At 26.9% G+C, this 144,179-nt stretch overlaps 5 protein-coding genes across 6 annotated transcripts; all 5 read left to right on the top strand.

Moving 5' to 3' along the window:
• Nucleotides 1-12,727: 12,727 nt before the first annotated feature.
• LOC101234494 (uncharacterized) lies at nucleotides 12,728-36,998 on the top strand. 2 transcript variants are annotated; one of them, XM_065810271.1, is made up of 5 exons: nucleotides 12,728-13,190; nucleotides 25,699-25,941; nucleotides 29,462-29,560; nucleotides 30,851-31,234; nucleotides 36,680-36,998. In XM_065810271.1, the coding sequence occupies exons 1-5, from the start codon at nucleotides 12,857-12,859 to the stop codon at nucleotides 36,811-36,813; spliced, it is 1,194 nt and encodes a 397-aa protein (XP_065666343.1). In that variant the 5' UTR covers nucleotides 12,728-12,856; the 3' UTR covers nucleotides 36,814-36,998. The 2 variants fall into 2 exon arrangements, with proteins under 2 accessions (XP_065666343.1, XP_065666344.1); XM_065810272.1 differs by lacking the exon at nucleotides 29,462-29,560.
• A 1,109-nt stretch (nucleotides 36,999-38,107) lies between these two features.
• Nucleotides 38,108-92,036, top strand: LOC101234934 (protein zyg-11 homolog). The gene is made up of 17 exons (XM_065810274.1): nucleotides 38,108-39,241; nucleotides 39,667-39,807; nucleotides 41,519-41,577; nucleotides 43,325-43,396; nucleotides 43,517-43,571; nucleotides 43,668-43,721; nucleotides 50,970-51,089; nucleotides 51,190-51,237; nucleotides 58,400-58,441; nucleotides 59,062-59,110; nucleotides 66,924-66,994; nucleotides 67,162-67,206; nucleotides 82,887-82,957; nucleotides 83,241-83,373; nucleotides 83,624-83,676; nucleotides 91,606-91,703; nucleotides 91,817-92,036. Exons 1-17 carry the CDS (start codon nucleotides 38,138-38,140, stop codon nucleotides 91,966-91,968), a joined length of 2,367 nt encoding a protein of 788 aa, XP_065666346.1. The 5' UTR covers nucleotides 38,108-38,137; the 3' UTR covers nucleotides 91,969-92,036.
• Nucleotides 74,387-77,855, top strand: LOC136087468 (zinc finger protein 862-like). The gene is made up of 3 exons (XM_065810273.1): nucleotides 74,387-74,689; nucleotides 74,874-75,150; nucleotides 75,382-77,855. The coding sequence occupies exons 1-3, from the start codon at nucleotides 74,444-74,446 to the stop codon at nucleotides 77,112-77,114; spliced, it is 2,256 nt and encodes a 751-aa protein (XP_065666345.1). The 5' UTR covers nucleotides 74,387-74,443; the 3' UTR covers nucleotides 77,115-77,855.
• A 427-nt stretch (nucleotides 92,037-92,463) lies between the features above and the next one.
• On the top strand, nucleotides 92,464-104,216 carry LOC101239400 (carboxypeptidase B). The gene is made up of 10 exons (XM_065810275.1): nucleotides 92,464-92,623; nucleotides 93,014-93,098; nucleotides 93,210-93,419; nucleotides 93,535-93,636; nucleotides 97,448-97,552; nucleotides 97,680-97,787; nucleotides 98,683-98,773; nucleotides 101,179-101,381; nucleotides 102,140-102,224; nucleotides 104,001-104,216. Exons 1-10 carry the CDS (start codon nucleotides 92,541-92,543, stop codon nucleotides 104,204-104,206), a joined length of 1,278 nt encoding a protein of 425 aa, XP_065666347.1. The 5' UTR covers nucleotides 92,464-92,540; the 3' UTR covers nucleotides 104,207-104,216.
• Nucleotides 104,217-124,892: 20,676 nt separating this feature from the next.
• On the top strand, nucleotides 124,893-127,118 carry LOC100211529 (uncharacterized). Its single transcript, XM_065810276.1, has 2 exons — nucleotides 124,893-125,234; nucleotides 125,388-127,118. Exons 1-2 carry the CDS (start codon nucleotides 125,117-125,119, stop codon nucleotides 126,890-126,892), a joined length of 1,623 nt encoding a protein of 540 aa, XP_065666348.1. The 5' UTR covers nucleotides 124,893-125,116; the 3' UTR covers nucleotides 126,893-127,118.
• Nucleotides 127,119-144,179: the final 17,061 nt, after the last annotated feature.

Consider the following 144,179-nt stretch of genomic DNA (forward strand, 5'->3'; position numbering starts at 1 on the left):
TAACAAAATAATTTACAGAAACGAATCACTAATAAATAGGGCATCCAATACCGGTATACCGAAAACCGGTATCTCGGTTTACCGGGATTTTTTCTATTACCAATACCGAGTTCTCAATACCGGTATATACCGGTATTTCAATTATTTTTATCATCGCACAAAACTGTTCCATTAGACTTCGTGCGTGTTTTGACACAGGCATTTTTAGAGAGTTATAAGCATTAAAATATCGCAGAAAAAAACTTTGATTAAAAAAATGGATAACAAAAAAAAATTGTCACTTTGTTTTTTGTAACTTTGTTGAGTTGTGCTTCATTTTATTTGTTTTATATATATTTGCAAATATAAGAACAACAAATAAAGACAAAGAATAAATTTAAAAAGAATAAATATTTAACACACACGTATTCATAGGCAAGATAAAAAAACCTAAAAACATCTCTATATAATATAAAGACATAACTACATCTCTATTACAGATTTAGTTATGTTTTGTTATTCATATAATATAGAGATGTTAAATTTGTTTTCATGTTTTAAATCTCGTATGATATTTGATATTTCGTAATCACTGGTTTGCACGTGCTTAAAATAACGACTTCTCAAAATAGAAAACGATTTTGGAAGTAAGGGGTCGTCCATAAAGTACGTACGCTTTTTTTTATTGGCTGTAGAGGCTTTATGTCGGAGAGACGCTAATCTACTATCAGCTGATGCCACCCTGGCATTTATGCTGCAAAATTTAGGCGTAGGACCATTAAGTAACAATATGAAGACCATCTTAATTAAAAGAATAAAAGAAAGACGCACAAATTTATCTTATCTTATACAATATCTTCATAAAGGAGATCAAGCCCAAATTAATTTTGGTTCAGATATCATATTTGATCGGCTAACTAAAACTGTTTTGGTAAATTTAATTGTGCATCTTATCCAGCGGCTCTCATACGTACAAACTGAAACTACAGCATTCCCTACAGAAACCGATGATGAAGAAACCTTAATGTGCGAAGACAAACCTTTGAGCTTGACATTAAAGGAGCAGCAAGACATCGGCATAAATAATGAGATGAAAATGAAAACAGTACCAAAAACAAATGGTACGAAAATAACTTTATATATTTGAGGAAGACGGCACACGTGGTACCAACTTGACGTTGGTCTACGATTATATTTTAACTATTCCCCCTACGTTCAGCGTAGAAGCTGAACGGGCTTTTTCTTCATCGGGAATGTTATGTACGAAAATCATTTTTAAATGACGAAACTTTAAATAATTTATGTTTTTTGCGGGCCTATTTTAATAATAAATAACTTTTTTATGTTTTTGTTTCAAATTATTTATATATATTATTTTAACTTAAAAAATAAAGTTTTGGAACCGTTTAATTGTTGCTTTGGGTTTTACTTAACCTTATACCAAAAAACCGGTATTCCATTTTTGTTCCGGTATTGGATGCCCTACTAATAAATTTAAATAACGAATACTCTCTGAAAATAAAGTTAAATCTGCAATAATCAAATGAAACATCTATAAGGAATTTTTTAAACTTCTAATTAAAAATTTAAATATAAAAACTAGCGTTTTACGACTTTTAAATAATTCGACTGCCGACTAAATCGACTTATGTATTTTCTAAAGTCAACTAAAATCAACTAATATCTTTTCGAAATCGACAAAGTCGACTTAAAGTCGATTTACTCGATATATAAGAGTTTTTTCAAAATAAATTGCAATACAAATAACAAAGTAATTTATATTCGCTTTCTACTTTTTAACATCACGTCGTTTAAAAAGTAATGGACATCACTTAAAAATAAAATGAGCAATGACGGACCCAGGATTTTGTTAAATAAAAATAACATTTATGTTTTTTTCAGATGTCTAGTTGTTACAAAGCCAGAAAATATAAAGACTATACAAGTAATGAACTCCAAATGTCTTGAAGAGGTAAAATGTAAAAAGCTAACACAGACGCAAACTGCTGCTAATAAGGCATAAGTCGAAGAACAATTTGTTCAAGTAGTGTTTTCATTTTAATTTTTAAATAACAAAACAAATTAAAAGGAAAGCACAACTTGAAACCTGGTAAACCATACTTCTTTTCCGAATTCGAAAAATCCGCTTTTGTGAAGTGTACCATTCAATTGAGCGATTTTGGATTTCCAATTGGTAAAGAAGATTTACGTCATATTATAAATAATTATCTAACTAGTTCAGGAAAAAAAGTGAAAGAGTTTTAAGTCTTTCCTGGGCCTGATTTAGTTAACTCATTTTTACAAAAACATCCAAAGCTTACAAATAAACTTGTGCCAAATATAAAAAAATCTTGAGCAATGATTAATGAAGGAATTTTGAAAGATTAAATTCAGCAAATATCCAAAACTGTACAAAATGTACCTCCAGGCAACATATATAATTACGATAAAGCAAATTTGACTGATAATCCAGGCTCAAAAACATGCTTGGTAAAGAGAGGTAATAAATATCCAGCAAACATAAGAAACACTTTTAAGATAAGTATTTCTATTATTATATAAGGTAATGCTGCAGGTGAAGTTATACCACCTTTTTTAGTTCATAAGGCTATAAATCTGTGGTCAAATTGATGTGTAGGAGGTCCTTAAGGAGTTAGATACTTCAACGCTATAAGTGATTGGTTTGAAAAAACAGCTTTTGAAGAGTGTTTTTTTTTCTATAGTTTTACCTTCTTTAAAAAAAAATTAGGAGTTCAAGTTTTGTTAGGCGATAACTTATTCTCTCATATCTCTCAAAAAGTAATTAATGCCTGTAAAAAAAATAAAATACTATTTGTTTGATGTAAACAATAAACAAAATAAAAACAAAATTTTTAAAATACTAGATGTTTTAAAAATTTTGATGTAAAAAGTTTTTTAAAAGACCTTAAATAAACTGATTGGCTTTCAATAAACCATTTAAACTACTGTGTTAATAACTCTACTTCAAAGTTTTTGGATGCACTTAAAAGATTACTTGATAATCACGCCCCTTTTAAAATGTCAACCAAAAAAGCTAATAAATCTTTATCAAAGCCGTGGATTACTAATGGAATCATTATGTCAATACAAATTAAAAATAAGTTGCACAAGAAGTTTATAAAATGTAAAAATGAGAATTTAAAGCTACAATACTTTCAAAAATTCAAATATTACAGAAATCAAATTAGTAACCTACTGCGATACTCAAAAAAATCATATTGTTTAACCTACTTTAATGAAAACTTAAATAACCTTAAAAATACCTGGAAAGGAATAAGGAGTATTATTTATATTAAATCAAAGATCAACAATAATATAGATAGTTTAAATATCAACAATAAAACTATAACTAACAAGAAAATAATTGCAAACACTTTTAATGATTACTTCTCTTCAATTGCAGATAAACTTTCTAAAGAAATTATACCTCCTAGATTTCACTTCAGCCACTATTTGAAAAATCGAAATCCTGATACTTTTTTTATATCTCCAGTTACTCTTCAAGAAGTAAATGACTATATTTCCCTCTTGAATCCAAAAAAAAGCACCGTTCCCAATAGCATTTCTTCAAAAATAATGACCTTAGCATCTCAAGAATTGAGCTTTCCCTTGATAATTATAATAAATCAATCTTTTCAACCAGGAATTATTCTATATATTCCCTGACTTGTTTAAAGTTGCAGAAGTTGTTCCAATTTTTAAAAGCGGCTGTAAACAAGATCCATGTAACTATCGGCCTATATCCTTACTCTCAAATATAGGTAAACTAATTGAAAAATTTATGCATAACAGGCTGCTCAGTTTTTTAAATTTATCAGATAGCTTATATAGTCTGCAATTTGAATTCCGAAAGAAACACTCTACTAACCAAGCACTCATAGATATAACTGAAACCATACCTGAGGTTTTGGATCAAAAGCAATTTGCTGGTGGAGTATTTGTTGACCTGCAAAAAGCTTTTGATACTGTCAACCATGAAATTTTATTATCAAAACTGTATCATTATGGTGTAAGGGGAATTGCACTGAACTGGTTTAAGTCATATCTAAACTATCGTCCACAAAGTGTTACTATTGGTAATATCTCATCCACTACTAAGTTTACATATATAGGTGTTCCTCAGGGTTCAACTCTGGGTCCGCTTCTTTTCCTTATCTACATAAATGATTTAAACACTTGTATTAAATACTCAAAGGTGTATCATTTTGGTGATGACACTAACCTTCTGATTGTAGATAACTCTGTAAAAAAGCTAAATAAGTACCTAAACTATGACCTGGCATCACTGGTTCAATGGCTGCGATTAAACAAAATATCTTTGAATGTCAAAAAAACTGAATTAGTTCTATTTAAACCTCAAGGCAAAAAAATTACTAAAAAACTTAATTTTAGAATTAGTGGTCAAAAACTAAATATTGTAGATAAAATAAAATATCTGGGCATATTATTAGATGAAAATCTTTTGTTCATTCAACAAATTAAGTCCATATCAAACAAATTAAGTCGAGCAAATAAAATGTTACCAAAATAAGGCATTTTGTGAATTACGAAACCCTTGTGAATATTTGGCATGCTATTTTTAACTCCCACCTACGCTATGGTTGTCAGATATGGGGACAAAGTCCATCCATTTATAAAAAAAACCTTATAAATCTCCAGAATAAATCTTTAAGAATAATTCACTTTCAACCTAACAGTTTTAGTTCTGACATACTGTATAATCTTTCTAAAATTTTAAAGCTTGACGAACTTATCTACTTATCAAACTGTGTTCTTGTATGGGACATTGTCCACCATAATACGCCTAGCTGCTTCACTAGCTATTTTAAATTCACAAATGATGTTCATAGTTATAAAATTAGGCCTGTATCTTATTGTAGTCTTTCTATGCCTTTAAAACAAACACACAAGTATGGCATAAAGTCAATCAAGTATCAATCAATTCTATGTTGAAACTCTCTTCCTGTTGAAACTAAAAAAATATTCTCCAAAATATCAAATAGAAATGCCTTTATAACCCATGTAAAAAAATTTATCTTCAGTAATAATTATCAATGAACTATCAGTTATGCAATCACCCCCTAGTTATTCTCTATAACTAAATTTTTAATATAAAGTAACATAGAAATAAATAAAAATAACTCATAAATAAAAATAAAAATAAGAATAAAAATATAAAACCAAAAATAGAAATAAAAATATAAAACCCATAAAATAGAAATAAAAGTATAAAACTCATAAAATAAAAATAAAATAGAAATAAAAACATAAAACTAAAAGTAAAACATAAAAATATATAAATGTTCATTTAGTCACAATCAAGTACCCTCATTTTCATCATCCTGTAAAGTTATATGGCTCTAAAATTTGTGGCACTACTAAACCATATAACATGTAATAAATAAACAATAAACTATTTTCTATGCAATCGTCCCGCTTAATTCTCTATAACAATTTTTTTTTTTTTTTTTTTTTTCTTTTACTTTAATTCATATTCAATTTTTCTATGCTTAAAAAATGCTGGATCACAACAAAACTCCTATGACTTCTACTTCTTTGACTCTTCTTCCTTTTTTTCCTTCTTTTTACTGTTATATTTTTTGTTATTGATATTGTTATGATTTTTATATTTTTTATTTATTTCTTTTTTTTGCATTATCCTTATGATAATCACTATAATATATATAGATAAATATATAGTAAAATATATACCTATATATAGTAAAATATATAAATAGTACTTATTATATTACTGTATATAATATTATTATTACTATTTATTATTATTATTACTATTTATTTTTATTACTTATTATTATTATCATTATTATTATGCTATATTTATAACATCATAGGTCTTAACGCGTCATCAGTTTATAACTATTTGTAAATGTCCCGCACGATTGTATATATATACAGTTATTATTAAAGTGAAAATATATTGATTTGATTTGATTTGATTTTGATTTTACCGAGTTAGATGAAACATTAAAGTTAATATTTCCCGCAGGCAATTAATTATAGTATGCTTGACAATCGAGTAATTTACAAAACGTTACATTTATTTAGTTTCATGGTGCCCCGCTAAAACTGTTCTATGGTACCTCATACATTCTGATAGAATAAGATAACTGGTTTTTGTTTTTCAAAAAATTATTGTATTAAATATCTTTTCCACACTGAAGAGCTCATGAAATATCGTTTACAAAATAGAAGCACTTTCCGAAGAATACAGTGAATAAAAAGCAAGTGAATGTAAAACTCCAAAAATTTAAAAATTACTTTGCAACGGAAAAATCACAAACTTGAACCTCTTCCGATATTATTGACATATTCTGATTTGAACTATACGTTAAACAATACATCTAACTAATGTAACTGGTTACAACTCAAAAGGACTTTCACAATACTTTTATATCGCTGTATAATTGCTTTGTTTCATGGTACTCCATGGGTCATGGTGCCCCACTTTCCCCAAATCTTTTTCTTTTGCGTTTTTAAAAAATATAAAAACGAACTTTTTTTTCTGAGGTGGACCAGGGTGCGGATTCACAACACTTTCGTAAGTCCAAAATTTGCGTTAAGTTAGCGTAAGTTTTGCTTAAGTTCAAAGTTACGCTAAGTGGTATTCACAAACCTTGCGTAAACAAAAACTTACGAAATTCCTAAGTTTTTACGTAAGTTACTTACGCAAAAAGTCTAAAAAACGGCATTCACAACATTTTCCTTAAAAGTGCTGAGCAAACTTTACGCAAGAAAAGTTGCGTCTGCTATTTTCTGACTTAAGTTTGGCGTAACTTTAAATCATCTAATAATATTTAAAAATGGCGTTTTTATTATTATAAAAGATTTCAGATTTTGTTTGTTATTGCCAATAAAATATAATTTTATCTTAATTTTATACTGCTATACGTTAAGTTATTGATTTAAATAATACAACAATAGTTTTTTTTTTTAACAACAACAACAATAGCAGTATATTTACCAAAAATTTAGATGTACTACATAAACTTGTTTTATAAAACAAGTTTATGTAGTACATCTAAATTTTTGTCTTATGTCAAATAATGAGATTTGCAAAAAATTGCGATCATTGCAGGCTGGAAACAAAAAAGCCCCACAATTTTCGTATATTTTCAAAAAAGCCCCACAATAAGTATATACTTTAACTTGCATAAGTAGCAGAAAGAGAGAGAGAGAGACTCACTCTCTCACTCTCTCTCTGTGTGAGAGAGAAAATATTTGTCTTAATGTAGATACAATATTCACAAAAATATGTAATCGATTTATTAATTTTTCAAATATAAATACAGGTTTTTATTTTTAAATGAGAACAAGACCATTTTAAAACACAATAATGCAAAAATTATCTCTGAGTAATCAGGCTATTGAAGTAAAAAAGTATTATAAACTAAATATTAAACTTACTTTGAATAATGATGCTATGTTTTTCGATCATTTTAATTATTCAAAGGTATTAAAAGTATAACAATATTAAGATTATTTTGAATAATAATGCTCTGTTTTTAATTATTTCAATTATCAGGAGATATTAATATCTATAGATAATTTAAGTTATTTAAAAAATTAGGCTTTAAAATTATTTTTTAAAGCCTAATTTCTTAGTAAATAATATTGTTATTTGCAAATAATAAACTTTTTTTTTTTTGTATATCCATATGAAATCTCATTGGTGTAGTTTGTTATTGCAAAGAGCAGAAATTCCATAAAAAGTTCCTTGATCCACCAGTTAGTCCAAATGGAGTGATAGTGCTTTTCACAATTCAGTAAAATTATTATCTGTTGCTGTTGAAAATAGTATTACAACTCTTGAGATTATATTATACTGTATTTGGTGTCTTGAAAACCTACTACAATACTTGTTGTTATGATTTAATCAATACTTGCTCTGTCAAAGAGTCAAACTTTTTTATACTGCATGTACCTGATTCACAGAATTAACTTTATGCTATCCATCAAATATAAAAATCGTGTTTTTATTCGTGCAAGTATGGTACCATAAATTCTCAATCTGAATTATCACTGGAAAAAACTTACAAAAAACAAGTGGGTTTTAATTCAAACTCAACTTTTATTAATTAATACAATTGAAACATTTTCCATAACATATTATGAAAAATACAATGTATTTTTCATAGTATGTTTTGGAAAAGTTGTTGAACTTTTGCTTATGTTTTCAAAATGTTCCTTGTATTTCTGACAATAGAAATTTTGTTTATAAATAGTTTCAAATATACTAGAATGCAATCAAATGTATTTCTTGAATTTATTGAAGCAATTTCTTTATTTGATGAAACTGTCATTCCCTATTGCAAATGAAAATGTTTTTGATTCAAGTCAATTTTATGATAAAACAAGACCACTGAAAAGAAAATTTAACAATTATCATGATGTTTTCTTATACCTTAGGGTATGAGAAGTAAGAATGAAAACAAGAAGTTAAAAAAAAAAACACTTTCTTTCTTTAGCACTTTCATTATTATATGAACGTGAAATTTTATGCTTAACTAAAGTACTTTGTTTTAACTTCCTGAAGCAATGCAAGATAAGTTGCATGATCTGATCAGGGGTGAACTCAGACTTTTTTTGGTACTATAGGACCGGTATGGGCGCCAAAAAAATGCCTCAAAATATCAATTTCATGTTGTTTTTCTTTTTCTTTTTATATTAAAAATAAAAAAAAAGTTCTTTCAAATGCTAGTTTTCTGCATATTTTAGCTAGTTTATTTAGCCAGTAATGCTTACAAATAAAGTTCGCTGCAAGTTTAGAATTAGGGTTGAATAAAACTAACGGGCATTCACTGATGGCATCATACAGGAAGCCGAATAATTATCTTATATAAGCCCAGGATAATATAATTTATATTACCCATCTGGATTTGAATAAATATGCCCGAATTATTTCTTAATGAGTGCTTATAATATTTATATTTAAAATAATAGATGTGTTGCATTTTGTTAGTAATCGATATCACATTTAGAAAACCAACCGACTCCTATTTGTTCCATTTTTAATCCAATTATTAATTATTTTAATTATTTTGCTAATAGATACTCAAAATAGATTGAAAGAATGTTTATGCTATATATGCTATTACTTTTAAAGGTAATTGCATGTATATGCTATATGGGGCAATTCAAATACAACGAAACACTTTTTTGCTGTTTTTGGACTCCCTTCTTTGTATATGTAACATTTTAAACAGTCTCTCCCCACCCTATTTGAAACGTGAGATTATTTTTCAACCAATATATCTTTGAGTTTGTCCTTTTATGCTAAAGGTTTACTATTCCGCTGTGATTAGAATTTAAATTTTAAAATTTTTGTCATGTCACACAATGGCTAACCATCCCCTCTCCCATGTGATATTTGGTGACACTTTCAAACACCTCCACCCCATATAAGAATGTCACATATTATTTGAATAGCACCTATATGGTTTTGCTACATTTTTAAATATAGCAACAACAAAAAAATTGTTAGTAAAATTAAGCCCTGTCATTACAAAAGAAACATTCACTGTTTGGCCACATTGCCCTGTGTGTCCCAATAAAAATAAAATTAGTAATACTAACTACTTCCTTTATACAAATAGTTATAAAAGTTTTTGCGTAAGTTTTTGCCTAATTCATGCGCAACCTTAACTTTACGCAAATGCTGCGAAAAAGTTGTGAATACCAAATAGTTACGCAAAAAATATTTTGTGTAAGTTTTTCGTAACTTTTGCTCAGTTACGCAAGAGTTACGCAAAAGTTGTGAATCCAGCACCAGAAGCGGTAGCGGTTTCTGGTTCCCAAAGATGGGGAAGGTAGCTCTTTCACAAAAATTTTCAACTTAGTCTGATTCAAATTGTGCACAAGTTGTTTAGCACTTAAAAAATGACTTCGTTTTTGATGAACTTATTTTGAGAAAGCTTGACTTAGACTTGAGTGTACAAATTTGACACTAACTTCTGACTTGTAAAACCACAGCTCTGGTCCCTAGAATGTCCTAAACTATTTTGTATTATTTTTCTATTTGTTATAACTACTCAGTGGGCACAAGAATATTTATTACTTTTTTTTTGAACTAAAAAAGTTAAACTACTGCTCTCAATTATGAGTAACAAAGAAGCACGCATAGTTAAAAGGAATTGATCTTAACCAAATACAAGCTAAGTTTGAGTTGAAAAAATAATATGAATTGATGAAGGTTGAAAATTTCTTGAGGTGATTTAATTTTGGAATCTGCTACTTTGTGGCAACAAGCGTAACTTATTTAGGCTTGTGTGTTGTTTCAAATCCTTGTAAGACAATTAAAATCAAAATAAGAAAAAATGGAGATATCGAGTTATCAAATTTCAATGAAGGATCTGTAAAAGCATCATTTATTATAGCACTGATACCAGATGTACCAGAGAAATCATAACGTTAAAATAGTGCTTAACAAGCTCTGTTTGGGTAAAACAAGTTTTACTTGAGTCGAAAATGTCGAACTCTGTATGGATACGTGTGGGATGTCTTCAAGTTCCATAGCAACTCATTCTTGTTATATTTGTACAGGAATAGAACAGATGTTTTTTAAAATGATTGGTTTGAACTAAGAACACTTGGGTTACTAAGAACACTTGGGTCATTGAGAACACTGGGTCTAAAAGAAAATTTTAATTGTATTGATAAAGTTTTTTTATTGGAAGTGATAACGAGCTAGTTGTTAACCATTTCTCTCCTCCAGAGACCTCCAGAGCTTTATTTAATAGAGGAGACAACCGATCATATTTTCAAAATAAATTATCTGATACACAATTATTAAAATTTTTAAAAAATGATTTAACTAAATCAAAATCAATAAAAAATTTGTCATATAGTGGTAATGGGTGCCGAAAAATATTTACAAATTGGAAGAAGTACTAAATTGGAAGAAGTATAAATTGTTTCCAGTCCAGTAATAATCGATGTAAATCTAAAGACAACTCTTAAAAAAGAAACTGGTTATTTAAGAGTTGTTAATTATCCTTGGTAGAAGATTAAAAAATGACAATTACAGCGAAGTTACACATCATATTTCAACACGAAGGTTTTTTCTGCAAAGATTAGGACTTAAGATTAGGACTTAAGATTAGGACTTAAGATTGGGACTTAAGATTGGGACTTAAGATTGGGACTTAAGATTAGGACTTAAGATTGGGACTTAAGATTGGGACTTAAGATTGGGACTTAAGATTAGGACTTAAGATTGGGATACATGTGAACAAGTAGAGAAAACATCTTCACTATTCGTTTTAAAAAGAAGCACGGGAACGTTTTGAAGTGTCAACAACCATCGAAAGTACAAAGTATTTGAACAATACATTAATTAGTTTCAATGGAAAACATTTACTTAATGTTTAACAGTCATTTTTTCTAAAAATAATGCTGTTACTTTTTAATTTGGCTTCGGTTTCTTTTTTATTGCAGAAAAAAAAAGTGTTGAGCATAGGAGCCTCTCGGGTTGTCTTTGAGGCTTCTTCTATAGAGTGATTTCTGCTAATTTGATCTGCTATACGTTTCTTCTTCTATAGAGTGCTAACTAATGGTTAGAAATGTAATTAAGAATAAATGCTATAGTTTAAAGTGAAGTTTTGGAAAAAAATATTAAAAAGAGAAGTATACCTATTGCACCTTTCATTATTATTGAGTAATAATCATCAGAGAACTAATTGATATAAAATATAAAAAAAAAAAAAAATTTAAATATAAGAAAAAGAAATGAATGATAGTTATTATCAACATAATGATATGAAAGGGTTTAAATAGGCGCACTAAAATCCACAAGTGCACCGTCAAAGTTTAATCCAGGCTTGAAAAATGATAAAACATAAATTTCTTCCTATGGAGAAAAAAATTACTCTTATGTAAATATTAATAGAATACTTAATAAACAATTAAAAAGTTAAAAACTATAATAAAATAAATAATTCGACTAAAAGAATTGTTTACTCTTAGTCCAAACTCTCAAAATCGTTTAAACTTTTTTTTTCTTTTTTAAGATTTTTATGATAATAAATTTATTAATGTTTAACTATATTTATTAACTATATTTAAATTATTAATAAAATAAGTTTAAATTAAAAATTACCTCTGGAGCGTTAAAACATAATTTGCATGTCTTTCCCTGATGCAAAAATTTGAATATCTTTGCATCAGGAAAACCAAAAATTTGAATCATTCATCATTTCGTCATTTGATTCAAATCTTTACATCAGGGATGGAAAGATTTGAATATCTTTACATCAGGTAAAGACATACAAATTATGATATAACGCTCCAGAGGTAATTTTTAATTTAAACTTATATAATTATAGTTTATTAATAAATTCTCAGATTCTTAATTTCACAACGCTATTTTTTAAGGTAACAGAATCGTTTTTATTTTATAAAATTACCCTGAGTAAACTATATATTTGCAATTTAATAATATTCCATTGCAAATAAAGAATGAATTTTAACAAATCAAGTACTTCAAAATTTGCAACTAAGATGACAATTTCAAAATATTTCTAAGTATATCAAAAATATATGTAAACAATAAATAAACTAATTAGTTGTAGTACAAGTTTAAATAAAACCGAAAGAAATTAAAAATTAAAGTTAATAAAGCTTAAAAAATTATTATCGCTCAAAAAACTAAAAAAACTGAAACGTTTGAGTTTATAATCGGACTTTGTAGTATATTTTGGGAATTTTGTTTTTGGAAACGGACAAAAAAAAAGTTATAAACACGACTAACGCTGATATCTAGATAAAGAATCTGAGCAAAAATATAGAAAGCATATAATTAACGATATACTTATAAAAAATAAGTTATGGCGAATAAATGGTTATGAATTTATTTTCAACAATGGTGAATAATATTAAAACATTCTTAAGTAGTCCTCAAAGTGACGTTTCACCAGTTAGCACAGATTTTTCTGATATAAAAGTCCCAAAGTTATATGGAAGTTATTCAAAACGTCAACAAGCGAAAGTTGTTGCTTTTATAAGAAAAGGAAATAGTCTGCGTTCTGCAGAAAGATTATTTGGTATTCCAAAATCCACCTTGCATTGTTGGTTGAAGAAGTTAGATTCGTCTCCTAAAGAGGCTACAAATATTTTAACCAAATCGCCTGAAGCATTTCATTTAAAAAATTTGTTAAAAAAAGAAAATACTTGTAAGTAAATATCATGTTTATAATAATGGTAATTTACATGCTTACTCAGACAACATTATTTAATTATAACAGAAATAAAATTATTTAAAAAAGCTTCACAATGAGTTCATTTTTTTTCTTTAGTAAAAAGTTAGGGCATCTATTATTTTAAATAGAGGTATGAACTCTGTAGTTTACTTTCTTTAACTTGTTTGGTTTAGTTGAAAATTCATTCAATACTAAAAATATTTCAGTATTCAATTAAGTACTTAATACTTTACTGTAACTAGTATTAAAACATTCATTTTTAATGTTGTTTAGTAATCAAAATTACTGTCATATCTGAGTGTTACTTTAAAAATGATTTTGTATAACTAGGGTCAATGTTAAATTATTCTTAAAGACTGGCTGGATATTAGATTTTTATTTATTCTGATAATACTAAATTTAAATCATTGTTTAGTCTTATGAAGCAACAATCAATGGACAACAAACCTTTCAAATAACTGAAGATTCCATTGTAACTCCTTTAGTATTTACCTCTCAAATAACTTTATTTACTAGTGAAATAAGCATATCGTTTAGTCCTGATTTCAAGCAAGATGATTGCTTTGAGTACGTTGCTGATTTAGTTATATTTTCTTTCTTTCTATAACTGTTTGTACACTATAAAAATTGCCAATATTTCTATAAAACTGGTTAACTTATTAAATCTCCCATTTTACATTTTTGTATTATCTTTTTGCATAAATCAAATATAATTTGAATAAGCCTTCAAAGCAAAATTAGTACAAGAATCTGTATCATCAATCAAATAACGTATCAAATTTAGTAGATGTCATAGATTAGTAGGTGTCATAGATTCTTGTTTTATTTTGTTTATCATTTTCTTGTTTGTAGCTCTATCATACTAATGACTTATTTTTTATCAATGTATAAATTATTATTGCCATATTTAAATTCCGGTAGAAAACATCATCATCATCATCATCATCATCATCATCATCATCATCATCATCATCATCATCATCATCATCATCATCATCATCATCATCATCATCATCATCATCATCATCATCATTATTATCATCATCATCTTCATAGTTCTATCTTAAATATGAGTTTCTTCATTACTAATTTTTAATAATCAATAAACTCATAAAGTTCCATAATCATTTTTGAAATTTCTAAAAATAAAGATTATTTGAGTTGTTATTTTACTGAATTCTTTTAGTTTTTATAAACCAGTTGAATTTTAGAATAAATATGAAGTATAACTCTAAACCTGGAGCAGATGTTTGTAAATATTGGTAAATGTGGTAAAAGCTTTACAAGAATGTGCTATTGGGTGATTCAATACCAAACAGGCCAGATTTTTGATCATTTATGGGTTATCATCTCAGATTTGTTTAAAAATCTTCCTTCTATTTTTTATTTATGGAAAAATTGATTTTTGAAAAGTTTTTTTTTAATATCTCTAAATATTGAATATCTCATTGAGATCTAAAGATTATCTAATATCATACCATTGTAAAGTTATTTCAAAAGTTAAAGTCTGTTGTGTGAAATTTGTTGTCTTTTTCAAAAAAGTTTTATTTTTCAAGCCATTTAAACAAAAATCTATAATGAATAAAATTGAAAAAAAAAAATTAACATGAGTGCATTCCTGGAAATCTTTTAAAATATTAAAGTATTATTTGTCAAGCTTAACAATTTTTATTGGGTAAGTAATTTTATATAATGATGGGAAGCTAGCATTACGGCATATCTTAGTTAATACATGTTTTATAACAGTTTATATAACTAATAATATAGAAGGAATTCAAGCTACAAAGTTGACTTGCATACTGAAATCTTGCAAAACAAGTTTGTTGTTTTGATATGTGTGCATGTGTGATTAGTGGTACATTTGCAAGAAGATGCAGCATTTTTAGTTTTAAAAAATTAGCTTCGACTATTTAAAACATTTTAAGTTAAAACAAGTTAATTTTTCTTGTTTTCTTTTCTGTTAAAAAAATTATCAATTACACTTTTGAAGTCAATTATTTAAACTTTTTTCTGTTTAATGAATAGTATGGTAATCCTCATTTTTTTAACCACAATTACCAATTCTATATACTTAGCAATTCAAAGGAAAACTCCCAGTAGTGTTACTATAAGAGGAACTGAGTTCTATTAGGACTGTAATTAAGAATAATCTGCAAAAGTTTAGGTGGTCCATTAATCCAATTTTTTTTGTGATGCAGCAACAGAAGTTAAAATTTAAAGTTTTTTTCTTTCTTATTAACTCTTCCTTATTAATTCATTATGGTCATGATCTAGTTGACATTCATATTTATCATTCAAAAGGTTTGATGGAGCATGAATAGGTTTTTTTTTTTCAAAAGCACAAACTTGTTCAAATTTTGTTATGATATCTTGGATTACTCTGTCAAAGGACAAAAACATATACTTTCTCTTTTGACAATGCAGATATTATCCCAACTGTCTATTTCTTTTTTTCTATATCAACAATCCACAACTATTCACAGATTCTGACAGATTTTTATGTTTTTTATTTCAATTCACCTCCCCAAGTCCATGAAGACCACTACCGTCCAGGACACTACTTTAGTTGTGGTTTCTTAAGCTGATTTAAAGATAACAACAAGATTAATAATTAAACTTTAGCAAACTTTAAAAACATTTACAATATTTCAAAGCTTTTTAATTAAAAGCATAAAGATCTCAACTATTTTAATTGGTATAGCCTAATTTCATTATTATTTATTAAATATACACTCACCATTTATTTCATTTTGTTTAGTTCTACTTTGTGTGCTGTAATATGAAAGGAACATGCTCAAAAGTGATAAAAAATTTTTTATTTATATAACCCAATTTTGGGGTCCAATATCTTTTAAATGATATTGGACCCCAAAAAGTTAAACTAGAAATACAACAGAAACATATAGCTATAACTTCAAAGATATACTGTTATTTTAAAAAAATACATAAAAGTATTTCAAATGACAATAATAAATTAAATTCAAAATTTACTTAAAACATACAAAAACACACCCACTTACATCTTTGATCTCTACTTAAATGATTGTTACTATCTCCACTTAATGGAAATATTTGGTGACTTGAGCCTGGGAACTAAAATACTTCAAAATTTTTACACCCTTACCCTATAGGCAGGGGCAATAAGGTTATAAATTTTTTTTTTTGATTTACTTGTAACACATTTAATTTTATCAGTAGGTTTTAAATTTGGTTTTACATTCTTTTAGTGATAAAAAGTTATGATCATGTCAGATTTTCACCCTCCACAAAATGACGGGGTTGTATATTTTACTTGATCATAACTTTTGAACATTGCAAGATTAGTAAATGAAATTAAAAACCTGTAAATAAATTTAAAAATATTATCAAGTAGTACAAATAAATTTTATTGCCTTATTTCCTTTCGATTGGGTGTAGGGAGCAAACATATCAGGGTATTTTGGTTCCCAGGCTCTATATCTCCCAGTGAAATATTTTGCAAAATGTTCTCATTCTATATAACTGTAAACTTACTCAAGTTTGGAGTTAGCGCATAGCCTGAAAGTGTCATATCTGAAACATTAGAAAATCATATCGACACCTATGAAGACTGGTAGAAGTCACAAACAAATAAAAAGGAGACAATTAACAATAATTTTTAAGCTTAAATTTTTACAGAGGCTTAGAGGATTTGTCATACTTCCACTCTTAAACATCGTCTAATTCAGTTATCACAGTACATTTTACATGATACTAAATGTCACAAGCATTGTAGCATTCGCGCTGATCACCTTGTTTTAGAAAAAAATCTTTGATAGAGGAGCCTTCTAAATATAATGTCACATCAAATCTACAAAAGGTATATCAATATTGTTTGCTTTGATAAAATCTTGTAATAGATCTTTTACCTCACCTCTAGTAAAACCCCAATCAGCCATTAAAATAAGGCATTCAGACAGCTCTTTTTCTTGTTGTCAAAACTGTTTTTTATCTTGGATGAGCATCAATAGTTAGCTCACCTTTCACTCATTTTGAAAGAGCTCTCCTGTCTAAAATATTTGGATGCCTGGTTTATTAACATTTCTTTACTCAAAACAGAATTGCAGGCATCTATCATTTTCTGGCTATTTGAGATTTCCTTCCACTCTGTTTTAATTTTTTGTATGTTTGAATCATTCTAGAAAAAAACATCAATAAGATTCTTCAAAATTACATAAAAAAAATTATATGTGTTATTATAATGTTTTTAAATTCAGTTCATCATTTTCTCTTTAGATAGCATGAAATTTATAGCTGATTAAAATTTATTAGAGAGTTTTGCCATTTTTTACTAGTCAGGGAGTGCAATAGGAGCAACTTATTTTTAGGTAAAAGTTTTATACTCTAATTAAACAAATAAATAAAAAAATTAGATAAATTAGATCTTAAATTAGTCTTACTTTTGCTAGTTAGAGAATGTTTTTAGCGTAAGTTCATTTTAAAGGTATACATTTAAAATGTGTTTTTAAAATGTATTTTTAACTAAAATAAATAAGATCCTATTGCCACTCTGATCTTATTACCCCACATATATATATATATATATATATATATATATATATATATATATATATATATATATATATATATATATATATATATATATATATATATATATATATATATATATATATATATGTATATATGTGTATATATATATATATGTGTGTGTGTGTGGTAGAGTGTTTGCCTCATAAGCAAGAAGTCCTGAGTTCGATCCCCACCACATCCCTGGTAGTACCGCGCCTATTATAAATATTTAAAAAAAAAAAGGTTTACTTGAATTTATTACTTAAAAAACATTTTTTATTTTTCATATTTATCAAACTGAGACAAATAAACTAGAAGACAAAGAAAGCACTCTGAAAAAGAGTTATTTATTTAGAATTATTACCACAAGATCTATAAACTGATGAAAGCTACTAGTAACAGGTAGTTGTTACACTATTGTACCTTTCTAGTTGTTCTTTAGTTTGCAATTGTCTAATTCTTAGTATGTAAGGGCAATCCCATGTGAAAATATCTAAGGCATGCAACTCAGTCTCAGATTTTGCTGATTTCTCAAAAATACTCAAAGATTTTAATAAGTTATGAACATCCCCAAAATTTCATCATCTAATTCGGAGCAGTTTCAAAGGTATAACAATTTTATCTTTGTCATAATCCAACAAAAATCCCTCATTTAAAAAAATTGTTTTGATCTTTGTTTCTGTTCTTTGTGCAATAAAAAGCTAAAAATGTATACATATTTTGTGGCAAGGAATCCAATTAAACAATTTAAAATATCATAAAATAAACATGACACCTGTAATTTTGACCTTTATCACAATTTTACTGGGGCGAGTTTAATTACAAAAATGCCAATGTAGCACAATTTTTTTTTAGATGTCATTCTGAATAGTCTAGTTAGAGTTGTTACAAAGAATTAGAGAGTGATCTTTTCTTAGACAGATAAAAACATGGTCAAATCTACTTAAATTTGTTTCTTATAAAACAGGAATTATATGAAATCAAAGGAAAAAAAAGGTGGTACTTTTAGGTTTAGTTCGCGGAAGTTGATGCTTATTAATTTTTGGATAATTTTCTCATTTTTTTCAAAATAATCATTTCCCCTCCTTTAGTTACAACTTCCTCCACAACTTTAAATACAATTTGAATACAAATTGAAAAAGATAGCACAAAATAAGAAGCATTACTTCCTGAACTACTTCATATCTGCTTCATATTCCTAAGTCAAAATGTAATAATCATTCTGACTATGAATTCCTTTTTAGACTCATTTTTATAAGCTATTAAATGCTAAATTAAATAAAATAATAAATGCTCCATCATATAAAACATGTTGTTGCCCTTTTAAAGTAGAAAGTGATTAAATAATAAAATGTAGAAAAAGATGGTTAACAACTTTATTAAATATTAATATTTTTTACCAATAATTATCTCAACCAATTGTTGCCCAGTGGTCAATAAAAAAACAACTCTTTATTATTTATTAAAATTAATTTAGTAAGTTACAAGTTGTTTAGTATAGTAATAAAAATTTAATAAAATATTAAGAAACATAAATATAAAAGTCAGATTATGATTCTAATTTTCCTCATTAAATTTATCTGCTAATGATGGATATTTAAAAGGACCACAATCCAATTAATTGTGATAACTTTTGAAAAAAAAATTGAGCCTATACATTAGGGTGGAGTAAAAATAACATTTTCTAGAAATACAACTTCTCCCTGATTTTTATATTAGCTATAAGGAAACTAAAAAAACAAGACCAAAATGAGCAAAATTGAATTACCCCCTGCAGCAATTTTTGACTACATATTATAATACAATACTACATATTATTGGTAGCGCAAATTTTGCATTAAAAATTATTTTTTGAAGTAGTAGTTACTAAACATATTAGGTTTAAACATATTAGGAGAAAACATATTAGGCATTAGGATGGAGTGAAAATAATTTTTTTTATAAAATTCCATTTTTCTCCCAAATTTCTATATTAGTTATAAGAAAACTAAAAAATTGAGACTAAGATGAGTTAAATCAAACAAGAATTACCCCCTGCAGCAATTTTTGCCCAAACTAGGAAAATTTTAAGAATTTTCCATATTTTAAATTTTTTATTCCAAATATTGGTTTGTAGTATTCTTTTTGAAATTATTATTATTTCTAGTTTATTAACATGTTATTTTAAAGGAGTTGAACAGGTGAATTTATTACATAATATTAACGTACCTAAAGAAAAAATATTACTAAATAGTTTTGTAATGTGCCTTGGTGTTAAATAATGGCATACTTTTTCTTGATTGCAGGCAGACACATATCATACCATCTCTTTTTATTTTGCCACAACAGAGGCAGAAACAGCTGTCACTATTTTTACACAACATTCTACAGCTTGTGTGTGGCACGGTAACTTATCCAAAAGATTACTTAGTTGATTGCGATTCATTTCGCATTCAACTAAGTTTTTGCAACTGACGAGGCCACCAGAAGCTAAAATCTAGTTTTTGCTTCTTTTAGTTCCTCATCAGTGAGCTGCATTGTTAGTGGTGGCTCTGTCTGCTGTGTATTACTCCAATCAATCAACTCCCAGGTATTCTTTGCCATAAAATTGAGAGTCCAAACATTGAATCGCCACACACTAGTTTGATTATCATTCATACTTCTTTCATCTCTAGCTCTCTGTATAGGCCTAACACCTAATTCTCGGATTTGTGGCTGCTCATCTGATATCATTGCCAGAAGAATATTTTCTTGATGACCAAAGAATGCATTTGTTTGAATAACTTTGTCTACTACCTTACCTAATACATTTGGCAGATACGGTGATTTGACTATAGTGCTGCATAGATGCCTGCTGCCATGAAAAATAGAAGATTCCTTCTTGATGATAAACCACATAGGGGCATAAATGCACATAATGTATGTTGCTAAAGTTACTAAATTTGTTGAAGTTTTGGTGGTAGAAATATATAATCCGAGGATCCTGTTGGCCGTAGTGAGCCATCTAGAATGAGCCAGTTTTCCAGGGCTACGCTTTTCCAGATTGACAGTGCCACAAGTGCCACTTATTACAGCTTTAGTCTTTTTTGCCATCAAAGTACAACACCTTTACTTTGACTTCACTAACTTTCAAGTTATCCATAGCTTTCATTGCTCCGGTCAATAACATATTTTTTGTCATTGTTTGAAATAATGCCAATATCTTCAAGTACAGCTGATGCCGAAGCTGCAGCAGATCTGTCTGAGAATCCATGGCGGTCGCAGACTAATGAAAGAGAAAGGAGAGACAATCGCATTTGTTTTGAAGATGATAATGATGATAATGGAGTGTTTTCATCTATAGCAGGCCATTTTAAAGTACTGGATGTGGCCGAAACAATAGAATCTAGTGGCACTGCATCATTAAGGTTTGAGCTCTATTTGCTTTGGATATTCTGCAGTTTTGCTGTATCTTCTTTGTCAATTGATCCAATACCCATTTTATGTTTAATCCTTGGATCTTCAAAAAGTGTGCTCCATTAGCCAAATTCATTAGACGCGGTCCGCACATTTATGTTTACGATGTAGGGAAAAAAATAAAAATGGTAGCTTTTCAGTTTGATAAAGTATCAACAAGTGTTCCACATCTTAATATTTATACTTTTTCTGGCTAAATTTTTAAAACGCTTTAATTGTATTGTGCTTCTGCTTTATGCTTTATAAAAATTTTAAATCAAAAGATTCGAATGGTCTGCTCAAATACTATCGTTTACCAAGATCAGAAAGTGTACAAAAAATCTATATGAAGTTGTTTAAAACAAGTTTATAAAAAGAGAGATTTAATACAAACAATTTGCCAGAAATACAAAGAATTTGCCAGACATTATTATTTCAGTTAAATAATAAGAAAAAAGATGCAAAAAAAACTGACTAGCTAAAATAAAACTTGAATCAATCATAAAAAAAAAGTGATTTGAAAAAACAAAAATAAAATTCAGCAGAGAGAAAATTATTGTTATAAAAATTATAAAAGGAACCCTTTATATATACAAATTCAAAAATAAATTTTTCAAAATGTTAAAATTGCTTTTATCTCGAAAAAATTACAATGACAAAAAAGTTTTTTATAAATTTTCTTAATGATTTTAACATAACAAAACCAGATCAAATTTGACTTTTAACATAACAAAATTAGATTGCAAAACTTGATTTCAAGATTTTCAGTTTTTCATTTTCTTTTAATCATATATTGAATTTACTGTTTCTTCAACAATTACTAATAAGGTATTAATTTGCTTAATTTAAAAATGTTTGATGTATTGCATCTGTACACTCAATCTGTAGCTGGCAATGAACATAAAATTGAAGAAAATTTTCTACTTGTTTTTCATGGCCTAACACAATTAACACAATCTTGAGTTTTCTAGTCTAACAAACTACTTGATAGATCTAATTTATCAGGGCTACAACCATATTTATTGTTGATTAGGCTAATAAAGTATAGGTATTTTTCAACTTTTGCTTTAGAATGTTTTCAAATAATTTACCTTTTTGAATATTTTCTAAATGGCGTAGGCCTGGTGTAAAAAACATTTTAAAAAACATTCCAATATAACATAACTTTAAAAGTTTTCCAAAAAAACCAAGTAAATTAGATAGTCAAGCAGCTGTAACTTTATGTTTTCTGTAATCATGCTACTTTTTTGTATTTTGTTCTATGCTTATGTAATGAATACCATATCATTTTGGAGCCATGCGGTTACTAAGGTCAATATTTACAATACCAGTATTAAAAAGTTATCTATTAATGAGAAATATGTATGCCTTTTAAACCATCATATGTTCTTTGTATATCAGTATTTTCAGTTTTATTTCGAATGATATTAGCGACAATTTTGGTATTATTTTTAAAAGTGTTAGAAGAAGTTTCTTCAAGTATTATTATAATTTGAATCTTCCGTGAGTTTATTAATATAGAAGTCAATATTTTCAATTTTAGTGTTATCTATGTGAAGTATAATTGGATCAAATAATGAGGTATTAAAACAAATATAATCTGATAAAACAAAGGCAGTTCTTTGTGAGCATTTATAACATAAAAGTTGACAGACAAATGATTCACTTTCAATTTTATTTGCACAAAATAAACACGTTACAACTAAACAGCCATTTCTTAAAAGTGTTATTTCAATTTTTAAACAATGATACATCTGTTTACAAATAATTTAGTTCTGGGTATGCTGATATAGCAATTGTCATCTTTTTTATTTAGGACTCAGTTAATTTTAAAAAATGATTACACTTTGTAACTGTTCTGTGCAAGAAAGAGCCTAAATCTTTTCTGTTATAGTTTTCATTGTATTTAGTATTTTATCATTATTGTGTTTTAAAAAACACAAAAGTTAAAGTAAACCCAGTACACAACCTACTAAAACTAACAGGACAACTTTAATGTTCTATTTTATGAATAAATCAATCAAAAAGTAAAACAACTGATCTCTAATAGTCAATATATAATTTTATACTCATAGATTTAATGCATGTAACATTTAACCAGGTAACTATTTTTTTTTGAATCTTTGTAGCATTTTTTTTTTTTTCAGGAAGACCCAGTTCTCTTCCTTTTTATGGTCACAATATCTGTAAATGATATCTTCACTAATTTTCTTATCGTAAAATATCTTATTTGATGACCATTCAGCTGTAATTTTTGGTACTTTAAGAGATACCTCATTAAAAATACATGTTTGCTATTTAATAACAATATTCAATAGCCTATTTGGCTCCCTTTTTTTCTTTTAGCTTTAAAAAACGTAAATACATTTGCATTTTCTTTTTCAATTCCTCGAAAGTATCTTTTTAATCATTTAGGTTTTTAATCATGATGAATTAAGAACTAATAGTAGCAGTGACAGTATTGTTTAGTTGATTTTTTTTAATAACCAACTTTACTTTTTTCCCTACATCGAATTAATTTCGAGACCAGGCCTCTGAAATGAATTTGGCTAATAGCTGTTACCATATTAACTTTGACACAGCAACATTTTTTTAGATCTTTCCATTGGCAAGCAGATATATCAAAGAGTTTAACTAGTTTGTCCTTATAGAACTGAAAGTTTTGCAGCTTTTTGCTCTGCTCAAATAGGTTATAAACTCTCTTTGTCAATGATGTAAATGATGACACAGTAGGTATGTTGCATTTTCCCCAAATTTATAAGACCTGCATTGGTGTTGAAGCTGTTTCATTCTTTTTGTTGGCTTTTCCAGGAAGTTTCTGTAAAGTTATATTATATATTTAACTTGAATATTATTTGAAAAATTTATATGTAGTATAGGTTGCATGTATTTATATGTAAAATTATATGTAGTATGGGTTGCTTACATTTTTGCTTACATAATACATCATATGCCGCATCACATCTAGTCCTGTTGGCAGTTGCACCTCAGAGAGTGGCTTTGAAAATCCAAAAAAAAGGATGATCTGTTTTAGATCTGAACATTCTATTTACTAAAATATATTTAGCAAAGTTTTAGTATATAATAGTAATATCGTAGTATAAGTAAACATAGCAAAGTATCAAACTCTATAGAGAAACATAACATTTCAACACAAACCATATTTCATTAATTAATATTCTTAATAAATATATCATACATTATAACAAGTTTATTGTTCAATAATAAATAATATTATTATTTACAAACAAAATATTCTTACTAACATTTAAAAGTATGGTTTGTTTTGAAACTTCGAGTAGAGCATGCATTTTATTAAATTTTATGCTTAATATTCAATTTTTTCAATTGAAATATCTTTCTTTTCTATGTTTTTTAAAAATTTTTAATAACTTTTAATACAAAAGTGATTAATTCGGTCATAATACTAATGGATAATTCAAACATACCTAATATGTTTTCACTTTATAACTTCTACTTAAAAAAAATAATTTTAAAAGTAGTATTAGTTAAAAATTGCTGCAGGGGGTAATTCTTGTCCAATTTTGCACATTTCGGTCTCAGTTTCTTACAGCTAATATAAAAATCAAGGAGAAAAGTTGTATTTCTGAAAAATGTTATTTTCACTCCACCCTACTATACATATGCATAACTCTTGAAAAAAAATTGAGCTTATACATCTGCAGTTTTATAATTGAATCATTTTTATAATTGAATCAACCCCAGTAAAATTTTAATAAATTTTTGAAATTTAGGATTGGATTTTATAAAACAAGCAAAAAAACAGCAAAAGCAAGTCAACAATAACTAATGGAACAATTTGATATGGTCAAAACTGTTTCAGTTTCAATACTGTTAAGTTACTCTCAGTTGCTTGACACAAGGTGGGGTGGGAATAGTAGGATGGGCTTTAGCAGGAGCAAATGAGTGCAGGAGCTATAAATAGCCTGTCTAAATTGGACTTGGCAGGCTATGGGGGCTGCCCACCTAGATAGTATTGTGTTGGCTTTTTTGAGAATTTTAAATTATGTTTTGTTGATGATAATTTTAAATTATGTTTTGTTGATGATAATTTTAAATTATGTTTTGTTGATGATAATTTTTGACATTTCCACTGAACTTTTATTTTGTTCCTTCTTCATTCCAGGGATGGTATTCATTTTTTTTTATTTCGGGGATGGTATTCATTTTTTTTCATTTCGGGGATGGTATTCATTTTTTGTGATAAATAGGCAGAAAAACAGTCTTTTAAAAAAAAAAATTCATTTTTCCCAAAGTTTTTTAAATCAATTTTTAATATTATTATTTATATATTTATTATTTACTTATTTAGTTATTAATTAAATAAAAACATGATAATAATGTAATGTTATAAAATAATAGTTTTAAAATCATAATATATAAATAATGTTATACAATATAAAGACATTTTATAAAAACGTTGTATAAATATATATATAAGATTTTTTCTTGGAGAATCTTTTAAAAAAATTTTAAATAGCAAATTCTGTGTTTTAAGATTCAAAGTCGAACGATATTCATTTCTCTGATCAAAAAAATCACATTAACAAGGAAGAAAAGCTGCTTCCTGAAAACGATGCTTGTTCAGAAGAAAAGTTTATCATTGAATTCCTTCGATCTAAAGAAGGTGTTGACTTGATTGCAAAAGCATACAACATTTCTGTTAATGATTTTATCTTCTTTGTTTCTAATTTAAAAAAAAGAGTAAATGTAAAAGAGGAAGAAAAACAATCATTTTGTGGTATTTTTTTAATTACTGCAACTGTTATTATTATTGTTATTATTATTATTATTAGATCTTGATTCTTTTTCTATAATAAATTACAAGTTGTTAAAAGTTATGGTGACAATAGAAAATAGAAGAAAGGTTTAAGCTTAAAATTGTAGCTTTTATATCAAAGATATATAGCCTTCATATCAAAGATATGTAACCTTCACATCAAAGATATATAGCCTTCATATCAAAGATATGTAGCCTTCATATCAAAGATATATAGCCTTTATATCAAAGATATGTAGCCTTCATATCAAAGATATTTAGCCTTTAAATCAAAGATATATAGCCTTCATATCAAAGATATGTAACCTTCACATCAAAGATATATAGCTTTCATATCAAAGATATGTAGCCTTCATATCAAAGATATGTAGCCTTTTTATCAAAGAATAACTTTTCATGCTTTCATTGCTACAATTGGTTCATTCTCTTTATAAGAGTTAGTTTTAACTTTTAACAATTTAGCTTTTAACAAGTTTTTGTGAAATTATTTAATAAGGTATGACACTTAAAATATCACACCTTTATTTATTTTATTTTTTTATTTACTAATGTTGCTATTCAATAATATAAGAAATTTTGATATTTGTGTATCATAAATGGCTGGAAATTTTTATACTTGTGTATATTAAATGGCATTATTAGCATATTTTTAAATTTTCAACATTTTCAAGACTTCATTTACGTTGTTGCTTTTGTAAAAAACTGTACATAAAGCTCCATTATGTAACAATTGTTAAGTTTTTTATGAAAAAAATTTAAAGAAAAAGTAAAAAAACATAAATAAAAAAACAAATGAAACAAAGTTTTTAAATGTAGAAAAGAAAGGAAAAAAGAAACAGAGTTTGCAAATAAGGGAAAGAAAAAAAAAAATCAAAAAAGAAAAACACATAAAAATATTGAAAGTCAACAACAACAAAATCAACAAAGAAAAGAAGAAATTTAAGAAAAAAAGTCAAAAGTAATTTAACAATTACAACAAAAAAAAAAGAACTCAAATTAATATAAGTTAATTTCAAATAAAAAACAAGCAGTAGAAATAGTTTTTATAAAGTGTTATGTTTTTTGTTATATTCACTGAATTAGATCTATTGCAATAGATTTAATTCATAACAATTTTGTAATCAGACAATAGTTTTTTGTTTTTTTATTGCAATAGATTTAATTCATAACAATTTTGTAATCAGACAATAGTTTTTTGTTTTTTTATTGCAATAGATTTAATTCATAACAATTTTGTAATCAGACAATAGTTTTTTGTTTTTTCAACAATAGTTTTTTGTTTTTTGTTTTTATTATTCCTATTTTTTATTAGTTTTTTTGTTGTTATTATTGTTAGTGAATTTATATTTGTCCTGTTTCCTTAATTTAGTTTTGACTATTGTCTTTAATTACTTTATTTAAATAACCCTCCTCTATCATCTCTACTGTTATTGTATTGTCATTATTATTGTTATTGTTGTTATTGTTATTATTATCATTATTACATTAATTAGCTTGATGTCACTTTGTTAATATATTCTTTGTTTAAATTTTATTCCCTTCTTTTTTCTATACTTAAATTATTTTGCTGTAATGTTGTATACTTTTCTTCTTTTTAATATTATTGCTACTATTTTCAAAATATATATGGTTGATATAAGCAGAAGTTGTTTGGTAAGATGCTATGTTTAGTGGCTTAAAAAAAATGCAGTTTCCAGAGTTGTAAAGAAAATAGTTAGAAATATAGGGATGTTGTTGGAAAAGGCTGTATTAAAAGGCTAGGTGTGAAATACTTACAAATGATGTTGTGGTAAAAAAAAAGAATGGGTGGATAACGTTTTAAACATATAGCTGACTTAAGAGTTTTATTAGTGGACCAGCATAGCTAATAACCTCTAGTGAAATGAAGTTAGCTATCTAGAGTGCTCATTCAGGCAAAGCTGCAGGTCAATTTGATGTATTGGATGAGATATTGAAGACTTCTGGGGAATACATTTAGAAAATTACCTTCATTTACAATTGCAATGCAGTTATACATGAAAGTAAAATCCCAAATGTTTGCAAAAAATGTTGAGTGGTAAAGATTTATAAAGGGGGCGGACACTGGCTACAATGTAGTTCATGTTGAGGAATATAATTGCTTGACCAGGTAATAAGGTTTTTACAAAGAATTTTATGCCAAAGATTTATTGTGGTGTATCTATTGGTATCATGCAGTTTAGTTTGCCCATGAAAGGGAATTTACAAATATTTATTGAAAGGCCAGTTCAAAAAAGATTTTTGGAAAAAAAAATGAATCTATTAAAACAAGTACTTTGTTACCAACAAATGGTAAATTAATACTTTTTGTTGTTTGATCTTTTCATTGTTGAGCTGTTTTTTTTGTATAACGCTTTAGAACTTTTTATACTTCAGTATTGTTTTGTTATATTTACTTTTTGTTGTTAATTTTCCAGATATTTGTGAGTTTATTTGTTATGAAAATATACCTTTTAAATATAGGTAGGGTAATTTTCTTTTAAACACCTTTTAAATATAGGTAGGGTAGATTTCTTCCTATAGGTATTTTGTTAAAACAATTTTATAATGTATGAAAATTCCTTCCTTGTGGTACAATTTATTTATACTTAAAAATAAAATTAATATCCATTTTCTGATAAAATGCACACAAATTAATTTTGTAAAAATATTAACTTATTAAATATTTCATTAGAGTTATCATTTAAGGCAAAAGGAAACTATATGTTTTAAACTTTTATTCGAAGAAAAAGAAAGACAAGATTTAAATTTTTTTTCTGTGGCATAAGCTTTACCATGCTTTTTTAAACCAAAAAAGGGTTTTCAAATCTCTATTTATATATAATCTTATAAATAAAGATGCATGTCTATGTGGCTTATTTTAAAATATATTTTTTGGTTTATTTAACATTTATACATATATTACATTATTATATATTATAAATGTTTTAAAATATATAACATGAATTTTTTTTTCTTATATTGTACAGGGATGGGTAGTTTCAAAAAATACTCCAAAATTTAGAGTCAATGGTTCTCTATTTTTAACTGGGCTCTGTATATCTCCTTAAATATTTTCAGTTGGATTCTGTATATCTCCTAAAATATTTTCACGTGTATTCTGTATATCTCCTAAAACATTTTTTAACTACTAAACTTAAATGTCATAGAAATAAAAAATGAGATTTTAGAAGTTCCATAATCAATAGTTTTTCACTCAAAGTTTATGGTTACAAATATACATAGGCCTCATTGTTCAAAAAGGATAGATTTTTCCCTATTGAGTTTATAAGTGCTAAAACATGCTTAATGACTCCAGAGTCTCGATAAAAATAATTAATATTTAATTCCCAACCCAGTTGAGAATTAAATATTATATTAAATGTTTTAGTTTTTTTCTGTGACATTCCATTCCTAATTTAAAATTATAAAGGTTATATTGTGTTTGATGGTCCTAAATGTTTGTTTTTTTATTTATTATTAGTGATTCAAAATCAAGTTATACTGTCTAAACATATGTCTGGAAATGATTTGGAAATCAATAATAATAATGCTTATGAATGCTGTGACAATTATAAAAGAGGTAAAAACATGAAACAAAAAGCTTAGTTTTAAAAATTAAAACAATAATTCAGTAAAAATAAAAATTTTTCTCAAGAACATTTAAAATTTTTTTATTTAAGAAAGGAAATTTTTTATCATTTTTTAATCCAAAATTTAACTCTGTTATGAAACCTTTAGAGTATTTGGGCATGTCACTTAGAGGTCTAAGGTGGAGTTTAAATCTAGCATAATGACATTACATTTTGCAGCACTAAAATTTGTTTATATTTTGTAACTTTATAATAGTATAGATATAATATAACTTTAACTGCGTAATTAAACAATAACTGGATAATTAAACAATAACTGCAACTACTATAACTATAGCTGTATAATTTTAATAATTTTTGGATGAGTACTTTCTAAAGACATTTCATCTACATGATGTTCACAAAAGGTAAGGAATCAAAAGGATCTACTACATTACTACATCTTACATTAAGTTATATTAATCCATTGTTGACATCCAATTAATCCATTGTTATTGTATTGTTATTGAGGTCTAAACTTTTACTTATTTCACTACTAACAAACTTAACTAATTTTTTGTACAGATCTTTTTTATTGCAAATTATTTATACAGGTTAGTGAGGTTTTTAAAAAAAAGTAAACATGATTCTTTGACTTGCTTAAAAATTAAAAAAAAAATAGAAAAAAAGCCAGTCAAAAAATTAAAAATAAAAATTGTTGATTAGAACAATTTTAATTTTTTTTAGGTTGACAATTACAATTTAAAATTCAAAAACAGAATTTATTTTTGTAAGCTCTTAAATAAGCGTTCAAAACAAGTATAAAAGATATTTCTGTATTTGCCTAGTGTGAGAATACCATAAGCTTGTATGTATGTATGTATGTATGTATGTATGTATGTATGTATGTATGTATGTATGTATGTATGTATGTATGTATGTATGTATGTATGTATGTATGTATGTATGTATGTACGTATATATATGTATGCATAAATATACATGTATATAGTATATATATATATACACACGTGTATATATATATATGTATGTATATATATATATATGTATGTATATATATATATATGTATATATATATATACACACACACACACACATATATATGTATATTTATATGCATATATTTATTTATATATATATATATATATATATAAATGTTTGTGTGTATATATAAAGATATATATGTATATATATACACACATATACATATGTATACATATATGTATATATATATATATATATATATATATATATATATATACACACACTTTTAAATTCAGCTCATATTTATGACTCAGACAGTGACAGCAAAATAATATTAAAGAAGCCTCGAAAAGTTTCTGAAGGGGAATATTCTGCAGGTTTGGTTTTAAAAAATATTGTACAAATGCAAAATTATACAAGTAACCAACATAATAGTCAGTTGTCATATAGTAATCCAGAAAACAGTTTACCAACATTTACAAATAAAACTGATGATATTCCAATATATATGAAACCTTGCAATGAGTCAAAAGTACATTCCTTAGAAGAAAAAACAGTTGAATTGCACTTAGAACATTCTACAATTAATTGCAACAATGAAGCTTCAATAGAAATAAATAGAACAAACAGTGAGAAAGAATTAATGGCATTAGTTGCTGGAGAAAACATAACAGCTGATGGTGAGATATTTGTTTGTTTTATTATATATTTTATGTTAGATTACTTTCAATTAAAAGATATTATTACAAGTTTGTTTCAGGCCTTGTTTTAAAGCATTATGCATTTTTTATACTACTTTTATATGCACACTGTTTTAGTTATGCAAAAACTATTTTATTAAGAATATTTAAGTTGCTAAAAAATGATGTTTCTGCAAACATTTAAATTTTAAACATTTTAATTGTTAAGTATTGTTTTTTAATCTACCTTGTCGAAACATTTGTTTTGACTTTGCTTAAAGCAATTCAAGTAACATTAATTCAAGTTTTTATACAATTTATATAGAATTATTATTTTTTATAATTTATATAGAATTATTTTTTATTATCAATATGATATATAGAATTATCAATTCAACTGAAAGTTTGAGTTGAGTTAGCAATAATTTTTTATTATTTTTTTCTTTTTGCAAAAAAAAAAAAAAAGAAAATTATAAAATAGAAAATAATGAGAATATAACAAATCAAAGAATTATCATTATATTGCTTTAAATCAAATGAAAGAAAAATACTATAAACTTCAAAGTTACATCAAGTAAAAGTAGTTTAAAAAAAAATCAAATTGTAAAACAAACTATATTTAATTTAACAAATAATATTCTAAATAAAGTAATAATAATCTACTTAATCTTGGTCCAAAATTTATCCCATTACCAAAGTAATGGGATAAATTTTGGACCAAGATTAAGTTTTGATATTAGTGATAACCTCATACAGAGGTTATCACTAATATCAAAACTTGCACCCTGGAAAACAAAAGACAAAACTTTCACCAATTTGTTAAAAATGAAATTAAGAGAAAATTTAACAAAACAAAAAAGCTTTTCTTTTCAAAATTAAAAAAAAAATCTAACACTGTCAGTTAAAATATTCTGCAAAAAAATGGTTCCCATGTTCTTTGATTCACCATGTCCCTATCATCATGTCAAATTTTGTTTTATTGATTTCAACTTTTCTTTTATTTTTTAATCCGATTTTTTAATGGATTTTTTTAAAAGATTCTTCACCAAAAAAGTTCTAAAATTCTCACTAACTTGTTAAAAGTTAAATTTCTTATTTTCACAAAACAGCAGCAATTTTTTTTACACAACTTAAAAAAGCATTCACATTTTAGGTTGTATCCATTTTATAAAGAAACAGGTTTTGCTTTATTATACAAAAATGGAGCATAAGGTAAATTTGAAGTACAAATAAAAAGTAGAAAAATTATTGATTATAACCCGACACCTACATTTGCTACTAATTTTCAAAAGCTGTTGTACAAATTAGGATAAAAGGGTAAGTAAAACACTGTTACTTATATTAAAATTTATCCATCATATTACCCTTCACCTAGAATTTAATGAATGTTTCACAAACAGCTTACAAATCAAAAAAAGCTACCCAATGCATCCTGTTGTTTACACATTTAATACACCACCTTATGGAACATCAGAGTATATGGGTAAAATTATTCTACCATTGTTAAAAAAAAATTTAACAAGGCTAATTAATTCAAATAAGTTTGCTAACAATGCTAAAAAATGGAAGTTTGGTCCTTATACCCATCTTCATATTTTCATATCTGTCTTTTTTTATATATATCTTATATACATATCTTAACCCTAACCCTAACTCTGAAGTCCTCACAACAATCCACAATCACCTACGATGATATTTTTTTTAGTTATTAGGAAGAAGGACTAAATATCTTATCACAAAGCACCATGGAAGAGCAATTTGACTAGGAAGTTTACACATCCTTCCTTGCCAATGTCGCTTATCTGGTCAGAGCCAACATTGAACCTCAGACTTTTTGATTCTGAGAAAGAACTCAAATCACTGCACCATGGTTGCAATGAAGTTATTTTGCATTTTCACTAGCAGTTGTTACAAATTGTTCCTTATATGGAGTAATTTCATGTATAATGCCTAATTTTTTGTTGTATTTATAAATTTTTTGTTGTAATTTTAACACATAACATATTATGTATTTTATTGATAAAATGAACAAAAATTTTTTTACACGGATTCTACTTTGATAATAATGATTTCATTTAATTTAACAATTGATTGTTTTGTCAAAATAACCTTTATCGAAATTGAAGTAGAAAGCCAAATATTTATAATGAAATAAGAGTATTAAGTAATTTGAAATCAACATAAAAAATTAATTTAGAAAAAGTGGTTAAACTACACAAAATCCGAAAAAAGTCAAATTTGGACCCCTCTTAGTGACAGTTTGATTACATCAGAGTTTGTATTAAGCAAAAAAAAGTGGTTACCTTATTAATTTTGGATTGGCACCGTATTATTAATACCAGCTTGTCTCTGACATCAGAGCATTAACAATCTGTGAATCTCATATATCAGAGATTGGGAATATTTCAAGTATCAATGATTCTAATGTGAATTGGTTAGTTCTAAAAAAATTTTGATGTACATAAACAAGTAATAAAAAATTTTGATGGACATGAACAAGTTCTGTTATAGTTAATAAACTAATAATTTGTTCAATTTTTATATTACTCTATTTTAATTTTAAAAAAACAAAATAAAATGTATTTTTCTGCTTTGTAAATAAAGTTTTTTTTTGTTTTTGTTTTAAATAGTAAATTATAATAATAATTTCTATATATATAAATATATATATATATATATATATATATATATATATATATATATATATATATATATATATATATATATATACATATATATATATATATATATATATATATATACATAATATATATATATATATATATATATATATATATATATATATATATATATATATGCATATATATGTATATATATATATATGTATATATATCTATATATATATATATATATATATATATATATATATATATATATATATATATATATATATATATATATACATATATATATATATATATATATATATATACATATATACATATATATACAGGCCTTGTTTTGAAGCTTTATGCGTAGAGCGATTTACGTATGCCTCAAGAGATTTTACGTAAGCTGTATGCGATTTCAGTTAAGCGACTTTATATCATTTTTTAACTTTTAAATTATTCTAAAAGCAGTAAGATAAAAGAAATAGTTAACTTTTGAATGACGTTTATGTAAAAAAATTTGTTATAAAAGTTTGAATAACAATTATGTTTGATATAAGCACTATTTACTAATGAAAAAAACTCAAATATAATTAAAAGTTTATTTTTTTATTTTTTTTATTTTCTTGAAATGATTGATTTTTTAGGCTTGAAGCAAAGTTCATAAAAACATAATTTTATTTTGATAAAAAATAAATGATTCAATTTAAAATTAATTTAATAAAAATATATAATTTTATTCTGATTTAAAAAGAGAAATTTAATTTAATTTAAATTTTAAAAATACATAATTTAATTTTGATTCAAAAAATGTATTTAAGTTTATTAAAATTAAACTCAATGCTTGGGTATGACTTAACTGTTAAATTTATTTAAAAGTATTATTCAATATTGAATTAAATATTCAATATTGAAATTTTATTTGTTCTTAAAAAAAAATTAGCTTATTTTTATCGCAGTTGTTTTTTCGGTTTTCCTTCCAAAACAATTTTTTTTTTTACTCAAAATTAAGTTTTAAACAGCTGCATCAAAAATTTGCACCAAACGTAAGTTAAACTTTTTTTTTATATAACGCAAGTTAAATCGCAGCGATTATTTTTTAATAAATGATATACAGCGATATAATTTAATAAACTTAAATAAATTAATGTAATTTTTTTATTTGTTACTCGCTAATTTTTTTAAAATCAAAAATCATTTGTAGTTGCAAGGTCGCAATTAGAAATTTAAGAAATAATTATTTTAAAAATTCAAAAATTTAACATATTTTAATTCATTTATGCTAATGTTTAGAAAAAAAAGAAATTCGTTAAGCTTAAGCATTTTTTAAAATGTATTATTAAATTTATTTACTTAATATTAAAAGAAAAATAAAATAAAATAAACATTCCCTTATAGTAATAATAAAAAAGCAGTTAAATAATATTTAACTCGTTTTGCAGTAATTAATATTATTGCAGTAATTTAAAAAAGTTAAAGTCTTGAAAAATTAAAAATATAAAGAGAATTTTATGACATCAAATATCGCGTTATACTAATGCATTATGCATTTTCTATTTAAAACAAGGCTTGATATATATATATATATATATATATATATATATATATATATATATATATATATATATATATATATATATACACACACACACACACACACACACACATATATATAGCAGGGGCTATTCTAGACCTTTTTTGACAGCATTGAATGTATTTAGGCAAATTTTTTTTTTTTTTTGCAAAAAAATGCCTATATACAACAGTGTTTCTGCCATATTTCCTCATGGCAGGTGCCGTAACGGAGGTACTGCCCCCCAAATTATTTTCCTAGAATAGCCCCTGTATATATACATAAAAAGCTCCTACCCTAGAGAACTAAAGTTTGTGACATTAAATTGTCACAAACTTTAGTTCTCTAGGGTAGGAGCTTTTAAAGATTTGTAATCTTCCTAGTGATTTTATTGGAATTAAATAGCCTGAAAATTTTTTAAATGCTTGAAATAAGCAACTTTTAACATGAAAAAAACTTACTTAGAAAACTAAGTATGTTCTTATGAATAAGAAATGAGCATGCTTTGCAAAAAATTGATGTGATTGAGATTTAGATAAAAAATACTCTCAAAATTGAAGGTTTTATTGTTTGAGGGAGGTTTAAATTTAACATGGTCATTATTTCAACCACTTTGAGATTAATAGATAAGGTTTAAAATCTGTTGTTTAATGTAAGTCTAGTTTACAATTTAGAAAAGTACTAGTTTGATTTTTTCCCCTTGTATTCTGGATCGGAAGGCTTACATTTTAAGGGTTTTGTTGTTTCCTCAAGTCATTGCAATTTTATGCAAAACATGCACACTTATCATTTATATGATACACAAAAATGTCCTTCAAGTTAATATTTTTTATCCAATAATTAGTTATTTTACCGATTTGCCAGAGCTGTCATTGTTACAGATAGTACAGAAGTTAAAGAAATGTTGTTATTTTAATTATAGTAAAAAAAATATTTGCGTGATCATATATACTTTTACATTCATGTGTATGTACATATATAGATGTTTGTCTATATATGTGCACTACCGCATATGTGTATGTACATATATAGAAGTTTGTCTATAGATGTACATATATAGACAAACGTCTATATATACGTTGGTAATCAGGCATATTGTATATTGCATGTGTACATATTCATATGTACACACGCACTTAATATATTTTTTAATAGTTTAATTTAACTGATGTAGTTTTTAATTTTATAATTATTTTGTGTAAATATATATTATATTAATTATCTATTTTTCTTTATATGCAGAACTGTGTAAAGACTTAAATTTCTCCGATCTTCGAAATTGGGTTGACAATGAATCTTGGTACACCGATCAGTATCTAAAGTATTTCAGAATAAATTCTTCACATTTATACAGTACTGTTGCACATGTGCTATAACATTGTTTGGTTATAACTGGTTTTATTACACTAACACATACACTCTTATTATAAGTGTTAAATAGAAATCTTATAAATAAAAATGTTTTAAAAGTTTAATTGTAAGATTTTTATTAGAATTTTTTTAGCTATATAGTTTGATGTTTTAAACATTAAATAAATTTTGTTGTTGTCTAAAAAACAAATTTTTATGGTTTTTATCCATGATCAGTGTCCACATTAGGACATATAAAACCCTTGACTTTGTTATGAACCCAATAGAAATGGACTAGTTTTTTAAAAGGGGTTTTTAGGATTGGTTTTTCTTATAACTTTTGCTTCAAGGGCAATATCTATATCTGCAGTACCAGCACTGTTTATGATATTCCTACAGATATTTTTTATAGAGCTGTGATTTTATTTAAAGGTAATATGTAAATACTTGAATGTATTAATATTTTTGTAAAGGAATATTTCAATTTATAAACGTTTTTTTAAACTATATTTATTTTAATGTTTTCATTTAATAGTTTTTTAATTATAAATTGCTTTAAGTTTATGAAATCATGAAACGATAGGCATCTGCTAATGATATTTTTTTGCTACTTTTTTGTAATGTTGCTAATGAGATTTTCTTGCTACTTCTTTCTAATGTTGCTAATGAGATTTTATAAACTGCATATTCAAAATTACAAGTATAACAAGTTAATTATCTCTATTTTCATTTAAAACTAGATTTGTCAAAATAATGACCATTTTTAGTATATAGTCTATTTAGAATAAATCTACTTCTGACTCCAGTGGGGTACCAGATTTTGTGCATATAATGAATCTATATTCATCCAGACACTGGATGTAATGAAAGTACTTTTTTTTTTTCTGTGAAAAAAATTGTTGTTTTTACGCATAATATTGAGCCCTTTACTTTCTATGATGTATTTTATAATAGTTAATAGTAATAGTAATGAATACATTAAATACATTTATAATTTACTGATTACTGATTGTAATATATAAATTAAATTATATTAATTATATAAATTAAAATATAATGGGTTTAAAATATAATTATATAATTGATATTTATTGTATAGCATATAAATACACTGTAAATACTTTTGAAGTGGTATTTTCTTAAGAAATTAACTCAACTATTTTTTAAATATTGACAAATAATTCTTTTTTGCAGTTGTGTAAAGTTATATTGATGATACAAACACTAAAAAATCGGTTAGGGTAAACTTAATACTGTTAAACAAATTAAACTATGTTGTGATGTATTTGTTTTTTTAACTTTTATTATTTTGCTAAATCTAGAAAAAAATGATTTTATATTTGTGACAGAATGGTTCAAACTCAACTGCGTTCAGTTCACGATGAAGAATATTGTTTTTATCCACTACCTTTAGAAGAATCTTGTCTTTTTTTAATTGCAAAATCATTCTTAGAGCTCACATCTGAAATAAATGTAAAAGAAAAAAATGAGTTTAAAAAAGTACGTTCTTTTACCCAAGGAATAAAAATTCCAGACCGATTAGCTGAAAAGCTGCTTGAAGTTACATCATCTATGCATCCAACAATATCCAATGAATCATTAAAATTGTTTAGCAATTCATATCAATATAATTTGAAGCATTTGAAGCTGCCTAATATTGATATGAGAATATGTGGAACTAACTTGTTAAACTATTCAGTTTATAAATTTCAATCAATTGAGTTGACTTCAAACAACTCAAATTTTTGGGACATTACTACACTTTTGCATTCGTTTTCAAACAGTTACCAAACTCTTACCTCATTAAAGTTAGACTTGCACCCAGATGTTAGTATTACTTCAGGAACAATATTTGATTTTTTTGTAAAATTTCCAAACCTGGTTTCTTTGTATTACTACAGTCCTTCATGCAGTAGTAAAAATGTATTTACGAACCAAAACTGGAATAGTTTGATGACATCATGTCCAACATTACAAGTACTTCATATTTACTTCAATGAAGTAGTTATTGATATTGAGTTGAACTCAGCAATATTTCTTAAAAATCTCTCTTTAAAAAGTTTGGTATTGTTTCCATTATTGAACTCAAGGAATATATTGAGTTCATCAGATTGCATTAAAAATTTTTTATATCTGCACAATCTTCAAGAATTAGATTTATCTGTTGATACTGAACCTTCAGAATCTAACCGCATTGTGCTGGGTAATATCGATTTAAATGACCAATCCTTCGAAAACTTACTTGAAACTTATGTAAATGAGTTTTTAAATATTGGATCCATACATTTAAAAATGTTGAAATCTCTTGATATATCAGGTATTTATAAATTAAACGATAATTATATAAAAAGATTTATTGAATCCCACAAGAAACTTGTATTTTTGGGTTTATGTATGTCTCGATCAATGTTTTGCACTAATGGTGATGTTACAAGTGAATATAAACAATTAAAGGTATGTTTTTATAATATGGTGCTATTCATGTCATTAATTAATAATATTTATTTTGAAATTTATTAGAACAGTTTTTAATATTGTTATGCACACACTAAGTTTTAAAATTATGGTTTTTTTTCTTCTATTTATAAAATTTAATTAAGATAAAGAAAAAAAAAAAGAAAAAGTAGTGATTGCTAAATAATGATTTTATGTAAGTCTGTAAAATAAGATTTTGTAGCAGCACTTTGAATAATTTTTTATAATCTAATTTTTTTTAATCAATTGAAGACTTGATTAAAAGACTTTACTTTTTTAAATAACTTTTATTAATAACTTTAATAATAAATTTATGGCTTTTAACTAAATATCATACTCAATAACAACATGTTTGTAAATTTACATACTTGACGTAAAAAGTAAAATTATTTTTTTTTGTCTAGATATCTGGTTGTATGCTGGAAGATCAGATTATTGTTTCACTTTTACGTTATACCAGGCGTCCAACTTACATAAAAGAAGTACTTAAAGGTTTATTTCATGTTTGCTCCGGATGGAGAAAGAGGAAACCCTATATTTTAAAGGTGACTTATAATTGGCTACTTATTCAATACTTTTAATTCTATAAGTTTATTTAGAGAGCTTATGAAAGCTAATGTTTTGCATACATATTTAATGATTCAATTCTGTAGTTTTCCTTTGTTTTAGTTTCTTTAAAAGTTTAGATCAAGTATAAAGTTTTTGGCTGATTTTAGTTAGGGTCTTATGATTTTTATAATTAACAAGATGAAATGATCAGGGCATATTTTAGTGGATGAACATTAACAGTCTTACTAAAATTTCAATTTTAAAATTTTAGAGTTATTTAATCAAGTAATCAAGTTGTCAGACATTTTGCATATAAAAATGTCCTATGATTTTGTGACTCAGTTTGACTTTTAATCTAAGAATTTAGTAAGACAATGTCAGATCCATAAAATGTGCTATAAAATATATAATTATAATTATTAGCAAAATATAAATATATTATAAAATAAATATTTCAACAATTAATACAAAAATTATAAAATAAATAATACAAAAAAGAAGAATAATGCAAATTTTAACTAAATTTTAAAGAAACATTGTATTACTTATTATTATTAAATACTGCTGGGAAGCTATGTAATTCAAATACTGCTGGAAAGCTATGTAATTCAAATACTGCTGGAAAGCTATGTAATTCAAATACTGCTGGAAAGCTATAAAATTCAAATACTGCTGGAAAGCTATGTAATACAAATACTGCTGGAAAGCTATGTAATTCAAATACTGCTGGAAAGCTATGTGATTCAAATACTGCTGGAAAGCTATGTAATTCAAATACTACTGGAAAGCTATGTAATTCAAATACTGCTGGAAAGCTATATAATTCAATAAATAATATAGTAGTCAATGTTTTATTAATAATATATATAGAAACTATATTATTAATCTTTGATGATATATTTTGTTTTTTTATTTTTATTAAACCATATTAATAAAATTTACAAAAGTCATTGTAAATTTACAGAAATTGATTTAAAAAGTTAAACACAATAACAGTAATAGTAATTTTGATAATATAATAATAATAATAATAATAATAATAATAATAAAATTAATCATTTTCTTTTGTGAAATTGTCATTTCTGAACATAATTGGCATTTTTTAATTAGATTTTACTGTGATAAAATCAATTTTGATATTTTTCCTCCTTAATTTTAGTATTTTACCACTTGGAATGTCATTTTACTACTTGAGTCTATCATTTTACCTCATGATCAGTATTTATGTTAAATTTTATGTTGTATTTTTTATATTTGAGTTGAATATATTGTGGGTTGGCATTAAGATTTCTTGCCCAAACCAAAACCCTCTGTCAATATATATACTTTGCGCCTGTTCTGAAAATAAAAATAAAGCAGAATGAGCCCAAAAAAGTGTAAACAAACACTTTCTGCTTAATTACTTTAAATGCTTTAGCAGTTAAGTTCAGCTGCCATCAATAAGAAATCCACCTATTATTATGCTTATTATTATTAAAGTAATAATATTAATAAAAATATTATTATTACAACAATATGAATAAAAGTTCATCAATGTTTGTGTTTCAGAGTTAAAGAGTTGATCATAGTGAGTATGAAGATGTATATTCACCTGAAGTGAATAGTATTTAAAAAAATTTATGCTATATATACAGACATAGTTATATGTACTTTTTTTTTCAGATAGTATTTTTTTTACTGAGATAGTTATATGTACTTTTATTTCAGATAGTATTGGATATAATGGAAAAGTATAAGCAGCATCCACAACTGCAAATGGCTGCCACGTAATTTTCTAATTTTTTAATTATTATGAATAATATAATAGTAATTATGATTATAAGTTATATATATATATATATATATATAAATGTGTATAATATATATATATATATATATATATATATATATATATATATATATATATATATATATATATATATATATATATATATATATATATCTACAATAGCCTATTTATATAAGCATTTGCTCACTTTTTTTGCTTATCTTAATATGGCTTTTTTAGAAAAAGAAGAAAACGAAGAATAATGAATGAAAAGATTGCTGCCCCATGCCAAACCCTCAGTCGATGTAGCAGCACTCCACTGCAAGTCTGAAGTCCCCGGCAGCAGGCTATTTCAGTATGATGTCACACTGCTCACCTAAATCAACAGTATAAGATATATATATATATATATATATATATATATATATATATATATATATATATATATATATATATATATATATATATATAGATAGATAGATAGATAGATAGATAGATAGATAGATAGTCGATGTTGCTACATCGACTATCTTATAGCCTAACTTGCAACAAAGTGCTGCTACATCGGCTGATAAATTGCCTGACTCACAACGGAGTGCTGCTACATCTACTATCTTTTAGCCTGACTCGCAAGGGAGTGCTGGGAGTGCTATGTGTATAGGGGTGTTTAAAAAAATAAATTTTTTAAAATGTGAATACAAGAAATCAAATTTGGGGCAAATATAAAGAAAAAAATTACAAAAATATTGACATTTACCTTGTGCTCAAGCGGCAAAATACCCTGAAGAATGATCCAAATTGTTGCTAAATTATTTGACTTTGAGCACAAGGTAAATCTCAAAATTAAAATTTTTTTTTTGCTAATGTGATCATAATGGTCTAAATTATTTTTTAAAATTGTTGTGTATTCTAGTTTTTTCATGATTGTTATTTAAATTAAAAAAAGATTTTGCAAAAAAATATTTTTGTGCAAAATGCAAAAAAATAAGTTTTTTTTTTCATAAACATGTAAAATCTTTTTTTAATTTAAACTACATTTATGTAAAAACCAGGATACACAACATTTAAAAAAAAAGATTCTGACCATTATGATCACATTAGAAAAAGCTTTTACAAAATATTGAAATTTACCTTGCATTCAAAGCCAAATAATTTAGGAACAATTTGGGGCATTTTTAGGGGTATTTTGATACTTGAGCATATTTATATATATATATATATATATATATATATATATATATATATATATATATATATATATATATATATATATATATATATATATATGTATGTATATATATATATATATTTATATATATATGTATATATATATATATATATATATATCTACTATAGCATACTTATGTAACAAATTTGTACCACATTTTGTTACATTAATTAAATATAAATTTTCAGAAAAAGAAGAAATAAATGAAAAATAATGAAAGAAAACTATCAGTTAAATTAGCAGCGCTCCGCTGCGAGTCAGGCTATTTGTCAGTCAATGTATGTACTAAAGCCCCCTGTAGCAGGCTATTTCAGTATGACATCAGACTGATCACCTAAACCAGCAGTATATGATATACGTGTATATATATATATATGTGTGTGTGTGTGTGTGTGTGTGTGTGTGTGTGTGTGTGTGTGTGTGTGTGTGTGTGTGTGTGTGTGTGTGTAAGTAATGTTATAAAATATTAGTAAATATGAGAATAAGTTACAATATCATCATGATTATTTGTATTAAGGGCATGTGTATTTCATCTAAACAAAGATAATGCTGACATAAAGACTAAAAAATTGAATCTTGTTCTCTTGAGGTTAGAATTTTTTTACAATTTATATACAAGCAGAAAAAGTTTTGTAGACTCATATGTTTCTTACTGAAGTAGTACTTTAAAATTTTTACCTTAAGTACTTAAGTACCTTAAAATTTTTAGCGATGTTGCTAGAATAACTTCATCTGTCCTGTCAATATACATTAATTCTATGCAAGTAAAAGTTTTTACTTTTTTCACATTTAAATTTATTATTTTCTTTAAATAATTTAAATTGTATGCTTTTATATATGTATATATGTAAATGTTTTAGATGGTCAAAAATTGTCTCTTGATCATCTGCACAGATGAGATGTTGCATTTTGTTGTAGGAATTTTTATTTGATTTTTTTAATTTTTTGTTTCATATATTTAAATCAATAATATAAATTTAAATTTACCCCACTGCACATTAATTTTTCAAATAAAATTTTTAAGCAAGCCACTACAAAACTATGATAATTGCTATAGTAATTACCATTGGCAAGCTTTTAATTGAATATAACACAAGAAGTTTATGAAATTATTTATTATAAATTTTTTATATTGTTAAAAAAGCAACTTTTACTTCTATTGTTCTATATAATGATTTAAATTATTAAGTTTAAATAGTTTATTAGAAATTACTAATCAAAGTAATTAAATTAAAAATTCAAATGGTTCTTTTCTTTTTTATTACTAAAAAGTTTTTTTTTTAAATCAAATATAACCTATTCAATAGATTCCACTTTTTTTTACTAAAAAAAAAAATGATAACATATATCTAAAATTAGAAAAAATATCTAAAATAAATTTAAGTTTTAACAGCTTATTTAATTTGAATGATTTTTGAGACGTTTTCATTTCTACATTTTTTGATTTTGAATTTTCTCTTGTGCTTCCTAATCTCTACCTCATTTTCTTTTTTATTTTCTCTTGTGCAGTGTAAACTGAATATTTCATTGCCCCTTTTATTATCTTGATAGTTTTCTTTCCAACTTTTAGAAGATTCATAAACATGTTACTTCTAAAAGAAGTTTTTTTTCAGACAGAAATTTTTTCTATATGTCTGCAGAGGCTTTAACTAGAAAAATTATGTATAAATATTAGTTATGTTTGAAAATTATCCATAAATACTATTATATACTATTAAATATATGCATATTAAAGTTATGCTAATTTTTTTTTTAACATCTTTTTTTCAAACAAGACTGCAAACAACCACTCCTAGAGTCGGAAGTTACTGGAAGAGAAAAGATGAAGTTTATAAAGCAAGATAATTATTAACAGATGATTTAAAAGATTACAAGTTATACGAATCAAAAAAACAAAGATGAAAGGAGCGAATTCTAAAAAAAATTTCAGGAAAAAAACTAGACAAATAACAATTTCTGGAGCACTTAGGAACACTCACAATAAAAGGATGAGACTTAATTGAGTGACAAGTAACACAAGAATGAATTTTAGTAGATGGCACAAGAGAAGCTAGCTCATTAGAGCAGTATCTATTATAGTATTTATAGAAAAGCGAAAAGGAAGCAAAATTTCGACAATGTTACAATTGTTGAAGGTTGGCTGCAAGAGCAGGTCCAACAATCTGTTTTTGCACCTTGTCTAAAGAGAAAGTGCAAATGTATTCCACACCAGGACCGATTAGAGATTTATAAAGATAAAGAATAGAAGTTAGAGTGGAGAGCATAATAAAGAGATACAATCTTAGCAGATGCTAATAAATTGTATATATGGTTTCCAAGAACGATCAGGAAAAGGGTAGGTTACTCATTGAATACATTACCGTTCATAAATATAGAAAGATCTAGATTATTTCGATAATGATTACCTAAAAAAAATTGAGTTTTATCTAAGCTCACCAGCCACTGAGAACCTCATGCTGTAGCAGAAGTGAAATTTTTTTTAAGCTCAAATGCCCCTCGCCAAGCAATCAGAGAGAGCTGGCTTTTTGTTAAGACAAGAATAAATGGTATTATCATCAGCAAACAATACCTCCTTATATATGAGAGTTTCTGGGGATTCATTAATATAAATTTTAAAAAGTATAGGAACCCCTGAAGTTACAGGAAATGAAGAAGATAAAACACAAAAAACCATTGTCACCACCAAGTTCTCTAATTCTATCATTCACTAATATTCGTGGTCTTTGAAGTAACTTTTCTTCTGTTGAGTCTTATCTCTTGCAGAGTTCACCAGACCTACTTGCTCTCTGTGAGGCTAATTTAAACTCAGCTGTCTTGTCTTGTGATCTTAGTGTTGATGGTTATCTTCCTTTAATTTGTACAGACTCCAATAGTCACATGGTAGGCCTGGGCATTTGCACTTTTAAGATTTCTCCCGTTTTTTGGGAAACTAGGTTTGAATTTGTGACCATGGTGCATTGGTTAGAGCGCTTGCTTTAGACGCAGGAGATCCAGGTTCGAAACAAACTCTGGACATAAATTCATGTCATGGTAAGGAAGGAGGCGTGTACTTCCTGTTAAATGCACTTCCGCGGTGCTCTTTGACAAGACCATTAGGTCTTCTTGGGGCACCTAAATAACAAAAAATATAAAAATCCACAGACTATTCTTTTATGTACTTTCATTTAGCACCACTTCACTCACTTTTCTCTTTGTTCTATATCACTCTTCTTCATCTCAAGACTGCACTTTTTTTGATTTTGATTCTGATCAAATTGACCAAGCCCTTTCTCTTATCCTTCAGTCAATATTGTTGTTGTTGGTGACTTCAATGCTCATCACAATTGACTTCAATGGCTTGGTTCTAGTGTCGGTGGCTCTGCAAGTGTTAAGGCCTACAACTTAAAGACTCAAAAACTTTGCTTATGATAGGAAGAAGACTAATGGGATGGTAGTTAGACAATGGTTTTTTGTGTTTTAAACCCTAAACCAAAACAAAGGGCTCCAAATTCAGCCTCAACATCGCACACTAAAAATACAAACAGGGACACCATCCATGGGAAACATGGGGTTGTTAGCACTCTGATATTTTACAGCTGTTAATGGAATCAGCCTCTCTGAGAGCTACCACAAAGCACGGGAAAACTGGCAACCAGCTGTCCTCAGAACCGTAAAACTAAGTTTTAGAGCTGTACCTTCATTAGGAGATAATAGAATGAATTGCCTAGTCATAAAAACAGAGACACAAGCAAAACCCATGCATTGAGTCAAAAAAATCTAGCACTCAACATCCTAAACTGGAAACAATGTATTATAAATACATCTATATAAACCTAATAAATAAGAAGGCATATGAAACTGGTCAACAGATAGAATCTGTTTACTCTTTGCCTAAGAGGCCTTCTACAAGACAGTAGCCAGATGCAATTAATATCTGCCCAAGATGATTATTTTTATTGAGACACCATCTTTAGTTAAGAGACTATATTATAGGAGAATATCAAGCTAATGAATGTAATAATGATAATGATAATAATCTAATGTATTATTATCAGGTCACTGATTCCCTGATTCTGTAAAACAGTAACTTATTACTCATTAGAATTCAATTATAGTAGTAATAATAAATTATTTCACTCTCTTTAAGTATTTAATCAATTAGTTTCGATGTCATCATTTGGTGTCATCATTAGATGTCATCATTTGGTAAAAGATTTTAATATCAGTTTAGACGTAATTTAAAAAATTCAAAAGTTTCGCTTCACGAAGCGAGTAAATAATTATTTATTTAATTACAAATATAAAATCAATAAATATGTGTATGATTTTAAGTAATTATAGTTATTTTTATTTTGTAATAAATTATTTTTTTAAATAGCTATTATATTATTGTTCTCAAAGTAGATTAAATTTATATATGTAAATGGTTGCCAAAAATAGGTGCCATGGGTGCTCCTAAATTTATTATTTTATAAGTATGCTGTAATGTATATATTTCTTTCTTTATAACATTTCTGCTTTAATTCACTTATCAAAATAAATAAAACAGTATATGTAAGTGATTTCTAAAAATGGGCGCCAAAAGTCCCAAAATTTAATATTAAAACGAAAACAATATTTTGAAAGGAAAAAGAAGACTATTCAAGCAAGTATATTTAAAGGCAATAATCAATAGAAGGATATTTAAAGTCAAAGTTAAGTAATTAAACTGAAAAAATATAAATACAACAACAATAACAAAAAATGCCAGCAACAATAATAAGAACAATAAAAAAACAGCAACAACAAAAAAACAATAATAATATAAAAAAAAAATGCAACAAAAATGTAAAAACAAAGAAGTTAATGTTTGATTACAATTCTCAAGAAAATAAAATGACAGAAAACATAATAGAGCAAAAACAGGTAGATGAAATAATTCTTTTGCTTCTACTTATTTATCAAACATTTTGCAAGTGTTTTTTTTATCATCTTGTGGAGAATTTTTTCCAAATAATATAATATAAAATTTTAGTACAAAATAAATTTTTTTTTCTTTAAATAGTCACGTTTTTGGTCACATAATATATATATATGTATATATATATATATATATATATATATATATATATATATATATATATAATATATATATATATATATATATATATATATATATATATATATATACATATATATATATATATATATATATATATACATATATATATATATATATATATATATATTTTTTTTTTTTTTGAAAAATGGGCATAAAACTCTTGGAAATAAAATTTGCATATATACATTGGCTATACATTTTATTTTACCTGCTTTTACTCTTTTATGTTTTCTGAAGTTTTATATTCTTCAGAATTGTAATCAAATATTAACTTTTTATTTTTATGTTTTTCCAACTTTCAGTATCACTCTGGCTATTCAAAAGAAAACTCAAAAAGAAGTTGAAAAATAATTTCAATCAACCCAATTGCTTGCCGCAGCTTTACAGCAAATGTTTTTCATCCAATAGGTTGATACAAAAAAAAAAATCTAGACATGGAGACTAAACTTCCTAGTTAAATGTTCTTCTGCGGTGCTCTGTGATAAGACTGTAAGAACTTCTGGGAGCACCTTAATAATCACAAAAAAAAAAAAAGTGTAAAAAATGCTGTAATGTTTTTAGTGAAGCTTATGCTAGTCAAAATAGTGAATTGTATCGTTGCAAAAGTTCAAAATGCAAGGTTTGTCTTTGTCAAGCATGCATTCCAAAGATATACATAAAAGGCACTGAGTTTTATTGCACCAAAAAGTGCAACACAAATGACAATTTAACTCAACCTCCAGAAACTTTTAAAAACTCAACATCATCACATAAATACATTTTCTTTATTACTTGGTTGTTTTTTTAATTGTTATTATTGGTTGTTTCTTTAATTGTAATCATTAATTGCATTTTTTAATTAAGTATTTTTTTTAGGTAAGTTTCTTAAAAAACTTTTCAAGAAATTTATATGATTTTTATATATTTAAATACACCTCAAAATTCTCGACAACTTAAAAAAAAAAAAGAATTTATTACAAAATAAAAATAACTATAATTACTTAAAATCATACACATATTTATTGATTTTCCTTCTTCCCTTTTTTTCCCTTTTCTTTCCCTTTTTTTTCCTCCTCTTTTTCAACTTAAAAAAAATGAATTAAAAACTCTTAACTATTTCATTTGACTTTTTTAAAAAGTCAAAATATTTCATTTGACCCTACTTTTTTAAAAAGTTTAATATTTTATGCTGTTTCTTTTTTTTTATTATTATTCTTTTAAGAATAAAAACTCAAAAAATATTTTTTGTGAAAAATAAAAAAATGTTTTGTGAAAAATACTTTTTTCTTGATTTAAGTTTTTGTACTTTTTTTTTTATGCGTTTTTTACTTGTTTCATTATTTTTTCTTTTTCTTTTATTTTTTTTTTTCAAATTTCTGTCTTTATGAGGAATTAGTTATAGAGATGAACAACTGAGTCATTGATACTTGAACAACCAAGTTATTGGAGTTTGAATTTAAGTTTTCTTTTGAAATACGATATCATAGCTGATAAAATGTAAATTTGAAATAATTCTTTTTAAAATCATAGTTGTTATAATTACGCAAAGTTTTAATAATTATATATTCTGAAAACTTATGATTAGGTACTAAATCTAACTTTTTTTCCGACAACAACACTGACTTAATCAGTGTTGTTGTCGGAAAAAAAGTTGTTGTTTTAGATTCTAAAAAGTAACAAAAAGATATAACATTAAATAAGCCTTAATTAGACGAATTTTGCTATCACCACAATGCAATTATCAATAAAGTTTACATATTTTGTTGATAGATACAATATCTATATAAGCCAATATCTTTCAAAAAAAGATGAATTTTTTTTTATAAAAATTTTTTAATTCAATTTTTTTTGTTAAGTAAAAGTTTATAAAAACTTATGAATCACATGAAGTCTAAAATTCAAATAGATTTTGTCACTTTTTTGATAACAAATAGTTTGAATGTAATTTACTTTGTAAAATTTAAGTGCACAAGCTCTTTATCTTTTTCTGTTAAATACTGGAAACATTTAATTACCATGATTATGGAAATTTTTACTTCATCATAATCTTTATTTAATATTTTATTTCCGATAAAATTTTAAAAGTTTAGTTTCGATGTAATATTTTATTTCCAATAAAATTTTAAAAGTTTAGTTTCGATGTGTATATTGTTAAAAAGTAAATTGAAGTGAAGAGGGAAGGAAGGGGGGAGCAAATGGAAACTAAGACTGTTTAAAACTTAAGTTTAGTTCAAACTTAATTTAAGGCTTATTTCTAGCATTGATTTTTTCAATGGAAACTTACATCATTATCAAAAATAATAGTTACTTGAGTAACCACTATTTTTTCTTCTGAAATCACTGTAATAAAGTTTAATAATATAGTAGAAAAAACTATTATTAAAAACAGATCATAAGTATAGATCATAAGTGTATATAGATTGTAAGTGATTTGAAGTTGAATCAATTTATTTTTTTACATTTAAGCTGGACCCTTATTTACAATTCACTAAGTAATTTTTTGTTATAACTGAATAGTATCATATCAGTATATCACTAATTTTATATATTGTTGCAAAAAAAAGTCTAGAGTTGTCTGTAATTAAAAACAAGAAAGTTTTCTTAAATTTTATTTCAGAAATCAAAGCTTCGAAGTATAAACAAATTGACAAAGACATTGTCAGGCTACAGTTCCTAGTTCATAGGTTTCATTGGGTGGTCTCTAATTACAAAACTAAAAAATAATATTTTAAGTTCATTAGTAAGACCTTTAACATTTGCTAATAATCATTCTTGTATGTCAACACATACAACATTTTTAACAAGTACATGATATGTTTAAAACCATAGAAGCATAAGTGTTATGTTTAATACCATTAACACCATGATGTTATGTTTAACACTATTAACACCATAAATGTTATGTTTAACAACATTAACACCATGAATGTTATGTTTAACACAATAAACACCATTGTATAAGCACCATTTTGTTCTAACAAAAATATTTTATAATAAATAATAAAATTTTTTTTAATAAATAAATCATTAATAGAATTTGTTAAATTTGCTATTATTCAGAAATCTTAGTGATATAAATATTTATATATCATGTTTTAAATAGAAGTTTGATCATGTCACAATGTGTCGTTTATCTTTGAAGTGCATGGTATTGTTTCAAGAGACGGAAGATCGGCATATAACACGTATGGCTGTTGCAATACTCTCTATTCTAGCTTGCAAGGTATATTTTTAATAAGCTTAGGTTATATAAATTTTTTGTTGATTACAACAAAAGTAAATAATACAGAACTATTACTTTACATTTTTTGTTTTCTTCTTAGATACCTTCAGTTGAAATATCAAATTTAATTCAAGAACAAGAAATGAAGGTATATTTTATCAATATGCATACATCCATACATACACACACTCTTATACTTATATTTTACTTTTTTTTCTTAAATTGATAAAACTGTTATTTGAACAAGTTTGAAATAACAAAAAATATTGTCAAATTTTTAACTGCAATATTTCAAATTTCATTTTGTGTGCAAATGGCTAGTAGTTGACTAGTTTTAAAATTGACTTGATCTTTGTTTGAAAGATATTGGCTTATATATTGTATATATAATGTATTTATCAATAAAATATATTGTATATATAATGTATTTATCAATAAAATATGTAAACTGTATTGATAATAAGTAGTAGAGTAATAAATGGCAAATTATTGACTGGTTAACTCAAAACCATAAAATTATCTAAATAAGAAAATTTTTTGGGTGTTTCTGGGTTTTAGATTCAAAAAAGCAGTGAAAACCCATGAATTTTAATTTTATGAGCTGACATATAGCAATGTTGATATATATTTTTGTGGAAGACCATTAAAGCTTAATGACCATGACAAAAGTAGCATATTTAAACTCACAGAAAAAATCCTTCTCTTTGGTTTTAAAAGTCCTAGGCTCAGGAACAAAAAAACTTTCAACCAACCTTTTTCTAATGGAAATCTAAGTAGAGAATTCTTAGTGTTTAAAATAGGTGCCTCTCCTTGACCATTTACAAGATCTCCCGGAAATTGCAAGAAAAAATTTTGTTCATTTTTTCAGGATGAAAAAGAATAATTTGATGTCCTCATCAGAATTGTCTCAAAGACAGTCCGAGGGGTGCAGTGTCTAGCTCCTATTTTGACCTCTGTTTGTGTGATAATTTTAAACTTAGTTATAAATAATGAATATGTTTTATTTAATAAAATTGAAACAAAAAAATAAAAAACAAAAATATCTGTATTAATCTAATTAAAAATTTTTTTATGTTGATTCACGTCCCCAAGGCTGAGAAGGCCACTATAGTCGAGGAGGCTACTTTAATTATGGTTACAACCCTCTCTTAACTTTATAACTTCAAAACACAAGCCTTGATAAACAAGGTTGCTACACAGAGAAACAAGTTGAGCATTGTGTTACCATGGGACATGGTGGTGATCAAACTCGGTCTTTTCTCTTATAAAGCAAGCGCTCTACCACTACTGCCTTAAATACATTTAGATTTAAATTGAGCAAAAAAAGGTATACAAATATTGTGCAATAGTTTTATACTAAACAATAGTTTTGTACTATAAACCAGGGCTCTTTTAATAAATTTTTAGTTACAAATGTTGACACATTTGTACTATATACCATAATAATGTTTGTAAAGCATTATTACACAATATATAATTTTATGTATATTATGTTAAATATAAGGTTTGTTTTCTCTGTGTTCTTAAAGTTGTATATTTTTCTAGATACAATGAGTTTATTTAAGCTTCCATGAAGAAAATAGGAGAAAAGTGTGTTTATAAACAGGAGAAAAGTGTGTATCTACTTAAAAGCGTGCTGAAAAATAAATAAACCTAATAACATTATACCATGTTTTTTATTAAACTTTAAATGCAACACTAAAAATCCAAACTATCCTAAAGCTGTTTTTGATTCTTGTGCAAGAATTGTAAAAAAGAAGAAAGAAACTTTTAAGTACAGGGCATTAAATGTAAATACTAGTTGAAATGCTTCTGTTTATGAATCCATAGTATTAACTTGTTACTGGTAGTAAAAAAGTTAGTGTTACACTTAAGAAAAACATTAATGAAAGTAAAAATATACAACAGCTTTAAATTGTATAAGTATTGTCAATAAACTAAGTAAAACGAAAATGCTAATAAAAGAATTAATATTCAAAATACAAAACAGGAAAATTGTACAACTGGGTTAGTAACAAAGCTTAAACATATTGACCAGCAGCTTGATGAAGATTTTAACTTTTTAATAATAAATCCCTAGAAGAAAAAAGTTTGTTTAAACAGATTGCATTTAACAGAGCAACAAATGTCAATGAATTTTTGTGACAAGTAAAATTGATTAAAAAAAGAGCCTATCCTCAAAATAAGTTTGTCAAAAAAGATGGAGGTTAGTGATTTCTTAAGGTTATTTAATTTTTGATTTCTAAGTAAAAATTAACAAATTAATTTAATATAAATTTTAACATAATACAAACTCTATAAATTATACTTCAGTTTTAAAAATTTTTTAAATGAAAATGAAAGTTGAGAAGTTTGGTTACAAATGTTTTATTGATGAGCTCCATTCTGTTTAATATAAAACTATTTTTTAACATAAAACTATACAATATTTGTAAGCCTTTTTTTTTTTTGCTCAATTTTGCAATGTAAAATATTTTATGAGATATATACAGTTGTTTTTACTTTTTTTTTTGGTTGTTTCAATTTTATTTAAAAAATATGTATTATTCATTTTTTAAAAACTTATAAATTTAACAATGATTGTATAAACAGAGGGTTAACATAGCAGAGGGTCAATATAGCAGAGGGTCAATATAGCAGAGGGTCAATATAGCAGCTGGACATTGGTGCCCCTCAGACTGTCTTTGAGACTATTCTAGGGGCAAAGTCAATTACTTTTTTTTTTTTTTTGATAAAATGAAAAATGATTGTTTGTGGAATAGTTTTGGAGGGGAGGGGGGCAGCAATGTCTAGTACCTATTTTGTTCCCTGCATAAATGCAAATATTTTAAAAAGAGTAATTTTGAGATTTTGCACACAAACTGTCCCAGAATGACTTGGTTTTAATAGTTCTAAAAAGGTATATCACAAACCTATGTAGTTTCATCAAAATAAAATTTGGTTAAGCAGCAACGTAGGTTGATGTCTAATTGGTAAATTATCAAATTTGATCAACTGAGTCTTTGATGCAATTTCTGAACATCTATTGGTTAACAGGCCTTTTTATGGCATTTTGTTGCACAATGGAAAAGTGTAACGTGAGTAAACGTAACTTTACTCAGTATTTTAAAGTACCGTGTCATAACCAAATTTAATTTGAAACCACATTAAAAATTATTGTAAGTCTTTATCTTTATAAAATATCTTTAAATTAAATAATATTGTTATAAAAAAAGTTTTAAATAAAATTTAAACATTTTGTTTAGAAAAAAAAAAATTCTTTAAAAATTCTTTATTTATTTAAACTTATTTTCTTCTTTAAAATATTCGCCTTATATATTTTTTTTAAAATAAGTTTTTAAACTTTGCATACTACTCATAATCTAGTTAAATATATAAAAGCATTTATATAAATTTTTTTTTTAACATTTTGGCTTTAATCTTTGCATACTACTCATAAACATCTACTCATAAATCTTTGCATACTACTCATAAACTAGTTAATCATTTCTAATCAATGTTCATTCTATGATCAATTCAAAAAATTAATGATAAATAAAAAACTTTTGTTAAAAAGCAATTTCAAAACTGAAAAAATCATCTTTTCATAAATTTTTTCATAAAAATTCTCTAAAATATTTTTAATGCATATATATACAGTTATAAGTGCATTAAACACTTTTGTATATTGGCACTTTCATAATGGAATGAAAAAAAAAAATTATTGATTTGAAACCATAAATAAATAAACAAAATAGTTGAATGTAATACGAACATTTTAAAGTAACTTGAATTTATTAAAAAGAATTTTCTTTTCTTTAAAATAGTTAAAAAAATTTTGCAGTAAAAAAAAGTTGTAAAACAAAGCGTTTTAAAATTTTTAAAAGAATTTTAATCAAATTTAATAAAATGAATTTAAATTTATTAATATTCAACAATAAATTTAATTTAAATATAATAAAATAAATTAAAAATAAGTATTTTCAAAAAACGGATTATAGAAAAATATTTATTTAACTGTTTTTTTATCTAATAAAAAATATGTTTATTTACAACAACTAATAACTGCGTAATGTTTTCTACATAAACTATTTTAAAAGACTGTTTAAATAATAATCTAATTAAAGTGCTACATGAGAAGTGCATAAAATGCAAAAAAAAAAAATTTTTTTTATATAAGTAAAAAAATAAAAAAACAAATTGTTTATAATTATTATTTTAATTAAACTTTTGCTGTGTGTTATATATATATATATATATATATATATATATGTTTTGTTTTGAATAAATTTTAAATAAAATATTTATAATATAAATTTTTTTAAATTGCTTAGTTTCATTCTAATATATTCTTTCACTCTAATATATATATATATATATATATATATATATATATATATATATATATATATATATATATATATATATATATATATATGTATATATATATATATATATATATATATATATATATATATATATATATATATATATATATATATATATATATATATATATATATATATATATATATATATATATATATATATATATATATATATATATATATATATATTAGAGTGGTCCAAGTTAATGTGTTAAAACTTTTTTTATTAATATCAGTTTGGGTCATAATTGCTCTTGTTTCTATATATGAGAAGAGTCCTTAAGCCAAAAATGAGACAGATTCAGTAATATTTAGAGGTGGCGCAAAGTTGAACAATTTTAGCGGACACTAAAAATATTATGTAATTTTTCAATTTTTATCTTATTTGGCAAACTTCTTTACTATCACAAGGAAAAAAAAAATCATTAAACTCAAGAGCCAATATTATCCGTCTTTCGTTACTGAAAAAGGCTAGGATACCGACTATGCCAGTAGGTATGCTGCCAAATATTTGCTGAAGTTACATAATGTCTACAAGTCATTAAAAAAAAGTTTCAAAAAATTTCCAGGGATACAGAATGAAAGAGGAAATTTTCAAAAATGATTTACATGAACTTTTTGATGTTGCAAGATCAGATGCATTGCAGATTATGCACAATGAGGAAGAAAAAGCGTTTTTGGTATCCCAGCAAGAAGATCTCTCCAGTTCCAGTTTTGGAGGTATGGATAAGCATTTGGCCCAACAGGAATCTTAAAAAATTAGACAAGCAGAAAAATATTTAAAACAAAAAGAAAGGGATGCTGAAGATGCCAGGAAAAACCAAGAAGTGGTCGCTTCAACTCTACTGTCAGAAAATTCTTCCAGCTCTTCCACTTCTGAAACTGAGTTTGTATCTGATGATGAACTTTTCAGTGTTTCTACAAGGCTACCTCACTCAGCTCCAAAAAGGGCAAGGAATAATATTCTGACTCCAGACTTGAACCTCTGACCACGTTAACATTAGTGATCGGCAAGCTACTTATGTTATTGCTGCAGCTGCTCAAGTTCTTGGACATGATCTGGATAGCATTTCAGTTTCTTGCAGCACTATCCGTTGTTCTAGAATGGATACACGCAAGTCCAAGGCAGTCGAGGACCAAAAATCATATTCGACCCAGGTACTACTTCTGTTGCACTGGGATGGAAAATTCCTACCAGATATTTTCCAGACAAATGTAAAGATAGACAGAATTGCAATCCTAGTTTCTGGAGCTGGAGAAGAAAAGTTACTTGAGTTTCCCAAAATCATAAGGGGAACAGGTGAGGAGCAAGCTTGCCTGCTTTGAACTATTGGATAATTGGCATCTCAAAGACAAAATATCCATGCACCACACCAGGTGGATGGCAAAGGGCATCTATTCCATCAAAATCCTTCTTTTCAAGAATCAAGTGACTCTCACTGCTCGTGAAAGAAAAGCTTTGACCGACATCAGCCTGTTTGTTGCTCTAGTCTATGGAAAATTTTGGCATGAAACTTGTTTGGCAGAAAGAGCCCCATATAATGACTTGAGACTGTTAAGTCTTTTGAATGATTTTACCTGCAACAATGTTGTTAGAGATGCAGCAATGAAAGCCTTCAAAAGATAGCTATGGTATTTTTCAGAACATTTGATTGGCTTGACTTTTTTCGACCCCTGCGTTGATGTTCATATAAAAGCCTCCATGGTTCAGAATCTTAAACGTGCCAAAAAAAAAATGTTACCAAAGATAATTGAAGGCAAAACATTCAAGTTAGAAAACCCATTCAAATCATACGTTAGAAGTCTCATCATTTCTCATCTTTTCGACCTTCTCATCGACAACGGAGCAGAGAAAGCTCAAGTTTTTCTCTCGATGCCACCCAACCTTTGGCAAATGGATTCAATTTATATTCAGTTCAGGGAAACTGCCATGCAAATGAAAGTAGTTAATGACTGTGCAAAGGGAGGGGTTGCTTTAATCCAGACCTTCAACTCTTCGATAACGAAAGACAAAAAGCAAAAGCAATACCTCTTGCAGGTTGTCAGCACTCATCGGAAAGCCTTTTCAGAGCCATCAAAGCGCCTGTTGAAAAAAGTCTCGAAATAAACAATGCATTATATTACAATATGTGAATTAAGTTCGGAATAACTAGAACCTCTTTAAGTCATAAAATTTTTTTTGTTTTTGTTTTGTAACAATCTTCTTGCTGAAAAAACTAAATTTTTAATTATTTCTTGTTTCTTCTATTGCAACAACATTTATTGTTCAAAATTGCACCACCCCTAGTTATGTTTAAAAAATTTTTTAAATTTGCAAAAATGGTCCATATGGACCATTTTTGGGGGAATAGAACAAAAGCAAATGTAACTTAACTTTCCACCTTTCAATTTTTTGGACCACTCTAATATATATATATATATATATATATATATATATATATATATATATATAATATATATATATATATATATATATATATATATATATATATATATATATATATATATATATATGAAGACCTCAGTGGAAAAACCGGCGTTGTCACATTTAAAAAGTATTGAGAAAGTATTTATTGATCATTAATAAAAGTCTTTATTTAAAGCAAATGAAACTAAGCAATTTAAAAAAATTTATATTATAATTATTTTATATAAAATTTATTCAAAACAAAACACTTTGTAATTTTTATACAAAAAATTTTTTCTCTTTGCTTTAAATAAAGACATTTACTAATGATCAACAAATACTTTCTCAATACTTTTTAAATGTGACAACGCCGGTTTTTCCACTGAGGTCTTCATATGTATATATATATATATATATATATATATATATATATATATATATATATATATATATATATATATATATATATATATATATATATATATATATATATATATATATATATTTATATATATATATAATTTATATAATTTACAGGTTTTACTTGATATAGTGGAAAGACGGTTAAATGATAATATGGTAAGTACTTAGAAGTATCTTATAACAAAATACCATTTTTAATGTCTAAAAGAATTCCACTTATGAAAATAAAAAAGTTTTTTGACAAATTGAATCATTATAGTATAACCGTAAAACTTACTTAAACTTGAGTAACTGATTAACTTAGAGCTTAAGTATAAATAAATTTCTTTAATAAATCTGATTGGTCAAAAAACATTAGACATTCTGACATTCCTGCCACACTGGTTGATCTAGATTTTCTGAATCCTTTTTTTTATTACTACCCCTACTGAAATCTTTTACATAAAATTGTTTATACCTAGACTCTTTTGAATTATTTGAGTTTTAGCGCATGTGACAACCAGACAACATTTCTTTGATAGTCTTACAAAAGCGTTTCAGTATTTTCCAGTAAATTTGAACCTTCTTTCTCCATTATTGGTTGTTTTCTGTCATATTGTTGTAATCTTTTTCTTCAAATGTTGCTGCTCTAAAGAGCAATTATCTTTTTTCCCACCTATCACAATTTTATCTCATTTGATTGGTCAGCCTAGTGTAAAACTTTCAATAATTATAATGTTAAACATATTTTTTAAATATAATATTTAAACTATTTATTTTGGTTATTTCATTTTAAGATTGATGGAACATTAAAATTCAATCTTAATGCTCTCTGGAATTTAACAGGTGATTATTTTTATTGTTCCATTTTTTCCACAGCTTACAGTTTCTTTGTTTTGTTTTTGCAATGACATAAAAAAAAAGAGTAATTTTTGTTAAAAAAAAGTGTTATAGAAAATTTAAAATTTTGTTTTAGGAAAAAGTTATAGAAAATGTCTGTATTATTTAAACAAGTTTTTTAATGCTGATGGCAATAAAATAGTTTTTATTTTAAATTTATATAATATTTTCCTATTTATAAAATATTTATTTTAAATGCTATAATATTTGTTTATTATAGTTAAAATGTTTTATGTAATATTTACTTATATAACATATCTATTCTTAGTCTTACCTCTTGCATTATGCAAGCAATCGATGTTATTGACAGTAACATAGCTGATTACTTATTATGGATGTGTAAAATAGAATAGAGTTCAAGCAAACCAGCCCAAATATAACAACAGTATTCCATATAGGGGGGAATTAAAGATTTGTAGAGAATGGAATCAGGAATAAAAGATTGTTGAGAATAGAATCAGGAATAAGAAAATGGCGAGCACAATAAAGAGAAGCATCCTTAGCAGATGTTAATTTAGCAATTGGTTGTATATAGCAATTGGTTTCTATGTGAGATCAGTTGTTAACAATAATCAAAGAAGACATAAAGAAGAGGACTAAGTGAGAGGGCTGCCATTCATCAATATAACAATAGGAATGTCGTCAGATTGTCATATTTGTTTGCAGTAAATAACTGAGTTTATTTAAGTTAAAATTTATAAGCGATTGCAAGCCCTAATCTGTTACAGAAGTGAGATTCAATCAAATTCAAGATCGGCTGTCTGTTCTAAGCGATCGAAAAAAGATACTTTTTGTTGAGACAGGAGTATAAAGTTGAGTATATCAGCAAATAAAGTTGCTTTAGATGTAAGGTTGTCAGGAAGATCATTAATATAGATAAGAAACAAAGTAGGACCAAGTAAGAAATCTTGAGGTACCTCAGAAGTTACTGTAAATGAAAAAGAGTGTTAGCCTTCATGGATGACTTTAATAAAGCAGTTAGAAAGAAATGATTTAATTATCTCAAAAACTTTCACAGATACACCATACAAAGCAAACTTATTGAGAAGTCAAGCATGCCAAACTTTGTCAAAAGCTATAGATATGTCAAGAGTAATTGTCCTAGCTTAGAGCAATAGTCCGCTGCCTCCTTCTAATGCGCAATAAAATCTTTCAGTCACAGAAGTTAACAAATCGGCCTTAGAGCAAGAGAATCGAAAACCATATTGATTGTCAAGGAGAAAGTTATTTGACTCAATATGGGATGTTAGAAGTTTGTTGATCAAAGACTCAAAGACCTTGCTAATAACAGATAGAAGACTGATTGAGCAATAGTTCAAGGGGTCAGAATGTTCTCCAAAATTTTTAAAAATTGGAGCCATTTATGCCATTTTCTGGCAGGCAGGAAAACATGATTCAGTCCAGCACTTTTTAAACAGTTTAGAGAATTGTAGAAGTAAGATTTAAATAATGAAAGGTTACTTTATAGACCATGAATATTTGTGAAAGATATATTGAAGCAGATGTTTGTTAAATAATCCAAAGTCGTAACGTAGGGCTCCTTTTGCAGCCTTAACAATGCACACTAAAAGCATTAACAGGAACACCATCCATGCGCAACAAGGCATTTTTGATACTCTGATATTTTACAACTGTTAATGGAATCACAGAGTTCACAACTACAGAGTTTGGGAACCCTTACCAGCACAAACATCTACTATCTACAATACTACTATCTAACTACATCCAGCACAAACAAAAACTATGAGTAGAGTAAAGAAAATCCATTCATTCATCATTCATTCATCATTCTAAGCTAAGAAACAATCTCAAGGCAGAAAACAATTTAACACATGTTTACACCTAGGCTAGTCTATTAGATGAGAATAGGGTTTGAGGCTGATCAACAGAATTATTCTGCTTACCTCTTAAGTCTTTGCCTAGGAGGCCTTCTACAAGGCAGTAGCTAGATGCAGCTAACATCTGCCCAAGTTAATTATTTTATCGAGACACAATCTCTAGCCTTTTCTCAATGACGAGCCCCAAGGCAGGGGAATTATAGCTGAATGCAGTTAACATCTGCCCATAATGAGTATTTTTATCAAGACACCATCTCTAGTCTTTACTCAATCAACGACCCCAGGCAACACATTTTTAAGTCAGAGTTTGTTTTTCCTAGCCTTTCTCTAAGAAAAGCAAACCCTACAGGGCAGCAGGGCATGAGGCATCTAGTTTGCTTACTTTTATTAATTTCAAATATGATAATTTTACATTCAAATAATTTTTTTAATTTTTTTATTAGAAACATGTTGTTTGTTTTGTATTTTGATATATAAAAATCCTAAAATAGAATAAAATTTTCCATCACTTAAGTTGTACAGTTGTCACTTAATAATAATTTTCAACTGTGCCATTCACATTTAAAGGTGTTTTTAAAATCTTTTAATTTTCACTTTCTTACATACAGTTAATATAATAAGTTAAATAGTATTACAATGTCTTGTATTCAATGTGTTTTATTTATTTGATAATATTTTTGTACGAGCAATATTGATCCAGATTATCATTAACAGTTTTTTTCAACCATACTACAAGCAATTTTTAAGCCACTCTTAATTTTAGAGAGAAATGCTTTTAATTAATTTTCATAAATCTTACAAATGTTTACTAAATTTGGTTAGATAAGGGGAAACATTTTACAATGTATAACCTTATTTTTGAGGCTGATTGTAGTGACTCGCTTTAGTCTTTTTCATTATTTACAAGTATTAGAAACAAAATGACTAAAATGATAAGAAGATTTGATGACAATCAAATCTTCCCGTTATATATATATATATATATATATATATATATATATATATATATATATATATATATATATATATATATATATATATATATATATATATATATATATATATATATATATATATAACGGGTGATAACTAAAAAATGAGAATAATTCTAACCCTTTGAAATCAGGCCACAAAAGTCAAAAAAGAAAAGTACTCTTATGTGAAACTATACTCTCTCTGTTTACAAACTTATCATATGTTTTGTTTTGCATCAGCTAATTCAGTTGTGTTTAAAATGCCGTCAAAACATGATGTACCTCACGAGCGCATTGTAAAGTTCTATCAAATGCACAAAAATTTCAGAAAAAAGTTTGTTGTGAATCTTTTTAAAACCAAAAATCCTTAACAACCAATCATAAAAATGGTTGTGGAAGACCAGCTAAAATAATGAACAAGAAGGGACTTTGTTTGCTTCTCAGTGCTTTCAACAACAATGATTCAATAAGTCAACAAGATGCTGCAGAAAAGTTCAAGTGTACGCAGCCTTATATCTGCAAATCGTTAAAAAAACAAGGAATAGTCTGCCGAAAATAACAAGAGCACCAGAACAATTATCAACCGTGGAATCTCAGTGCCGCTGGATGACCCGAAATTACTCTGGAAAATATTTTGTTTTGGATGGCAAAAGTTACTTCCCCCTCTCCAAAATGCAATTCCATGAAATGAGCGATATTATTTAGATTAAAGTTCTACAACACCTACAAAAGTAAAATACAAATATAAATACAAGTTTGAGCAGAAAGTGATACTGTACATTGCCATATCTGAGAGGGGAATTTCAAAGCCATTGTTTAAGCCTAGTGGTTTGGCTATTAATCAAAAAGTATATTAAAATCAATGTTTGAAGAAAATATTGATTCCAATTCTTCAAAAATATTATTCAGATGGCAATTACTTTATTTGACCGTATAAAACATCATCGCATTAAAAAAAAAACACAAGTCTTCTTGGAAAGCCAAAACATCCCATATGTACCAAAAATCCGACAAACTTGCCTCAGTGTCGCCTAATTGAAGATTTCTTTGAATATTTGAGTTCATTAGTATACAAAAACAACTGGAGACAAAACTGTCGAACTGCTAATGATGGACCATATTCGAATGTTCATTAATTTTTCTTAAAGATAAGTGATGTACCTTCAAATAAAATAAATATAATTTTCATTTTCCAAACATTTGTTTTTACTATAGCCCGATATGAAAATTGTTATTTTTTAATTATCATTCGTTACATTGTCTTGTGTCTTCTTTTTGTGTTATAGTTTGACACATTATTCTTAACTATAAAAAAATATTGCATGCAAAATTTCAGCTAAAAATGTTTTCATAACATTCTGAAAAAACATTTTTCGTAAAAAAAAAAGAAATAAAAATGGCAAAAATATGAAAATAAACATATATGTTTTTTTGATGCTGAATTCAATAAATGCACTTAAAATGCTGAAATATAAAAGGAACATGCTTAAAAGTTAATAAAACAACTAGTTTCTATAAACCAACTTTGGGGCCCAATATCTCAAAACACCCCTGTCAAATTTTTTCTTTTTTTTGCTGTTAATATTTTCAGCTGCTTATAATCTTACTAGGCACAAAAAATCTATCTGGGAAAACTACTGAAACATATAGAACTTTAATTTCAAAGATGTGTTACTTTTTCAACAAATTCCCAAAAAATATTTGTAAATAAAATAAAAATAAGTTAATCGTAATTTAAAAAGTTACTTGAATTTACAAGATTTTTAAAGGTATCGAAGATGTAAGTTATTTTGACTGTGTTTGTAATCGTTCACAATATTGTTCCCATTTTACTTGTACTTCTATTTCAGGATTTTCAAACACTTAGTTTCTACCGGAACTAGAGCAAGCTTGTGAAACAGATAATTTTTTCAATATGTTGGTGTTGGAAATAAAACAGTAGTCATCTCTTTCAGGCCAGTTAAAACAGATTGATGGACCTTTTAGGTGAGAAACTTAACTTTAGCATCAACTTCTTCTAGGTTGGTTTCAGTTACAATGCCGATCCACCACTTATTATTATAGACTATAGCTACATAACCTCCTAAAGTGACAGTATCAATTTTAAATATATCTTGTTTCTTTTTAAGATAGTGGATTATTATATAATTAGTGTCCGTACTACACCCCTTTGCCCCAACCCTGTTATCTCCAAGATGTGTAAATTGATGAAAGCTACGAGTACCAGGTAGAGTTGTTTCACCAGTGTACCTTTCTTTTTACTCTTTACGTTGCAATTGTAAGTCCAATCCCTTTATATAAATGAAGTTAACAACCTTAATTTTCTCAATACAAAGTTGATACATAGGTTCTGATGTGAGAATTTGGTTTCTGTATGGTCTTTTTAAACTTTCTTGCGCTGTTAACTTTTTTACAGTACCACCAATTCCAGTATGGTGACTTTCCGTGGGACGTCGCAAAAAAGTTCCATTCAACTTTAAGGGCAAATTCGCTCTCTATTTTGCATAGATTGTAAAAGCTTTTACAATTTTTGTACTGTCCTGCGCAACCATCAGTGAATAAATGTAATTTGGACAGATTAAAAAATTTTTAATATTGGTATGATTTTAATATTGGTATGATATAAAATTTTTAATATTAGTATGATTAGTTGGAATATTTTGTACACATAAGTTACATCATTTGTAATGTTGTCTGATATAAAACAGTAAGAAATATGTTTCAGTATACCTTTATAATCTTTATAGTATATCACTAATGGATGCAAAGAACATTGTTGGGTGTTTCAATGATAACTTTGTATTTCATCTTGGACTACAAAAGCATAATTTTCTGCAAAGTTGCCAATAATGATAATGTTTGATTGATCCATATTTTGTTTTAGTTGGTTAAGGTACTGTGATTGAGAGTGAGCAATAAAAGAATGAGCTTGTAGCTTTTCAAAGCAAGATACTAATAGTTCAACAAACATTGAAACATCTGCTGTTAAACTCAATAGTGTTGCACAATCAGTAGTTTGCCATTGCAAACTACTGATCATCTGACATCATCTTCGTATTCTTTGGAGAATACGAAGAAAATCTTAAAATCATCTTTGTATTCTCCAAAAATCTCATACAAATATTTGGTGAGGGTTCTTTACCAGGACAATTATCACACTGTGAAAGCATGCATTCTTTGTTTTCTACTGAGCAAACGGTTTTCAAAAGTAAATCCTTATACTTTAGTCCGATATTTAAGGCATCTACTAGCAATATGGCATTTTGGTGATAAGAACAAACACAAACAGAATGTGTACCACTTGCACCTGACAAAACGCACCATTTTGGTCTAATTGAAGCAAATTTTGAGTAACTTATTTGTATTTTTGGATTGTTTCTTTTGTATAATACATATAGTTCCTTTAAATTACACAAAAGCAGTTTTTTTTGTTTGTGGACGTTCTTTTGAATGCTAACATAATCTTTTTTTCCAGGCATAGTTCTACATAAATCACTTGAGTCATAAAAAAATTTAACAAAATCTTCTATTTCTTTGTGCAAGACTTTACCTTTATGCAACGGAGAGATAGTTAACAATCCTTTTTTATTAAAAATTTGTCTAGCCAATTTTTCTTGGTATTCTGTAACTGCAATTTGTATTGCAATTTGTAACAAAGTATTTTGTACTTCTAATATTGACTAACTTGGGGGTGAAGAAGTTGAACAATAGTCCTTTTGTCAGAACATAGAATTTTTTCTTTTATCAAGCTCATAATTTCATCAAAGTTTTCAGCCTTCTTTTTTATGTTATTTGTTTCATAACATAGTTTTGAGGGAACATTGAATTGACTTTTAGTTTTTCTAGTAACATTGCTTACCATTTCGTTGATGCATGCAACTTTTCACTTTCCTTCTGTAGACTTTCCTACTGTAGACAATAGTTTATTGGAAATTTGAGATATCTTGAAATTAAAGTTCCATATGTTTCAGTTGTTTTTCCAGTTAGATTTTTTGTGCCTGGTAAGATATAAGCAGCTGAAAATATTAACTGCAAAAAAAAAAAAAAAAAATTTGACAAGGGTGTTTTGAGATATTGGGCCCCAAAGTTGGTTTATAGAAACTAGTTTTTTTATTAACTTTTAAGCATGTTCTTTTTATATTTCAGCATTTTAAGTACATTGAATTCAGCATTAAAAAAAATTATATATGTTTATTTTCATATTTTTGCTATTTTTATTTCTTATTTTTTAACAAAAAATTTTTCAGAATGTTATGAAAACCGGGTCATTTTAGAAAACCAGGTCAATATTAAAAGTGCAGTATCTTGTCAACCGCTCAACATTTTTAGCTGAAATTTTATGTGTTAACTTTTCCTTTTTAAGATGCAACAGCCAAAGAAGTTTTTAAAAAATTTGAGGACCCATGGTTCAAAATTTCCTAAATTTTGTGTGATTTGATGCGGAATTACCCTTATTTAATATATAAAACATAAAATACAGCTAAGTACTAATTTTTAATTTATTTACGTAATATTAAAATCGGTTTATCAAATTTTTTTTGAATATTGATTTTAAAGATTCTAAAACATAAACAAAAATTTTAACTTTTTGTATTGATGAAGTTTCTTGTGCTTCTATTTAACTCATTTGCAATTTTTTTGTTAATGAAAAGTTTTTTTCTACACTTGAATGTCACAACTATATGTTGAACCAAAAAAATTATTTTTAATTAGACAGGTTTCTTGTTTGTTTTTAGCTTCTTAAATGAGCTTCTTAATTTTTTTATTTTATATATAAATATAGTAACATAATGGTCTATACAATAATCTTTTCATATAAAGTAATATAATGATCCATATGACCTTATGAATAGTATAGTAATATACTTATCCATATGACCTTATGAATTTTATGATTAAATTGTTATGTATTAATTTCATTACTTTTTTAAGATATTTTGAATTTAGATGAGTCTCCTATCACTTGCAAATTGTTTATTGATTTGGATGGCTTACAAAAGTATGTCAGACTAATCGAGGTGTGTCTTATTTTATTTTTTAAATGAAGATAGTAAATAAAGGAAATGTAATATGTAATAATAATTATTAGTGTATTTTATTTTGAATGTAAATTAAATTAAAATTTTATAATCATATTTAAATTCATAATTTAATATTTAAAAAAGGTAAATTTTTTTTTTTAAAGACTTTCGATGATGATCAAATGATAACTAAAGTACTTGGTCTGCTTGTAAGTCTCAAATGTATTTAGACATGCTATATGTGAATATATATATATATATATATATGTATATATATATATATATATATATATATATATATATATATATATATATATATATATATATATATATATATATATATATATATATATAAATATATATATATATAAATTATGTCAGTGTATTCTACAAATAGAGTGCTCAATGTTCATAAACAACAGAGCAATAATAAATTAGTTAAAACACTTATCTAATTTTTAGTTTTCTTTGACACCTTGTTTCTCCATCACTAGGTTCATCAGGAAGCTTCCTGATGAACCTACTGTTGGAGAAACAAGCTGTTGAAGAAAACTAATAATCAGATAAGTGTTTTTACTAATTTATATATATATATATATATATATATATATATATATATATATATATATATATATATATATATATATATATATATATATATATATATATATATATATATATACAGTACCTACTCATATTATTAGACTCAAGCTCAATTTTTAGCTTTTTGTCTTTTTTGTGTGTCTAAAATGCAATACAAGCAATCGCAACTTAATTTTTTTGTTATATAATCTATATATTATTACATACAAAGCATATTAAGAAACTTAATACTTGGTTGTGAGCCCTTTTGACTCTATAAGAGCTTTGACACGCCTTGGCATACTATTTATGCACTTTGAGGTCAATGCTTTAACTTCTGGATCTCGAACCCATACATCAATCAGTTGTTCTGTAAGCTTCTGTTTACTCGTTATTATTTCCGCACTGATTTTACGTTTTACTAGCTCCCACAGATTTTCAATAGGATTCATATCTGGAGAATTTCCAGGCCAATCAAGAAGCTCAATACTCTCATTAGCAAGAAATGTCTTTATGGATTTTGCAGTATGGCAAGGAGCACCATCTTGCATAAAAACTATTTTTTCACCATTAGGAAACCACTCTCGTATCTGTGGAATCAGGGTGGTCTGTAGGACAGTTTTGTACTGATCTTGCTTCATTGTCCCTTGTACAATGTAAAGTTGACCGGTACCCCTGCTTGATATGCATGACCAAACCATTATGGATGCTGGGTGCTTTACCTTGTTTACGATACATTCTGGCTTGTGTTGTTCTCGTGGTCTGCGGCGGACAAATGTGGCTTTGTCTTCTAAAGTTTGAAAGGTAGATTCATCGCTGAATACAACCTGAATATAGCAATAATTATTGATGTTTAATAATATTTAAAGTATTAGTAAAATCAATTGGGGTAAGATATTAATGCAAAAGCGTCTTTTGAAAACTTGTAATAATAAAATATTGTTTGTTTAAGTTTCAGGAGAGAATAAATAGAAAATCTACCTTATTCCAGTCATCCTGAGAAAAAGAAGAGTGTTTTTTAGCCCAAGCAAGACGTTTTTTAATCATCGCAGTGGTAAGTTTTGGTTTCTTCAGTGGCTTTCTGCACTTGAATCCTAACTCGTAACTTCGCCTTCTAAAAGATCCAAGTGAAATGTTGATTCCTTGGTCTTTCAAAACGCTTTTCAGTTTTATTGCTGGCATCTTACGATTTTGCTCAATAACTTTTTTGATCTTTCTATCATCTCTAGCACTTGTTATTCTTTTTCGGCCACAGCAGCCTGTTCGCTGTGCTTCTAATTTGACCCCCATTTTGAGTTTAGAATTTATTCTTCTAACTGTAGCCTGTGAGACTTTGACAATTTTGGCAATATTTCTTTGACTGTGATTTGTTTCTTGCAGAAGAACAGCTACTTTAGCTAATTTACGTGGGGAAACATCACTAGCTCTACCCATTATTAATCTAAAAACCACAACAACATTTAATAAGTTATTATATGACAGGGATTCTTTAAAAAAACACTTAAAAACAACTGAAATTTCATTATTTGAGTTTTTAAGACAGTCGACAATAATTTAGACATATAATTTGAACATATAAAGACATATAATTTGAGTTATGAAAGATAAAAATAACTGAATGTTTTTAATTTTATATTTTTAAAATTTACCATACCTTTTATAAAGTTGAAAATATTGTTAAAAAGTGTATATATTTCATAAATGTTTTTAATCTAAAACAAAAAATGAATGACAGGAAGTTATATTACATATAAATAATAAAAAGTAAACAGCAATAACCCCTACCTAACAAAGAAAATCCAAAAAAGTAACAAAATTTTGAATTTTTTTTTTGAGTCTAATAATTTGAGTAGGTACTGTATATATAAATATATATATATATACATATATATATATATATATATATATATATATATATCTATATGTATAGGTATATATATATATATATATATATATATATATATATATATATATATATCTATATGTATAGGTATATATATATATATATATATATATATATATATATATATATATATATATATATATATATATATATATATATATATATATATATATATATATATATAGCATTTAGCTAATTCCTGGTACTGCAGGTAACAATAACATATATACTATATAGCTCTAGTTTAGCGCTCTTATAAGTATGCATTTATATTATACATGACAATATAAAGATATTTTCTTTATTTATATATACACACTTATGTATATCTATGTATTTATATGTATACAGGCCTTGTTATGAGATTTCGCTGCGTAACAAAAATGTAAAACACATTTCAAAGTAACTCAATTCAGCAAATATATTTTGTATTGTTAAAAGTCTGCTATCATCATCACTAGCGTATTTTCAAGTACCGCATTGTAGTTAAAGTTATTTTATTAACGCGTTGAAAATTATACAGTTTAATAAAAGCTTTGTATAATAAAAGCTCACTATAATAAAAGTTACAAATAAAATCTAAGTTTCTGTTTGAAAAATCATTTTATCATTTTTTTCAAATATAAACTATATTTTATTTTGAAAAAAATATAAAACCTAACATAATATTTGTTTATTAACTTATAATTTTACAGTTGGTTTTTGGTTATTTTATTAACTGTTAATAAATTTTTTCTTATTTATTTTGTGAACTCTTTTTAATAGTGTTTTTAAACAATAAAGAGATTTATAAGTTACCGATTACATATTCGTGATCATAATTTATTTTCATAAATTAAACGAACGTCATCAAAACTTTACGTTGTTGAATTGACAATAAACAAAATATCTTATTAATAAAATATTTACATCAAAATAAATCGTGCATTTTTTAAACTATTATGCTGAAAAATAATTTATATATTTAAAAGGAATTTATATATTTAATTCCTTAAGATAAAACTCAAAACACTTTATTTTCTTTAACAAATTTTTAACAACAACAAAAAAATTATTAAACAAGCTGTTTCTTTAAGAAAAAAATCTATTAGTTTACAATTGCGGTTAAATGCTTCTGCTTATGAATTTAATTTTTCTGAATAAACGTCACATAAACAATATCAAAAGATAATTTAAATATTCTAAAAGATTAAAGTTTTTGCGTAACGCAAAACTGCTGAACACGTAGACAAATTGCCTTTTCGCAGGCAAAATGCGAGCTGCGTAACACTTCTTAACAAGGCCTGGTATATATCTTATACTACTGATTTAAGTGAGCAGTGTGAGGTCATACTGAAGTAGCCTGCTGCCAGAGGCTTCAGTACATACATCGACTGACAAATAGCCTGACTCGCAGTGGAGTGCTACTATGTCGACTGAGGGTTTGGGATGGGGCAGCAATCTTTCCATTCATTTTTCTTCTTTTTCTAAAGAACCCATATTAATTTAGATAAGCAAAATATAGTGAGCAAGTGCTCACATAAATATGCTATAGTATATATATATATATATATATATATATATATATATATATATATATATATATATATATATATATATATATATATATATATATATATATATATATATATATATATACACACTGCAGGCCAAAAGTTTCCGGACACTTGGATTTTGTTTAAATTTTTAATTAAAACTCCTATAATTATTTCAAAAAAATTCAAATATCATATTTATTTTATAAAAGATACATATAGTTACTATTTAAGAAAAAAAAAAGGCAAAAAATGAAATAAAAAAAATAAATACTAACAACATTATTAAACTGTTTTTTCATCAAAAAATAACCCACGAGTTTTTATCACTTTTTTGCGATCCGTGGAATCCTATTTATTAATTTATTTATTATTTCGGGTGTAATTGATAACCAAGATTCTTCTAATATCTGCCACATGTGCTCTTTGGATGTTGGGCATTTTTGTCTGACCTTTCTGTCTAATTCTTCCCACAGTAACTCTATTGGGTTCAAATCTGGTGATTGGGCCGGCCAGGTCATGTTTTTGAGGACACCATTATCCTCTTGTTCCTTTATATAGTTCTTACATAATTTTGAGGTGTGTTTAGGGTCATAGTCCTGTATAAAAACAAAACCACGACCAATAGTTCTTAAGCCAGAAGGTATAGCATTGTTTTCTAGAATTGTTTTATATTGTTCTTTTTTCATAATACTCTCAATTTTAACTAGGTCACCTACACCAGCTGAAGAAAAACATTACTATACCATAATTGACCCACCACCATGCTTGATTGTCGGTACTAAACACTCTAGGATCATTTTTTCTTTTGTTATTCTTTTGATGTAAATTCTACGTCTTTGCCCAAACAGTTCAAATTTGGAGTCGTCAGTCCATAGTATTTTTCACCAGTCTTCTTCTGTCCAATTTTGGTGGTCTATAGCCCATTGTAACCTTTTCTTTTAATTTCCAATCCGTAGCAACGGTTTCCTGACCGCAATGCGGCCAGAAAGTCCTGCTTGTCTAAGACGTCGTTTCGTAGTGGTTATTGAATAGATTTTGAGTGACTCCTATTAAAGCCTGAAGTAATTTCCGTGGCCGTAAGTTTTCGATTTCTTTTACTCATCAATATTATACTATTATCTTCTGCTTTTGTTGTCTTTCGTGGTCTACCAGATCTTTTTTTGTCTTCAAAAAAGCCTGTTTTTTTCCATCGTTTGATGGTATCTTGTACAGTACTTCTGGCAACTTTTAGTTTTTTGCAAATTTTACGAACTGAAAAACTTTCTTTATGTAATGAAATTATTTCAGAACGTTTTGCAACCGTTAAAGATGGTTTTTTACCCATATTTTTAATTAAATAGTCGAAAATAAAATTTTAAATTTTTTTCAAAATTTTTTAATGCAACCGTCATTAATACCAAATGGAAACTAAACAAAACTAAATATTCTTAATCATTTTAGTCGGTTATCATTATATTATAAATATTTACTTCATGTTTGAACAAATAAATAACTTTAACAAGACCAAACTCTTAAGAGTGTGTAACGCTATATATCAAGTTAAAATAAACAATTAAAAAAACAAACTTATTTATGTAAGTTTGAGGTCAGTAATACCCAATTACTGACCTCAAACTTACATAAACTCTTAAAATTAGTAAGTTTAAGTATTATAAATTAATATTATTGATTAATTTAATGATACAGGATAGATTTTAGCTTTTTATATAAAAATATCAAGTATCCGGAAACTTTTGGCCTGCAGTGTATATCAGGGGCTATTCTAGCAAAGAAATTTGGGCAATGTCTTGCCATTTAATATTCCATATTATTTCCCATATTTGATAATATTTCCGTTAAACCTCCTGAAATGAATATTATTTTTGAAATTTTTATATAATTTTGCTTCTTTTGAAACCCAACATGACATACTTTTGATAAGCTTTTTTTTTTTAAACCTATTTAATGTTCCAGGGTCTGTAGCAACCCCTTAAAATATTTTTTATTCAAAAAATTTTTAAATCTGGCATATTTTTATTATATACAACATATTCAGGAGGTGCCAGCAGTCATTTTCAAATATAGTTGTTTTTAAAACCACCCTATTATATATATACATATATATATATATATATATATATATATATATATATATATATATATATATATATATATATATATATATATATATATATATATATATATATATATATATATATATATATATACATATATATATACATATTTATATATATATATATATATATATATATATATATATATATATTTATATACATATGTATATATATATTCTGTATTTAACTTAGAACAATTTTTCTTTTAACTGCACTTAGTCAATTTCTTTTATTATTTTTTAAATCTTTTTATTTTTCATATGTTTTGCCGCAAATTGCAAATAAATGAAAGAATGGATTTATAGATAAATTTAAAACTATTAATCGCACGTTTGCGCTTCTTTTTCTTTAATAGGATTATTATATATATATATATCTATATATATATATATATATATATATATATATATATATCAGGCTTGGTCGGGAAAGGCGTGCGATCGCACTCTGATCTTGACCACGCATACAATATTTAGTTGCGACAACTTGCCCACGGCTTCATAGATGTTTTGAGAACATTTCAAAAAATAATCAAGCGCAAAAAAGTTCAACTGGACCGATGAGAGACAATTACAAAAATTAAAAGCTGCCTGATTAAATTGTTATAAAATAAGTTTAGAATAATTAATAAACTTCGTCTTTTATAATTAAGCGACACTCTTTTATATAAAGTAAAAACTTACTATTAATAATTGTTTAATAAAGAAACAATTGTTATTCAATTTATCAAAGAGTTTAGTATAATTTCTTTTATTTGAGTACTTCTGATTTATTTCAACAAGATTCTAATAAACAAACGTTTGTTGATTTATTTAATAAATAAAAAAGTCAATCTTTTTTTAACCATTTCGCGCTTTACGTAGTTGGCCTGAGTTTTGTTTTTACAAATTACATACGATTCTTTGTAGTACGACGAACAAAAGAAACAATTAAATCATTCAGTTACTATGACAATGTTAGAACGTTGTTTTTAGCAGTATCTTTAAAAATGATAAAAACAATTCCGCAATGTGCTAGACACCTGAATTAGCGGTCTATAATGATCAGTATCCAAAAAAATTACATTCCAAATGAATTATTTTTTATTTTTTATTTTACTAACCAAAACCAAATTTTAAATACGTCAAACTATCTGAAAGCATTTTTTTATGATTAAACTCAAAAGGTAAAAATAAATTATGAAGAGGAAGCGGAACTGCTTTACCACTGATTATGAATAGTGAGTGGGCTTTTTTTTTATTTTTTATTTTAATAAGTATTTAAAACAGAAATAAGTAAATTTAAGTTTAAGTATAACAAATTTGTAAGAATGACATCTGAAGCAAAAAAAATTCAAGATAGTAAACCAATATCTAAGAACTTAAAAACTTTTCGTTCGTGGGGGAAAGAATCAGTTATTGGATACACGGAAGAAAATGGTTTAGTTGTCAAAATATGGTGTAAGATTTGTGCTAGGAACAAAACTGAAATTTCAACGGATGCTTTAGTTAAAGGAGTATCAAATCATTCTTTGAAAGCGTTTACGGAGGGAACTTGTGTGGTGACAAAGTATCAGGTAAAATTAAAATAATTAGCTTGTTCTTAATTTGTGACTCCAGGAATTAATTTAAACATAATTTTTCTACCATTATATAACTTATAACTGTAGTTATCTTATAATTTACTATATTACTAAGTGAATAAATTTTTTAGAAAATTGCTTAATTTGAACCGTGATTTTTTCTTTGATAATAATAAAGGTTGATCGCCATCTTAGAGGGCAAAGCCATAGATTAGCGGTGCTGATTGATAATGGTAACTCAGAAGATCCTGGAAGTAGTTGTATTGCTAACCTCGATATGGAAAACTTGTTAACTATTACACAAGACAACCGCGAAGCGTTATTAAAGATGATTAGAACAGCCTATGAAATGGCTCTAAAACCAAGCATGCCACATAGCCATTTCAAGACACTGATCAAATGCCAAAGACTTAATGGTGCACTCCTTTTACAAGGAAAAGACAACAATAAAGCAGGTTATTGATTTTTAGGTTCAGTTTCTTTTTCGTAATTTAATAAAATAATTCAAATTAAAAAATCAAATGAAAGTTACGTTACTATTATAATGAAAGTTTATTTTTTTTTTTTTTTAAGATTAAACATTCGAATGGTCTTATCCTTTTGATTTATCCATTTTATTTTTTAATTTGAAAAATATTAGTTTTATTATTATTTCTTTATTTTATTGTTTTTAATTTCTTTTTTAGCACGTGAATATATCTCATGCATTGCCAGTGCCATTAAAGAAAAAGTTGCTAAAATTGTCAATGAAACAAACTTTTTCTCCATTCTTTCCGATGGTTCTCAGGCTAGAAAAACAAAGGATGAAAAAGAGTTGATTCTTGTGCGTGTTGAACGCGAAGGGACCCCTGCCTGTTTTGTAGTTTCTTTACTTGATATGAACAGTTTGGGTGGTATGAATGCCAATACCATTAAAAAGGCTATTGATAGCATTTTTATTGAAACCGGTAGTGTTCCTTTAACTGCGTCAGCTTACAAATACAAACTTGTAAGCGCTACGGCCGACGGAGCTTGCGTTAATTTTGGAATTTATAATGGCGTGTTAACACAATTAAAAAAAGATAGAATGTGGCTGATAAAAATTCACTGCGTAAACCATCGTTTAGAATTAGCAATAAAAGATGCTGTGAAAGATATTTCCCAGTATAAAGAGTGTGAACATTTTTACATTTCCATATTTAATTTATTTCGCAATTCTGGAAAGCTAAAATGCGCAGTTAAAAAAGCTGCTGAGGCTTTGAACATTACATATTACACGTTGCCTAAAATATTTGGAACGCGCTTTATAAGTCACAGGAGACGCGGCTTTACAAAACTTTTACATAATTGGCCTTCGCTTATTGTGGGTTTCGATAATACTCTTGCTGATCGCGACACTAAAGCAGATATGCGTGCTAAACTTTCTGGATTGTCCAAACGGTTGCATGACTACAGACTATTATGTATGGTTTGTAGTTATTTGGACATCTTAGAAAAGTTATCACCATTATCATTGGTTTTTGAAAAACAAATGTTAATGGTGAATGAGTTAAAACCAGCGGTGGATATAACAAAGGCTAGCTTAGCGGAATTAAGCCATGAAGATATTGATAATATTATTGATTCATATTTACTCAAGTTTAAAATCAATGAAAAAGATGGTTCAACCAATCTTCTTTCTTCGTATTTCAAAGAAGGTAACGAATTGAAAAAATCAAACCCTGAGTTTGTTGAGATTGAACTCAACAATATGGCTAATCTTAACTTTGAATGTATTCATTCTGCCATTAAAGTAAGAAAATTAGCAATTGAAATCATTCTGCCATTAATAAACGATAGATTTAGTTCGCTGTTAAATCCCATATTCGAATCAATGGATTGGTTAGATCCGCAAGTATGGACAGCAGACAGCATGTATGGTGATGCCAGCATATCTTTATTGCTAAACGAATTTTTTTACCCTCTAGAAAAATTAGGAATGGATTTTAAAATGGTTCTTTCGGAATGGAGAGCTGCAAAACTATTAATAAATGCGCAGTACACCACTGCACTCACACCATTGCAAATATGGCAGAATATTTTTCTTTATTATAAAATTAAGTTTCCAAACTTGAGTCTTTTAGTTGAACTTCTGATGTGTATTGCTGGTTCTAATTCAGCTGTCGAACGCGTTTTCAGTATTTTGACTGTGATTTTGACTGATAGGCGTTTAAAGATGAACCACTCAACAATGGAAGACTCAATAATCATAGCAGGGAATGACACGAATTTCACTCAACAAGAACGCGATGATATTTTAAGTCGTGCTGTGGATATTTTCTTAGATAAGCGAAGAGTTTTTTTCCTTGATTCAGCTAATGCTAGTATTGCCACTGATTATAGTAGCAAAGAAAGCTGCACCAGTGAAGATATAAGTTCTATATCTGAATCGGACGGATAAAAAATTTGTAATATAAATTTTATCCCACATAATTTTATATTTATGTACATTACTTAAGAGTCCTGAAGGACGAAAATATATTTAGCATTATATATATGATATCTTTGATTGTCATATTCTTGTTATACGATTGCATAAATAAGTTGAATTTAATAAAAAGGCAGCGTATAAGCTAATATATGTATATATTATATGCTGTATATATAAAACTTTTTAATAATATAGATCAAAATATGTTATTAAAAAGTTTATACTCTGCCATTTTATTAAATCTTTTAAACATCTGTGTGTGTGTGGCTCCAACAATAAGTCAACGTATTAAAACAAAACAAATTTATATTAGCGAATCTTTTTAAAGCATTCGTCAATATAAAATCATTTAATTAGTAAAGATTAAAGTTATGAATTTAATTTTTTTGCGTGTATTTTTAAAACTTATTGTTATGCGGACAAACATGGAAACATACTTGAATGTTCTCAAAACATCTATGAAGATGTCATAGTAACTGAATGATTTAATTGTTTCTTTTGTTCGTCGTACTACAAAGAATCGTATGTAATTTGTAAAAACAAAACTCAGGCCAACTACGTAAAGCGCGAAATGGTTAAAAAAAGATTGACTTTTTTATTTATTAAATAAATCAACAAACGTTTGTTTATTAGAATCTTGTTGAAATAAATCAGAAGTACTCAAATAAAAGAAATTATACTAAACTCTTTGATAAATTGAATAACAATTGTTTCTTTATTAAACAATTATTAATAGTAAGTTTTTACTTTATATAAAAGAGTGTTGCTTAATTATAAAAGACGAAGTTTATTAATTATTCTAAACTTATTTTATAACAATTTAATCAGGCAGCTTTTAATTTTTGTAATTGTCTCTCATCGGTCCAGTTGAACTTTTTTGCGCTTGATTATTTTTTGAAATGTTCTCAAAACATCTATGAAGCCGTGGGCAAGTTGTCGCAACTAAATATTGTATGCGTGGTCAAGATCAGAGTGCGATCGCACGCCTTTCCCGACCAAGCCTGATATATATATATATATATATATATATATATATATATATATATATATATATATATATATATATATATATATATATATATATATATATATATATATATATATATATATATATAGATAGATAGATAGATAGATAGATATAGATATAGATATAGATAGATATATATATTATCATTATTATTATTATTATTTTATAAACATCAATAAATACAATTTTCTCTCAATACTAAATTTATTTTTTTAAAGAAATTTTTGCTGGATTGTTGTGACTAGCGTAATGAAATCGTTGGATACATACTGGTGATGTTTTCAATATTTGTAATAGTCACTAAAAATATTGAAAACATCACTTTTTTGTTCTTTCGTTTTATTTCTTTTATGATTTTTATGAGATTGGACTGTTTGTAGCCATTTTCGACCAGTACTTGAATATGGAATTTCAGTTTTTTTTCTATATGTTTCTGACTGCATACATTAAATGCTCTATGTACAAAACCCTTGAATATTCCATTTACTGAATATGGTCATGGTTTGGTGTTGCCTTAACTTGAATGTTAGTAATTGCATTTTTTCTGTGTATTTTGATTTCATATTTACCTTTTTTGTTATTTATTATGCATATGTCAAGAAAATTTAGTGTTTTTTTGTCATATTCAAATTCGATAGTATATTGCATTTTTGGATGCTGTTGATTAAGTATTGTCTTAAATTGATCAGTCTGGGCAATGTTAGGGACTCTAGCATGACTGTCATCTACGTATCTATAAAAGGACTTTAAATCAATAAGTGGGTTGGTTTTCAGCGCTGTATTGCTCTTTTTTCAAGATATTGAAGAAAAGATTCAGCTAAAACTACCATAAACGAAAGACCTTTTGTAAATATTGAAAACACCGCCAGTACATATCCAAATATTTCATTACCTTGGGTACCAATATTGTCTCCTGAATTACGTAAGGTGTTTAGGAAGGCAGTATATAAAACGATATTCAAATCAAATCCAAACTGCAAATGAACAGCCACCCAGGAGTCTACCTTATTAAATGTCATTGTAGCAAAAAGTATATAGGTGAAACAAAAATGCAAATAAAAACATGCATGCAACAACACAAAAACAGTAGAATAGGAACTATAACAGAACAATCTGCATTAGCCACACTCATGAGACATTGTACACAACAAATTAACTGGGACAGTTAATTTAACTCTAAAAGTTGATGCTAAAAAGTTTGATAAGAAAGTTTGTGAGACACTTGAAATACAGTAACACCCAACAAAATGGTATCAATTTAGATGAGGGACAATATGTGTCAACAAAATTTTGGACACTATTTCTGGCGCACTTTTGTCAGAAAAAGATGAAACCATCTCATTGACATAAAATAGATCTGCCGTTTTAAAAATAAGATATAAACAAACAAACAAAAAAAAACTTTTATAACCTGAAGAACGCTGGTCACAACAATCCAACAAAAATTTCTTTTAAAAAATAAATTTAGTATTGAGAGAAATTTGTATTTATTGATGTTTATAAAATAATAATTTACATACTCTCATACATGATGTCTACATTCAAATATATATATATATATATATATATATATATATATATATATATATATATATATATATATATATATATAAGAGTTAAATCTTGTTTTATGTAACATTAATTTTTATAGTATTGTTTCATAAAACAATCTTTTTCTTAGTATTAAATATTCAGTTTAAATAGTATCTGCGAATGAGAGTTATTAACATTATTATTAACTAATTAATACCCCATTCATACTGACAATAAAATACGTTTTATTTTAAATGCTAATTAAATTGTTACTATAAAAAGGTGTATAAAACAACAAAACAATACTGCGAGGTTGTTTTGTCAATATAAAAAGCTTGTTTTAATATAAAACAATCTCGCCATGTTGTTTTATTGATGTTTATACAGTTTATAACATTAAAAACATAAAATGTGTTTAAAATATAACATTTTCTACCGCCAGTGTGGGGTGTAAGATTAGTGGTTTTTGAAATGATTTTAATGAGCAAAGGATTCAAAATGTGTGCTAGTTTTTCTTTTTAAATTTCTTTTTAACTACTCTGTTTGTTTTTTTTTTATTATTTAATCTTTAATTGCCTTTAAAAAATACATTGATTTTATTTAAAATTATTATTATCAAAATAATACGAACTCGTTAATTTTCAAGCATTAACTTATTTTTGTATGTATAAAATAATTTTTGTATTTATAAAATAATTTTTGTATTTATAAAATAATTTTTGTATTTATAAAATAATTTTTGTATTTATAAAATAATTTTTGCATTTATAAAATAATTTTTGCATTTATAAAATAATTTTTGTATTTATAAAATAATTTTTGTATTTATAAAATAATTTTTGTATTTATAAAATAATTTTTGTATTTATAAAATAATTTTTGTATTTATAAAATAATTTTGTATTTATAAAATAATTTTTGTATTTATAAAATAATTTTTGTATTTATAAAATAATTTTTGTATTTATAAAATAATTTTTGTATTTATAAAATAATTTTTGTATTTATAAAATAATTTTTGTATTTATAAAATAAGTCATGATGAACTATTACTAAGATAAAAACTTGAACAAAAAAAAATTTTGAGCATTCGAAAAAAAATAGTTGACTGTCATTTCTTATGTTGGCTAGTTGAATTGACTGCTCGCCTTTAATTTCTTATTTTCCACGCTGTATAGATATACACTGTGACATCATCAGTGTATAGATATACACTGTGACATCATCAGTGACATTGTGACATCATCAGTGTATGATATACACTGTGACATCACACTAAAATAACCTGTTGCTTGGGGCTTTATTACATACATCTACTATCTTATAGCTACCGCAAAGAAGTGCTGCTACATTGACTGAGGGTTGAACATGTGGCAGTAATCTTCTCTTTTAGTATTCTTTTTTTTTCTTTCTGAAAAAGCTGTATGCAGTAAAGATAAGCAAAACTAGTAAGCATTTTACTATTTATAAATTAAACTTAGAAATAAAATTTAATAAGAAATAAATACACAATGAGCAAAGCAACTCAAAGTATATGATATTGATGAAAACAATTATTCAAAAGTCATTTGTAAATTTTGCAAAAAAATCAAGAGGAGGACTTATTGATCCAAACTGTATAGTTTATACTTATGGATCCAAACTGTATAGTTTGGATCCATAAGTCATATAATTTCTGTTCTAAATTAAAAAAAAAGACATAAAAAAAGTAAGGACTCCTTCATAAAAAACTATTTAAAAAATAATTCAAAAGGTTTAGTGGTCGCAGATATGCCTATATAATAAATTAAGCTTATACATGCATTGTAGTTAATAGAATAATTTTATTTTTGCATACAATGTAGAAACAAAAAAATAATAAAACTGATGTTCTCAAAACACTCAGCATCAACCAATGGTTACCAAAATCGATGCAAATGCATTGGTGCACCTATAATATATATATATATATATATATATATATATATATATATATATATATATATATATATATATATATATATATATATATATATATATATATATATATATATATATATATATATATATATATATATATATATATAGTTATATAGATAAATATTTACCAATCTTTATAGATAGCTATTTTATATAAATTATATGAAATTGGCTTTTGTAATTGCATATTGAATGAATAAGTTTTGAGTTTTTTAAGACTTTTTTTATGTTTTTGCTATGTAACTCAAATTTTAACTCAAATATTTTTACATCTGTTTACAAATAAACAGATCTTGTTCAAATTATTAATTATACAAATATTTTTGTTGAGTTAGTTTTTTTTTTGTTTTAGTGGAATAATATTTTATATATTTAAAAAATAATGATAGTTAAATAGTAATTAAAAACATTTGTTTGCATAATAAATTAATAATTAGATATAAGTCAAGTAAATTACATTTTGCATTTTAAAAATTTTTTGAATTGAAGCTATAAAAACTTTAACAAGAGTTAAAAAACTCTATGTTTTCTACAATTTCTATGTTTTCTACGTTTTCTACAATTTCTATGTTTTCTACACTTTCTACAATGTTTGCATCAGTTCTACGATTCTTTTTCTATTGTACTTATTTTAATTGTGTTAAATTTGAATCATGATTTTAAATTGATAACTTAATAAAATTTAAATTTTATTGTTAAAAAGTTTTTAATTTTTTATGTTTTTCATGACAGCTGCATTTTAATGCAATAATAAAATAAAAATCAACCTAAAAAACATCAATATATTGAGCAATATATTGAGCTCTTTTTTTTTAAGAAAAAATTATGTTTTGTAATTATAAAAATTAATATTTGTTTTTCCACATAACCTGGCACAAATTTAAGTTACACTAGCAAAATACTCACACACCAATGAAAACCTTTGCATATGTAAAATATATTCAGATACTTTACTATAATTGATTTAGGTGTAAAGGCTGTTTGTTTCATGTTTATCCCTATTTACCCCTGTTTCTGTGTATTCATTTTATGTAGACCTAAGTTAGCAATTTTTGATTATCAATTGATTTTAAATATTTAAATTATTTAGACATTTAAATGATCATATTACACTGTTTACAAAATCATAGCTATTTACAAAAAAAGATTACAAAATCATAGATTACATTATCTATTGATTTTTAATATTTAAATTATTTAGAGTGTTTATGTTGCTTTCTTAGAACAATATTGCAGAAGTGAAGTCGTTACAGTGCATCTTGTTGTTAAATCCTCAATTAATGAAACACATCAGGTAATTTTTTTTTTTAATTTATTTATTATGAAGAGATTTTATATAAATTCTCAAATCTCACACTTAAACTCCAAAATGTGAGTCTTGGCATAAGGTAGCTAAATTAGAAAACAAATTAAATAAGTTATGATAAGATAATATAATTATATTTATATATAGTTATATATATATAGTAATATTATATACCATTGTACAATGACCCTTATTGCTATACCACTAGTAATTTATGATTACATGATATATTATAAATGGGTATAAAAATGCAGAAAAAAATTTATTTTAGACGCCTTGTATCAAATAATGAAGTACAAGTTAGTTACTTTGCTTGTGGTATCATTGCAAATCTTGCAATTAATTGGAACAAAACTCCACATCAACTTGATTATATTGAAACTAAAAAAGTTTTATCAGAAGTGGTATGTTTTTTCTTTTTTATTATTATTTTAAATCTTTTTTTGTAAATAGCTTTAAATTTTTTTGTAAATAGATTTTGTAAACAGTGTAATATGATGATTTATGTCATCCAAGGAGTTTTTATCACTATTATAACTTTTGTTAATAAATTAATTAAATTAATTGATTAAAGTTTTATGTCTATAGCTACCCATTTCAGTATAAATAATTTTATAATGAAAAATAATTTTATTGTTACTTTTAATATGTTAGGCTCAAGCTGTAAAAAGATGGGGAAAAATTGATAAAGAAATAGTTACATACAGGTTTTTACTCAATATATATGTGTGTGTGTGTGTGCATGTGCTCATTTATTTTGAAAATCTTGGCTTTAATCTAGAAGAAAAAAAAAAATTTTTTAGCATAATAAATGTTGCTTGTACATAGACAATGTCTGGCCAAACTCAAATTTTGTGTATATTTATTTGAATTATTTGCAATATTTTGCTGTAAAATGTTCATATATCCAAAGATATCCTGGTATAAGAAACTGACTCGCAATTAACTGTAATTTATGTTTCAAAAAGGTTTTCAGTGTTTCAAAAAAAATTTCATTACATATAAAATTAAAAATATATATTTTATGTTTATAGTTTTGCAGATATTTTAATGTCCAATTCCTATAAAACTGTTATTTCAATAAAATTATAGTTTTTTTCTTTTTTGCAAGTTTAAAAACATATCAAAGACTATATGAAAATTTATTTAGTTGTTAGAGTGCATATATAGAGACTATATATGCACTCTAACAACTAAATTATCTAGTTATCTAGGACAACATATATATAAATATATGTATATATATATATATATATATACATATATATATATATATATATATATATATATATATATATATATATATATATATATATATATATATATATATATATATATATATATATATATATATACAGCCCTTGGAATTAGGGTCGGCATTGCCGAATGCCGATCTAACTGCCAACCTTAAAGAGTTTGAGGTCAGCAAAAAATTGCTGACTTCGTTTCTATGTCTTATGGTAAGACCTTTTATTCCGATATATATATATATATATATATATATATATATATATATATATATATATATATATATATATATATATATATATACAGCCCTTGGAATTAGGGTCGGCATTGCCGAATGCCGATCTAACTGCCAACCTTAAAGAGTTTGAGGTCAGCAAAAAATTGCTGACTTCGTTTCTATGTCTTATGGTAAGACCTTTTATTCCGATATATATATATATATATATATATATATATATATATATATATATATATATATATATATATATATATACATATATATATATATATATATATATATATATATATATATATATATATATATATATATATATATATATATATATATATATATATATATATATACCATAATTTTAAAAACCATATTTTTAAAAAATGAAGAATTACCATTATATTAGATTTATTAAACAAATGCTAACTTTGCAAAGATTTATTTTACCTTTTTTCTTCATTTGTTTTCACATCTTTTTCATCATATGTTTTTACAACATTAAAGTAGAAAGTTTAACTTAGACAAAAGTTTCTTCCAAAGTTATATATTGAATATAAATTATTGAATTTTATTAATGTTCAATATTAGTTATTTCATATTTTTATTTCGAGTTCATTTTTATATATTGAATGTAAACTATTGAATTTTATTAATGTTCAATGTTAGTTATTTCATATTTTTATTTCAAGTTCATTTTTTTCAATGTCTAGATGTTTGCAAAAAAAAAAAAATTTAACACAGCATCTCTCCTCATTGTAAGGGTGTTTTAAAGAAGAGCAAAATAAGGAAAAATTCTAGATTTTTCCTTCATATTTTTTGAAATTTTTTTATCAGATTTGAAAATATGACCTTGAAATTTTTATTTGATTTTTATTTTAAATAGTTTTTTTAAGTTTACTTCAGTTTTACTTAAAACAATTCAGAAATAAAAAAAACTATGTTTAGAGTTGCACATAAGTTTATAAAGAATTAATTCTAAGTTTTCTTCTTTTGCTTTACATTCTTTGTAAAATATTCTGGGTTGAAATCTATAGTGAGATCTTCTCCAAGCCTTCTTAGAAAAGGCATGTGATTAGATGCCTTTTTTGACCACACGTATGATATTTTGTTTTGACAACTTGGCCACGGCACTTTGTATGTTTGAACAAATTAAAAATAAACAAACCATAAACTGAAAAGTGAATAATAAAATAAGTAAAAGATAAATTAGAAAAATAAAAGTATAAAATTAATAAGTAATGGTCTCAATTAATAGTTCAAACCTAACAATTCTTTTAACCCCTTTTCACATTTGAAATTTAATGATAGTATTTTTACATGCACTATGATTTTAACCATATATTCTAATGGGATATATTATGGAAAATTTATTTACAAGTTTAGTTTTGAAACTTTAAAATAGTCTTGTTATATAGACTATATTTCCAACAAAATGGTGGAGGGCGTTAAACACTGTTCTGAAAAGTTCTTAAGCTAAAGTATCTTCTTACAATCTAAGATTCGAAAAGTTAAAATAATGATACCCATACTGCTTTCAAGTTTACTGCTTTCAAGTAACAAAGTTAGTTTGAAGTTTTCTCAAGTTTGTAATAATATAAATTTAATATATGTAATTGTATCTGGTTTATTTATGTAAACATAATTTTATTTATTATTATGCGTATTTTCAAAGTAATTAATTTTTGTTTTGATTTCTGTGATACTTACTGAATAATATTGGTCCAGCAAAAAGTAGTCATATGCCTCATATTTGTGTTCAAACTGATGTTGTGGGCATTGACTTATTGTAGATAGTATTTTTTGTTGTTGTAAACTTTATGGCAGCTCAGCTTAAAACATATATAAAATATGAAAAATGTAATAGTGGATTTTGTCTTAACAAAGTAAGAAACCATTTTAAATATTCCGCACCTAATTGTTATTTGTTTTTATGCATGCTTTGTTTGCATAATTAATTTTTTTTAAATGCATCATTCCTGCATAGTTTTTTTTTATATTCTTATAGTGTTGTATCATGTATGCATGCTGTATATGACGCAATTTTAAAAATCATAAAAATCCATATTTTGGAGCAAAGTTATTTTTTTTGCATTAGAAAATTTTTTTTGCTTTATAAAATGCATATAATATAAATATTATAACATAAAATATTAACATAACATAATACATATAAATGTTATAACATAAAAAAAATTAGTTTTGTTAAAAAAATAAATTCATTCAGTAAAGGAAATTTTGAAAAACATCTAAATACTTTAAAGCTAATAATTTTTCACTTACCAGAATGTCAGTGTAGTACTTAGAATGATGTAATGCTTTATAAATGAGATGCAAGTTTTAGTTTGGTATTGGATGTGGGTTCAAATTCTTTTAACAGATCTTTTTTTTTGTTTTATTTGCTTAGTAGATATTAGAAAATATCAAAGTTTTAAATTTTTAAATAACTAGGTTTCAAAGTAATTAAGTTTGGTTACATAACTTCTTCAATCTTTTCTAAATTCTAAAAAATTTTAAATATTAGGTGAAGCACTTTTAAATAAAAGACAATACATTAATTTTATGCTTTTATTTTTTCTGGTTTATCTTTTATTTGTTTTATCATTTGTAAAGATTTTTTTCTCCGTTCAGTTTATGGTTAGTTTATTTTTTTATTTTTTTTTTTCAGTTTAGTTTGGTTTTTTTTTAAACATTCAAAATATCAAAAAAAGCAAAGAGCATGGCCAAGTTGTCAAAAAAAAAAAATATGCTTGGTCAAATAAGGTGTACAACCCCATGCCTTTCCTCAGAAGGCTTATTTCTGCCATGTATTTTGCTCAAAAACACATGAGATAAAGATGTTGCAAATACATATTGATAACTTAGTGCAATATCTTGCATACCACCTTAGATAGTATTGTCGTATGTTAGAATTTTAGATCATAGTTTTATGACATCATGCTTTTATGATACCATTCCTTTAATTGTGTTTATACTTTAATGACATAATTTTTAATTTTTTTATATTTATCTCATTAAGAGTTTTTTATTTTTAATTAGCAGGGATGCAAAGTCAGAGTTCAGGAGTCCCTATTTTGACATGAAGTCCAGAGTACTGCCCATTGTAAAAATTGTTGATAATCCAGTATTTTTTAAATTTTATATCAGCATATAAATGTTTTCTAAGCAAACAAAAATTGGTTTGTTTAGAAAACATTTATATCCAGATATAAGATTTATAAAATACTGGATTTTTTTTTTTTTTTTTAAACATCTTCGCTTCCAACAAGGCTGCAAGCAGCCACTAATTAAAGTTGGAAGTTACTGTAAGAGAAAAGATGAAGATTGTAGAGCAAGATAACGATTGACGGACGATTTAAAAGATTGCAAATTATATGAATCAGGAAAGCAAGATGAAGGAAGCGAATTCCAAAGAACTGATGTTCGAGGAAAAAAACTAGACGAATAAGCGTTTTTGGAGCACTTAGGAACAGTCACAGAAAAAGGATGACACTTAATTGAATGACGAGTAACACGAGAATGAATTTTAGTAGATGGCACAAGAGACGCTAGCTCTTTAGAGCAGTGCCCATTATAGTATTTGTAGAAAAGAGAAAGAGAAGCAACATTACGACGATGTGATAATGGTTGAAGGTTGGCTGCAAGAGCAGGTCCAACTATGTTTACAATGCGTTTTTGCACCTTGTCTAAAAGAGAAAGGGCATCATTAGAAGATCCGCCCCAGATATGGCAACAGTATTCCATACAAGGCCGGATTTGAGATTTATAGAGATAGAGAATAGAATCCAGAGTAAGAAAGTGGCGAGCTCGATAAAGAGATGCAACCTTAGCAGATACTAATTTTGCAACCGATTTGATATGGTTTCCAAGAAAGATTGGAAGTAAGAGTTAATCCTAGAAGATGAAGAGTAGGTGACTCATCGAGTACATCACCGTTCATAAATATAGGAAGATCTAAATTATTGCGATAACGATTGGCTGAAAAAAATTCAGTTTTATCTGAATTAAAGTTCACCAGCCACTGTGAGCCCCATGCTGTAGCAGAAGTGAGATCCTTTTCAAGCTCAAATGCCCCCTCCAGGCAATCAGAGGGTGTTGGTTTCTTATCACGACAAGAATAAATGGTAGTATCATCAGCAAACAATGCCACCTTAGATGTGAGAATATCTGGAAGATCGTTAATGTAAATTAAAAAGAGTATAGGGCCAAGGATAGAACCTTGAGGAACCCCTGAAATTACAGAATAAGAAGAAGAGTGTTGTCCATCGAGGACAACTTTTATGCTACGATTGGAAAGGAAGGATTCAATGATCTTAAATATGTTGCCAGATACACCATAAGAAGAAAGCTTATGGAGAAGACCAGCAAGCCAAACTTTAACAAACGCTTTTAAAATGTCAAGAGCAATGGCCTTAATCTCTCCACCTTCATCTAATGCACGATAAAACCTGTCAGTTATTACTGTTAGCAAATCAGCTGTAGAACGAGAAGATCGAAATCCATATTGATGGTCAGAAAGTAAGTTATTAGATTCAAGATGAGAAATTAAGTGTTTGTTAATTAAAGGTTCAAAATCCTTGCTTATGATAGGAAGAAGACTTATGCGACGGTAGTTAGACGAATCAGATCGCTCCCCAGAATTTTTGAAGATAGGGATAACAGATGCCGCTTTCCAGCAGGCTGGAAAACAAGACTCTGATAAGCACTTGTTGAATAGTTTTGAGAGTATAGACAACAGCTCCGGAGAACACTCATGCAAGACATTAACAGGTATGTTGTCCGGGCCACAAGCTGTAAATGAGTCTAGGCAGGAAATGACTTTAGATACACATGCTGGAGTGATTTGAATATCAAGCAATGGATCAATCTGTTTGTTGACAATATCAGGTAGAACGCAACTAGTCAAATCAAGATATGATATTGATGAAAAGTTTTTAGCAAACAGTTCAGCTTTGTCTTTAGGTGAGGTGACAAAGTCTGAACCATACAAGAGAGGTGGAATTATAGATTTGCCCTTATTATTGATATTATTAAAGATTCTCCAGAAGTCACAAGAGCCTAATTTTTAAGATGAGATACAAGATTTCATGACCTGAGAATAGCGGGTTTTGGCGTTAGACAAAACCTTTTTACAGTTGTTTCTAGCAGTAATAAACAGACGTCTGTTTTCTAAAGAATTGTTTTGCTGATAAATATGGAAGTAATGGTTTTGATTGGCAATCGCAGCAGCACAGTGTGAGGAAAACCATGGAGGAGAGTGAGGCTTGACCTGGAATCGTCGAGAGGGAATAAAAGATTCCATGCCAGCCTGAATCCACGAAGTTATGTAAGAAGCACATTTGTCGACAGGAAGACGAAAGATTTCTACCCAAGGGCCATCACGAAGAAAATCACGGAAAGAATCCCAGTCAGCTTTACTGTAGTTGTAAGAGGTTCGATAATAGGGGTATTCAGGTGATGAAGAAGAATGAGATATTAGTTTTAAAGAGATCAAACTGTGATCAGAAGCACCTAAGGGTGAATGTGGAGAAACTGAGCACTGACTAGGATCAGAAACAAGACATAAGTCGAGTAGAGAAGTTAAATGATTAGGGTTGTCAGGAAAGCGAGTTGGAAAGTTGACTATTTGAGTTAGGGATTGAGAAAGGCAAAAGTTGTGGGCTTTAATGCCTGCAGAGTCACTGACACTAGAGCCAAGCTATTCAGAGTGGTGAGCATTAAAGTCACCGACAACAACTATATTAGCTGATGGATAAAGAGAGAGGGCTTGGTCAATATGATCAGAAATAACATCAAAAAGAGTGCAGTCTTGAGATGAAGGAGAGCGATATAGAACAAAGAGAAAGGCAATAGAGTGAAGTGGTGCTAAACAAAAGCACATGAAAGAATAGTCTGTGGATTCAAACCTAGTTTCACGACAAACAGGTGAATTCTTACGAATGTAAATGCCCAGGCCAAGCATGTGACTATTGGAGTCTTTACGAAACAGAGGAAGATAACCATCAACACTAAGATCACAAGATGAGACAGCCGAACTCAAATTAGTCTCACAAAGAGCAAGTAGGTCTGGTGAACTTTGCAAGAGATAAGACTCAACAGAAGAAAAGTTACTTCGAAGACCACGAATATTAGTGAATGATAGGTTTAGAGAACTTGGTGATGATGATGGTTTTTTGTGTTTTATAGTTTTTGGTACTTTATTCATTTTTAAATTAGATTGAAGAACTTGACTCAAAGCATAGATAGTACTCAGAACACCGTTTAATAGCCCAAGCAATTGCCTCATTACTACTAATAAACCCTAAGCCGTAACAAAGGGTTCCAAATGTGGCCTCTGCAATGCACACCAAAAGTACAAACAGGGACACCATCCATGCGCAACATGGCACTGTTAATACTTTGATATTTTTCAGCTGTTGATGGAATCAGCCTCTCTGAGAGCTACCACTGAGTTCGGGAAACCTGACTACCAGCCGGCCTCAGAACCATAAAACTGAGTTTTAGAGCTGTACCCTTATAAGGAGATAATAGAATGAGTTGCCTAGTCATAAAAACAGTGACACAAGCAAACCCATGCATTGAGTCAAGAAGATCCAGCATTCAACATCCTAAACTGGAAACAATGTATTAAAAATACATCTGCGCCAGCCTAATAGATGAAGAAGGGGTGCGAGGCTGGTCAACAGATAGAATCTGTTTACCCCTTAAGTCTTTGCCTAGGAGGCCTTCTACAAGACAGTAGCTGGGTGCATTTAACATCTGTCCAAGATGAGTATTTTTATCGAGACACCATCTCTAGCCTTTACTCAACCAAGAGCCCCAAGGCAGGGGGTGTTTTAAATCGGAGTTGGCATCTCCTAGCCTTTGCCTAAAAAGGCGTATCCTACAAGGCAGCAGGACATGAAGCAGATTGTACTGGGTTACATGTTACCAGTAGCAGGATAACCTGATCTGACAAGGATTATCAACAATTTTTGATAATCCAACATCAAATGATAGGTACTCCTAGGAAATCTGGTTTCCAAGGAGTACCTATTATTTAATTTTGGAGTCTGGAGTTCCAATCTCTAAAAATCAATACAGCTTTGTATCCTTGTTAATTTATACTAAGCAATAATAATACTTTTTTTGAAAAAGAATTTCATTTGTTTTTGTTTAGATCATTTAAGCCATTCTATAATATTTTGCAATGTCATCAAATGCAAGAAATTCAACGCTGGGCCATTTGGGCAATTAATCATGTTTGCACATTATGCGGTAATTCTATATAAAGTTAATTTTGTTAATTTATTATTGTTTTGAATAATGATTAGCCCTTAATTAATTCTCTTTAATTAGTAAAAAATTAAAAACCTTATTTGTTTTTCTAGCTTCTCAGTATCAAGATTTGATGTCAAATGATTATATCGAATTGATTGCTGAAATAAGAAAAAATAATATATCTGACGAATTTATAACAAAACACTGTGATGAAATTTTTTCAGCGTTAAATAAGGATCCATTAAAAATTAAAAAATTATAAAATTTCTTAATATAAAATTGTATTTGTAAATTAAAATTACTTTTTAAAATAAATTTGTTCAACATGCATACATAGGTAAAATACTAATATTGTACCAGCTTAAATTTGTTTATATATATATATATATATATATATATATATATATATATATATATATATATATATATATATATATATATATATATGTTTATTTATTTATTTATTTAGTACACAAAATATTATTGTTATTATTTTTTTGCTGTTAAAAAAAGTCTTTTTTTATAAATGAACCTTAAATGTTTTGGTTCATAATCATCAACTTTTTATAAATAAACCGTTAATGTTTAAAAAAATACTTTATTTTAATTGTTTTTAATTATAAATGTCTTGAAAAATTCTTTTGTAGTTTGTATAAGTGTTTTATTTCAGTAAATAAACATAAGTTATTTCAAGGTTTGTTTGTTTTGATTTGTTTTGATAGTAAATCATATTTTAAAAAACAAATACTTAAACTGTTAGTAACCATTAGTTACATCATTTCTAAACTTTTGGCTTCTTTATTCACTTCTTAATTTTTTTTAATTTTTTTTGTAATGAACCTAAATAAAGTATTTTTAATTTTTCTTCTGCTAAAATTTTATTCAAACCAAGAGATCAAAGATGATGCTAAACCTGGGTAAGTGAGTTTTGTAGTAAATCAGGGTAAGTAAATTTTGTAGTATTTTATGCTTTGAAGTACTTATCAAGATTATTTTTGAATGAAACCATTCATAAAATTGATAGGGAAAAGTTTCAGCAATATCTTAAAAAAAAAATTTATTCTTTATTGATAAAATGTATTAATATACATGATTAAAATTGATGGTGGTGGTGGTAATAGATCATTATAATAATGATTATGGTTTTGATGATGGCTAAAATATTAAAAGTTTACATAATTTACATGATGATTTTAATGTTGTTAGGGTTTTTCAGAGAATTATTTTAATTTAAAAAATAAAACTTTTTTAATAATTATTTTTTATAATTTTTTTAATGATATTAATTTATTTTAAATAATTTTCAGCCCTATTTTGTTACGATTAAATCCAAACAATGAAATTCAAGTAGATTTCCTTAAATCATTGAAACGTGATAAACATAATTTAAAGGTACCTTTATTATTATTTTTTTTTTTTTTTACCTTTATTATTATTTTTTCAATTTTTTTATGAGTTGGTAAAGTATGATTCCAAACATTTTTATTTTTTATTTTAAAAAAGTTCCAAGTTTGGAGAGATGCAGATTTACCTGGTCACCATGTTGACATATGGGTTGCTCAAAAATCTTACCATGATTTTCTTCTCTACATTCAAAAGGTTGGCATTCGACACCAAGTTTTAAGTGAAGATTTGTACAAAAGTATCGGTCATCGAAATATTTCATTGATTGGTATAGAAACATTTGATAGCAACTACCAAGATTTTGAAGAGGTACATTAAGTTGGCTTAAAACAGTCAAAAAAAGATTTTCAATATTTTCTAACAGATGATTTTTTATTATTATTTGATATACATTTAGGTACATTATTTATAACAGTATTTTTAGATAGTTGCTGAGATGACTCGGCTATCATACTTTTACAATGATTCTGTTAAAATGGAGAAAATTGGAATGTCTTATGATGGACAACTTATTTATGCAATAACAGTAAAGCATCAACTTTTTAAAAGTGTTTTATATTAGTAGGATTTGTATCTGTAATTACAATAGCATTTTCAACATCTTTTTTTTTCATTAAATTATTTAAGTGCTGCTCATAGCAGTCCATAAAACGGGATGGGGCCCATAAAACATAGATAGAGCCCATAACACATATATGGGTCCCATAAAACAAATATGTGGTTATATAGAATGTGCATAACAATTTTTATAGAAAATGGATAAAGCAACTTATATAAGTCTAATATAAAATATTGCTGTTGTCTTGTTTTTGTTTCATGTTATAAAGTTGTTAATAAATACTATTATAGTATAAAATCCAAATAAATCCACACAAGTGACTCATTTTTAAAATCAATAATTCTTAAGCTTAGTCAATGATTATTATAAATGTTTTATATTTTATTTAATAATAATAAATAATAATATATTTTATATTTTGATAATTTTATTAACTACGCTATTTTCATTTGAACAATTTTATTTAAAATTAAATTAACGAAGAAATTCTTTTCTGCTACAAATAGTCATTTATTATCGACTATTTATCAACAGTTATTTTGAGTGCTAACTACTTACATGTCACTACAACTACTAAATGTCACTGCAACTACTACATGTCATTACAACTACTTACAAGTCACTACAACTACTTACATGTCACTACAACTACTTACATGTCACTACAACTACTTAAATGTCACTACAACTACTACATGTCATTACAACTACTTACATGTCACTACAACTACTAAATGTCACTGCAACTACTACATGTCATTACAACTACTTACATGTCACTACAACTACTTACATGTCACTACAACTACTTATATGTCACTACAACCTCTTAAATGTCACTACAACTACTACATGTCATTACAACTACTTACATGTCACTACAACTACTTACATGTCACTACAACTACTTACATGTCACTACAACTACTTAAATGTCACTACAACTACTACATGTCATTACAACTACATAAATGTCACTACAACTACTTATATGTTACTACAACTACTTAAATGTCACTGCAACTACTTACATATCACCACAACTACTTAAATGTCACCACAACTACTTAAATGTCACCACAACTACTTACATGTCATTACAACTACTTAAATGTCACTACAACTACTACGTGTCATTACAACTACTTACATGTCACTACAACTACTTACATGTCACTACAACTACTTACATGTCACTACAACTACTTACATGTCACTACAACTACTACATGTCATTACAACTACTTGCATGTCACTACAACTACTTACATGTCACTACAACTACTTACATGTCACTACAACTACTTAAATGTCACTACAACCACTACATGTCATTACAACTACTTACATGTCACTACAACTACTTACATGTCACTACAACTACTTACATGTCACTACAACTACATAAATGTCACTACAACTACTTATATGTTACTACAACTACTTAAATGTCACTACAACTACTTATATGGCACTACAACTACTTACATGTCACTACAACTACTTAAATGTCACTACAATTACTTAAATATCACCACAACTACTTAAATGTTACTACAACTACTTACATGTCACTGCAACTACTTACATGTCTCTACAACTACTACATGTCATTACAACTACTTACATGTCACTACAACTACTTACATGTCACTACAACTACTTACATGTCACTACAACTACTTAAATGTCACTACAGCTACTTAAATGTCACCACAACTACTTAAATGTCACTACAACTACTTACATGTCACTACAACTACTTAAATGTCACTACAACTACTACATGTCATTACAACTACTTACATGTCACTACAACTACTTACATGTCACTACAACTACTACATTTTACTACAACTACTTATACCAAGCATATTTTCCATGTGTGCTACTTAAAAATGTTAGTTAACCATTAGTCACAAAGTATAGCTATTAATTTTACACACTTTATTATATTTTTATTTTTATTTTTCTGAATATCTGTTCAACATAAATTTATTTATCTATCCCAAGTATTTTCCTTATTTTATTTGTGTTTGATAACTTGGTCTACGCTTATGCCCCAAATATTTGCGTTTATTTATTGTTTATGTTTGGATTAGGGATCTAAAACTATTTTCTACACAGACTTATCACACAATTCTATAAATATTTTTTTTACTGAATAATTTTTTATTAATGTTAATTATAATTTTTCCTTCCTCCTTATCGTTTATTTGTTGCAATTATAACATTTGCCTTATCAGGATTCTTGTTGATTTTTTGGGTGATTTACTTTGACTTTTTTTTTTACAATTTGCCCATCTTTATACAACTCTGTGGAACCTAAATCGAATCACTTAGATTGCTATAATCTTTTGTTCCAGGGTATTTTCTTTATCTGACCATTATAAATTCTTCATTAGCATTTCTTTTCCTGTTCTGACAAAATTGGTATTTATTTTGGTATTTTTTTATTATTTCACCACTTATTTTAATATTGTTCACTTTCCCAAGCCCAAGAGGGCTACTACAATCAAGACGGCTACTTTCTGTGGTTACAACTCTCTCTCTAAACTCTTTAACTCCGAAGCATGAGCCTTAATGAACAAGGTCACTACTTGGAGAAATAAGTTGAGTGCAGTACTACCAAGTACATGGTGATAATCCAACTTGGAACTTCTTGCTTATGAAGCAAGTACTCTAACACTACCCCATAACTGATTACAATTGATTACTACCATATTTACTGATTACGATATTTTTCTGTGAGTATAAACCTTTTATTCATATGTGCTTTTGTTTCGCATTTATCTATATATTTAGAAGAGCTGTTCTTAACAAAAGTTCTCACGTTAGTTATTATTTATTCAGTTCACTTACATAATAGCACTATTATTTATATCTCTCATTTGTTTTTATTACCAATATTTACCTTTTTTATCATCATTTTAATATTTAGAAATTTCTAATTTATGTATTATATGATACTTGTATTGTTTTAAATCTGTTATCAGTTGTAATAATTTAACTAATTTTTTACAAATCTTTTTATACTTCAGATATTTTTAAGGCTACTTTTCGATCAATTTATGTTCATTATTAGACACATTTTCTTTAAACTAAAATCTGAAAGAGATTTCTCAACTGCTGTTTTTACTTAGAGGAAATATTGAATCATGATTTCTAACATGTTTTTGAACTAAAATCAGTACCAGTTTTTAGAATATTAGAATAATTCTTTTAGAATAATATTTTGAAGTGTCAAATTTTAAATGTTAAGAATCACTTTATGGTTACAACCATTTATCTAACTAAAGCCAAAAAAATGTGGGTTTTTTGTAAAGAAGTAATGATTATTTTTAATTTATTATTGAAATCAACAGTTGATTACTACAAAGTCAGAGTTATTAGTTCACTTTATATAAATATATTTTTTATTATTTTTTAAGCTTATAAACTATGAAATAAATTTGTTTGAAAAATTATTAATTATTTATATTCTACTTTTTTTTAAAACTATTTACATCCTACAGTCCTTTTTTAAAATTATTTATATCCTAACATCCTTCTGAAAAGTCTAAATGCTTAAATGAATTTTTATAATAATAAATTTGATAATTTAGTTTTCCCTTTTCCAAATTTTTTGGCAATGCCAGTACTGTACTTTTTTAAACTTGTATATTACAGTTTGTTTTTACATTTTAACATATTTGTTTGCAAGAACTCTATTTACTTCATTAATATTGCTTATGAAATTTAATTTTTTGGTTTATATAAAAAAATTTTCTTTTTAAAGGTTTTCCAAAACTCTTCTTTAATCAAACCTAAAATTGTCATTAATTGTGGTGTACATGCAAGAGAATGGCTTGCAATTTCTTCATGCAAATATGTTTTGAGGAAGGTAATTTAGAATTAAACTTACAATTTACTTTTAATTTGAATTTTTTTAACTAACCTTTTTATAGAATTTACAAGTAAATTAATTTTTATTTTATAATATAAAGATTTTTGTTTTCCTTTCTTTATAGCTAGTTTTTAATCAAAATTATGATGCTGATATCAGCAAATTATTGAAGAACTACGATGTCACAATGATTCCAATATTAAATCCTGATGGTTATATTTACTCCAAAAGGGTTAGCATAATTTTTTACTAAAACGTGTTCCATGTTGTTTATGTGTGTTAATTACAAATAATAAATTCTCTAAATATAATAATTTATATATTGTATCAATAAAAAATTTTGTGCAAGTTAGTTGCATTATCATGTATAAGGTTTTTCTACTATAACATCCTGTAAGATTTACTATGTTATGCGTTTGCCTGCAACACTCTACACAAGTTTCAGGTCAGGTCATAATTGTGATAATTGCTATCACCCTGCTGTTGGTAATATTTAATCCAGTTCAACTTACCTTATGTTCCATTGCCTTTTAGAACTCACTTTTCTAGGCAAAAATTAGGAGAAGTTAATTCAGGCATAAAAAGCCTCTGTCATATCAAAGACTTTAGAGGGAAGCAGAAAACTTTTATTGACCAATTCTTCTTTATCTAATAGGCTGGTGTATATATAAACCTGTGTTATGTTGTTTCCTGTCTAGGATTATGAACAATAAATCTTCCTGACACTACTCATTGGTTTTTCTTGCTTTATTTTTTGGTAGTGGCTATGTAATTCTTTCTTCAGGCCATAACATTTGATAAATATTGATAATTGATAATACAGATGAATAATAACTTACTGAGTCTTCTACTTTTTATCTTCTCTGATTATATGAAATAAAATTCAAAAGTTCTATATAAATCGTTTATATAAAAGTTTATATATAAAACTTTTTCCCTTTTTTTTTTTTCTATTTTTGTCTTGGTATACCTTTGAGTACTAAATATTTCTTTTTTTGTGCCTGCAATTGAGATTAGTTGATAATGAAAACAAATTTTATACAGAGTTGTATTAATTTGTTGCATATTTGTTTAAAATTCTTAACTTTTATTATTTTTTAAATTTAATATATTTAAAATATTTTTAGTACAGGATGTGGCGTAAGTCGCGATCAAAAACGACTGATCAAAATTGTAATGGTGTTGATATAAATCGAAACTTTGGATACAGGTGGGGAAGTAAGCTGTTGAGTTTTTTGTTATATATGTTGAATGTATATGTGTGTGTGTAAATTTATAAATATGTCTGTAAATAGCATATATGTATGTGTGTGTGTTAATAAATGTGTGTGTGTATATATATATACAAGGGGCGAATTAAGTGGTCACGAATTGAAAATTCCATAAAAGTTTATGGTCTTCAAATTTTGTTTTTCTTGAAAACCATTTTTTTGCGTTTTTTTCGGACCATTCATAAAAGTTTTACAAATTTAAAGACCATAATTTTTTACAGAATTTTCAAATCGGGATCACTTAATTTGCCCCTTGATATATATATATATATATATATATATATATATATATATATATATATATATATATATATATATATATATATATATATATATATATATATATATATATATATATATATATATATATATATATATAAATTAGTAAAAAACACTTATCTAACTTTTTCTTTGACTTTAAGTTTCACCATTGCTGGATCATCAGGAAGAGTTTCTGATGATCCAGCAATGGTGAAACTTAAAGTTGAAGAAAAAAGTTAGATAAGTTTTTTTTACTAATTTATTATTGCTCTGTTCTTTAATAACATTGAGCACTCTATTTGTAAAATACACTAACATAATTTACATTAACTTTTGTTTTTATTATGTTTAAAAAATAGTTAAAATAGTCTTGATTTTTAAATCTGTGAATAAATAATAATAAATAAATTGTGGCTGGATAGCTCAGTTGGTTAGAGCGTCAAACAAAAAGTTAAAACCTGGACTTTTGTACGGTACGACTTCAAATCCTGCCACCTCCAACTCAGCGCTTGAGTAGTACTTCGGTACGCAAAAATGTTGGTCAATAACGGATGCTACTATGGGTTAGTCTTAATAACTATTTGTGGCTGTTCCTATGCTAAGCCAACAATATCTTTGGATATAAGAACATTGTATAGAAAAATATAGCATGAAAATTCAGAAAAAATAAATAAATAAATTCTTCTGTCAATCAAATTAATTTTTTTTTTTGAACAGTTTTAAATTTACACTACATTTCACTCACTCTTTGAGACCACTTTGGTGTATTTTTTTTTAAGAATGTTAAGTTATGAATTGATTATTTTACAACATAAATTTTATATAAGGATTAATTTGTTCAACTATTTTTTAGTATGAAGTTAAATTTATTTACCTGATCATTTCGCAAAAAGTAGACTTTTAAAAGAGTAGGTAGTTAACAAGAAGATTTATTTGACCTTTTTTTGGTATTTAATTCTGTTTATAAAAACCACAAAAATGATCAATTGTGTTATTATAATTTTTTGACCTTATCTTGCTAGTTCACAGTATGCTAATGAAGCCAATGCATACTAAGAATTCCAATAATGTTTATTATGTCACACACAAAAACTCTCCAAATCTATCAGAAACTAATCAATTGAGAACTTTAGGGTTTTTTTTTTAATGAATAGTATAAACTTCTAATAAAAGTAAAAGGCAGTCTACAGTAAGCAAGTAAAAGTCTACAGCTTAGTCTTTGTATTGTACTTTGTAAGTATTGCTTGTGCAAAGTGAACATAATCATGGTAAAACAAAGTTCAAAAGAGATTTTAATTCGCTTTGTATAACTAGTATTGTATAACATTTGATAATGTAACGGAAATAAATATAGAACAACCTTTTTTTTTTTTCAAGATGTTAGTTGTTAATTGGATTTTAACTTTGTTAAGACTTTATGAGATAATGTTTTACTCCCTTTATAAAGTCATATAAAGTTTTTATAATAAAGATGCATATGTGGTTGTTTAAATAAATAAACCTTTATTTTAATTTAAATGCTATATTTTTGCTGTTTACTTTTTATAAAACAGTTCATGTTTTTTATTTTAAAAGCAGAAACATTTTTTTTCTAATTAGGTGTTCTGAAAATAAATTAATAAATTAACTAATTTTTTAAGGAGTAGATTATTAAGATTAAGATTTTTATGGAGTAGATTTGCTAAATTTTTTAAGGAGTATATATATATTTCATTTACTGGTAAAACAAGTTTAAATTTAAAGTAATTGCATCGATAGAAATATATATTAACACAGAGAATAGAATATTTACAAACAAAAGCAATAACAAAATAGTCAAGTAAAAATTAATAATAAGTTAATAATAATAAAAAGAAGATATGATTGTATTTTATTTTAGAACCAATAATAACAATTGTTTGGTTAATAACTTAGCAAATATTAATACTATTTACCTTTAATTAATGAATTAAAATATGTATATTTATTATTTGTTTTAACTTATTATTTATTCAACTTATTATTTATAAAATATTATTCAATATTTTATAAATATTGAAATATAGTTATTATGGATTATTAAATGTATTGGTTATTTCAACATTTAAATAGGTGGAGGTTCTTCTTCAGACGTTTGCGCTGAGACATATTGTGGAACTCATCCGTTTTCAGAGATTGAAAGTTTGTCTCTTGCTCGTTTTCTTTATAAAAATCGTCGTTCTTTAAAAGCTTATATAGATGTACATACGTTTGGTCAAATGTGGATTACTCCTTGGGGGTTTACTCATTCTATTTCAAAAGATTATAAAACACAAGTAATGGGTTGTCATGTTTTATTTTTTGATTTTCATTAAATTAATAAAGATATATACATATATATATATTTATATATATATATATTTTTTGAACGTCGTAATAGTATAAAATGAGTAATTATTTTTAAAAATAACACAATGTTTTTTATTCTTGACATGATTGGTAAAATTTATTTACATTTTCAAAGGATTATTTTACAATAAAAAAACTCTGAAATAAATATTAAAAAAGAAAATATAAAATATTAATTAAAGACTTCTATTTTTTAATATTTATTTCAGAGTTTTTTTATTGTAAAATAATCTTTTAAATATGTAGATAAATTTTACAAAACATATGGATGTATATATATATCCATACATACATACATGCATAGATGTTGTATATGTATGCATGCGTGTACATATATATTCTATTTCTTTGTTTATTCTAAGAAAAATTTATTTTAGTTAACAAATCAAGTAAGAGCAAAATCTAGCAAATTAATTTTAGCTTGTTTGAAAAAAAATGTTTTTATAATACAATGACTGGTTTTATAATACAATCACAGATTTTATATTGTAATGTTAATCAGTAAAACAAGTATCTTTGTAGTAAAAAGTATATTGAAGTGGAATATAAGTATTATTTAAAAAAATCTTCTTTCGCGAATAATTACTTTTTTTTATTAGTTTTTAATATGTTATATTTTCTTAGATTTACCATAAAAAGTTTTGTTCAAAATAAATCTTTTAACAATTATTTGTTGTTATTCTAGGAAAATGCAATGAAACGCATACAGCTGGCTATTAAAATAAACAATAACGTGACATATCAAATAGGAAGGTCTTCAGAAATTATGTGTAAGTGAAATTTTTTTTTAATAAATTGTTTTGAACAGACAATATTCACTTTTATCGCGTAAACAGTTTAAATATTTTGATATTATATACTCTAAATCTTGTATTAAAATGACTATTTTAAAAAATCAACTATTAAAAATACAAAATTGTTATAATATTTTTAAATGATTTTATTACAACATGAAAAACTGGATTCACTTATTGATAAGTGAGTTTCTGATGGGTATAGAATTTGGTGAATTCACTAATTGCTAAGTGAGTTTCTGATGGATTTAGAATCAGATAAATTCACTAATTATTAAGTGAGTTTCTGATGGATTTAGAATTGGATGAATTCACTAATTGCTAAGTGAGTTTTTGATAAATTTAGAACTGGATGAAGTCACTAATTGTTAAGTAAGTTTCTAAATGTTGAAATCTTCAACTAAGTAATTATTGTATTTATTTATAGTAATATTAAATAATGTAAAAAATTTTATTAAAAAACTTATTAGTATTAAAAAACAATAAAGAAAATATTTAACATAATACACTGGAATCACTATAACAGTATACATTTAACGTTAAAGTTTCCATAGTAAAAAATTTTTAATCAGAAAGGCAACGCCGAATTTTTTTGTGACATTTTTGGCTAACAATATTTCTAGAATATTGTTAGCAGGTATACTTGAAATTAATCTGAAAAAACCTTTTTTAATAAGATGTAGAAGCTTCGTCATAAGGTTAATGATGACAGGTTTTAATTACATATTGATGCAATTATGAATATCGAAATTATTTTTTTTTTATTAAATATTTGTATATATTTCCAAACATTTTTTTTTTTTTTTTTAAAGTTATTCTGTGATTTTAAAAAATAAGAAGATATGGCAACATGTATATAACAAATAAATAAAAAATATATAAATATAAATTTACCCTATGATAATGAAAGGAAATGCAATTATTTAATAATTTTAATAATAGCCTTTTTTAATTATAATATTTTTTTAAAGATAATAGTTTTAAATAATAATAATCTTTTTCCAAGATATTTCTCTAAAAATTAATAAAATAAAAAAAAGAAAAGAAAGAAAGGAAAATAAAGCACTAATAAATAAAGATAATATTAATAATTGCAATAATAATATAATAAAAATAATAATATTTGCAATAATAATATAATAAAAATAATAATTGCAATAATAATGTGAATAAAAAAACATTACAAATAGTAACTATATCATGATAACTTTACTAAAAATTATAACTAACGATAAAAACTATGGTAAAAATAGTTATAGTAAAGTTTAATAGATAAGATTTTCTAGAAACATGAAGAAAAAAAAAATGTTGCATTACTGGAACTAAATAGCTCCCCTCCCCCTCTCTCCTTCTCTCTGTAACAAATCGTCACAAAATTGCAACCAAATCCCCTTCCCGTCCCTCCCCATTTTGGAAAAATTCAATTTGGGGATGGTCCTGGGTGTCACATGAGCTGCGTGTCACATCACGCAGCTCATGTGACAGCTGATTAAATCATCAAAAAAAATGAATCTATTTTTATAATAGCTTTAGATGTCAACAAGACAATCAGCATAATACGTGTATTATGCTAATTATCTTGTTGACGTCTTATACATTAGACTCAAGAAATTTTACTATTAACAAATAATATATGTAAATATAAGCAAATACGACTTTGTTGAATCTTAATTTACATTTACAATTTTTGTATTCATTATTTATCCTGACAAAAAAGGGTGATAATTTTACTGTCATTGCCTATTTGTTTAGATCAAACTAGTGGTGATGCATTAGACTGGGTTTACGGTCGATTAGGAATTGTTCATACTTATGGGGTTGAATTGCGTCCGACATTACAAATTAAAAATGGCTTTGTTTATTCAAGGTTTGCAATTGTGTTAAGTGGCGAAGATTTAATGGTCGGTTTAAAAGAACTTTCAAAAGTAATGTTGGAAGAAGAAAAAAATGCTTTTTAAGTTTCCTTTATTATAATTTTTTCAAAAAAATAAAGTTCATTAAATTAACAAAGCGCTATAGAGCATACACACTAAGTTTATATAATATTCTGATTGTGATGTGTAATTGGTTTGCTCGTGTTGTGCATGGTTTTACTGATGCAGGTAAAAACAAAATTGAAAATCGGGATTTCGAAATTTTGCGAGGAAATATCCTAACTTTTAAAATAACTTTAATTCCGCGGCTACATTATTTCACGGTTTTTAAAGAAAGCTGTCAAAATACTGTGTGAAAGTTCTGTAAAAAATTAGGTTAACTGTCAAACAGTTAATTTATTAAACAAAGTTTTTTTTGTCGCAACAATTGTGAATTTTGCTTGTATTCAAACGTATGCAAAATAAGGACATTTAAAAATATGTATAATGCATATAAAAATATCGTAAGACTTACTAAAAATAACGATAATACAAACCTAAATATAAATTGCTGCAATTATAATATATATTTATATACATATTTGCTTTGTTAGCAAGAAATAGAAGTGTTAAATAATAAAGTTTCATTTAATTTTTTTTAATTTGTAATGAAAACATTTTATAAAATTTTTAGGACCTATTTTTGTTGTATCGGTGTTTTTTTAATTTTATTTCCGTAATTTAAAGAGATTTCCGACCTTTAAAACCTTTTTTCAAAATATTTCCTAACAAATTGTTAAGTTGATTCGTAAGGTAGAAATTTGTTTTTTTCAGCACTTTTATTGATCGATTTGATATATTTTTTAAAAAAACAGGAAAACTTTGCCCCTTTTACTGATATATCCCAGTGGGCACGGTACGTTTTTTAAACGTTCTTTAGACGTTTTTATTAAGTTTAAACCTACAAAAAACGTTTAAAAACGCACCGTGCCCACTGGGATTGCCTTGCAAGAACATAAATTTATATCAATTTTTTTATTTACATGTATATATACATATTATATACACATGTATATATGTATGTATATATGCATTTACGTATGTTTGTATTTATAAAAAAAAGTGTTAACTCTAGAAGCGTGTTTCTGAAACTATTCGTCACTTAGTGGAAATAGGATTTCACTTACTTTTCTTAGTTTTTTCAATTTCGACTTTTTAAATATTTTTTTTACGGAATTAGGTTAGTAGTTCTAATTAAAAAAAAAATTATTAAAAGCTTTTCTCAATTTTAGTTTTTTAACAGGTTTTTTCATTTCGGAATTAAAAAAGCGCATGTTGATGAATTTTTGAATTGCTAATGATAAAAATCAAACTTCTGCGTAATACTTAAATATTTTCGACTTAATAATATATTAAATTAACTAAAAACCAAGAAGAGCAAAAAAAAAAGTTTTTTGTATAATAGTTTTTTCTTGTTTAATTCAGTCCGCAAAGATTAATTGAATTAAGTTACTAAAGAGGTAGCCAGTTTTTTAATTGATACAAATTTTATGCACAAATTCACTTTTTATAAGTCAAAAAATTTTCTGGCTACCTCTCTACGGGAACTGGATAGAGAACCGACTCAGATTGTTCTCTTTGTTGTTTATTGTAATAAATGCGAAATGATTTAATAGATTGTCATGCTTTTATATTCAATAAAGAAAACTATCGGTTTACTACTCTTTATTACTGGTAAAATAAATTAATCTGGTACAGAATAAAAAAAAATTTTAAATATTTTTATTTTTTTTAATATAATATGCACAAAATTGAATATGATGTCTTGTACAAAAAAAAAAAAAAAAACTAAAATTGAGTGAGATTAAAATATAGCTATAATTCTTAAAGCGTAGTTTTATTATTATCTATTTCTAAATATTCAATGGTTCTCGGACCTATTTCCTATTTTAGTAGGAGTGTGACGTTTAGTGCGGTCGTCAATATAAGAAACTTAACTTGTGGGTGCCTATGCTATATTGGCGTATAGAAAGCTACTTATAAAAAGTAATGTGCTGCTTATCACTTAAACGTATTACTAAATGATGTAGTAAAAAGGTTATTGATATGCAACATATACCATAGCCTATAGAATTAATACATATGCAATATGTATTAATTTCATAGTTTATTTCATTTAGTTTCAAAAGATGATGCTCATGTGAGACTTTGTCGAATGCTTTTTCAAAGTCAAGGTATACAATATCGACGGGAGACCTTTATCTAAGTTGATTGTCCGTGCATTGATTAGAGTAAGAAGATTTGTTCAAGGCTAAAAAAATTTATATCTAAATTTTTTTAGCCTTGCTCCCACCCATTATTTAAAATATTTTTGAATAAGAATTATTAAGAATAAGGGTTACTCAAAGAATCGTGAGCTTTAACGGATCCCAAACATTAGCAAATAAAATTTTGAAATTGTATAAGAATTTCAAAAATCATTTAATAAAATAAAAAAAGTTTTTTATTAGTTTAACTGCATGAAAAATGACTTTATGAAAAGAAAAAAAAAATGACTTTATGAAAAAAAAAATTTAAAAAGTGCATTTAGGCGATTTTTAAAATAAAAAAACTTTACTTACTACCCTAGTCAAACAGCCCATAGGATCTCATAAGAATTTAAAACAAAAAAAAGTTCTGGTTTAAACCCAATTAAATTAAAACACATAAGTTAAAAGGTGTTTTTTAGCTATCAAAGCTTTGTCTTTTTTGTTGTTGTTGTTTCAAAATCCTATAGGTCCTATAGGACTTTTTGGCTAGGGTAAGCCACCATTTTTTCAAATGCCTCAAAACGTTTGAAAATATATCTTAAAGAAACGGAAAGGTATCGACATGCGTTTGAATATTTAAAAAAAAACAATGTAGCAGAAATAAAGTCTATCAATACTACATTTTCTAAAACGTGTCTAAAAAAGTAACTTTTTAATTCATTAACTTTTAACATACTACATAAAGAGAATGTGTTTAAAAAAAAGTCATTTTCCACCTCCAAAAATATATCAATGATCAAATAGGAACTCGGGGCGTAGTGATAAGGCAAGTATTGTCGTAGAACAGGTTATGTAGATTTTATTTATATAACACGGCATTGTATTCTTTTTTTTTAATCACGAAATAAAAATAAAAATAACTTATATTTGTACTCTTACTAACTACTTTTGACTTTTAAGTGAAAAATTAAAAAATTTTATTAAAAAAAATTAAAATAAAAAGCTTTATCAATTAAATATTAAATGATGTGTCTGGTAATTTTTTCAGAAATTACGTTAAAACAGAAACCGGTCTGTGTTCTAAGTTTTTCAAGCACTTTTACTATTTCAAATTGAACTTCGTTGAAATGAAGAATAGCACTTGCATATTACTGTACAACTGATGTTTCTGCAAAGACTTGTTTTAAAAAATTTCAGCTAGATTAATCGTTACCATTTTATGTTATATGTATAGACACCCTATAGATGCACCTGCGCAGAAGCTCATCATTTGAAATTTTTTTAAAAATTATTGTCAAAGTAGGAAACATCTACTTTAGTTAAACAGTTGTTTGTGTTTGAAAAGTTGGTCAAAAGTAGCATTTATTCACTTTTTCATTGTGAAAGTTCTTTCATCGTTAGCACAATTTAATTCTAGCCTTTTTCCATAATCCATAGTAATTTATTATTTGAATTAATGAAGTCGTTTTTAAATTTTCCTTTTTTTAACAAATGGAGTAACAGGTGTAATACCAGGAAGTAGTAGTATCTCCTTTATAATAATTATAAAGTTATAAATAAGCTTATTTTGATTTAAAGAAATATATCAATATATCATATATGATATAAAATATATCAATATATGAAATATACCAATGTATGAAATCATATATAATATCATATATGAAATTATATATGAAATCATACATGAAATCGTACATAAAATCATATATGAAATCATATATGAAATCATACATGAAATCATATATGATATCATATATGAAATCATATATGAAATCATATATGATATCATAAATGATATCATATATGAAATCATATATGAAATCATATATGAAATCATATATGAAATCATACATGAAATCATATATGAAATCATATATGAAATCATATATAAAATCATACATGAAATCATATATGAAACCATATATGATCATTGATTTAAAATCAATCAATATGAAATCATATATGAAATATGTCAATAGCACCCGAATATTGGATTGGTCCAAATTACTTTTTATGATTAGTTTTAAAATTATGTAGGTTAGACAATTATGTCTGAAGCCTTATATCTCAGCTAAAAATTGTTTTGTTTTTTTTTAACTTTTTTTTTTTAATATTTAAAATTATGTGCTACATTATTGTAAAAAAAATTACTTTTAGAAATACCAAAATGCATCAGTAAGTTGGCGAAAATGTTTGCGTACTTTCTTAAGCGATACAACAACAAAAATCTTGAACTATTGCTAACTTACTTTAATTTTAAAAAAATTATATTTTTCAGACAGTATTTTTTATCCTCATTTAGAAACTGGTTTTAAAAAAGTATCTGAAACTGAACTTTTTGAATAGTATTAATTTCAGTAACATGGCCTTTGTGGAACAAATCTGGACAACAAGTTATTTACATAATTCACTATATTACTACAACTTTATGATGTTGTTTACAGTTTCCTGATTTTATTTTTAATGTAAAATATTATTTTTCGTGTTTAGTAAAGCAATATTAGTAATAAACTCAAAGTAATTGTTATTTTTTATAACTTCGGTTATTAATATTATTTAATGTAAACAACGATGGTGAGAAATTATATAAGAAAGATCAATCGTCCAAAATGAGATGAAATGCAGTTTTAGCTATGAGTAAAAAGGAACTTAAAATTACAAAAACTTCTGATACATATGCATTTTGAAATTTGCTCTACATTAGCATATTGCTAATAAGCCAGGTCATCAAAAGTGTCGCCAAATAGCTTCGGGATATTTTTTGTGTGATTTATGTGACCCATAATATTTTTTATTTAATTTTAAATTTAGTAGCAGTTACCAATTTAATTACCAGTTTTGCCCTACTTAATTTTTAGGACTATTTACTAAGTTTGTTTGTTTTAGAGTATTTTATACTAAAACACAAAAGTTTTTTTTTTCATTTGTTGTTTTATCTTTTTTGTGGTGTATGGGTGTATGGGCGTGAAGTTTCTGTAGGTTAATTTTAAGAGAGAAATTTCTAAACATGTTTAAATGATAGATAGCTTTTATTTTTTATCATTTTTAAAGCTTTACAAATAACAAAAGGCTGCTACTTTTTAACTGTCCCGTTTTGCCGCTTGCGAAATTTAAAATCTTTGCTTGTCTAGAGTTTCGTTATGTTGGTTGTCGTATCTTGTTTTTAGATTTTATTTTTTTGTTTTATTTTCCTGTATCAATGAATTTTAGCAAATTTATAAAAAAACAGTGTTAACTATGATTAGTATTATCTTTTTTTTTTAATTTTAACTATCATTTGTTTCTTAAGGTGGTAAACCTAGAAAAAATTTATTTTCTGAATTTAATCTATTTATTGATATTTTGTAGTAAAACTTGATTCTATTTCAAAAATTAAAAAAAATAATCCAAAAATATTTTTTTTGTCTTGATTATTCAAAAATAAATTAGTTTAACTTCAAACAATGGGGTGTATTTGAAAAAACAATATCTCACTATAACTCTACGGTTTTGAAATTTTACAGAAATAGTAATTTTATTTAATATTTTCATTTGTCATAGGATTTTTTGATTTCCAAAGTTATGCAAAATGTTTCAAAGTTTATTTATTTTGTCACTCAAATATGTACTAAATTTCATATAAATCCGATATTTGTTCTTTATATTACAAAATCCTTTGAGAAATGATGTTCTAAAAATTTCAGTTCGTAAATCCGTACTACTTTTAAAAAACCGTGTTTTGAAATGGGGAATGTCTCAAAAATTATTAAACATGGGAAACGAGACTTTTAACAAGTTATTTCAAAAATAATGCTTAAAAACCATCAGGTATATATGAAATTTGTTTTTCATCAGAAACCTCAACATCCACTATGCCTTTTTTAATTTTTCTTAGTTTTTTACGCTGTTTTAACACTATATGAGAAGATTTGCGCTTCATATGTTTAACACGTTTAATAGTAGTAGTAGTTTCATTTATTTCGCCGTTAAGAATATATACTCAAAAAATAGGCGTGAACACGCTAAGCCCTTAATGAAAGATATGAAAATGATGAATGTGTTTGAAATTAATATCTACCAGCATTTAATTTTCATGTATCGTTATAATCACAATATCTCTCCTATAAGCTTTAATAACAAGTTTAAAATAAATAAAAATGATAGCTATAATCTTAGAGCGAATATGTCCAACACATATAAACTGCCTCGGATAATAAACAAATATTCAGAGTACAGCATTCTATATCGAGGTCCAAAAGTATGGAATACTTTTCAAAAAGGATTCAAAGGCACGGTAAATTCGTTAAGTTCCTTCAAGTTTTTAACAAAAAAAGAAATTTTTAAAATATAAGAAATGTTTTTGGTTAATCATACTTTGAATAATTTCTCATAAATCTGTTTTTGTTTTATTTCTACTTTTGTTGGTTGCTTATCAATTTTATTAGCGAATTACGCGTTTTATTACGATATTTTATTGAAATTTTATTACGCATTAACATATTACGATATTTTTTTGAAATCTTGTTATAGGGGCTCTATGAAAAGATTGCGATAACGTACTGTCATCCTCATCTTCTTTGAGCCCCTATCTGTTTTACTTATTTTATTTATTGAAATTTTATATTACGAAGTTGTAAAATCTTATATTATATTAAAAAATATAAAGAAAAAAAAAAAAAAAAAAAAAAAAATATACAACGTACAAATATAACAAAAGGAAATGTCTGGAGCAAGAAGAAGGCATCAATTAGCCTTATCACCGAGCCCCATTACAATCGTATTTTACAATCCGTAAAATATTAAAAAATCTTTACAAACGTCAAGTATAAGAAGTTAAGAAACAAAAAAGTGCTAAAAATTAAAAGTAAACCTAGTTAAGAAAGATATAAAATCTATAAATATATATGTGTATATACATACACACATACGCACATGACACATACACACATACATATATATACACGTTGCCTCGTATTGTCGTTTTTATAATAAAATGAATAAAATTCCATCCACAACAACATAAAATATATAAAATTGTCAAAAGTAAAATAAATATAAGATACTTTACAAAAAGATGCATGTTTAGATTAAATGAAACAAGAAATAAAACTTTTTAAACTTCAAGACTAAATATTCAAAAGTAAACATTTTTAAAGAAGTGTGATTAAGACATTGATATTCCTTATAATGATAGCTGATCTTCTTATTATTTTTAGTTTTTTGGTAGTTAACATGGTAAAGTTGTTTAAGTTAATTTATTATTATAAATTTATTTTGATAACTTCTAAAAAAGACTGGCAATATTTAGAATATTAAAATCCATATTTACTAAATGATATTTTAAATTACTTTGAATTGCGGAAGTGTTTATTTTTTATTATGAACAAACTGTTTAAAACTTTTCCATAAAATAGGTCCCCGATACTGAATAGAATAAGAACATAACTTAAGATTAAATTTTGGAGTTACAAAATTGTTTCCGGAAAATCTGGTGGGGTATTTATGGCTTATTTTAGTAAAATATTGATTAAATATTGTTGGAGATAGTTCGTGTTTTATTTTATACATGAATTGTAAGACTAAATATATATTAATTTTGTACACGTTTAATGATCCAAGCTTACTTAGAAGTGGCTCGCAAGGCACATTTCTTGTTGCTCCAAATACAATTCGGCAAGCATGTTTTTGTTTTGAATAAATTTTTTTCAACTTTGTGTAATTTGTGCTTGCCCATACAATATTTCCGTAAGTTAAATAACTATGTATTAAAGAAAAATATAAATTTTTTATTGACCTAATGTTTAAGAATGGTTTTGCTTTATACATTATTGCAATATTTCTTGAAAGTTTTTTTTCCAGAGAGCTTATATGAGTCTTCCAAGATAAATTTTCATCTAAAATAACACCTAAGAAATTTACAAATGTTTGTTTAGTAATATTTATTTTATTTATTTTCAGATCAGGTAGTTTTAGGGGAAGATTATCTGTTTTATTTTGTTTATGGAATAGTATATACTTAGTTTTTGTTACGTTAAGTGATAGTTTATTACATGTAAACCATTCGTTTACTTTGTTTAACTCTTCATTAACCACTGTAAAAAGCGTTTTAATATCCCTATGAGAATAAAACAGGTTGGAGTCATCTGCAAATAAAATAAAATTTAATAAGTTTGATGTAAAAGATAAATCATTTATATAAAGTGAAAATAATAGCGGTCCTAAAATCGAGCCTTGAGGAACTCCGCATGTCAATATATTTTCGGACGTTTTACCTGTTTCATATTGTATAAACTGTTTTCTGCTTGATAAATATTCTTTAAACCAAAGTAAGTTATTTTTTTTTATTCCATAATGTTCAAGTTTTTTAAGAAGAATGACATGATTGACGGTGTCAAAGGCTTTAGACAGATCAATAAAAACTCCTAATGTCAAACAATCATCATTGAAGGCATTTGTTACATGGGTTACTGGCTCGGTCAAAGCGTGATCGGTTGAGTGATTTTTTTAAAAACCAAATTGCTTGTTGAACAACATGTTGTTTACCGTTAAGTAGCTGTAAAGCCTATTATACATTATGCGTTCGAGTAACTTAGAAAAGCATGGTAGAACCGATATTGGTCTATAATTTGAAGTGTTTGTGTCATCACCAGATTTAAAAATAGTTGAGACTCGTGCAATTATTAGTTTTTCTGGAACTGTACCTGATTTAATAGAAAGATCAAAAATGTGATATAGAGGATTCTATAATATTAAAAACTGATTTTACAACATGCACGCTAATTTGATCAAAACCTGCACTAGTGTTGTTTTTAAGACTATCTAGTGCAGATCGCAACTCATAAATATCTCGTTTAGATTCATCCATTACTTTATCATAGGTTTTTAAATATAAATCATATGAAGAAGAACTTGACGGAATTTTTTCAGCTAAGTTAGGCCCAATATTAAGAAAGAAGCTGTTCAAATTTTCAGCAATTATTGCTTTATCGTATATAAATTTACCATCTACTAAAATTTTTTTGGGCAGATTATTTTTTTCATAATTTTTTAAATTGCCAATAATTTCTTTAATTACCGTCCACATCTTTTTAGTGTTTCCATTAGTTTTTTCTAACAACTTTGAGTAATAAAGTTTTTTGGAATTTTTTTTAGTTTATTCAAATATACTTTTATAATGTTTATAGTTTGTTTCATTTTTATATGTTTTATTTTTTAAGAACTTTTCGTACAACTTTTTTTTTTTCTTCGAGGATTTTAGTAGGCCCTTAGACATCCAAGGACTTGGTATTTATAGCAATTTTTTTCTCAGGAAACGCATTTTCATACTGATTACAAAAATGATGAAGAAATAGTTCGTAGGCATTGTTTGCCTCACTTGATTTAACTTGAATAAGGTCCCAATCAATTTTATATTTTAAAAAGTCTTGAATTGTTGTATGGAGTTTTCATTGATCTGCCTCTTGTATATAATAGTTTTTGAAGGCTTATTGTTAATTGTAATATTTTTAGTAATTAGAAATGTAGCAAAATGATCTGATAAGTCTGTCTTAATTATACCAGTATAAATAGGGTTTTTATAAAAATTGTTGGTGATTATATTGTCTAGTAGTGTAGAGGAGTTTTTAGTAATTCTGGTTGGCTTATTTATCGTTGGAATAACATTATGTTGAAGAAGAGTATCTATAAAATATTTAGTGTTATTTGAAGCATGTTTCATTAAGTCCAAATTGATGCCTCCGACTATGTATACATGCTTTTGCTCTTTATTGACTTGTAAAAATGTATTTAAAAGAGTTTTAAATACTTTAAATTGCCAGCTGGTTTCCTAAAAGTAGTATTAATTATAATGTTTTTTGTGGTTTTATTAACAATTTCAATGCATAATGACTCACAATCTGTTTCATTAACACATAGGTCATAACGTGGGACAAAGTTAATTGAATTGCGAACAAAAATACTTACGCCTCCGCCACAATATTTTTTTCGCGGTTGATGAATTGACGTGTAATTAATTAATTCAAAATGTAAATTTTGTTCATCGTATTTGCACCACGTTTCTGTTATACAAATAATGCTAAACTTGTGTTTCATTTCATCCAAGAAAAGTTTTAAGTTTTCAAAATTTTTACTTAGACTTCGGATGTTAATGTTTAATATTGAAAATACTTCTTTATTTTTTTTTAAATATTGTGTAGAATCCCAAACCGTGTAGTATTTACTTTCAAGACTAAATTTGTCGAAACAATCCGTATCAGTATTATTATCACTAAGATTATCAAAAGAAAATTTAAATTCATGGCGTTCCTCCATTTAAGATATAAATAAAGATAAATTATTAATTGAAAAAAAATAAAATATTAAAAAAATTACTTCTTTAGCCTTCAGATTAAACTCTTTTACTATTAGCTTGTCGTACTTTATAGCGGCATATTTTCCAGATTTACGCGAAATCTTCATTTTTTCTCTTAATTCACGTCTTATTTTGTTTGTTTCGTATGAAAAATCTTCATTGATAAAAATGCCTGTTCCTGTAAGCATCTTTGCGTGTTTCAAAATGTTCTCTTTGAATTTATAATTCAGCAATTTAACTATGATAGTTCTTGGTTTATTCTTTACATTCTCTGTGATAGTACGTCTTTCGATGCGGTGCGCTCTTTCAATAACTATGTTACATGTTTGATATCAGTCTTCGTTAGTTTCTTTGAAGTTATTTGTCCTTTAAATCCAAAACTTTTTAAAACAGATTTCACTTCTTCCCGGCATCATTGAAATAAAGAACTGCAGAATTAATTGCCAATTCAAACGTTCCTCTGGACAAGAATACGTTTTAAGGACAGCGAGTCCATATTATTGCGTTAAATGCTTCGTTTGCATTTTGCATTTGTCCATGGAGACATTTGGTTAGCAATTTATCATCAGATAAATCTTGAAAAACTGGTCTCAGCTTTAAATAGATCCATATTGGTAAATTAATTTTGTCTTTATGAAACTTAGTACCATTTAGTTGATCAAGTTGCCACTTACACCAAGAATTTTGATTTCTGCGACACATAGCATGGCAACCTGCAGGATCTTTAAGTGCGGTGCAATGGTAGAGAATAGCTCCTATAGCTTTCTTCATTGCGTATACATTATCAGATATTCTACGAATAGCAAAACCATAGTAGCTTTGCATAAAGTTGATAATAGTATCAGTAAGCTTCCCTTTACCATGTATAGGAGTTTTTGTCCCTATAAAGTTTTTCACTAAATTTCAAACTCTGGTACCAAGTTGCTTTTGTACATGGCCAATACACTCTAATTTTTCAATGTTAATTCCATTCTCTTTTTAAGGATTAGATTCAACAACTTCTTTAAAAGAAGAAGTATCTCTATCTCCTAAATATTGGGAATAAATTAGATTGTTTGTCTGGATGGAATGTGTAAAAATTTGAATAGCACTGGCAGCTTCCATAGCACCAGAGGATTTAGTATGGTTTATATGACAACCATGATTTACTTTCCGTCTATCATGTTCAGGCGTATCTTCCTTTGACCTCCACATTGTACAATCTTTACTGTATTTTGAGAAAGCCTAATAATCTAAAACTTTATCACCAACAACAGCTGTAACTACACCATTCAATGATGTATGACCTCTCTTTTGCAGTTACAATAGAAACATCTATTGTTTCTACGCGTTTGCAGATTGGCTGACTACTCTCTTGAGAAAATTCACTGGCAGCTCTTTTCATTGATACTTCAGCTGATTTAGCAGTCGAAATACAGTTTTCATTCAAGTTGTCAAAAGCTGATTTACCAATACCACACATGGTAAAACAGTTAGTAAACATTTTCAATGCCGCCGTCCGCGACCAATTTTACGGACACTAATGACTGCTCGAACATTTGGTTCATACAATTTGCAACCACGTTTAGTTTTACTATTAGAATCGTGGCACTCTTTACTTGTAAAACAGAAGTTAATCCAATCACTGCTCATACATTTCAGTTCTAATAAATGAGCAAATTCTTCTTGTCAGGTAATCTATCTGGAGCTTGCACATTTAGTTTCTAAATCTGCTTTAGTTTTATAGTTGTTAAAGTTTTTTTCTTTGGTTTTAACCATGAGGCGATTCTGTGGTGGTACTTTTTTCTTTTTTCTTTGCAAATTTTGTTTTGTCGAAATCATTTTTAATAACTAAAATCTAAAAATTAAAAAATTCAGATAATTCAGACTTCAAAACAACGATTTCAATAAGCAAATCATGTCACTAGACACACTTCATGCTTTTAACTTTAAAAAATATTTTAGTTTTTTAAGGAAAGCTAATTGTCACTGTATGCTTTAAAGTCATAAAAATGTTTACTAACAATTTATTGTAAATATTTTTAAAGACAAGATCAGATATTCAGTGCTCATTTGCACGCCGTGAAAATATTTTAATTTATTTGTGCTCTTTACAAATTTCCTGAAACGTCACACAGTGACCCAGATTAAGTTAAAAGCGGCAAAAATTACTAAACTATTAACAACATGTACATTAAGCTTATACTATGCATCAAAATGAAGTTTTTGGGGTCAAGGAATTCGAATTAGCAACTTTAATTTTAATTTTACATGCACTTATTACCCGTAAAATGCACATGTACGCGTCAAAACACGCGTTAGAGGACTTTAAAATTTGTAAATAATATTTTTAGTAAAAAACTTAGCTTCCTTGACCCAAAATATAACATTATTTTATTATTACACAAACGCTCGCGCACGCGTTAAAGACTTGCACACGCGTTCAACGCGCGCGAATTTGCTAAATGCGCGCATACGCTTAACAAAGCGCGTTATGAGTCTTTAACGCAATCTATAATACAAAAATAAACAAGTCAGAATATTAAAATCTTTTTACAATTTAAATTACTAATAAGTTCACTACCTCTGGAGGCAAAGTTCTTCCTTGATAACTCCTGTGTTTTACAAATGAAATGCTTGATATTTTTGGATCCAATCTAATCAAAAGGTCGTGCATCTGATCTTTCATTGTGTTAATTCTTGATATTTTTGTCGTGTGATGTAACCTTACATACCGGATTTGCTTGTTTAGACTTTCCTGAGCTTCTTCAGAGTATTGGGCAATTGGCAAATCAAATTGCTTTGAAATGTAGCAACCATGTATCAGAATTTTGTGAACACTGGGTGGCATTATATACCAACCATATTTATTAACTATAATTTTAGCTGTATCAGTACAATAAACTTCAAATTGATTACTATCGATATGGTACCCAGAGGATATTGTAATAAGGACAATGTGCATTCTCTTTATAACTTCCATATCAACCCCTTTTATTTCAGAGAAAATCGCAGAGTTCTCAAATGCTCTTCTTGAAGTATTTCCATCATTGCTATTACCAAAGCCTACTTTGGGCTGGTCAACAATAAGACTCAACTTTTCTCTGAACTTTGATTTAATAAAATTCTTCTTTAAATTTACAGTTAGCTTCTCTTTTTCAGTTCTGGCTTGAAACTTCTGGATTTCCATTTTATAACCTAAATGTAAAATTAAGGCTATCAAATTTTTGTTTGTAAATACTTTGACTTGAAGCTCCATCAAACCCAATTTTCACATACAAAATTCCATTCATCTCAACTTTACAACTTTCCTTTAAATCAATCATATCTATAATCCTAGTAACTGTATGATTTAGCATACTTTGTAATGAGCATTTTGCTGACATTTCATTAAATTGAATACCTTCAGGATAACATTTCAGCTTTTCTTCCCCAAGTTTATTAAGACTAGGATATATTTTTACATTGTGAGAAAGAGCTGAATTTCTCAACATTTGGTATTGTGAATCACTTAAGTCAGTTTGCGTTTTCAGAGCAAGAGCCTCCTCTAGTTTCATAGTTGTTGGAGTCAAGGAATCAATACTTCTTCTCATCTGGGCTACATCAACACATTTAGAAGTTCTCTTCAAAATATAAGCTGAATCGTTTTCTTCTGCTGATTTAGCACTCTTTAATGCAGCAAGAAATAGAGCTACATGGTGTTCATTAGCTAAATCTGCAATCTTTGCTCTTTTACTTCTTTCACAAAGATCTCCCCATTCCTTAATTGGTCTTCGAGATCTAGGATGAAAAGACACACTATAATTAATGAGATTTTCTCCGAGCCAATTATTTTCGTACTTTAAAAACTTTTCATAGTTTCTACAATATTTTTTAAGCTTATTTTTCACTTTCGAAATAAAAATCTGTACAATTCTATTTAGTTCACCAAGTTTATCTTTAGGAATTATTTCGGATTTTTTGATAAATTCAATAAGTATTTATTTAATAAATAGTTATTTGTTTCAGATTCGCGAATTTTTAAAAATATATTCAACCTTTTCATTTCACTTTTAAAGCTTAAATTTTTTTTTACAAATAATATTATGATTAGATTTCTTATATTTTCAAAATAGAAGGTAAATACTAGATTGTATATTATTACACAAGCGTCCGAAAACTATTTTTAAAATGGAAAGGGAGGGGCGGTGTTGCATTTGACAAAACTATGCATGAATCAATTTAAAATATCTCCTTAAGGAGCAGGAGGTTGCAGCAAATATTGCAGAGTTTACTTGGCTATAGTTTAGTGGTTTTATTTCACTAAAATTGAACGTGGAACAACGTGGAACTTTTTTTTGGCTGGCACTTATGCTTAAACTTGTGTACTAATATTTTAATTTTTGAAAGAAAAATTAAAAAAAACTTATTTTTTAAATCTAAAAAAAAAAAAGTAAATAAATTTTAAATATCTAAGCACTCATTACTTTAACAAAAATAATAATAAAGTTTTGTATGGAGGTGGAAAATAAGGTTGCTTACAAGATAACCATACCTAAAAATTTTCATAATTTTATGGTGATAAATTTAACTTTTTACGCATATATCCCTTTAAAATTACACAATAATAATATCTGTAAAATTATTTATAGTTGATTTTAGACCAAAAAGTAGTTTACTTTAACATTTTAAGTCTAAAAATTATAAAACTTCCACTTTTTTTTTCGGACTTTTTGCCATTTTTAGGTTAATCTGGGTCACTGTGCGTCATAACCAATCGAACATTAACTTCACAAGGTTTATAACCGTAAGTTTCTTTAAAAGTACAAAGTAGTTTGCTATAATTCCAGTGACTGCAGCAGAAATCTTCAAAACTAAAATTATGAAACTTTTTTTTGATTAACGAAAATGGGACTTAACAAACTACGTAACTTGACTATTTTTTATTTTTTTTTAGGTGCCCCAAGAAGTCCTTACGGTCTTGTCACAGAACACCGCGGAAGTGCATTTAACCAGGAAGTTCACGCCTCCTTCCTTAACGTAACGTGAAAATTTGTCCAGAGCTCGTTTCGAATCTGGATCTCCTGCTTATAAAGCAAGCGCTCTAACCACTGCGCCACGGCCGCACGATTGAAAATGAAATGGTCCGATCTTTAAATTTTGATGATGCTATTATTAATTTTTTTCTTCTAAAAGAAATGTTGGAGAACTTTGATAATAAATACCTTGTAAAGATTAAATTATTTAATTAGAAATATGTATTACATATGCTTTTAAAAATAGAATTTACAAGATATTTAAAAAAAGCGCGATTAATTGTAGATAAATGAAATAGTTTAAAAATAAAAAAAATATTTATAAAAAAGCTTTGAAGCTTAAAAAATTTTTTGTTAAATAGCTATAATAAATATTATTAAATTAATTTTTTTTTTAAACTTGCATTAACTACGTTATGGGGACAACTGTTGTCGCAATTGTAAAGTAACTTGAAATAAGAGTTTTGTATATATTTGTTTGGTTTTATACAAACGACATCGGCGTATATGCAAGTAATTTAGCCTGCCAATTTTAAAGGCGGTTTTTCACGTGAGGAAAAAATGAGTATCTTTCGTCTAGACGTCGCGGCGTATAGGCAAATTTTTTGTCGCGTAAATCAAAACAACGCGCCGTTTTGATTTTCATTAAAAATATTTTTCAATGCTATTTGCTTACATCATTAATAATAAGTTTGGCGGCAAAACGTTCACAAGTTGTCGCTTTAAAAATGATATTATTTTAAAAAGTTTTACAGCATAAAAAACTAAAAAAAGAAAAAAAAAATTAAAGTCTAAAATTTTTAATTACTTTAATAAATAGCGGCTCTTAACAATTTTTTACAATCAAGATAATTTTTTTCTAAAAAGCAATAAAAAAAATTTAATTTCTTCTAATTGCCTCATTTCTAATCGACGTCTCTTCAAACAAATCACAAATAAAATTCTTCGTCATGTTTGATTTATTGATAATTGCATAAAAAAGTGTTCATCGAAATGTAAACAAACGATTCTTAGAAAAGCTATTACAGTTTTTAAAGAGAAAATAGTAAAAATAAAGAAAAAATGTTAAAAATAAAGATTTTAAACAAAAAAAAAGTAACTAAAGAGAAGAATAGAAGTCACCATAAACGATTAAACCATATCTTGCTTTTGAACACGCATAAAGATCGATCAGAAGCGTTGATTCTTACAGATGTAGCTAACAACTTAGTGCACAGTTTTTTAATATTTAAAACTTTTTAAAAAAGACTGATAACTGATAACATACATCAGAATAACTGATAGAACACAAGTTCTTGTTTAAAAAAAGTCTCCAAAGGGGTCGTCCATAAATTACGTCACGCAAATTTTGACCGTTTTTGACCTCCCCCCCCCCCCCTCGTCACAAAATCGTAACACTTAAGTAGCAAGTTTTGTATGAATCGTCACAAAACCACCAACCCCCCTCCCCCCTTATAGCGTCGCGTAATTTATGGACAACCCCAAAAGCACCTTTTTGGTATTTAGCTTTGTGCGTTTTAATTTTCACACTTTATCTTAGATTTTTTCATGAAAAAATGCGTTTTATAGAATAATTATGATAAATAGCGATTATATTCTGGAAGTTTTTTTTGAACTAAATGAAAAGTACATTGATGAAAAAAAGCGCTCTAGCGTTGCTCCGAGTATCTTCATATATTCTGATTATTTGACTATAAAATTCTAGCAATAATAAAATTCAGAGTAACTCGAATATCTTAGTTTGAATTATTGTTATGGTTGCTTAGAGTAGAGTTGTTATGATTGCATTTTAAAACAGTTTTATAACATCCGACAGGTTTAGAGTTAAAAATATATTTAATAAATGTGAAGTATTTACTTCACATTTATTAAATATATTTTTAACTCTAAACTAAATTTTAAAATGTTAAATATATTTCTAACTCTTATCCTAAGTATGGAGTGAAATGTGTTTAAAATAAAACAATTTAATAACAAGGATTCAAAATGTTTATTCAAAACTATTTAATATAACCTCGATAGCCATTAAAAATAGTTTAAATATGTTGTTGAGGGCTTCAAATATTTTACTTGGGACTTCAAATATGTTGCTAGGGGCTTTGCTCCATTTAACCATCAGTTAATATTTTTATTTATTTCATTATTTTGAAAAAAGTATGAAATGTTTTAGTTGTTAAATCATATTTTGATTATGGTAGCAAATGGTAGCAAATGGTTTTTTGTTTATTTTTTTTATAAAACTCAAAATAAACTTATTGTTAACATTTTTATAGTTTTGAAAAATTTTTTATTTTAACAAAACGTTTTGAACAATTATTTTATAATAATCTACATCAAACTATTTATTAATTGGCATTAATTGGAAAAAAGTAATATAATAAAAAATATTAGGTAATAACAATAAATTTGTTCTTGTTAAGACTAAATGTTGAAAATAGTTTCAAAAGTTTTTAATTTTGATTGTGCCGATATAACCGGGGGAAAAAGTGCAGACCCACACACAAAAATTACTCACTAAAACCAAACTGCAGGCATAATTAATACAAGCAGTTATAATAAAGCCGAATAAAAGTTTAAACGCCTAGCCTACGTACTTTGAGTTTATAAATCTATAATACTAAGCTAACTAACGTCCTCCTTTTTACGCAGGAGAGCGCAGTGCCAAACAGGAGCGGATCCAATATTTTTTGGTCTTTGAGATAACTTCCAGACATAGAGCAAACTCCAAACATTTATATGTTTATACTAATGTTAAATAAAGATGCTTTGCGAAAAATTGCGATGACTGGAGCCTGGGATTATAAAAACCAAGTTTCGCCCCCCTCCTGCCTCGAAAGGGGAGAGCAACAAGTTGATGAAATATTTTTATGCTATTTTCAACTAGACTTATATTCATCAATAAATTTTAAATTTCATAGAAAAATATTTTGGCGTTCAAAAATTATGACCATATAAAGTTTACACCCCCCCCCCCCTCAATTTTAGGGGTTTGAAAATTTTATAGGGTCATATTTTTTAAACGCTGAAAAATTATATTATGAAACTTAAAATTTCTCGATAAATATAAATCTAGTTGAAAATAGTACAAAAAATATTTCATCAACTTGTTGTTCTCACAATTAGGGGGCAAAATTTTGGGGCTTTTCTGTTCCCAGGCTCCAATAACCGCAACTTTTTTGCAAAGCATCTTTATTGGACATAAGTATAAACATATTAATTTTTAGAGTTAGACTCATGTCTGAAAGAGAGATACCTCGAAAATCAAAAAATGCTGGATCCGCCCCTGGTACCAAACGTAATTAAAATTTAGATTTTTACGGTGCTCTCCTACTAAAATAGAAGGACGTTATTCACCTAAGTAATACAATTTCCTGAAATAGTAAAATAACATCAATAATAGAGTTTGATTTTCAACACGTCTTTGGTAGAACCAAGCTAAAACTCTCTGCGTAATGGGCTTGGTAATCTCTGCGTAATATTCTGCGTAATGCTCTGCGTAATGCTCTGCGTAATGTTCTGTGTCTTATTTATTAAGTGTTTTATAGTAAAAGGGTTAAAGATAATTCTAACAAAAAGTTTTTAAAATTTTACACAAATATTTTTTCGTTTACACAAGATGAGATCAAAGTATGCACAGATCAACGACAAGGAAAAAAATATGTTAAAAATCAACGACGTCCAAAGCAAGCTTTCTTTTTTTCTGCGCTAAAAAAAATAAAGCTAACGAAAATAATACGTATTGAAAATATTTATGAAAAAAAAATCCCTCAAACTCAAATATTTGAAAGAAAATTTGATCTTCAAAATTTGTCTAACTATTTCGAATTTCTTAACGACTAAAAGTTATAACTATGTTGACTTTAGAATCCCCCTTCATTAAAAACCTTTGAATTACTCTAAACTTTACAAGAAATGCATATTAACAATTCAGCATCAAGTCTCTATTTTTATATATATAAATTAAGATTGTTGCATACTATTGTTGCTTGTTATAATGAGCAACAAAATGTATGCAAATATTGGTAGCTTGCAGTAATAGTATATAAAATGCAGTAGTATGCAATCGATTTATATAAACATTAGAAGTCTCTTTCTTTCAAACGGTTTATTACATACTAAGTTTAAAAAAAGGCAACATAGTAAAATGTGTTAAGGGTAGGAAATTTTTTGTAACGTCTAATCAGTTTGAGTTACTATCTATTTACTACTGCAGCTACATAATTCTATATGTATTGATCGTTTTTGAAAATAAATTTAAATATCAAAAGTTAATTTTTTGTTTTTTCATTTCTATTCTATATTTAGTAAATAAAGATATTTGTGAGCAAACTCATCAGTTATTTTTCGTTTGATTTGAACAGACGTGAAGAATTAGCCAACCAACTGCTTCAACAACTCTACTCAACTTCAACCGCTTCAACAACTTTACCGAACTATTAATTACGACTCAATGTGTGTTGGTCGCATTTGAAGCCGCAATATCCAGTACGAGTGCGCCAAAACAAAAAATTTTCAAAACATTACATTGCAAATTTAAAAAAATATTTGTGTATATTTGTGCATTTCTTGTATACATTAAAGGTTTCTAAAGCCTAAAGTAAAGTTTTTTTAAAACGCTTTTTAATTCTAAAGTTTTTAATTTAAGTCTAAATTTTTTATATAAGTTTAAATTAAAAAAAATAAAAAAGTCGAAATTTAAAAGTTTTATTCTAAAATTTATTAATTTTAGCAAACGCCGAGATTCAAGGAAACATTTCCAAGATTTAAGGAAACATCTTACAGCTATTAGCTAGATATAATCACAAAATTATTATATATGTTGTTAATTTAACTAAAATGTATGAACTGCATACAAAATAATACTTCTGACTGGATAATGTGAATTCTGGGTAATAATGTAATGTTTGGGTAATAATGTGATGTCTAGGTGATAATGTGATGTCTGGGTAATAATGTGATGTATGGGTAATCCTTTTTGGTTTCACACATCAAACATGCATATTAGGAGTTCATTTTATATAAATCCCTAAAAAAAATTTTTTAAAGAAGTTTCATTACGCTTGTTAAAGTTTGTTCATCCCTCAAAGGTTTAATGTCTTTGAGCATTTTAGAATAGTAATTCGGCACTTCAGTAACTTTGAACACAGCTACTTACGGAACAGTGGGCAAGGAATCAAACGCAAAATAAAGATCTATTCTCAACAAAAGAATACCAGTTAGTTCTTTGTTTTTTGTTCGCCTGAGAGCGTTTAAGTTATTCGAATAAGTTCCTTTGTTTAAACCTAGTTGATATTTGTCTCTTTTTTTAGAGTTTGATCTTTTGATCAAAAATGTGCGTGGCGTGTTGTTGTTTGAATTTACTCCGAAAACGAAATTTAGATTTTATAGAGAATCGTTATACCGATAAAAAACGACAATAATTGCAATAGCTGAACAAAAGATGGCTATGCACGGAGGGGCCTTGCATAATGAAATATTTGAGGGAAGCTTAGGTGATGTAAAAAAAGCAGACTTCACTCCAGGTTATGATAATAACAAAAACAGTATTGACATGGAACGTGAGTATTATTTTTTATATTTTCTTTATTTTTAAAATAAAATAAAAATTAGTTTTAAAATAGTAAACGTAATTACAACTTTAATCACCAATGAGTTTTTCTTATGAATGTTTATTTGTTTCGAGATTATAATCTTCCTCTTTTCTATAATAGGTTTACCTAATAAAGAGTTTTACGACAAAATAAATGCAAAGCGAGAAATTCCAAATGGGATTAATCTGGCTCCTCTAAAAGACCCGCGTTCAGATATTGATGCCGTTAATATTCCACAACAACGACAAGACAACATAAATTTGAATATTACTTTGCCACATACTAAAACTCCTGAAAACCAGAGGATTGATACCCAACTTCAAAATCCTGTTCCAGGGCAAACCCGCGAAATAAACCCTCCAACAAGTATTTATGGAATTGAAAATTTGACGGGAAAACCATACGACCAAGATATGAAACTCTTACCAGATATGACGTCGCCAAGATACTTAGGATTGCAATCAGATAGCAGACCTATGGCAGATATGCAATCACCGAGATATCCTGGTGTTCATATGAATTCTCCACACCATTCTTCTCCTGATAGAGAAACCAGCCGACAAAATCATCGTTCTGAAAATAATGCACCGTGGACTTCCCCCGTTAAGCCACACAATTATAGAGCAGTTGCTCCTCCAACTAGTCCTTACATAGACAATCGCGATCCAAATTATTCATGTTCACCAAGAAGATATGTACCACCATTCTACAACAACGGTCGGAATTTCGGGCATCCAAATGATCGAAATAGGTACGCCGCATATCCGTTAGGAAGTCCTTTAATGACAACTATGGGATATCCACGTGAACCGGTAGATTCTCGTTATAATCTTCACATGGGAGTTGTAGGATTTGATGATGATAAGTTTAAACTTTCACCTCCTAGCATGGATGATAAACATATATGGACAAAACAAGAAGTTGAACTTTTGTTAGATTTGTACGAGGAACATAAAATTAAACTGCAAGATCCTCGTGTCAGAAAAACTAAAGTCTGGGAAGATATAGCTAAAGAAATTCACGACAAATTGGATTCAGACGTTAACGGATGTCAATGCAATCAAAAATTTAGAAATATGAAAGCAGATTTCCAAAAAGTTGTAGAACATAACTCAAGATCCGGCTCATTTCGAAAAACTTGTAAGTACTACGAAAGATTAGAAAAATTGTTAACTCCTATGAGTGAAACTGAGAAACTTAAAGAGGAAGCAGAAAGTGAAACCACATATTATAACAGTTTTAACAAACTGGCTCAAAATGCTACTCAAAATGCTAACGGATTTTATGATGCAACTTCTCGAAGCACGTCATCTTCTGAATCAAGCGAGCACCATTCGTATGAAACAGAAACAAGAAGCACCCCAAGTTCGCCTGAAAAACGAACATTAAATCAAATGGAAATTGGCAGTAACGAGGCATCTCCTCCACCACCTCCAAAGCGAACTTGTATTGAATGCGGAGGTATGGACAAACGCGAACTTATCGACGTATTAAAGGAGTTTTTAAAGGAGCAAAGAATTCGTGAAGAACAAACAATAAGCAAAATAAACGCATTACATAAAGAAAAAATAGACACTGTAGTTAGATTTCTTGACCTTTTTCAGGAGTTAGTTAAGAAAGTCTAACTTAATTTATTTCTAGCCTGGTTGGATCTTTGCTTGCCAATTAACATATTCTCATTTCTTTTATTAATTTTTTTTTCTTAATTGAATTAATTATTTATAGTAATATTTATAGCTAATGATTTTTTTTTAATTTAATTTTGTAGTGGAATTATTTTGTACGTAATTTATTTGTAATATAGATCAAATGTAAAATTGTTGGGTAAAATACATTAAGTATACCAACGAATAATTTAATTTTTCTTTAGAAACTATTATTTAATTAGTAATGTCATTAGGATAGTTAGTATAATTAAAGAGCATTATTTGCAATAACATATTCCAGACGTGGTGCCTGAAAAGTCCTCGGTTCAATTAAACAGTACACGGAATCATTTGGGCGCATAATTCTAGTCATGATGTCAGGATACGTTATAGATTTTTGTAGTATTGTTATAAGTTCTAGTAAGTTAATTGCATTAGAAGTTACAAAAATTGATATTGTTAATATATACTGATATTGATTGATACATACACACACACAAATTCTATAGTAGTCCAAAGACCACCAACATTTAACTAACTGTTTAGGGTGAATCGATTTGAATAGCATTTTTATTTTGCACACATTTTATGATTTTATGGTTAATCTTTGCTCATATTTTCTCACATGCAATCTAGATTATAAAAAAAATTGAGTTCCTAATTCAAATTGGTGGCAACAACTTCAACCAAAAAGGACTTCTGTCATTTGACCAAGTCGGTCGCAGCCTTTATAAAAAACAAAAAAATTTCAAATTCATGGCCTAAAAAATCTCTAGATATGAACTCAATTCAAAATATAAAGATAGTCAACATGCAGAAACTTCACAGCTTAATTATGGGTACATGACCCTGAAATCAAAAAAATGTGCCTAAAATGAAATGTAAATCAATGAATTGAAAAGATTTAAAGAAAATAATTTCACATAAAATAATTGTTTTATGCTCCACTGTACGATAAAGAAAAGTTTTTGAAACACCTAAGGAAAAAAATATTTAGAATACATTTATGAATCAAATAATAAAGGCATTCTACCCATATATACTTTTAACTAATTTTTCTAAATTGGAACGTATCGCTTCTTTTAACAGAATGAGTATTATCAACAAAAATTAAATAAAAATAACTTTCATGTTTAATTTAAATTTAAATTTTAAAAATTTTAAATTGCAGTTAAAATTGAATAAAATTAAAAAAAAGTTTGCAATATTATTTGCATTTTAAGACCTATTGCATCAAACACGAAAAACCGTATAACCGGCTGCATAGTTTACCCTAAGCAATCAATAGAATGTAGATATGACTATATTCTGTGTAAATATCGAGTTAACTCGTTATACATTTACAATTAAGATGATGCTTGAAATAAAGAAACTCTTGAACTCAACTGTGAAATACTATCTTAAAGTTATTAACATATATATCTAAAAATAGATAAATATGCAAATTATATAATTATGGAAATGATCAAAATAAAATCTTGTTTTTTTTTTTGGCTTCTTTTAGGTAATGCAATGGTAAGGTAAGATATTGCAATGGTAAGGTAAAATATTGCAAGGTAAAAAGATTTTTTTTTTAAGTGTTCTTGAATCTTTTTATTAAAAAAATAAACTTGTTTATGTTTTGAAAAATAAAAGCATTACTAAAGATCAGTTTCAACTTTCTATTAACAATAAAATTATATAAAAAGCTCAAAAACTTAACTTTTTCTATGTGCAGCAATAAAAATTTAGTTATATAAATAACACAACAAACAATATTTTATTCATTTGAATACTATTCAAACTTTGTCAAAATTACTTTATTGAAAAATGGTTCTTTGTATTATCTTAATTAATGGGCTTTCAATAGACACACACACATTCTTTTCTTTGTTTACCCAGTGTTACCAGTGTGCAAAAATAAAAATTTTAAATAGAAAATAATCTTTTCCTTCTTGCATCTTAAATCAATAACAGTTTATATAAAGCATATATATATATATATATATATATATATATATATATATATATATATATATATATATATATATATGTATATATGCTCATGTATATATGTTTATACGCATGAATATATGTGTATACACATGAATTTTATTTTGTATATATATATATATATATAAATACCATATATATATATATATATATATATATATATATATATATATATATATATATATATATATATATATATATATATATATATATATATATATATATATATATATATATATATATATATATATATATATATATATATATAATATATATATATGGCCAAAATGATGAATGGTCAATTCATAACTATTGTAGATAACTACTTATAAGTACAAAAAATGCGTGCTTGAAAATTATTATACAGTTTTGCGTTGCGCGTGTGATTACACAGATATCAACCGATAGAAAAATATTTTTTTTGCGTTACATAAATTAAAATCATGTGTAACTTAACCTTTTTTTATCTTAGAGTATGGCTACAATATCAAATGGTAAACGTACGCAAGTACAACATTTAATGGAATACGGCAAATCTAAACAAACGGTTGCTGCGCGTTTGAAAATGTCTGTTACAACCGTTCACGATATCCTTCAGCACATCAAGTCAAACCAGGAAAATTTTTTGGAAGACAAAAATTTAATAAAAACCAACAATATGATACGTTGTTTGGCTGTGAAAGACATACAGATTTCGTTCTCATAAACTTTTACTCAACTGCATCCTAGTATAAATGTTAGTGTCTGCACAGTTTAAAGACGCCTTGCCAAGCACTTTAATTTTCAATTGTACCGTGCTGAATATAAGCCATGTCTTTCTCAATAAAATATTTCAGATCGCCATAAATTTTGTAATATCCAGCAGTTATAACTTATGGTGCAATTTCTGCCAGCGGTGGTGCTAGTTTACACCTTTTACAAGGTGAAACAGTCAATTTCGCGAGTTTTTGGGAAAATTAAAAAAAAAAAACGCGTTAGTGTCAAATTAGTTTGGAATTTTATCTTACTGTGTTTAAACGGTTTCGAAAGTTTGATATTTACATGGACGATGAGGCAATTTGCCTTCAGACAAAAACAGTTAAATTCAATTATTGTTCTTGAACTCAATCTCAGTAGAAAACCTGAGAAAACTCATAATGAAAGCACGGTGTCTTAAAATAAAGCCTGAATGTTGTGAGTTACTTGGTGTCTCAGAGAATAACGGGTGGTATAGAAACATGGTAACTATGGTAACGGGCGAGGAGAAATTAGTTACATAAAAATCAAAGCATTGTATTTTTGAAGAAATAAAAGTAAAATTTTTTTAAATAAATTTTTTAAATTAATACAATATTTATTTTAACAAAATTATTTTTTATAAACCGATAGCACTCCCTTGTCGGCTATTAATTTCAACTTTGTCTTGATACCCTTCACAAATGATTGTAAAAATGTTGCATCAATTTTTTCAAACACACATTGATACGCCCAATCAATTGTTGTGAACTTTTGGCCTCCCATCCACCCTCATACACAAAATGAGCCAATACTGCCCAAAAGTCTTCGATTAGCCGGGCTTTGGGAACATTAATAGGGTTCATATCGACTGGCACGATATTGATATTTTCATCCATCCAGGAAATCGCCTCTTTAGACCAATAAGCACTAGCTAAATCTGGCCAAAAAATGCAATTTAGGTCTTGATGATACTTATTGAGGAATGGTATAAGTCATTCCTCTAAGCATTCTTTGATATAAATGCTTGATTTTATTGCAGCCAAGATTGTTGACCGAAAAAGAAGTTTCGACATTCCGCGCTCAGATAGTGCTATCCAAACAAGAATTTTTTTAAAAAATTTTTCTTTTCCCGGAAAACGAACATTATCTGGATATATGTCTATGTCGTCCGTGTAATATCCGGCGTTTCCAAGCATTTCATCGCCGCCGAAACAAAAGTATTTTTCATCGTCTAAAATTAAAACACTCTCTTCTTTATAGAGGTGATTTAATGTTCATTTTGACCAATTGTGTACAAATTATCTTTTGATCAACGTTGAATTTACGTGCGAGTTTTCTTTGACTTAAACTTTTTCAATTGTTGGTCAACCTGCGAAGTTTTGCTTTTTTTTCACCAGTCCACGATGATGGGCATCCAGAATTATTTGTAACTTTTAAACACTGTCCTGTAAGGGTCAATTAATATAATTAAATGCTGTTTTGCAACAGATTCCTTCTTTAATAAAATGATTAGCAGCTTCAGCTTTGGTACCTTTTGGATTTTTTACAAAATAATTTTTGACATTATTTTGAAGAACTGCTCTTTCTTTGCCGTTTAATTTTTTTTTAATAATTTTTTTTTAATAAAATTAGAATATTTAATTATACAAATTATATTCGAATGCTAGAATATAATATTATGGATTTAAAAAAAAAACTAAGTTAACTTTCAAGTAACTAATTTTTCCTCACCCGTTAGAGGCTGTTCTAAAAGTTTGAAGAACCTATGCAAAGTATATAAATATTTTTTACATTGTGGCTTCTTCTTTATTTTATGCTTATGTGTGATATTTATTGAATTAAAATGTTTTCTAGTATACTGATAAAGAAAATCACATTTATTTAGTTCAGTTCATAAAAAAGTTCTTTCACCAAGACACCTGTAGGGGAGATCCATTGGAGGCGGGGGGGGGGGAGGTAAAGGGAGCGATTACCCCCTTAGGTATTTTGGAAAGTCTTTTTTTTTTTTAATTATTACCAAAAAAATTTATTAATAATTTGTATATCAACCAAAAACATTTATAAATAATTTGTATATTTAACAAAACATCTTGTTTGAAAACTAAAGTAAATTAGGGAGGTTGTTTAAAAGTGATAAAAAATTTTAATGAAATTGTGAGGTGCAAAAGAAAAAATCGTAGTGTTGGGATACCAATATGTGACATAATTTCATAGTTACATTGATTTAGACCGTGAAAGACAAATATTCTAAAAAAAATTAACTTAAGAAGTGTTGTGATTTAAACCTGAAAATTGTCTCGCCACTCCCCCCCCCCCCCGCTCCCCTCACTACTTTACTAGATAGTCTGGATCAACCGAATCAAAAAATCGCCCCCTCCTTTTTTCCTGGATAGTCTGGAGTTTAGACCAATTAATTTGCAAAAACCTAAAAATTGCCCCCTTTACTAGATGGTCTGGATCCGCCCCTGGACACCTGACAACATGGTGGGTGCCATATATTTCCAAAAGTATTTCTTTCCAAAAGTGTATCAAATTGGGTCTCAAAAGAACACGCAATACTTCATCTGACTAGAAGTATAGCGGATTCATTTGAAAAATTACAATTTACTCTTGGAGATTTCATTAATCTTTTAAAAGCCTTTGATACAATAGATTATAAGATTCTTATAAAAAAACTTAAAAACTATGGAACCAGCGAAAGTTTTCTAAAATTACTAAAAACCTATTTAAGCAGTTTATTGTAAATAGTTTGTTCAAACTGATGTACCCTTCTCCTCAAAGTTACTAGATTTAACATGTGTTGCTCTTCAAAAGTTTGTACTAGGACCACTTTCTTTTCTCAATTATGTTAATAATCTTCATATTGCCTCGAATTTTAAGACAGTAATGTTTGCTGATGACAGAAACTTTTTTCTGTCCAGTAAATATATATAAACCCAATAACAAATATGAAGGTAAGAAATGACATCTTACTCGTCAAAATTATATGCATAGAAATTTTGGAAGAAAAAATTAAATAATATTGTGGAGCTTTTGTGTGGAACCAAATAATTTTAGAAAATTTATAACTTTCTCAAAGTTGGAATTTTCTTTCTTTCGCAAAGAAACTGAAAAAATTGTATATATATATATATATATATATATATATACATATATATATATATATATATATATATATATATATATATATATATATATATATATATATATATATATATATATATATATATATATATATATATATATATATATATATATATATATATATATATATTATATCGATAAACGGTATTTTAGTTAATAAGGAAAGTGGTGTGAATTTCCTAGTTAAGTTCTCTTTTCGCGGTGCTCAGTGATAAGACCATAAGAACTTCTTGGAGCCTCGTAAATACCTCGTAAAAAATCACAAAGGAGCTTAATGACAGGACATTTTGTCTTTTACTTTGTCTAGTCAGATTGTAAAAAAGATAGTAAAGTTTAATGACAACATTCTTAATATGTGCATATTAATAAAAGTAAATAAATTCTATAAACCTTGAAACAAAAAGAACCCCAATAAATCGATAATGTTGTCTTCCAAACTCTAAACAGTAAAGGTTTTAAATTTTATTAAATGGTCGATAATTACTTAAATACCAAATGAGTGTCCAAATTCTTAATTAATTGAATACTATGTCCAAATAAATTCATTCCTCAAATGTAAGCTTAACATTTCTATTATCTCCTAGCAGCAATATTTTTTGATAAAGTTTGAAATCTTTTACTTAGTTTACTGCTAATGTTTACTGTTAACGTTGTTTATTTTATGCTCAACCAAATCAAACTATTTAATGATGTGTAATGTAGTGATTGGAAATCACAGGAAATGAAAACTAAGAAAGAAAACAGGAAATGAAAACTAAGAAAGATAAAACAACTTATTTAAAACTCTTCAACTCTTTTCTTATTTTTGCTTAAAAAAATATAATACATTATATATAAATTTGGGTATGTATAATATAATATATTATATATAAATTTGGGTAAATATAATATATTATATATAAACTTGGGTATAATATGCGGTAGTGGTGTAGTGGTAGAGCGAAAGGTTCCGAGTTCGATTCCCACCACGTCCCCGGTAGTACCGCGCTCAACTTGTTTCTTCGCGCAGCGGCCTTGTTCGTCAAGGTTCGTGTTTCGGAGTTATAGAGTTAAGAGAGGGTTATAACCACAAGTAGCCTCCTAATCTGTAGTGGCCTTCTTGGCCTAGGGGAGGTGAGTTACAAAAACTTATAATATATTATTAAATATATTAAAATTACAAATATATTTTTTTTTTTTTTTTTTTTTTTAAATTAAGGTTTTACAATAAATTGTGTAGGCATAAACTGCCTGTCAACCTAATTATATAATACTTGACAATTACAGAGTTCGTATAACTAATAGAAAATAAAATGTGGATTAGTCATAGAGAAGCCATTCATTTTTTAGATGATTGTCTAGAAGCAGTTTAAACGTTTTTAAAGATAACGCTGATACAATGTGATTAGGAAGAGAGTTCCATTTATTTATTATTCTTAGAGAAAAAAAAATTCATACGTAAATTTAATCGCGAAGATTGTTTTTTTAGTTTATATATATGACCACGAGTAATAAATTTACTATCTATTTCAAAAAGACTTCTGTCACTATTGTTGTTTTTGCACCATTTGTAGACGTTGATTAGGTCTGCACGAAGTAGCCTGTATTTTACAGTTGTCATATTTAATGCCAACAACCTTTGTTCATACGGTAGATCCTGTAATCCATTGATTCGTTTCGAAGCTCTTCTTAACACATTTTCTAGTTGCCGTTTGTCTTTTTGAGAAGTCCAGGGTTACAGATTGATCCACAGTATTCTAGGTGAGGGCGGACTAGTGCTGAAAATAGTTTTTTGAAGGATAATAAGTCTGGATATGATGTAAATGTTCTTTTTATTATTCCTATTATTTGTGCGGCTTTGTTGACTTGAATAGTTGTGTGTTTGGAAAATAATAAGTTCGAATCTATGTGAACACCTAAATCTCGTTCGCAATTTGTGGTTTTAATGTTTACTCTTATATTTTTTTCTGGATCATGCATATTATAAGTATGGGATTTGTTGTTGTTTCCTAAGTGCATTACAGAACATTTATCAATATAAAAATATTTAAATTTTTAACATTTATCAATGTTAAAAATTTTATAAATATATTAAAATTTATAAAATTATTAATATATTAAAATTTATAATATATCCCCAGTGGGCAAAGCGACATAGAAACAACGTTGAATCGACGTCATATTAACGTTGGATATGTAAAAGTTAGACGACGTCAAATAAAAAGACATTGAGTGACGTTGGGATTCCGATGTATATCCAGCGTCTTTTTTTGAAAAAAAATTCAAAAACTTTACTGTAAGTAGGAGTTTAACCCGGACTTAGGATTTAAACCCGGGAACCCTTGAATGTCAACTCAACGCACTTTCATCAAGCTACATGTTCATCCTGCTTCGTTAAAATTTTATCTTATATTACTTTTAATAGCAATAGTCAGTGATATTATTTTTCTTTTGCTGATAAATTTATTGTGATCATATTATGATGACTATTATCAAAATCATTTGTGAAAATAGTTATCTCCTCTCTCTCTCTCTCTCTCTCTCTCTCTCTCTCTCTCTCTCTCTCTCTCTCTCTCTCTCTCTTTATATATATATATATATATATATATATATATATATATATATATATATATATATATATATATATATATGACCGACGTCATGCGATAAAAGACGTCAAAAGACGTTAATAAAATAAGATCGTTTTAACATCATTATATTGACGTTGTAACGACGTTGTAATACATCGTTGATGAAAATCTAACGTAAACTCGACGTCAGATTATATAAATATAATTTTATATAATCTGACGTCAAGTTTACGTTAGATTATATATATAAATTTATCAATAAATTGTAGATACGTGAATACAAAGTAGATACAAAATTTAACTTTTAAAACTTTTAATTTTTTTAAACTAAGTATGATTTTGCAACAAACTGCTTGCATTGAATTAATGATACGCTCATAGACTTATAAATGGATCAAAAGGTGAAATATTGTTCCATTTCAACACCATTGACAATGGTAAACCTCAACAGCTTTAAAATGCAACAGGAAAAACGGTTGATTATTTCAATATAACAAACAATATAACATTAGTGCACTATTATTCATGAAGTTCATCTTGAGAAATTTTGTAAGTTTTGTGCAATTAATAGTAAAATATTTTTGGGCAAAAAAAAAAAAAAAATTAAAATAGCATCAATGTTAATTTAAATAATTAGATTTTTATTTAAGTTAAAAACAACAAATACTAAAATTACCCGCCCAAGTGTTTTTATAAAACCATTCTCTTCAATCAAAACACTAAAAACACTCTTTTGAGATATTTCATCAAAATGTTTTTATAATCAATGCATTAAGCATAATTCCCGATGTTATTCTTGGTAATTTCTTTTCTTTCTTTTTTTTTTGTTTCTTTACTTTTGAACATTTTTCAACATTTTTTTACTTTTTCAACATTTTTTTTGTGTGGGTTTGAACAGGTTAATAATATTACTTGGTAGTCTTCTCACACAAATTCTTTGCACAAAGCCCTTTTTTCGAATCAAATAAATCAGAAACTTTATAACACTTTTGTTGTTGTTAGACTCTATTTTGTCTTTTTATTAATAATAACTTGCTTTAGTTTCTTGTCTAATATAAGAGGAATGTGTTGACCACCATTGAAGTAGTCTAATAAAAAAGTGCCGGAACACGAATGGTTTTCTGGAACACATTTGGTTTTCTGATCAATCTCAAACATATATTAAACTCCTTCAAGCCGTTTCGAATTATAGAAAAGCCTAAAATATTTCTTTTAATATTGGAAATATAATGACATGGTAACTGAAACTATGAAATCTAATATATTTTCAGAACATGTCATTAATCGTGTATCATAAAACGCACAAAACTCCCATATAGTATATACAAAAAGATTCTACTATATTATAACTGAAGTACTAACATGATAGTATTGACATAGTATTAACTTTTACTAAGCACTATAATTAGACGAACAAATTCATTAAATAATTTATCATTTACATTTTTGAGTAATAGGGGTAGTTATTTTAAAAAAATCGTAATAAAATATTTTTGAGTTTTACATATAACCTCATTTTAGCGTAACATGGCTGTAAATATTTGAAAAAAGTTTTTAAAAATTCAATGCCTTAATGAAAATATTGTACTTCTTTTTTTTTTAATATCTTGTAAAAGTTTCCGAATTATTTCAGCATTATAAACGTTCAAAACTAACGTTTTGAATATGAACATCTTATGTATCATATTAACTTCTAAAAAATGTACAAAGTCTACAAAAGATTGATGTGGTGCATTTTTTTTATTGAGTACCAAGCGATTTTTAATTCCGAACTAAAATTTGTATATAAAACAATTTAAAATATAAATGTGCATTTATATTTTATACTGTTCAATAGAACATTAATTTAAACCCATTAGTTTAAACCCATTAATTTAAACCTGTCTATTAAAAACAAGATGGACACGTTTAGGATTTTGTTTAGATTGTTGCTTCAACATTAATTAATAATACAAAAGCATTACCTTTTTAAGGAAAAATATACTTTCTATAAAAAAGAAAAGTTTTGTTTTTGAGCAGTTAAATTTATTTGAACCAGCTGTATACTGTATAAAAGTTCATTTGGACCTATGTTTCTCCTCGACATTTGTAGAATTAAAAAAATTACACAGAACACAGTAAGTCGAGTAAGGATTTTTTAAAGAATATTACGTTTTAAATTTTCATTTCACTTGAAATGAAAATTTAAAAGTAAACTTAAAAAAATTCATTAAGCTCCATATCAAGCAAAAACAATTCTCAAACTTTTTGCATAACCAGCTCACGCTCCACTGAGCCAGTAAATTCATAAATTGAACTTAAAATTAGTTTTTAAACAGCTTTCAGAATATTCTATATAAAAGTTCTTTATTACACGACTCTACACTCAGCGTAAATTGATACAAAAATTTGTTCAATTAATTTAAGTTTTACTGTGCTTTGCTCAGTTATACATTTATTCTGATCCAAGGGCACTTTTTTTGAGTTATTCACTTTCGGCGTAACTTTTAGACAAAGCTTGATAGCTCTTGAATTACACATTAAAAACGTCAGCAAAATTAAGACCGTAGGACAAATTTGTCAGTTTATTATTAAATCATTGTCCATTTGAGAGTTTATTATTAAATCAGACTACAAAAGTTATTAAATCATTCATTTAAGTTGTTAATTTTCAAATTAAATCATCAACTTAAATTGTTTTATAGCTTTTGTAGTCTGGTTTATTAATCCAGACTACAAATTATAAACTGTACGCCTTATGCATCTATTTGATCTTTAATGGCATCGAATAGTTTTTTTAAAACTATAACTGTTAATCTAAAAAGTCGGTAGCCGGTAGTTTTCGAAAAAATAAATGTTTTCAATAGCTTCAGCAGTAAAAAGTCAACATTTTCTTACGCTATAGTTGTTAAGTTCTAAAGTGCAAAAACAGAATATTGCATTGTGTAACTTTAAAAAATCTTATTTCTCATTTTAAAACTTTAATTTCTTTGATTAAAAAACACCGAGAACACATAGACAAACAAACACTTAAAAAGCTGTACTTTAAACAACCCTCAAATTATATTTTAGACAGCAAACAAAGTTTCTTGAAAAAAACAACAAGTTAGAGGCATTTATTTAAAAGCCAATATTAAACATTTGTTTTTAAAGAAAAAAAATTTTTGTTTGCTGGTTTTTGGTACATTGATCCAACGTATGTAAAAACATCGCAAAGGTTGATTACTTTTACAATTTAAACCCAATTTTGATCCAATGTATATAACCCAACGTTGATTTAATGTATATGCATACTGACAGATATGCATACAGACCCAACTTTGCGAGTGCAAAATTATATAACTTAAAATTATATAAATTTTTTCATAATACTTTTTTTCCTAATATGTTTTTTTCAAACAATTATGATACCGTAACACGGGGTTTATGCCTTATTATTATTATTATTATTATTATTATTATTATTATTATTATTATTATTATTATTATTATTATTACTTTATGCCTTCAGTTCCTACTTTAATCCACCAACCGAAAATTTGAGTTTCATGCTTCTCCTGTTCAAACGTCCTTAAATTGGCGCGTTTTTTTCTATTGTTTAATTTAAGTGGCAAACACTGTCAAGAAACCATATTGCCCTTGCCGCACAGTAAATAATTAAACTGTCAGTTGGATGTCAAAAAGTAACTGAGCTTGCTAGTAAAATTCACTGCGCAGAACTTTAATGTGGTTTGCTTTTGTCGTACAAACTACAGAGATAAAAATTTCTGAGCTTGTTAGACTAACACTTTGGTAAAAAGATTTGAGCATTTTTTTTTATTCAGTTTTAAGAAAAAAATACTTAACCTCATTTAAGTGAGTCAAAGAATAAAAAACCCACCCATGAAAGTCACAAATTTAAATGCATGTTTTGGTATCGTTTTTTTCAGAAAAGAATGTAGAACACTTATTTCAGTGAAGACGACATTCTACTTTTGAATTGAAAAAGTTATTTACTTTTAAATGATTCAACTTTGTTAAAATACGAGTTAAATTATATAATTTATCCGTCTTAAAATGCCCCAGTACCGGGGCAAGATGATTTTGACCTTGGGGCAAGATGACAAGACTAAAAAAAAAGTTGAACATATTTTTTTTTTTATTATGTTACATTGTTTAACAAATGATAGGTTTTGCAGCTAACAATAGTCACAAATAAATATGCCATTTTCATAACTGCTGCCATTAACAGCACTGGATCGATTCTTCTTTTGGAGGGTCACAGTATTCCTCTTCGCAGTTTTCTTTCTTTTATTAGCAACTTTGTCACATAGTTTTTATTCTATTACTTCATAAATTACCCGATGATTTAATTGAATTTAAAATGAAAGCGTTTACATTTGTACACAATACTATTAAACTACAGAAAATGAATGTCTTTCAAGGATTTTCTATAAAAAACAATGAAGTACAAGATTATTTTACAAGAAATGCAAATAGTTATCATTTAAAAAACCAGAACAAGGAAAGCGGACTAAAGTCTATCCTTTGCAATGGGATAAAGTTGTACCACAATTGCCAAATGAATTTAAATCTCTTGACATTAAGGGATTTAAGAATCAAGTCGTGAAGCTTTTAAAAGAAAAAGGATGTTTTTAAAAAAGACATGAGTTGCTACGTACTAATTTTTACACTTTAAGTAGCTGTTAACAGGCTAATCATAATAATAATAATAATAATAATAATAATAATAATAATAATAATAATAATAATAATAATAATAATAACAATAACTTATCAGTAAGTAAATCTACTATAAAACTGAAAAAAAAATTATTTCAGTTAACCTTCTATTGAAACCTTTCTTTCAGAAATCTTTTTTTTCAATGTAGTTTATAGAAAAACTTAAACAACAATTAAAGCTAGATATATCAGTCTAATTATTCTATATCATACCATATTTTTATAGAAGTAAAAACCATTTAGGGGAGACCGAGGCAAGATGAAGAGCGGGGCAAGATGAAAAATGTCCTAATTTTTCAGTTTTTCAATAGGTGGCAGCACAAACAAAACAATGCATGCTCCCTTATCGGCTGTTCGTTTAACAACAGTGTAAAAACACAGAAAAACATTTTTGTTTTAGTTGTGAAGCTTTGTTTATTTACCGATGACACGTTATAACTTTTACCGATGACACGTTATAACTTTTACCGCTGACACGTTATAACTTTTACGCATGTGTTAATAAGCTCTGCTGCCAAAACAGGTAAGATATTTCATATATCGTTCATATTTTGAATTTAATTAGTTCTAATATTATCTATTACCATGAATAAATGTCAATCACCTTCCTTCATGGCAATAAAAACGAATATTCAAAAACAAACAGTTCAGGGCAAGAGGGCGTAGAATTTTATTCTTTCTTTCATTAGCAACTTTGTCACATAGTTTTTATTATAATAAAAATATGTTATAATAATCTGTGTTTACTGCATTTGATTCGTTAAGTAAGTTAGACGAGTATTAACGTCTTATGAACGGAAGCCGAACTTTGTTTAAATATTTTTAAAGACAAGAAAATGTAGATTACAAAATAAGTACTGTATGTCAGTTAGAATTACATTTGTGTGTATATATATATCTGTATATATACGGTATCGGACAAAATAAGTGCAACCAAATAATGCTAATTTAGTTTCTTTATATAAAAGTGCTGCATTTTTTCAATTTAGAGAAATAACTATGTAACTGTTTAGAGACAAAGTTCTTCAAGTTTTATTCATCACAAAGTTCATTATTTGTATACGAAAATTAATAAATTAATCAAAAGTATTAAAAAAAGTTGATTTCCTTCTGGACAAAACAAGTGCAACTCGACAAAATGTTGACCAAGCTGTCTTTCGCTATCAATATTTCGTGGCGAATCCTTTGTTGTCGATCACGGCCTTGCATCTTCGAGGCATAGATTCGATCAGGTGATCAATGAAACTTTGTGGAATTGCTGCCCAGGCCTTTTGGATTTGTTCAAACAGTTGATCCTTATTACGAACACCTTCACGATTAATTCTGCGGTTGACGATCTCCCACAGGTTCTTGATAGGGTTGAGATCCGGAGATTGAGGCGGCCAATCCATCACCGATAGGTGGTTGTCTTGAAACCACTGCTTGACTACTTTTGCAGGGTATTTCGGATCGTTGTCTTGCTGAAAAACCCATTTTATTGGCATATTCCATTCAGCATGAGGTAACATAACATCTTTCAGGATATTTTTATACATGAAACGGTCCATTATTCCATCGTTTCGATGTAAAGGACCTAGACCGTCAGCAGAAAAACACCCCCAGACTATTACATTGTCTCCAACATGCTTCACGGTCTTATGGCTGTAACGTAAATCGAGACGTTTTCCGGTCGACGTACATGGCAAATGCCATCGCTCCCAATGATGTTGAATTTCGATTCATCACTGAAGAGGACAGTTCGCCATTTCTGCACATTCTAGTCAATATGAAATGTAGCAAACAGGAGTCTTCTCTTCTGGTTTTTTAGTGAAACCAGCGGTTTCTTTGCAAGGCGTCGAGAAAACAATCCGGCTTCAACAGCACGTCGTCTGATTGTTCGGTCCGATACAGGCAGCTCTAATTGTTTTTGTATCTCGACTGATAATATCCAGGGATCCTTCTTGACGGATCTGACAATCATAGAATCCTTTCTAGAAGTGGTGGAACGCGGTCTTCCACCTTTGTTATCTGCTGCCAACTTCCCCGTAGAACGATATTTGGAACATAGTCTTGATACGGTCCATTTTTTCACGCGATATTTATCACAAATACTTTGATGTGACAATCCACTTATGTAATCGCCAATAATTTTCTTTCTTAGTTCCAATCCAAGACTGTCGGGAGCCATTTTTGCACGTGAAGTCATAAAAATAATAAAAATAAATAATCACGGTTCTCAAGGCTTACCGTGTTACATTTACCTTGTGATGATACAATAATGCTCTGTGGAACACAACGTCTTGGTTGGATGTGGACTGTATTGATGTAATGAAACACTTGTTGTATTTCACTTCTTGTATTGATGTTCTTCGATAAAACACTTTGATAAAACTCACTTCGATAAACTGTCTTGATAACACTGACTGATTGACTTCCATATACTGACTGAATTACATGTCGATTTACATGTCTCTTATATAGTAAAATGAACCTGTGTGAACCTAATCTGGAAAATTCTAGATGCTTCTTTTCGATGCTTCTGGAAGCTTCTGGATGCGTCTGGATGCTTCTGAATGTTTCTGGAAATTTCTGGATGCTTCAGATGCTTCTTCTGGAAACTTCTGGAAGCTTCTGCATGTTTCTGGAAACTTCTGGATACTTCCTTTAATAAATAAAAAACTTCCATGACGTTGACACGGACCAGACTTAAGAAAATGAAACAAACCAAAAAAGTTGCACTTGTTTTGTCCTCTGCAAAATGGCACTTGTCAACGAAATTCTGCCTGTGTGCTGTCACCTGTCAGCTGATTGCTCATGTCATGACATGCTATGACTCCAGACTCCTGAACTGTTTGCTCTGGTAGTATAGTTCGTTTCGTTTTTAAGACATGTAAAATTAGGAACACTTTTTAGCATTGTTCGATGTTGGTTGCAAATGTTTTGTCCAATACTGTATATATATATATCTTTATATATATATATATATATATATTTATATATATATATATAAACTTTTTTTTATATTAAAATAAATTTTAGATAATATGTTTATCTTTAGGTAATTAGGTAAATTTTAGATAATATGTTATCTTTAGGTATTTTGATGTTTGGATCTGTGTTATTTGGATCTGAGTTTTTCACTCAATTTATTGAAAAAAATTCAAATAAAAATTAGTTCAAATTAATTTTTTTGAAAAATTTTCAATATTTAAAATGCTATTTAATTCTTAAATAGCATTTTAAATATTGAAACATTTAATGTTTCATTGTTTAAAACGTTTAAAATTTTCAAAAATCAAAAAAAAAAAAAAATACTTTACTGTTAATTGGTCAGTTAATGGTCCGTGTTTGCAAAACACCGAAAAAAATTATAATAATAAATTGTTAAAATAACATAGATTCGTAATATTATTTCTAAACGAATTTATGGAAAAATTTGTTATTGCAAATTAAATTTACGTGCAAGAAAAAAAAATTTTTTTAAAGTTTTTGGTGCCAAAAAATTAACACGATACTCTGTGGGAATATTTCTTTAAAAGTATCTTTGGAACTAAATAAGCTAAAGAGGTGGTTGAAACCATTTTGAAAATGAAATATCTTAAGGAATGGAAATTATTTAAAATAAAAAAGTTTATGTTGGGAATAAAAATAGCATAACTACCCTACTTAAAGTAACCCCATATCATAAATAAAATTTCTAACTATTTTATTTATATTAAATGAATATAGTTTTGGTTTGGTGATATGATTTATTTTTTTAATATATTTTTAATTATATTATCATTATTATATTATATTATTATTACTATTATTATTAATGTTATGATAATAAATGTAATAAATTAAAGTCATTAATAGATATCAGTGGCGGATCCAGCATTTTTTGATCTTTGAGATAGCTAACTTCCAGACATGGAGCTAACTCCAAACATTTACATGTTTATACTTATGTTAAATAATGAGAGTTTGCAAAAAATTGCGATGATTGGAGGCTGGGAACAAAAAAGCCCCAACATTTTTGCAACACCTACCCCAAATGTGTGAGCAACAAGTTGATAAAATAATTTTTGTACTATTCTCAACTAGGCTTATGTTGATAATTTTTAAGTTTCATAGTATTATCTCTAAGCGTTTAAAAATTATGACAATATAAAGTTTAAACT

This window comes from Hydra vulgaris, chromosome 11 (genome assembly GCF_038396675.1).
Source record: "Hydra vulgaris chromosome 11, alternate assembly HydraT2T_AEP".
NCBI classification, from domain to species: domain Eukaryota; kingdom Metazoa; phylum Cnidaria; class Hydrozoa; order Anthoathecata; family Hydridae; genus Hydra; species Hydra vulgaris.

Excerpts from the sequence above, each read along its gene's own strand:
- LOC101239400 (XM_065810275.1), top strand. The coding sequence starts at position 92,541 with ATGAACCTAAATAAAGTATTTTTAATTTTTCTTCTGCTAAAATTTTAT. Across the intron at positions 98,774-101,178 it reads CTTTGGATACAGGTGGGGAA|GTGGAGGTTCTTCTTCAGAC; the intron begins GTAAGCTGTTGA and ends ACATTTAAATAG. Across the intron at positions 101,382-102,139 it reads CAAAAGATTATAAAACACAA|GAAAATGCAATGAAACGCAT; the intron begins GTAATGGGTTGT and ends TTGTTATTCTAG.
- LOC100211529 (XM_065810276.1), top strand. The coding sequence starts at position 125,117 with ATGGCTATGCACGGAGGGGCCTTGCATAATGAAATATTTGAGGGAAGC. Across the intron at positions 125,235-125,387 it reads AAACAGTATTGACATGGAAC|GTTTACCTAATAAAGAGTTT; the intron begins GTGAGTATTATT and ends TTTCTATAATAG.
- LOC101234494 (XM_065810271.1), top strand. The coding sequence starts at position 12,857 with ATGGTTATGAATTTATTTTCAACAATGGTGAATAATATTAAAACATTC. Across the intron at positions 13,191-25,698 it reads GTTAAAAAAAGAAAATACTT|ATTCAAAGTCGAACGATATT; the intron begins GTAAGTAAATAT and ends CTGTGTTTTAAG. Across the intron at positions 25,942-29,461 it reads AGAAAAACAATCATTTTGTG|TGATTCAAAATCAAGTTATA; the intron begins GTATTTTTTTAA and ends ATTTATTATTAG.
- LOC101234934 (XM_065810274.1), top strand. The coding sequence starts at position 38,138 with ATGGTTCAAACTCAACTGCGTTCAGTTCACGATGAAGAATATTGTTTT. Across the intron at positions 43,572-43,667 it reads TATACATTAATTCTATGCAA|ATGGTCAAAAATTGTCTCTT; the intron begins GTAAAAGTTTTT and ends TAAATGTTTTAG. Across the intron at positions 43,722-50,969 it reads ATGAGATGTTGCATTTTGTT|AAGTTTGATCATGTCACAAT; the intron begins GTAGGAATTTTT and ends TGTTTTAAATAG.
- LOC136087468 (XM_065810273.1), top strand. The coding sequence starts at position 74,444 with ATGACATCTGAAGCAAAAAAAATTCAAGATAGTAAACCAATATCTAAG. Across the intron at positions 74,690-74,873 it reads GTGTGGTGACAAAGTATCAG|GTTGATCGCCATCTTAGAGG; the intron begins GTAAAATTAAAA and ends ATAATAATAAAG. Across the intron at positions 75,151-75,381 it reads AAAAGACAACAATAAAGCAG|CACGTGAATATATCTCATGC; the intron begins GTTATTGATTTT and ends TTTCTTTTTTAG.